This window comes from Lepidothrix coronata, unplaced genomic scaffold (genome assembly GCF_001604755.1).
Source record: "Lepidothrix coronata isolate B3197 unplaced genomic scaffold, Lepidothrix_coronata-1.0 Scaffold100, whole genome shotgun sequence".
Lineage (NCBI taxonomy): Eukaryota > Metazoa > Chordata > Aves > Passeriformes > Pipridae > Lepidothrix > Lepidothrix coronata.
In genome coordinates, this window is record NW_016690280.1 from 1313858 (window position 1) to 1435465 (window position 121608).

Sequence of the window (121608 nt, forward strand, 5' to 3'; positions counted from 1 at the left end):
ACTATTTTACACAACATTTAACTGCACCTTGATGTGTCTTTGGAACACAGGGTAGAGGTGCCTCACCTGCGGTGACCTTGCACGGAGACACCCCGTGGTAGGTCATCTTGCAGAGGGTGCAGAAGGCGTAGTTGCAGCAGGAGCAGATGCCCATGGTGCAGCCGGGCTCCTGCATCACGGGGGTCTGGCAGCCCGGGCGGGGGCAATACACCACATCGGCCATCAGGTCCAGGCTGGACTGCAGGAGCAGCCGGTCATAGCGGGCAAAGAGCTCCTCTCCAACCAGCTCCTTCACCTAAAGGCCACAGAGAGATGTTAGGAAAACATTCTTCCCCGTGAGGGTGGTGAGGCCCTGGCACAGGTTGCCCAGAGAAGCTGTGCCTGTCCCATCCTTGGAAATGTTCAAGGCCAGGTTGGACGGGGCTTGGAGCACCTTGGTCTAGTGGGAAGTGTCCCGGCTCATGGCAGGGGGGTGGAACAAGATGATCTTTAAGGTCCCTTCCAACCCAAACCATCCTGGGATTCTATGATTACTTGCATCTGAAATTCTGAGCCTGCTACCATCAGCAAAACACAGTAAGGCAATGAAAAAATCCCTACAGTTGGAATGAATCCACTTTATTCTCCAACAGGTCATGAAAATATTCCTAGAAACGCTATTCTAATAATAATTAGGAAAAGGAAAAGCATGCAGTGTTAAATGGAATGTGCATGCAGTGTCAAATAGAATGGGAGGCTGCTGATCAATGCCAGTACTAATAAATTGGGCAAAAGACGTGCCAAGGCATCCAGTTTTAACTCCAATGACTCTGTGTCTGTGTGGCTCAGAGCATGAAGAAAATGTCCTCAGGTATATCCCCTGGAAAATGTCCCCAGGAATCCTCCCTCTGTGCTGGGCACTACTGAGGCACCTCCAGTCCTGGGGTCAGTTCTGGGCCCCTCACAACAAGAAAGACATCAAGGGGCTGGAGCGTGTCCAGGGAAGGGCAACAGAGTTGGGGAAGGGTCTGGAGCACAAGGAGCAGCTGAGGGAGCTGGGTGGGCTCAGCCTGGAGAAAAGGAGGCTCAGGGAGGACCTTCTCACTCTCCTCAAATCCCTGACAGGAGCGTGAAGCCAGGTGGGGGTCAGGCTCTGCTCCCAGGGAACAAGGGACAGGACAAGAGGAAATGGCCACAAGTTGTGCCGGGGAAGGTTCAGGTTGGACATCAGGAGGAGTTTCGTCTTGGAAAGGGTTGTCAGGCACTGGAAGGGGCTGCCCAGGGAGGTCGTGGAGTCCCCACCCCTGGAGGTGTTCAGGGAATGACTGGCACTCAATGCTCTGGTCCAGTTGACAAGGTGGGGATCGGTCACAGGTTGAACTCTGTGATCTCAGAGGTCTTTTCCAGCCTCAGTGACTCTGAGATTCCCAATGCTCACTATGCAGAGCCACACTGTCCCTGTAATTGGGGGTGAGTTAGCAGGACTCTCCAGCCCTGTGTGCACACGTGTATTACCTGGCCAGGAGTGGCGACAGAAGAACACTTGGGCTCGGGGCAGTTCAGGCAGTGGACCTGCCCGTCCCTGATCTGAATCTCAAAGTAGTCCTTCAGGCAGGCTTTGCAGTACACGTGGCTGCAGTCGGTGAAGTGCATGCACTCGCTGCCCAGCTTCTCACAGAAGCAGATATTGCACAAATACATCTTACTGTTAAAGCACTTCCTCCTCTGGGCCTGGTCAAAGTCCAAGATTTCCCTGATCAGACTCGACAACGACTCCACGTCCTGCACAGCTCTGGCATCCATGATTTCCTCCTCAGCTGTGGCAGAGCCTGCTGCACCCCCACAGTCCTTCCCAGGGTCGAGAGGCCCCAACGGCGTCCGACTCTGTGCTTGCCCTTGAGGGCACATTTTTAACTCATACGGGGACGAAATATTCAGGTAACTCAGTGTTTCTTCCTTCAGAAACTGCATCCAGGCAAATAGGACCACACAGCCTCGATTCTCTTCCCACACATTGTCCAAGTGTTTGCAAAGAGCGCTGAGCTGGAAAAGAACAAACAATTCCTGATGTTGGTTAAGTTCTGACAGCTCCTTACTGGGTTCCTCTCCTCCCATGGTCCATAGTGCACACTTTGATTACAGATTCACCAGTTTTTAATCTATCCATAAAATACATATAAAATAGTTTGCCTCGATGCAAACTCTTCTTCCTCGGAACAGTGACCAAGTGAAAACAAGAAGGAGACAAAAGAAGAGCCAACTGAACAGCAATGTCATTATTTTTATTTAATTTCATTACCATTCCCCAGAACGCTGTTAATTATTAACTTGCTCAGCTCTATCAAAATGTTAAAAATCTTCTGCAAACCTGGGCCTGGGAGAGCCATTTCCCACTGAGGGTGAACACAGGTGGTGATGTCGATGGGTAGTCGGGTGGGAGCTCAAAATTCAGCACGAGGGGAGGCAGGAAGCACACAGAGTACTCGAACCCACTGCTCTGGAGGCTTTCTGTGGAACTGCCTGAACCTGAGACAACCAAGGCAGGTTGAGAAATAACAGGAAAATGAAAACTAATGAACCGTCACCGTTTATGACAGCACCCAATCTCTTTTAACTTGATACGTTTCTGGGGTTAAAATTATCTGTTTGACCCTAAATAACTAAACTCAGTGCGGTAAAATAACATGAGGTTGTAGCTCTGTGAACACCAACAACTGTGAAATGTCAGATCCTGCTCAAACCAGGAACATGGAAAGATATATCCTCAAGGGAATAAAAAAATAATAAATGAATTTAATTATTCTGAAGAAATACTATTACTCATCTGTAAAGTTTACTAAAGGGTTAAGCTACTCAAATACAAACCCCAACACTATCACAAACACAGCAAAGGTTGAGCCATGGTTTGTCCAGTCACTGCTCCTGCAGGACACTCCACAACCAGCAAACGAGCTTGGTAAAACCTCCCTGGGGATAACACAAAACGTCTCAACTCACCACTCACAAAAATTTTGAAGTCTTGAGGCAACTCCAGACAAATTCTTGTTTCTCCTCCTTGGGCAGACTCGGCTCTCTTAAACTCATCTTCATCATAGATGCTGGCCAGAGCCAACAGCTCGTCCTCCTGAGCTTCCTTGTCCTCTGAAGACATTTAACTTTCCTGTGGAGTTACCACCACTCTGCAACATGAACTGAGTTAACACATCCTATTCCAGTGATTAATTTAGGATATCTATGTTATACTACTATAAGAGTTAGAAACTGAAGTAACTGGTCTTAATCAATGTGAAATATAATTAAAGGTTTTTTACAGGCTGAAAAAAAAAAAAAGGTAGCTTTATAAAATAAAAAACTCCCCCACACACCAGAATCTTAAAAAGGCAGAAAGCAAACTGTGTGTTAGTAGCTAAAGACAGATGTAAGGGAGGAAATAATGAAATACAGAGATAGCACAAGTGACACAGGGACATTTCACTGATGTTCGAAGGAGAAAACAGACCCCAAAAAACACATGAAAAAGGAATTAGTAACAGCAGCTCTTGTCCAATGTTCTAAAGCAAACAAGGAAACAGCCCTATTTGCGATTAGTTATTGAAGATGTCAGTAAAAAGGTTCAAATCCTGCACAGGTATCTTGAAGATGCGCCCCTAGAGTATCTCTCAGTTCTAGATTTGGGAAAATAAAGCCACATTGGATGGATTACCTTCAGACTCACAGCAGCGCGGTGGCAGGGCCGAGGTGCTGGTCCGTGACCATTCCTGTTCGGGGCCGGGGTCGGGCACTTCTCATGTAAGGCACGAACACGTCGGTGTTGTTTGTGGGAGGAACCAGCGGTTCTGGCAGCGGCTCTGGGGCTGCGGGCGGACAAACAACACACGCTCAGGGGTTAAAGGCCCCTCCGCGCTCCCATCCCCAACACCCACAGCACCGCATCCGAGCGGGGGATGTTTATTCCCAGCTGGATGTTTATTCCCAGCTTGAGGAGCAGTGGCCGCGTTGCGCGTCCCAGGCAGACCCGGGGGCCCCAGCACGGGGCGGGCACGACCCCACGGGGATGGGGGGGACGGGAGGAGTTCAGGAATAACCCCCAAATTCCAGGCCGAGCCTGGCGCCGGCGGCCCCGCCGCTGTTATGGCGGTTACCGCCGTTCCCACCGCTCCGCCTGACGCCGGGAGCCCCGCGGGAGCAGCAGCAGCACCCGCGGCCCCCGGGGCAGAGGGAGCCCCGGCCCGGCCCCGCCCCACCCGGTCCCTCACCCAGGGCAGCCGCGGCCGTGCGAGCCCGGGGACGGCGAGGGGGGCCCGGCTCAGCCCCTGGTGGAGCGGCGGCGGGGAGAGAAGGGGAGGGAAGGGAAGGGACGGGAAAGGACGGGAAGCGCTACCGGGCGGAGGAGGCGCCGGCCCGGCCCAACCCCGCAGCTCCCCCGGCGGCCGGGAGGGCCGGGCCGGCCCAGCCCGGAGGTGCTCAGGGAACGGCCGCCCCCTCCCTGCCCCAGACAGGTACGGAACGGGTACCGAGCCCCCCGATCCATCAGCGATACTTCTTTACATTCATACATTCAAGTTCAACATGAAGAAAAATTTCTTCCCGTGGAGGGTAACAGAGCACTGGAACAGCTACCCAGGAGGGGGGCGTTGAGTCTCCCTCTCGGGAGACATTCCAAACCCACCTGGACTCGTTCCTGTGGCTCCTGTTCCAGGTGACCCTGCCTGGGCAGGGGGGGTTGGACTCCAGAAGTCCCTCCCAACCCCAGCCATTCCGTGGTTCTGTGATTACAGTGGGCTTGAACCGACACCCCTCACACCCCGCCAAATCCCTGGGGGCATGGAAGCCTTAAAACCCCGGTGCAGCCCCGGAGAGCTCCCTGCGCACTCCAGTGAGGAGGGACACAGCCCTTCCATCCACCCCGACCCCATCCTCTCTCTATTGGAATCAACAGCTGGAGAAGGTGATCCAGTAGAATCCAGTGCATTTATTTCTTGCAATAACTGAATGAGTGTTTTTTCAGCTTTGGATTTTAACACATACAAATTAATGTTTGCAAGTTTAATAACAATCAGTACTAGAAGCAAATCATTGTATAAAGCTCATAGAAAAAAAAAAAAAAAAGCCAAATCCATCACTTCTTGGTTTTCCTGGAAAAAAAACCCCAAACCAAAAAACCAAGCATTCCAAATGAAGGCCTCGTGGAAGCAAGCATACCCCTGCCAGAAAAAATTAGGAACAAGTCAGAATCAACTATCAGCGTAGGCAGCTGAAATACAAGAATTCACTCTTTCTAAAAGCAGCTAATTTAACTAGAGACAAAGAGTTTACAGGGCCTAATTAGCTGGGGAGTTTGCCAGAAACCCAATTCCATGTCCAGGAGCACATTCAGAGTCTGATCCGAAGCCTGGGCTAAGGAATAAAGGTGCCGATGAACCACCCACTGCTCTGCAAACCCCCTGTAACCATCAACTGTTCCAGTGCAAATCAGAGTGAGTCCAGAGCAGGCATGAACACTAAAACACAGGCAATGGAAGACTCCACCTCAGGCTCTCCCCTTCCCTCCCTGCAGTCCCAGCTCATGCAATCCCCAGGGAAAGGGAAGAGCAATGTGAACATCAGACTCCAGGTATTGCTGTCGCTGTCCTTCAAAGGAAGGTTGACTCACCCTGGACATTAAAAATGGAGAAGCAGGTTATGGCTGTTCCTATAGGGCTAGTTAAACTACCAAAACTTCTAAATACAATCAATAACGGCAAACACTGCTGAGCTGAGCGAGTCCTCTGCTACCTCTGTGTTCTGACCTGCTGCCCTGCCCAAACCTCTCCAGGAGTTACCAAGAGCGCTGTGGGATTCGCTTGCTTCAGTTTGGATTCAGAACATACAAAGTTGACAACTTAAAGCTTTATTGTAGTTTGCAATAATATAAACAAGTGCTGAAATTCAGTCAATGTCCATTTCTGGAAGCTTCTTCTCGGTGGCTGTAGGGGCAGTGCCCTGCTCGGGGGCCTGGGCCCCGCTCCTGGCATCTCCCTGCCCGTCCACTGGTCCGTTGGGTTCTGTCGGCTTCTGCTCCTCCTTCGGCAGTTCCACCTTGGGTTTGGGTTTGCTGACTATGGGATTACAAATATTTGCCAATTCCTACAACACACAGAAATAAAACATTGTTAGACATGTTTTTACCTTTGCACAGTTGTACTTTAACTTTTGACAGCACCAGTGGGATATGCAAGCTGAGGGTTGATGTTCCCCAATACATTTGAGATTTCTTACCTCGGTGTTTTCTGAGCACAAAAACCTAGACCAGTAAGCAGAAAAATTCATGGAAATACAGCGATTTATGTAGAAAAACTTACTTTAGTTTTAGCCTGGATGTCTTTCGCTTTTATAACTGGGTCCAAAGTAAGACTTCTCTTGTTCTGCAGATTGAGGTTGTTGTTCATCCACTCCATGGCTTCATTCGCATTCTTCTCCACCTTTGCCATGTCGGCTTCATCGAGGTGCTCGTACTGTTCATCCTGAAACAGCCAAAGCAGGAGCAGCTCTGTGAATGTTTGAGCACAAACTGCACCCTTATTTCTTCAGACTTTTAGCTTCAAAATATTAAAGACCATTGAGCCAGGAGGCTGTTCTGGTTAGCAGAGGAACTGAGCTGATCACCCACAGCTCTGTAACCAGAGACCTGAAGTTCTACTGCTGCTGGCATTCTCCCTCCAAGAGGAAATCAACACCTAATTAAAAAAAAAAAGAGACTCAGGCTTGCAAGCCAACATCCACTTATGATAAAACTATTAAACACTCATAAGCTCACCAGGAAGTTGCACCAGCTTTTTGTCTGAAGCAGCTTACCTAAAATTCAGGCAAGATCTGTACAATTTCCTTACATTTTCCAGAAATTAAGTGTGGAAATACCTTTGCTTTGAATGCGTGAACAGCTTTCATGTACTGTTGGATTTGCTTCCCCAGCTCCTCAAATGCTTTTGGTCTTTCCTCCGATTCTTGGAATCTTGCCTGAATAGGCTGACCCAGAGTCTGAAACAGAGCACAAAAGGTATCAAAATCCATGGAGCATTACTATGGGATCCTGCAAGGTTTGACAGGATACATCAATGTTTCTAAACTCCTTGGAACTCTTGACTCTTCTCTACAGTTACAGGAAGACTGAGCCTCCCTCAACCCTGTGTTGTTACAGGTCTGTTGAGAGCTGCTCCTTGCATAATTAAAAAGCAAACCAAGCAGTTTGTCACCAGTGCTCACCTCCAAACCAGCAGATCCGACAGCTCCTCACTGCAACAAAGTTCTCCAGCTTCAGTAAATTCCCATGGGAATGTAAGAACCACTTACCTTCAATTCTGTCAATTTATCAATGTATATTTGTTTGGGCTGGTCTTCACCATCTTCATAAAGCCAATTTTCTGTATCTTCCAGCTTCAGTGTGAAGCTATTCCGATCCTGAAGCAACCCATACAAAATAGATGGTGAGATAATTTATTAGATGACAGATGACACTAAATGATACTTGGAACCTTTCTGGAAGAGTTATATTTTTAGAACCCAAAAAACTCTGTCTGAAACTCTTTATCCTAAAGAAACAAAATATTCTTCTGTATGGCTTTGTGGTGAAGACCAGGCTCAAGAGATGTTGGTGTCATCTGTGACACCAACAGTTTAGATCAATACTGTCACACAGAAGGCCTTTTTTTCCCCTTCCCATTTTCATCATCACTATATGAGCAAGTCTGAGAACAGAGTGAAACTTATCTTTAGCTAAGATGCCATAAATGTCACCTGACATGTCCCAGTTTGGGCTCTGATGTGGGTATTGGGCTCTGCGGACACCTGGCTGGCAAGGCTCCACTGTAATCAATGGAGATCCAGTCAGGAGTCCAGTGATTCATCCTGCTGGAATCATATCAATTACACACCCAGCTCTTCAGTACAACAGGGAAAGCTGATTAATAATGCCAAGAGGTTTTTAGGCAACCAGTCCAGATACAAATGCCCACATTTAGTCAGACTAATCCCACCTATTATGTTCCTGGGTAGGGCTGCTCTGTCTTCATTTTTTTAAACTATCCTAAATACTGACAAAGAGCCAAAACAGAACAGGTTGTCCTAAAATGATTGGGCGAGGGCTCCTAGTCTGGAAACACACCCTGATACCATCTTAATTGCTGCAACTGTTCTGGAAGAGAACCAGTGGTTTGTGCCTGAGCCCCATTTAGCAGATTATCTTCGGAGCCAGAAAGGTTACAAGTTATTTCTTCAAATTTAAAAGTCTGAATATATAAGTAAGCACAGTGTGCGATCCAGGTCAAAAGTTATTAACTACAACTGCTCATTGTAACACAACATAGCAAAGGACAATCCCACAGCAGTACTCACATCTTCACCAACAAATTTCTCATAAACACTGCAGAGTTTGTCTCTCATTTCATACACATACTCTTCCACTGCATTCTTGGCATCATTCCTCTCCTTCTCCAGCTTGTCCTGCATTATCATCTTACCCTGTGAACAAGTTGTCAAATTAGTTGGCTAAAAAGCTAATTATTTAATATTTATTGTCAGGACACCTTGTGAGAAAAGGCTTAAGTTTGAAAAAGATTTTGCAATACTGTAATTTACAGAACTGTTCTAACACAGTATGTGAATAAAAATCAATTTGAGTTTTGGTGCAATATCCAAAACAGAACCGAACAATCTTGCTCCAGTTGAGAAACCTTCACCTGACGGGCCACCTGCACCTTGTAACTGCAGGTGGTTTTGGAGGTTTCCTGTAGAACAGCTCTTCAGTGAGAGTTACACCATCACTGAACAGGAGGAATGTATTTTGCCTCCATGGGGCAGTGTTGTTCACATCAGAATTTTAACTGCATGTTTTATTCCTTTTCCTTTTCTTGATCAGCCTTAACCTTGTTTAATGAACATCAACATTTCTGGAGACCAACTAGTAACATTTTTAGCTTGGTCAAGTAAGAGTTTACCTCATTCTCAATGAATAAGTTGAGCATATCCTTCCCTATCTGCCACACCAACTGGTTCTCAATGGGAAGGTCCACTGTGGTCGTCTTCACTTTGGCCTTCTTGGCTTGAGGTGGTTGATCCACCTTCTTGTCTTTTGAGTCAGCCTGACAAGTCTGCAATGAAAAAAATATATTCACAGTAAAAACAATATCATCAGGCAGTTCAAGGCGACCAGTCAAGACTTATATTCAAAAAACTGTGACTGAGTTAGTGCACCTCAGCATCAGAACTAAACACTCCCTATCATTCTGACACCTCAGCTGCTAAAGTCTGAGATAATTAATGCAACCACTGACCTTTTCTGGGCATACTGTCTACATTCATGGGTCATGGTGCCCATAGTATAACACTTTTCTAGTTTTTAAATTATTGAAAACTAGATGATTAGTTCTTCTATGAACAGGAGAGTTCCCTCATTTTATCAGTACCAGGTCACCTGACAGGTCTGCAGTTATCAGTGCCATTTATGTCCTTTCTAAAGCTCTAATCACAATAGACTACCAGTGCACTGAAATAAAAGTTCAGCTTCCAGAACTATGACAAAGGCAGCAGATATGCTCACACTCTGCATATTCTCAGGAATCTCATGAAAATAAAGTCTCAAATGCTCACGTTACCTCCATTTCTTCGGACTCTGCCTTATTTTCAGGTTGGGTCTGCTGTTGTTCTTCAGCTTTTTGTTGCTCCTCATCTACTTGCATCTTCTGAAATTCAGAGAGATCCAATTTCAGACATTAAACAAATGCACATCATTGTTTCAGTTCCTAGGGTGATCACTTCACTTACATCTCTAATGCTCTTTTGGGCAAAAGAAACAGACTGAAAACTGAAGTAGAGTCTTAAGGCACAAATGATAAGCTCCCAGTCTTTGTTTAGGCAAGCAACATCTCCATGGTTAACAGTTTCATCCACACCTCACAGTCCTGATTTAAAGAGATTTGTCACTGGTGTAACATGCTACAATTAGTACTTAATCTCATACTTTAGTTGCTGGACATGTCTACTAAATCATTACACAAGTCTCAGACCCTTCCCAGAACTTAGCCAGTTGTGTTTCACCAAGATTTTAAGAAGCTAAGAGCAATGAAGTCTGTTACCTCTTCCTCCTTTGAGTGCTGATCTGTCTCCATAGGCTCCTCGTTCTCATCAGATTTATGAACCTCCACTAAAGATGCGCTCGAAACACTGAAGATGCCATGGATATTTACTCTGACTTTGACTTTCACTTTGGAACTTGATCCATCTGTTTGAGGAGTGACCTTCTGAACCAAGAAGTGAGCTAAACAATCCCAGAGAGAAAAAAGCCAAACAGATTTGATAAACATAAGTGCTGAAGGCAAAGTAAAACCTGCCTGTTGCTGACGCAGCTCACTGCAATGCGCTCAGGGGATATCAAACCCTACTCAAGTCAGACAATCCAGTTTTTACTCAGCAATGCTGGGACACACAGCTTTTAGGAATTCTCTAAGGTGTGCTGTAAAAGCTGGTGTTACTTGTAACACAGCAAAAGACTGCACAACTCTCAGTGTTCCCCTTTCGGGTTTGCTCCAATATTAGGATGCTCTTCTTGTCCATAAACTTCATGTTACTCCACTTATTTTACTGTAGATCCATTTGGAAACCTGTCCCTACAGAATTTGTAGTAGGATGCACTTCCAGATTATATAATTAGACAGAAAAGTCCTGAAACATGGACAAGATTATGAATAAAGCTGAAAGGCACAGAACGGTCCTAACCTATAGCACTATCTGGGTAAGGCAGGTCCTTGGGGGAACTGTAGTACGCCTCCAGAGTAAAGGGCTCCTTTCTGTAGAACGTGAGGACCTTGGAAAACGGAGCAGGATGGTTCTTGGGAAAGACCTCACAATCACTGCAAGAGAAAACAGAGCACCTTTTCAATATGTGGGACAGTACAGCTGGTAAGTCAACAACACGTTTCTAGATACTCATATCTTAAGGAAAAGCTTCCTTACGAAGTAAGAAAAGACTGTCCTGACCTTCCAGGTCAAGTAAGACCAACAGCCATGTAGGAAGTGCCAAACTGCCACTTGACCTTGATTTTGTTTTCTAGTGTCAATAACATCATAAGTATCAAAATTTGAAGTGTTAAATGGTCACTGTTCTAAGGGTATTTACTCCTACTGTGTTATTTAATCTAGTCATCACCATTTAGTTTTAAGCTGTAAATGGAAGAAGATTGAACTATTTTTACCTTAACCCTTCCTCTGCTGGGGAATTCCATCGCAAAGAAATAGGATACGGTATCAAATCTGTGATAGAAAACTCTCTCACTTTGAAAGCCGGGGATAGAATAGCACACTGCAAGAGCACAAGAGCCACATTACAAACACTCAGACTTCAGATGAACAGTAATTTAACTCAGCAAGTAGCTATTTATGCTGCTTAATATGTAGATTTACTTTGTTAAGGGAGACTAATACTGATGGACTTAGGACCTGCATAACAAGCACTGGAAGCACTAAGAACCTTTCCTTCTCAGGTAGCTGTTACAATCTGCTCACTCTGAAAATGGAAATACACAAGTTTTACTTTAGAGTCATTGTGTTTGGTTTGCTATCATCAGGCTACTGAATTTTCAGTGCCAACATAAGAAATCAGAAATTAAATTTAATTACTTTTCTAGAGTGACATAGGACAAGGACTTCTGCATACTAGAACACGAAGTTCTCTTCTTAAGCAGATTCCAACAGCTAGTTCATATCCCTGATGGAACAGAACTGTGAGCACATATTAGAGATGATGAGAGCAAAATTCAGGTACATTCAAAAGATGGCAGCACTAGTAACTATGAAGTATTTACTACTGCTTAAGCCATTCAACAGTGACCAAGTTCATCTTAGGACACAGATTTCCATTAGTAAGAACCTAAGCTTTGACTCCCACCCACGTCATTAAGCAATTGCCATATCTCAAGTTTATCAGTCGTGCTGTAAAAAACTAATTTGCCCTCTAACCCAGGCCCCTGGACTCTGGAAGAGAGAACTCTGGATGAGTTTATCAGATTCCTGGTTCCCAGACACAGCAGAAGAAAAAGACATTTCAACAAGCATCACTGATCCACTGATTTGGCTCAGACAAACAGCACAGAGGAATCACTTTACGCTGCTGTTCTCATTCTCCCAGCTGCCCTCCTAAAGCTTATTTGCATCTATTCTACATCACACATGAAGTATATTTCATGTTACTTGTAGACTCTGGCTCAAATATTTATGGATTTCAATAAAAATACAACTAAAACAAACCACTTTTTACCTGCAGTGCACAACCTCGTGCCACAGCCTCATCTGCATTCAAAGTCGTACTGACTTCTTTGCCAAAAAATTTACTGATCTTCTCTTTTACAGCAGGGATTCTTGTGGTACCACCAACTATCTCTACGGCATAAATATCCTCCTTCTTTAACTCTAGGAAGGAGTCAGACAGTGGTTTTTATAGATTAAATGTTTCTGTTTCACATGAACAAACTATAAGTTTTATTAGACCAACCATTACTTTAAGTATGTTCTCTAAGTTTCTAAGCAGTAAGAACATAGATCTTAGCTTGTGTGAAAGTTTTTTAAAACTTTTAACTACTAAGCAAGAAACTGTTGTTTGTGCTAAATCCATCTGTCCCACACCCAAAGGAAGTCTGTGCTCTGGCTGTCTCTGTTCTGCATGCAGAACACGAGGCACACACACTTACTGGCCTGCTCCAGGACACTGCGAAGGGGCGGCTCGACTCTTGCAAGGAGTCCGTCACACATCTCTAAAAATTTGCTTCTGTTGGAAGAAGCCATAAAACAAAGCTGTAACACCATAAGCAATGCTGCAAACACAACAGGATGCAAAACTGAAGGAATGCCACTTGAACTGTGTACTGCAGATTTTTCTCTCTCCCAACCCTAGTTTTATACTTTAGTATATTCTCCCACACCAAGTTGGTTCCAATAATCCAGGCACCTTTGCAACATTCGCAGCCCTCCCTCCTAACTCAAGGCCACTGACCAGTCTCTAAACATTTCCATTTTGAGCAGCATTCCTGCACATGCTGTATGTTGATTTCCCACCTCCCTTCAGTTCCAAGAGCTACTTAGTACCAAGTTTCTTTCTTGACTGAAGGGCACTGTAAAGCTCGCCCTTGTAAAGGTTCAAACGTTACCTGTTCATCATTCCAGAGACATCTATGTCGTTCATGAAGCACTCAATGTTCATGGGCAGATCAGAGGCGTTGGCACTCATCAGTTTTTTCAGCTTCTCACACTCCTGGTACAGCCTCAGCAGCGCCCGGATCTTGGACTTTATATCTAGTTTATATTTCTTTCCGAATTCTTCGCAAAAGTATTCAACTAACACCTGATCAAACTTCCTGCCTCCAAGTGTTGTATCAAACGCTGTAGCAAGAACCTTAAAGAGATGGAACCCTTCAGTAATAGTATAATGAGCCATTACTCAGTGAAACCAATTAGCAGCTAACATCAAAGCATTGCTTTGTTTCAAATATAGTTCAACTCTAAAGCAAAGCAAGGATCACAACATTGCTATCTCAAATGCTAAACAGCAGCCCTGGCCCCCCGGGCCTCCCCCCACTCTTGGAATGAGGTGACAATTGCTTCTAAAAGAAATTTAGGAAGACAGCACAAGGCTTAACAACACAATCTGTTCAGTAACTATTGCTGTGAGCAGACCATCCGTTTCCAAATTCTGCTTAGCCACTGTCAGTTTGAATCATATCCCAGTTTAATATTTGATGCCTCATAAGGGTGGAACATGCTTACACCAAGCTAAAAATAAAGCAGGAGAATAAATGATATTAACTCTTGCAAATAGGTGCTTGTTTTTGACGGAGGAGTTATTTGCAAAGAACACCTGTAGCCCATCCACCTGACCTGATTCTCATCTGGGAACATACTTGGAACTTATATTTTAAGGAACAGAAATCAGTGAAGTATCACATTATCCTCAATACACCCTCATACTGGGTTTGGTCTCTACACTGTCTGATTGCCCTGCTGCCCAGCTCTCCAATCTAGACCCAAAAGCATTCCTTTCATACGTTTAAAAAACAAATCTGAGAGAAACATAAAGTAGATTACGTTTCCTCACTAAACAGAACTACTACAAAACTAATGTTCTCAGAACATTTCTCTGCATTTCACTACCCCATGCTTTAAAATTTGCATCTGTTTCTCTAGCCAATCAAGAGGATTTATTGGAACTGTAAAGTTCAGAAAAGCCATTAAGAAATGTCAGTATTTGCTGGAAAACACCAGTGCTTTGGCGATGTACACTCAGGAGTACACTGTCACTTCCTTAGCTTCCACGGGCAGCTTAAAGTAATTAAGAATGTTTTTACTCTTCTACATGAGGTTAAAAAAATGTCTCTCATACCTCATTGTAAGAATTCCTGCTTTAATGCTCGATCTTATGACTGAAATGGAATATTTTTTTTGAAAGCAGCATGCAGTTAGATATGGTAATTTCTGATTAAACCATTTAATCCAGTTTTTTTATTCTTTGCCAAAGTCTGCTGATTAAGGCATGTTTGCTTCCTCCACACACTGCTCAAAAGCTTTCTAGTTCCCTGCCCTACTTTCGCTCCAGACAAAGTGCAATTTTAAGAACATGAATTGAGCTGTCTGGACACACTTCTGTGAAGCCAGGCAGGCTTGCCTGCCACAGTCCCTGGATGTGCTGATGAATGTGCTACAGGTAATTAAAATGCACGTGTAACAGATTGTTTACTTTCAGTTTGCCTTTGTTGAATGCACAAACAGAAACTTGATATGCAGAATGCCCCATATCCACAAAAACAACGTTCCGTGGCTTCTCTTCCAAGGCAGGCAGGTCTTGCTTATAGATCCCATATGCAAGGGCAACTACAGAAATAAAAGTATAGTTAGGACATTCAGTTTTGTAATTGCTCAAGAAGTAAGTGGTACAAGGAAATACTAATGCTGTTTACTGATGTAATTCTCAAGCTACAGACATTGATCTTATTAAACAAAATTCCCAGTGCTAAAGAAACATGGAAGAACATTAAACAGTATCAGCCCTTCCTTCGGCTGCATTAAAATAGATATTCAAGAAATATCTTTAAGCCTCTGTAAAACAATGAAAAAAACAGACCAGAGGTTAAGAAAATTTATGATCAACTCATCTATTTTAAGCTTATAAAATGAACTGTAATTCCAGAGAGCAAGGATCACAGGCAGAGAAAAAGCCCTTTTATCTAATAAAACTACAACACTGAGTGAGGGAAACAAAAGAATTACCTGCAGTTGTTTCATTTATTAGTCTCAGACAGTTGAGACCAGCAATCTGTGTAGCATCCATCACAGACCTCCTTTCTGCATCTGTGTAGAAACAAGGAACCTGCAAGGTGATCAGAGTGTCAATATTAACATTTACCAGAGCCAATTTTAGTAAACAGTTACAAGTGTGGACAGTGAGTTGGCAGAGCAGAGCTGAGGCATCGTTCAAATTAAGCGTTCATTTCACTTGCAATAGAGAAAAAAGAAAAAGAAATATTACATGAAGACAAAGTTACTTTTTCTGAATCTTCTTCCATTCTATATCACAAGCTGCTCGCTTTTGGAGCAAAGAATCAGAAACAGGTAACAAATAGTATTTATGCTGCTAATTAGCAGCATAAATAAAGACCATTAATGAAGTAAGTCTGGTTTTGAAGAAGAGATGTAAGATTCAGTTAAAACAGAAAAGGCAGATACCCAGATATTCAAGTTTAATGGGCAATTTAATCACATTTAATTTAATGCTGCGATCATTTCAGTTTATGATAGTAAATAAGTCTTACATATTTTGTTGTATCACATACTTACAGAAACAACACAGTCAACCACAGGCTTCTTAAGCGCATTCTCAGCAGTCTCCTTTAATTTGGTAAGAAGCATTCCTGTCACCTGCTCAATAGTAAAGTTTCTTTCTTCTTCCATATACATGGCCTTCAAATAAAAATTGTGCACACACATTACACTGCAGTAAAACCCATGCACCATCCCCATTACTAGCCTTTCATTCCCTATTAAGACTTTTCATTCAAAAGAGAACAGAGACTACAGTGAGCAGATTTAAAATAGAGATAAAAGGAAACTTTATCAGTTTCTTCCTCTGGCTCTTTCTCAAACATGCCAGACTTACCTTGATGCCAGTTGAGCCTGTTGGCAGCTGGACAAGTTCATAGGCAAGGCTTGCTTTTTCAGCTTGAACAAAGGGATCTGAGAATGCACGACCATGAAATCTTTTAAAACTTTGTACTGTATTCTTTGCATTTGAAATAACCTAGAGGAAAAGAAATCTTTAATACAACGTGGCAGAGGAACATCTGAATTTCAAACAGAAGACAAGAGTTTTGTTCTCATGCTTCTCTCGCCAGAATATTTTTGTCATTTGTATCTTAATAGTGTCAGGACAGGTGCTGGGAGGCAGCTTCCCTCTGGTTGCTCAGGGAACCTACAGAAATTTGAGATGTAAAATAAATGTATGCTAAAAACTGAGCCAAGAGTCTATGAAATATTGATTACAGTAGTGCTCAATTTTCACAGTGTACGTGTAGTTCACTCTGTAGAATTGTTAGCAAAGCCTCTTTCCCATTTACCTGTTTCCTACCCCTACCTTTCTAGTGCGCTGCAGTCAGTTATTTCCCAAACATAACAAGCACATGGGTGTAAACTCCAGCTCAGGTTCATCACATGCACACAACAATTAACACAGACACTCTCACAAAACAGCTCAAGGACCTTGGCATGAAGCTTTAAAAAGTCAGGAGAGCCCCAAGATGGTACCGTCAACTTGATTTAACTGACAAAAGGTAGATTGTCTTTTATGAACAGTAGAGATCAGCACAAATGGAGAACTGAAAATTCGTCACAGCTTGTTTCACGTAGTGCAAATAAACTGAATTCTTTCACTGACATCAGAGCAAGGCACGTACTGAAAACCACAGTAACTGAGAGAGCAGACAAGCACCGTTCCATACAGCATTTACCTGGGATTCGGTTCCAGTCAGGTGTCTATTTCCTAAGTAACCTGGGCTGGATGTTCTCTAGGTTTAGTTTCTGCAGGACATACCTCATCTCTACTGTGCTCTGTGCCAATGGATTTCGTTAAGCTAAGCAGACACTCAATTCCAGAAAAAACAGCTGTGTTTGGTTCTAGTACAGTTGTGCTGTTCTTGAATAACATGGCTGTGTCCAGTGATTTTTGTATTCTAGATAATGAATCTTCATGTATCTCTAGGCTTTTAGGCTAAGAAAACCCAATTGTTTAACTAGTCACTTCCTGTAGGAGACTTAAAAAAAATAAATCATTTTTATAGGGGTTTCACAGCAACATAAAATATGGTACAGCAGGACCTAAATATCACAAGTAAATCCAATCAGCTTAACTTCTTCTCAGCCCTTAAATCATGTTTACCTATCTACAGCAACAGAAACTCAAGCTATGGGCAAGAACACCCAAGAGGTGTAATTTAGGTTGTAATTCAACCACAAAGAGTCAAGAAAGCTGTATTTATTTACACTCCAGTATGTTCCTTTTCTGCCAAAATCGTGCACTTAATGGAATTCTACAGAATGTAGTCACATAATTAAAAGCCAACATAATGCACAGGAACTGGAAGAAGCTAAGGCAGGGTGAAACATTACTGCTTAGCTTTAGAATTCACATTTGCAACTTAAAAAAAAAATTAATTAGTATTTATCAGAATTTCTTAAGAGGCACAGATTTATTTTGTACATTTCATGATGTGCAAGGATCAACCCTGAGATTGCTATCCCAGATGACAAAGCAGCAGTACATGCTGAACAGCTGAAGGAAGGTCAGCTGTTCATTAGTATGGAGACACCAGGACACCGGCTCAGAGACATCTGTTATCTGCAGTGATAAAACCCACACTCTGCTGAGCTGATTCTTGGCCACTGACGCTGCTTTTACCCAAACCATCCGCTCACCTGGCTTTTAGCTGCAGCACCAATCGAGCGATTCTTGGGGCCAAAGGATATACAGGATCTACAAGGAGAAGGAAGAGTCCAGTCAGTGATTGGTACAGCTGCACTGCACATCTTTTTGGCAAAAAGTGTTGCTACTGTTTAGAATATCACTGGTCCAATTAGAAAGTTGGTCCCTCACTGCAATATATGCATGGAGTATTCTGTGGATTCTGGAAAAATCAGGCAGTCTAATTCCAGTCACAAGAGCAATGCTCCTCACTGTAGAACAGCACTAAACCCAAATTATTTATGCTCATTCAAGTTTTCCATCTAAGTACTGACTGGGCAGACAGCCTTTATCTCACTAATTACCTGTGTATCTGAGCCACCCAAAGGTAAGGTGGTTGCTAATAACACAGGAAACATTCGACTGCAGAAGATAAACAGGACGAAAATCAGATATTAAGGAAATCATTCCTACATGTCTGTTCCAGATGCTAACTAAGCTTTCCAGTTTTAAGGCAAACCCTTCAAGGGCAGGAAGGAAAAACCTGCAGAGAAAGATTTGTGTTTGAGAGTTTGATCTGTACCCACTGAAATGATGTGGATTACCGAAAGGAAAATCATGCTTTACTCCCAGTGCTTTGTGGCAGCTGCAGTTCTGAATAAAGAAATCTTCCTTTTTGGAGAAATTCCTAGGCCGATTAAGCCTCTCGATTTACATATTTAACAAACTGTAGGAGCCCTAACAAAGTGAAACCCAGCCCTCTAATCCAAGTTCCTCATACCACTGAGGTAAACTTAGTGGGGGGAAACCTGCCATTAAGCAAGCAGATCTTTCCTATTCACACAACATCCTAACAGTGTAATTAAGCTTCTCTCCATGCAGCAGGTCAAGAATCTGCTTTACAGCAGGGTGATGCTACAGGGCTGCCACAAGAAACACATTCCAGCTCAGCCTGAGGTTTGGAATTGGGTGTTCTAAGCAGAAACCGTCAAAACCAGAACTGAAGACTGCGGTGATATAATTGCACTGGATTTATATCTTCTTCCAATTTATTAATAACATAATAAATGAAGCAAGGCCTACCCTAAAGCATATATTGCAACAGAATTAACATTTCTGAATAAATCTGTTGTTGTTTGAAACAACTATTCAAGTCAATAAAAAGTGGGAAGTTTATGCTCTGCAGACCCACAACAAGGGAACAGGAGCTGAAAACCTCAGGAGCCCTGGAGCAGGAAGCTGATTATTAATTTACTCTGGTCTCCTGAAAGGAATTAAGACATGAACATAAAGTATTGCCTTTCTCTTGGACAAAAAAAAAAAAAGCTCCACACAGCTACTTCACTGCTAAATTCACAAACCAAAGGTGCTTCACCAACACAAATCCATCACTTCGGATGAGCCTTGGGGAGCCGTGCAGGGACCCAGCACAGAGGTGACTGAAACTGGGAGGGAGGGAGGGAGGGAGGGAGGGAGGGAAGAATTTACAGACAGTCTTATTCCTCAAATCAGTTCACAGGAACCAGAGTTAACTCATTAAATACAAATTACACTATTACACAACTTCTGGAAGCTGAATAACTAACCACTGCATTACAAGTAGAAACAATCACAGTGAAGATCGTCAGAGGTCTAACGAAAGCTAAAAATCTCTGCTTAAACAGACCTGCAGGCACCACCTCACCCTGCCATCCACTGTCACTTCCTTGGAAGATTCCCTGTCCCCTGACAGCTAGTTCCCTCTGCACTGACAATCAGCACCAGTTCCATAAGGGTCAGTCACAATGATTTCATTTAACCCAAGTCCCTTCATCCTTATGGAAATAATTAAACTATCTTATTTTCTCCTCTCTGTTTTCACTAGCTTTCTCTCTACCACTTCTCCATACTCAAAGACAAACATGTTTTGCTCAGCTTTGGGATGTACAAGTTCAAATTTTGCAGGATTCTGGAAGAATCCAAGTACAGAGTGAGAGCGGATTCTGTGAAAGTGTCATCTGTGCCACTGAACTCAGTACAATGCACTCATTGGGGTTTATTTTAATAATACAGATTATTACAGCAACACATATCTGCTAAGCCTTCCCAAAGTTTGGATGTCAGCATAGAAAACACAGTGTTTAACCCTGATCACGAGCCAATTCCTGGGGAAACCTGTCACAACACCTTGCATGATTTTCCCTACTCTAGAAACTGCTCAGCACTGACTTTTTGAACCAGGTTTCTGTTTCCAAGGCACTTAAAATATAATTCAGAATTTCTTTTAATATAAAGGTCTGCTTGCAGGATGGTTCTCTGTCTTCCTCAAAACAGTACCTGGAGATTAAGTCCTGACAAAAATCCTCTCATTTTCATTATGCTCATTTCTTCCAATTTCACTTCAGCCTCCCATAACTGCATTATTTCCCAAGAGACACATTATATCAGATATTTTATTTAGCTTATCTCCTTCAATGAGGGAGATTTGTGCTCATATCTCAAATATATATATATATTTATCAGCAGAATTCCCTGAGAGCCAAATACCTGGATCTACTAGAGGACAGCTTTGACATTCTCTACATTAAAGTTTTCCCAGCACATCCAACTTTAAGCTTCCATATTATTGAGAACACTTAAGAGATTTCCAGATACTCGAGCACACGTGCTGAATTCAAAATTTCCTTCTCCGTTTATTCATTGCTTAGAGACAAGAGCAAGCAAACAGAGTGAGGTATTGTCTAATGAGAAGCAAGGTCATTCTCTGCCTCTGGGCTTTTTGAAGTGATGTGAGGGATCTAAAAAAACCCCCAAACATCCAAGAAGATGCTGTTGTCTCACCAAGACAGCAATTTACTTCAGTGCTTAAACAAAGCCATAGTACAACACAGGGGAAGCTGCAGGAACACTCCTAAGACAGCTTTCCTGTTTCCCTCCAGGTTTGAGGCACTGGAAGCTGTTTTTCCACCTTTATTTTGCAATTCATTTGTAGAAGAGTTTTATTCCAGTTCACTCCTTCTTGGGAAGTTTTATTAAACAGAGGCAATGCACACTCTTCTTGAGAAATCTGTGGGGAGGGCTCATTACATGAGCAGGGTTTGAATACAGTGATCACACTGAATCGTGGAATCCCAGAATGGTTTGGGTTGGAAGGGACCTGAAAGCTCATCCAGTTCCACTCCCTGCCATGGGCAGGGACACCTTCCACTATCCAAGGTTGCTCTAAGCCCCGTCCAACCTGGCCCTGAACTTTCCTAGGGCTGGGGCAGCCACTGCTTCTCCGGGCAACCTGTGCCAGGGCCTCACCACTCTCACGGGGGAGAATTTCTTCGTATATCTAACCTAAATTTCCCTTCTGTCAGTTTGAACCTTATCCTGCCACCACAGGATACAGAGTAGCCCCCCCCCGGCTTCCCTGCAGGTCCCTTCAGACACTGGAAGGGGCTCTGAGGTCTCCACACAACCCTCTCTTCTCCAGGCTGAACAACCCCAACTCTCTCAGCCTCTCCTCTAGTGGAAGGTGTCTCTGCCCATGGCAGGGAGTGGAACTGGATGAGTTTTAAGGTCCATTCCAATCCCATAATCTTCTACGATTCTGTGATTCTACAAAAGGCAGGGAAAAGAGCGGGTTCCCTGCGTCCGCCGCGCTTTACCGCTTGTCTCTAAGCACTTTATCCCTCCGCTCCTCACGGCCCCGCCGCTTCCCTCCCTCCCCGGCCCCGCCACGCCGGGCCCCGCGGGCGCCTTCCCGCCGCCTCAGCGCGGCTCCCCGGCTTCACTCACGGCGTGCTGCGGTCGCTGTACTCGTTGGCGACGGTCTCGATGCCGCCGGCGCGGGCCACGGCCACGTAGCAGCTCTGGAAGCCCAGGTCGATGCCCACCACGGACATGGCGGCGGCGCTGAGGGGGGAGCGCGGGGCCGGCAATTCTCGAAAGATCCCGTCGGGCCGCGGCCGCGCCGGCGCTGAGGGCGGTGCAAATCTCGCGAGACCGCGGGAAGCGCGCCGGGGGCTGAGCGGGCGGGAGGGGCTCTGAGGGGGCGGGAGCGAATGTCTGAGGGGGCTGAGGGAGGGACGTCTTTTTCCTTTCCAAGAAGTTCTTTTCTCTCAAAATATTCCAGGAATGGGAAAAAAAAGGCGATTAAGTCACAACTTGGCAGCACCGCAGAAGTTGCTGAGTTATTTCCCTCTGGGTTAGAGGCTGTTGGTGCTACAGAAAAGCCGTTTAATGAAACTTTTTTGCCCGTATGATGTAACGACCTGAGGGGTGAGGGATGGGGATGAATGGAAACAGCTCGCCATGAGATTTTATAATAGTTAAATTACAATTTATAGAAACAGGTTTTGCAGAAAAGCACTTAAACTCCTCCTGAGCAATTATGTTTTGTGGTTCAGATGAGTTGGATGGGCCAGGTTTGATGGGCTTGGAGCAACCCAGTTTAGTGGAAGGTGTCCCTGCCCATGGCAGGGGGTTGGAATGAGGTGAGCTTTCAGGTCCTTCCAACCCAAACCATTCTGGGATTCCGTGTTCTGATTTTTCCTGAAATACAGAAGAAAATCCAAGGCTGGGTTCATAGTTTTATACTTGAGAATGTGGTTAAAAGACATTGTGGTTCCACCTATGTGGTTCCAGCTATGCTCCCAATAAAATTTAGCTCATGATTGCTTTATATGCAGTAGCATTTACAGTACAGTTGGCCTGTAATCAACACATAAAATTTTAATATTATTATATCTTATTGGACCATTCTCACTGTAGTTTGGACATGTGTTTTTCAGGGCAACATTTGGCCAACTAGTGCTTTGTGGGTTTGCTGGAGAAAAGTCTTTTCAGGGATCAAGGATTCCTAAAAGACGAAATAAAATTAAAAAAAAAAAAGAATCCCTCATAGTTCCAGCACATTCCATGGTCCCAGCGGTGGTGGGAGTGGGGTGAGGGGGAAATGGACACCCAGCGGTGGTGCTGCGTCCCCTGGCAGAGCAGAGGTTGGGGAGGGTTCTGCTGAGGGGAATACTTTGGGATGAAAACACAAGGGATTGGCAGATTCATCCGAACACAAACGTAATTCTGATACTTATATCCATGGATTTGGTGAAACTGAATTCTTGGGAATGCTTTCAGTTCTGAGATAAAACACGCCAAAAATACTTCAGTGTAATGTGTTACAAACAGTACGTTCGTTACCAAGTTCCCAGCACTGTATTTACATCCCTGCTCCTTGTTTTAGTGACACAGAAAACACGTGGCGGAGAAATTCAATATTCCAGGAAGGAAGGACTCTTGCCCCAGAGCCGCTCTGGCAGCTGCCAGTGGGCTGGAAATTGCATCACGGTGCTAATGACAGAATATTAATGAAGTGTTTGACCTTCGACATCCTTGAGTGCAGAGCGAGGTGCCAAGGAACGGAACCAGCCGTTGGTCCATGTGGGAATATTGTACAACCCACAGTACGAGGAAAACAGTTTCTTCTTGTGTTTGTCACTTTCCCTTTGAAAAGGAGAGACAGGGAGCAGAGTCTGGTGTCAGAGGGGATCTGTGTCGGAGTGCCCTGATGTGACCGCTGACCCTGGGCCAGGACACGGCCCTGGGACTTTGCCAGGGCTGCTGCCTGTGGGGACCGAAGGGAGGTGGGGGAGAGGGGCCCTGCCAGCCCAAACAGACAGTTCTGGTCACCACATACAGCCCCTAGCCAGGCAAAAAATAAATAAATCAACCCAAAACCTGAGGTGTCGAGATGCAGTCATCTAAGTGGAACAGATTCCACAATTTTCCCTGCTCTCCTCTATTTTCTGAATGTTTTTTCTTGTAAGAAGTGAGACTTCTAATGTACAAAACATGAACAGACTGTTGTACCTATTTCTAAGCAATAATTAGGATTTGATGACAGCTGAAAGACACGCAGCTTATCTTGAACTCCTGTAATATATATTCTTTAATAAGGCTTTATCTTTTCTTCCCTGGTGAAGAGTGATTTGCAGAGAGAGAGCAACTTTGAATGGAACAGTGAAGTACCTGGTGAGGTAACTCAGTTAAGAGAAAGTATTCAAAATGTGATGATAACATGGGCCAAAACTCATGGCTATTTTTAACAGAAGGAATAAGTTGCTGGTGATGTACATGCTACCATCCCTCTGCTCGGAGCTGCAAAGGGGTGTCCTGTGGCCTGGCAGGTGTTACAGATGTGTGACCCTCAAAAACCAGGGGAATAAAAAATGGGGAAAAGACATGTTAATTTGTATGCTAGGAGTGATTTTGTCTGTTTTTCAGAGTATCCATATTGTGCTTCATTCAGTGCTTTACTCAACCTGTGCCTTGGTCAGTCCTGATCTCAGTCTGCAGCCCCAAGACTTTCTCAAAACCTTCTCCTCTGGGGAGCTTCACATATAAATCCTTGTCTGGCACATTTCACATGATCCTTTATGATCTATAAGCAAAACAGATACATGATTTCAGTGCCTGCATACTGCAAATCCACCACCACAGTGTATCCCAGTGTTCTTCCAGAACCTCCAGCCTCAGTTTACAATTCATTGCACCTCCAAGTCAGTCTTGCAATTCATTAACGCCGTCCAAACACGACCACGAATGTGGGCTTAAAATAATCCCTGGCTGGTATCTGTCACAGGCTATTCTTTGGGCTGCTGGAAATAGCTGTGCACGTCACCCAATGTATGGGTCATCAGCCTATTCTGGGATATTCAAATAGAAATGGGCTTTGTGATCCCCTCAGCTGAGGGATCTGGGATATCAGGTTGCCCAGAACTCTGTTCTGACTCATACCACATATAACCCAGTTCTCCGAAATCCTGCCTGTCTGTGCTTCCAAAGGTTACATGGGAGCCGGGTTTTACCAGTTCTGTTATCTCAAGAATTTTTGGAGAAATAAATGTGAAAAAGATAAATTTCCCTTTTATTCTGGTTTCCATAGTTTTCCATCAAACTTGGAAGATAATTAGATTTCCTGTGTTTACAAATTAAGCCAAGCCAAACAAACCCCACACCAGCCAACTGAACATTCCCAAAGAAACATAATAAATGCAAACAGAAAAAAAGGAGGAAAGCGGCTACAAAACCAGTATTGGAAAGTGAGGGGCACTATAGCAACAAAGCATAAGTCTAAGGAATATATAAATTATTTGAAACAATTATTTGTTCCTGGATGCTGTGTATTGCACATACATCATCACTGGATAATTAAGGCTAGTTCATAATTTTGCATGTATTAACACTGGAAATTAGTGCCCTGGAACAGTCTTTCTGAATGGGTTTTAAGCATGTAAGATACTTCTCAGCCTGTTGGACCGTGGAATGTGGCAGGAAAAGGCAAGAGGCTTCATTTGGACGCCGTGCAATTAGTGTGTCAGCCTCCCTATGGAATTCTGGGGCACTGAACAGAGCTGCGAGTCCAGCAGACAGAATTTGTAACTTATTGATAAAGTAAGGGTGCGGTCATCTGATTTCAAAATATGAAACAGTGGGTATGTTAAAGAAAATAAAATTATAAATGCTGCATATGAGTGTACATCCCTTCACAGAATGCAAGAGTTTAGGAGAGAAATTTTTAAATTGTGATTAAATCTCTCGATGTGATAAAAAAAATATCAGTGAAACACCACATGATCCCAGTGACTGGAGTAGTAAGACTGGAATTAAGTTCAATGGTACAAAGATTAAGGTCATGGGCACATGAACTAAGAGCAAAAAACCTGGAAGCACTTCAGTAGGAAATAATAGCAGAGGAGAGTGACCTGCATCTGACCTGGCTGGTCAGGGGGTGGAAAGTAAGCACATGGGGATGGGAATAAGTAATTAAATCAAGGAATAGCTAACAACAAATGGATAAACCAACTGATCACCCATAAATTAAACCAGGAAGCAAGGGGATCCTGGAGCAATTGGAGCAATCCAGCTCTGGAAAGTCTGCTAAGGAGAGCTGGGGGAAGAAAACTGTTAAATACGGCTCAGCCCAAGTGTAGAGATGGGATTCTGTGAAACAGTTTCCACATAACTGGAAGCAGCAGGAGTACCTGCTGGGTAACTTTGAGCTCTGTCATCCCAAAACATACAGATCCTAATAGAGGGAGGATTGAGGCCACAGTCTGTCCTTGCCATGCCCTTTTCCATGGGGCCAGTGCTTGTGCTGCTCATGGACTGGGAGCTGGGCCATGAGCCCATCCCAGATGGGTGAAACCCTGTGGACAGGAGCTCAGCCCAGATTTTCTCCACCCAGACTACCCACAAGCCTCCTAAAAGTTCTGGAATTTTGTGTGCTGTGCCCACACATGGTGTGGGTGAAGCCTTCCCCTCTCACCCTGTGTGGGTTGGGAGCGCTGCCCCATCCTGTGCCCTCTGCCTGCTGCTGAGGCTCCTTTGAGTGCACCAGGCTGCTGGCGCTCTGCCCAGGAGAGGAAAACATCGGAATTCGTTCTGGATCCACGTCATCCATTCCACTGACACAGCTAATGATGTGAGATCCCACAAACCGCACACACGGGTGACGTCCCCGCTTCGTCGACGTGCTTCGCGCTCCACCGGGAGACATCTGGGATCTGGTGACACAGGGATGTGCTCAGTGTTTGCCAAAATGTGAGCTGAGAATCCAAAAATAGGGCAGAGATTTCTAGGCTGGTGCAGGGAACAGTCCCCAGCAGGCACTGGCTAAGGGCACAGTCAGGATAACAGTCCCATAGCAACACTCCCCCCTCTTGGACAGGGGAGTTCATCCCGACCTCACAGCTCATCAATTTAGTTCATTTTCATGCATTCTAATAACAAAGCCTGTTTTTTACTTTTTATTTTGAAGGGAACCATGGTTGAGTGTCCGTATAGATTATAGATTTTTGCGATGCATTGTCCCTTTCAGCGAACTTTGACAATAGCTGACCTAATGAAGACTATTCTGATTTGAGGCTCCAGAAGGTTCCTTCATGTGAAGGAACAGTTCAAACCGGTTCTATCTTTTTTCTTTCAGCTGTACCATCCTTTAACTGTCTGTTTATATGGTGGATACCAATGGAGTCTGGAATTACGCAAGCCTGGAATTCTAAAACATAGAGCTGGGTCTGCTCTTAGTTACTGATACAAACATTGAGTGTCTGCATTGATTTTACTAGAACAGACTGACATCCATACTGGCATTAAGTTTAGATATATTATAAATACTTTTTTCCCCCAGATATTTCCTTATCTGTTAAGTAGTTGAAACAAATACTTTTTGTGACTCTGCTGGAAGAGGAGACCCTTTTTACCACACAAATATCATGCCAGCAATGAACACATGAAAACTGTGTTCAGCAATTTTTGCTGCGAGGAAAATGTGCAGAAGAGGGAATGAGAGAACCCATCTTGCTTGGGAAGTTAAGAGACAGAGAAACATAAAGATTTTGAGCTTATGTTGCTTTATTTTTTGCCTAGGAAGGGATTCCCATATTTCTGATTCTCATAAGCAAGTCATCTGAAATATCCCAACAGATGGGATCTCACCTGGGGTTCCCTCCTCTGATGTGCTAAAACATGCTGTGATGAGGCTGGTCCCTGAAATCACCATCACAATGTGGGAAAACCATCACAGAAATGGTGTCCAGGCCATGCTCTGGCAAGAAATGGGAGTTTTCCTCTTCATGGCACTTGTCAGGGCCCAGCAGGGACCGTGTCCATGCTCAGGTTCACTGCAGCGAGTGCTCATTTCACTTGGCTGTTCTAGGTTTGCTTTGTGATGAAGAGAAGCATTTGGATTTTAATGTTTTTAAGCTGGCCAGTTTTAAGGAAAGCTCTGTAGGTGAGATAGCAACTTCCATTAGGAAATACAGTTCAGATGGATCTGGGAATTGTAAGGCAAATCTTTTGTCCATCCATCGGTCAGGGCTGCAGCCCCTAGCTGTTCCAGCAGCAGTATTTCTGTCTCTCACATCATCCCCTCATGTCTCTGGCAGGGCAGGAGAGATTTTGGCACGACAAAGAAGAGGAGGAGCCGCGGGAGTTTTCTGACACCTGGCAGGCAGCTCCTTGGGAATCTGTGCCAGCTGGAACGAGCAGGGCAGCCAAGGAAGAGCCACAAGGAATGTGGCTTCATGTATTGGCTTTATCAAAACTGATTGTTCTCTCATGGGATCAGTTTTAAAAGGATATCTGAAATTTTGTGACAGAAATCACCAAGAAAGCATTTTTTAGTGCTGAATTGTGATTACTCCTCCTATTAGTATCCTGGAAGTACTTAATATCCTATTGCTATCCTGGAAACACTTTATATCCCACCATTTTCAGTATTAATATAGAACTATCCTGCCACAGGCACAAGCGAGAGGCAATAAATGGGCATTTAGTGAAATAAATGAACCGTTGCCCGTTTGTGAAGTTGAACACAGATGCAATGACAGCGCGGGCGCGGCAGGGGGCGCTGGGGAGCCCAGTCCCGCGGGCGCAGCCGCTCTGGCCGCGGAGGACCCGCTCTCTATGGTGGCCGCTGCTTCCCCAGCGGGTGGTGGCCAGCGGCCTGTCCCGGCATGCACCGCGCCCGCCACACTTCCCGGCACACCTCGCGGCGCGCTCACTTCCGGCCCGGGCGCTAAGATGGCGACGCCCATGCACCGGCTGATCGCCCGCAGACAGGCGTGAGTGGGGCCGGGGGACGGGTCTGGGGGGGCCGTGCCGGGAGAGGACGGGGCTGCGGAGCGGCGGGGCCGCGGAGCTGAGCCCTTCCCCGGCGCTCAGGTCCCTCCTCGCCGATGCGCTGTATCCCGGGAGGGCGCTGCTCGGCAGAGGGGAAAGCCTCCCCAAAATGCTGGGGTGAGCCGCGGTGACTGCGAGACGATGGTATTGGGGTGTCCTGTGCACGGCCCGGCGCTGGGCTCGAGAATCCCTGTGCGTCCTGCCCAGCTCGGCGTGTTCCGTGGTTCAGTAAACGGTGGGAGCGAGAGCAGCGGGTGGGGAAGGAAAGAAAGTTATTGGATTTTGGCTCTCGGAGCCGGCGCTGGGAAACGGCGCCCAGGGAGCGGGAGCCGTGCGCTCGGGACAGCGGGGAGCGTCTCGTGGTGTGGGCGGTTACTGAACCGCATCGCAGGCGCTCGACAGCCCAACTAAGAAAAAAGTGATCTCCAGGTTCGTGTTGTGTTACATTTACAGAACGGAAAAAACTGCAAAAAATACCCCCAAAACACAAGCGAGCTTTGCTAGATGTAGGTATTGCAATCAAATAATCCTTTCAGCACCAAAAAGATCTGATTGCAAACAGTGAAATGAGGAAAACCATGTTTTTGCTTGTTTGAGAAGTGCAGCAGGTGTGTATGTGTCCCACCCCCATGTACTGCTGACGTTGTTTTTGCAGTTGTTTGTAGATTTGGATGTTGGGTTTTTTCCTTAGATTAATTTATTTCTCATGTTTCAGTTCTTTGACTGTGTTTTGGGTTTTTTTTTCCCGATCACACTACTTGGGCAGAGTGTGGATGGTTTCTGCATTCTCCTGCCTTTTCCATGGTTTAGTAGTAATCTCTTTCCTGTTTTCTACTGGAAAGTAATTTGGGATTTTAAAAGACTTCTTTTCAGTTGCTATTTTATTTGAGTCAAGGACTTATTTCTTAAGTTTGATATGTCTTATGTGCTTGGTGGGTCTGTGCTGAGCTGTCTCTCTGCCAGCCTTTGCTCCAGGGTTGAGATCACTGATCCCTGCTAAAAGTTTGCTTCAGTTTTGTGCTTTTCATTAGTGTTAAACTCGTTGGTGCTGATGTGGTGTTTGCAGATCTGTGGCTGGTGAGCAGATCTGATGTTCTGGTCATTACTTATATTGGTTTTAGGACTTAATCCTTGTCTTTTTAGCTTGCATGGAATTGTCTGCTCCACTCGTGTGAGTAGAACTAAAGCCCTGGAAACACTGAGTTATATTGTTGTTGCTTTAAACTTCCACATTGTTCCTGTGGACAAAAGTCTGGGCTGGTTTGAGAGAGAAAAACATAAACTTTGGGGGTTTTATGTCAATGAAGAGGAGGGAGAGTCATCACTGAGCTTCTGTGTAACTGCTGTGGTAGAGCCTGAAGTGCAAGAGAAAGACAAACAAACCTCTCCAAGCCATTGAGTTTTGTTCCTTCCCAGACATTCTGATTCCTGCTCCAGTCCCAGTTCCTTGTGCTGTGCAGGCTTAAGTTTAGTTAGTTTTTTTAGTGCTGATTTAGCTGAGTATTTCTCAGGCTTGAATATGAAGCCAAATGGCCTCTGCATTGAATGAGTGATGGATGTTCAATACAAGATTCCCTTCAAGAACTGCCACAAAAGGTGGCTGAAGCTGAGGGAGAAGCAATTCCTACCTTGCCTGGGAATGCAATGCTCATTTTGAGGAAAAGTGCTCACTGCTGGTCTGTCACTTTTATTCTCACTAATGAACAGTCTGGAAGCCTCCTAGTTCAGCCAGGCTGGTAATTACAGACAGTTTAGATGGACTGGCCTTGAAAAATTTGTATTTTGGTGCTTGGAAAAAAACCAGAAGGTGGAAAGAGGTGACAGGAGTCACAGGGCACTGAAAGGAGTGACACAGTCCCGAGTTCAGTCCTGGCTCTGAACTAATTTTGATCCAGACCTTGAGCAGTCCCTTGGCTGTGTGTGAGTTTCCTTATTTGTAAAGGAGAAGGGAAAACAGCTTTGCAAAGCTTCCCAACAGCAGCTTAAGAGCTTGAGTGTGGAAGTAGGAGTGTTTTCCCTTCCCTGATTTCTAAAAATGCTCACAGAATTTTACATGGTGCAAGAACTGAAACATGGATGTGAACTCTCGCTGACACTGCAGGTGTTTGGGGGCACAGGGCAATCAGGGGAGTCTGGCTGGATTTACTGTGCACAAAGTGAGCAGGAATCCGATTGTTCCTGGGATAAACCTTCTGCCAGGCTCTCAGGAATCTTAGTAAATTCAAATAAGGTACAACCAGGAGCATCTCTGGGAGTCCTAGGCTGTTTGTGTGAATTGGGCAGTTTGGTGCCTGTGTTAAATTCTGGGGTTTTGAAATATAGCTGCTGCTTTTTGCTAACTGTGTTCTAAACCCTAATTTCAATTATTTACCTGAAGTAATCTACAACCACCTGCAAATTGTATGCAGTGTAGTTGTTCCCATGTGAAAATGTATTAGTAAATGAAAATCTGTTTGCATAAATTCTGTATGTACCTGATTATTACTGTTTGTGTCCTGATTTAAGAGAAAAGCTGAAGCACCTGTGAATATCTGGTCTAATCATGACTTGATGCGGTTAAAAATCTGCATGATAAAAAAAAAATAATTTTTCACTAGGTTGAACAGACTTGGACTGAGTCACTTAAGCAATTCTGCATTTTTCTAGGGAGGCAAACAAGCAGCATGTGAGATGTCAGAAGTGTTTAGAGTTTGGCCATTGGACATATGAATGTACAGGGAAGAGAAAATACCTGCACAGGCCTTCAAGGACAGCTCAACTGGCCAAAATCCTGAAAGAGAAAGAAAAACAACTATTACTGCAACAGAGGTAAGATTGGCAGGATGAAATGCCTGGTTTATTAATGAAATAAAAGCAAAGATGGTGTCCCAGACCATTTTCTGGGATCTTTTCCTCCAGACTGTGTGATGTTTGCCTAATGTTAGAGATGATTTGCATATTAGGTGGAATACGTACACTCAGGTCCCACAGAATTAAAAATAACATTTAAATTAATTTAATTTAAGCCTCTCATTAACACCTGCTCCTCTGAAATACACTTTAAAAGCATTTTGGCCTGTCTGTAACAAAAAAAAATCCACTAAGCCAAAGTTAAAACAGTTGGAGCCTGTTAGTTAAAGTTAAAACTTCTTAATGGAGCAGTTTCCTGAATTCCTTGGTTACTTGATTTCATGTTTATGTGCTGGTACAAGCAGGTGGGTGTGAGGACTGTAAATGTGTTTATAACAAAGAGGCAACTCTTGCCCTTCTGTTCAGGTTTGGTGGTAGAATGTGGAGTTAAACCTGGTGTTCTGGGCACGACCTGACAGTGTCTGTGCCAGCCCAGCCCCTGCTGCTCCCTGGGAGCTGCACTGGTTAAACAGGTGAATGGGAGTGGAGTTATCAGGTGGTTTTAACTCTCAAGCATAAAGTAACACCACCTCACTGAATTGCATAATTATTTCCTGTTTTGACATCTGAGAAAGTGAAAGATGCATCATAACAGAGAAATCTAAATGAAACTCTGCATGTGGTGTGTGATTTCCTTTCTGCTTTGCTCTCAGTACACTTTGTGTTCTTCCCCCAAGGTTAATAATTGTTTTAACAAGCAGCTCTAGAGTGAAAAACAGTCAACACATCAGTTTTCCATAAAATTCCTGTATGTGTGAGGGTTATCTCTGCCATTGCAACTGCAGTTTGATTTTGGCAGCTGGGGAGGTGTTGCCTCAGCCCCAAGGAGGGACCGTGTGAGGTCCCTCACAGCCCTTGCAGCTGGAATTACTGAGGATTTGGACACGTGCCCTCAGTCACTGCCACGTCTAGCTCAGTGTGTTGGCTGTGGGTCATCACACTGCCAGGATGTGAGTTATGGAGAGCATTCCCACCTTTTGCTGTTATCCTAGTGGGAGAGAAAAGGGCGGTACCTCTGGCAGACAGGGCTCCTGTGGCTCCATCAGTTGTTGCAGCTCAGGCAGCAATTATGAGTCACAGGCCTGAAACACTGACTGAAGTGGAGGCTCATTAGCTTGTGATAAGAGCCACGTAAAATGTTTGATTTTGAAATTAATTTTGATCCAGTGAGTAATCCTGAAGTAATTACAGTCACCCAGTATTGTAGATAGACATCAGGAGTGCTTGGGCCCCTGAAACTTGCTCCACTTGGAGACAGAGTTTGGATGGGTTCTTCAGAAACTCGAGGTTTTTAGGCAGAGTTTGAGACTCAGATTTTTCCCTTGTTTCTTTTCTGCCGTATTTCTGGTGAATTCTGCAGGTTCACGTTGGAGGACTGTCAACTGAGGGTGAAATTCCTTGAAGCCTAGTCCTTGTGCTTGAGTCTGAGGATGGGATAATTTTATGTAGGAATTCCAGGACTGTCCAGTCTGTCACAAATGGAGATTTTTGGGCTGTAACAGTCCTCAGTGTGAGGAGCATGTGCTGTGAAAAGTCATCTTGTGAATGGAAGACTGACTAATCCTTAGGCAGGAGCAGTGTTTAATCCTGGTTAAATTGGGCTGGATTCACAGGGGTTATATAATCATAAGCTCCTTAGCTGTGCCATAAGGGATCCTGTTCCTTAGGTGCCAGTGTTACACTTCCAAGGATGAAGCTTTTTCTTTGTGGAAAAACAGCTTCCTAGGGCCCACTTTTGCTTTTTATATCACTTGTATTGGAAGGTTCTTCCTTGTCACAGAGAAGCTGGGTCTCCCACAGCTCTGCTTTGGAGTGCTTGTATCACCACCTTTAAAGATCCAGGCAGGAATCATTAACCAGAAGGCAAACACAGCCTAATAAGGTCAATATTTACTTCTGACAACCACATCCAAGCTATTTCAGCATGAACTCATGTCATAGTTGTTCCAGGATCCCTCTGTTGGCCCGGTGCTGACCCCACGATTCTGATGGACACTGGAGGTGTCAGTAAAACCCTCACTGCCTGCCCGGCCTGGGGCAGGAGTTGGGAGGGGAGGAAAGGTGAGAGAATGCTCATTCCTGAGTGATGTTACTGCACTGAACCCAACACAGAGTGTGATTTATGGCTCTGAAGGCACGGTGGGGCCACAGGGAGAGCGAGGGAGTGCCCAGAGCAGGTCTGACTGCAGGGCCTGGAGTAACTCCTGTAGTAACCTACACCTTACACACTAGAGGGAGGCACAGCCCTGTGCCCGGGTTCCTCACACACTCAGTGAGGTCCTGTCTTCTCAAAGGTGCTTTGGGATTTAATTCTGTTTCTCACAGTGACTCATCTTACCTGTGAACACCTGATGACCCTCGGAGGGTGTAAGGCCTTAGGAATGTAAATCTGAACAGGAGGGATTATAACTTGGGTTGGAATTTGAATATCAGTGCATCTTCCTTTTGCCCACAGGAGAGTGTGGGGAGTGTGAAAAACTCCTCTGTATGATGATAATGTTTCCATACTGTATGTGTGAAAATAAAAAATTGGAAAAATCTCATTTTTCTGGCTTATAAAGAGCATTGAACTTTTACTGAAGTACAGTGCAGGTTACACTTAACACTTTCTTCTTTCTACCCTTTCTGTAGTCTTTATCAACACATTCTGTTTTCTAATGCCCTTATGGCTCTGCCAGCAGAACACTGCTGTGTGCTCATATTAAACTCACTGTGCTGCTATTTATTTAATTTTCCTACCACATTAATCAAAGCCATTACTTTTCCCCCCTTAATTAGTGCTGGAGAAAGTGCTGCAGAAAAGAAGACCAAGAAAAAAAGGTATGTGAGACGGGTGGCAAATGGTGCAGCTGATCCTGGCTGGGATCCTGCACTGGGTGTTGCAGGAGTTTGAGAGGGGGTGGGAAAAGTCAACATTGCAAATAAGTGTTGGCTTTACTGCTCTGAGCCTGTTACAGGCTTTTGTCTGACAGATATTTGGAGAATTTCTAGTCCTCCTTATCCAAAAACTCTAAATTCCTGGTTCTCTGCTTTTCTCCCTCCTGATCATCCTACTTCTGCATGATCTTGCTTTAATGATAAAAAAGGTCTGTATTTCTGCCTCAAAGTCCATCAAGTGTCTCTGAAACAGTTGTGCAATACTGGCACACTGTCTTCTGGTCTGACATTGTTCCACCTGCTCATCCTGCTCTGTCTTTTGTTGTTTTCATTCCCTCCTGCCAGCTTGCTCTCTCTCTCTGAAGCTTTGTCTAGAGAATGAAATAAGGCACCTAAAAACCAAAAATCCCACCCCAAAACCAAACAGAACCACCTCAATCCCAAACCAAAATCCAGGAAATAAACCTTCCTCCACTCCAAGTACTAGTTGGAGCCAAGAACTCTTTTGACATTGTTTGTACTTGACTTTGCATTAATGTTTGCTTGGGAATTTGCTTTATTAGCAGAGGAACAGCCAGAACTGAGGCTGTAACACTCCTGGTGATCGTGTTGGGAGTTTTACTCCAGGGGGGAATGTCTGTCCTGTAACAGCCTCAGTATCTCTTCTCATTTAGTTGTCAGTTCTCTAAATCTGATCTAAAACCAGTTTTCAGGAGGTGTTTAAAGACCAGGCCTGTTGCCTTGTGTGGCAGTCAGTGAATAAGGCACAGCAGGTCTTTAAAACATGCCTCTATTTCAGGTTATCTTGTGGAATGTGACTTTATTGGAATGCTTGGCTATCAGTGTGTGTTTTATCAAAGGCTCCTTTCCCAGTAGTGCCCATTTATTGTTGGAGTTACTTGGGACCAGTGAGATCATAAATTAACTAATTTTGAAACAGTATAACACAGGCCCCTCCTTGTCTCAGCTTTCTCAGATGCTGCAGCCTTTACTGGCAGAATTATTTTCAGAGTATTTGAGCTCTAAACCAATGCAAAAATGAACAGAGCAAAAGGGTCCTCGGGGGATTGGGTGGTTTGGTCACTTTTTCCTTGACATTTTAAAACTCTTGTAGATTTGAGCTATTCTCCTGTTTTTATGCAAGCACCAAATCCATCAATATAAACTCCTTTTTGGATAGTTTGCTGTTTATATTTTTATTATATGGGAAGAATTAAACGTGAACAATTCAGCAGAGGGTTACCACTGGATATATAAGTTCCAGATTTAAAATAAAACTATGCAAAAGTTCAGGTTCTGGCAGTAGGAGCACGAACCTTTTACACAGAGTATGTTTGTTTTGATATAAACAGTAATAAATGATCTCAGGTTCAACCAGAAAAACAGGCTCAGGCAAAGCAGCTGCTGCAGAGTCTTGTGACCTCAGGTGACAGAGAGCTGCCTTCCAGGTGCACGTGTCCTTCAGCATTCCCACCTCCCATGCTTTGGTTATCCATGGAAAGCCCACTTTATATCGGATCACACCTCTCTAAAGGGTGGAATTGTCTTCTAATTCACTTGTTTCTTGAGGCCCCAGCTGTTACTGTGCCCAGAATTGTAGGTTGGATGTGAGTGGCACCTGTGAGGGTTTAAAACCCCTGGGGGGGTTGGAGCAGAGCAGGGTGAGAGCCTGGGTGATACCAGCACTTGTCCCACAGCTGGGGCACAGGATCACACAGGAGATCCTCAAAACAGAAACTTGTTTTGAGGAGAAGAAATGTTATCTGCTGGAGAAATTCTGTACTTTGACAGTGGTGTGGTAGACCCAAAATCTTACATCTACCAACCTACAGCATCTGCATTGTCACGTTACCTACTTCACATTACGTTTTGTATTTGAATTTTACTCGCTGCCATCTCCATCCTCCTCCTGGAAGTACCAACAGGCTACATGTTGCATCACCTGAAAACAAGTCCCTGCCTGTTTCCTCTCCCAAATGCAGCTATTGCTTTCCTCCAGGAGAAGCAGTACAATATTCTGATGTTTGTGTGAGTGGGTTTTGGATTATAACCTAAACACTGGACTGCTGCTGTGGATTGTGTGAGAGGTAATCTGGAAAAGGATGTTAAGAGTTACCACTCAGGGGATCCTCTGAATGATTCCTGCCCATGTCAAGGATTCTGCACATCTAATGGAACTGGTTAGATTGAAACTTGTCCCATTTTTTTTTGTGTTTTGTTTTTCTCATCTTAAAAGTAGTTTTTCCCAGACAATAAGTATTTAACCAGCCCTTATGGATTTATCTGTAATAAAGAGTTGTTGTGTCTGCACACACAGAGATAACAGATTACAGATGTATTATAAAAACTTCTGTGGTTCATAGCTCAATACACACTCCCACATTTGCCAGCTGACATGGCTGATATGGTTAAAAAAATCAGTCTCTCTTTAATAACCTTAACACAGGCATTTCATGAATTGTATTTAAACAACCCCTCTGATAAAAAATACTACTTTAATTTTCTAATGGAAAGGAGATTCTGCATTATTATAATTTACAGTTTTGCATGTTCTTTGGTTGACTTTGGGAAGGGAGGTGAATCAGTGCCATTACACTTTGTTGGGAGAAAGATCTATGGGAGAATTGAATTGTACTTTCTTGAAATTCATGTTGCCTCACTTAATCAGAGATGTTGATCTTGAGAGCAATGTCCTCAGTAAGGGCTAAACATGGAAAAAAATGTGCAGAGCATACAGAAATCCTCTTTGCTGTGTTCATAATTCTGTCTGTATCTTGGATTGTTTCCACCCCTTCTCTACCTGGAAAACAAAGGCATCCTGTAGTGGCAGATAATTTGGGTTCTTTTGCCAGGAGTAATCTAAGAACAGTTTTCATTGGGAACAGTTCTGACGTTGGTGAAATCACTGATTAAACCTCCCCCGACTCTTACACTGCCAGAACCTCACTGTGTTGCAGTGGGGAGCAGGGAACTGAGCTTGGCTAATTTTCCCCGAGGCTTTCGTAGTACAGGACATTCAGAATTCTCCTGCAGCCAGGTCAGTAAAGCCCGTGGTCATTGCTAGGAACAAGATCCTGGCCAGCTTTCCCACTTACCCTCTCTCTGCAGTCCTGCTGGATTATGTGGTGTCCCTCTGCCATTGCTGTATTGGGCAAGATCCATTCGTTCAGGGTTGGAAAAGGGGAGGGGAGGGGAGGGCACAGGAATTTGTCTTAGATTGGAAATGTTCAGGCCAGATAATTGATCTTTGGGTTACAACACAGCAGAAAGAACACTGTGTGATGTGGGGGTGCTGGCAGGGCTGTTCTCAGCTGGTTGTTCTCTCCCAGATCCAAAAGTGTGACCAGTTCCAGCAGCAGCAGCAGCGACAGCTCAGCCAGCGACTCCTCCTCTGACAGTGAGGACTCTTCTACCTCCTCCTCCTCCGATGACAGTGACAGTGATGAGAGCTCCTCTTCTTCCTCATCTTCCCCATCCTCCAGTAGCACTTCCTCCTCTTCAGAGTTCGACTCAGATTCCAGCTCCTCCAGCAGCAGCAGCAGCAGCAGTGACAGCAGCTCTGATGATGAGCCCCCAAAGAAGAAGAAGAAGAAATAGCCTGGAGTGGGGCAGGACTGGTGTGGAGGGAGTGACACCACTCAGAGGTGTCTGGAGCACATGGTTGCCAAACAGTTCAATGGTCAACATTTCTACTGCTAAAACTTTCTTAAGTGTTTTTTGCATAGTTGTTCATACCACATGGGAGGTATCAAAGGGCACGTGAGACTTACTGAAAGAGTATTTTTGTGGTTTATCCTTTTATGGAAGACTTTACTTTTTTAGTTCTAAAAAAAAAAAAATCTATCATCAGATTTGTTTATATGAGCTAAGGTCCAGTAACCTGGATGTTTACATGCTAGAAAGCAAGAGCTTTTTATTGCAGATTATGCTGTGCATCATGTGCTGTTCCTCTCTTAATGACAGCTTCAGTTCCATTGAGAAAATCCTCTAAACTGTTAAAAGCAGAAGTTTTACAGTGCTGCTGTGGAGCTCTGGCATTGTTGAACCTGAATGCACAATGTGTCACACACAGGGCCTTCCATCTCGCTGGTGACAAATGGATTCTGTGCTGCTGAGCTTGTGTTCTGATGGCTTTTCCTGATGCTTCCAGGTCAAGTCTTAACTGCAACATCCAATTTAACTAGTGTTGAGTTGTTACTGATCAATGTAGTGCTTGTCCTGCCCAGAGGCTTTGGGCTTTCCACTCCCTGTGTCCTTGGCTCATGTATTTGTAGTGTTTTCTGAGACACAGAGTCTGTCAGAAAGCAGCAGTGCAGTGAATTAGAGCTGATGCTGCTTTGGAGTTTCATCCTTGTGCCTTTTTTTGTAAATTAAACGTATCCCAGTGAGACAAGGGCTTGAGAGTGGGTGTTTTTCAGGACTCCATCAGCTTCTCATACAGAATATGGTCAGTAAACCAGAGAAATAGTAACAAAACTGGGCACTGTTTTCAAGGAGATGGGGGAAAAGGCTGTTTCACTGGATGCTCAGTAAGAAAAGCAGAAAAGAAATTAAGTTCCCAAAGGAAAGTGTTCCTCTTTTGATATTTTTTCTGAGAAATGTGTGTAATGCAGGATCACCAGGCCATGCTGTTGGGCACATGGTGAATTACAGTCTGCAGTAGAATCAATCACTCTTTGTCTGTAACACTTTGTACATGTCTGAGAACTGCCATGGGAGAAGCAAAGTAGTGCAAAAACCCCACAAAACTAACAGAAGCAGAATCCAAACACACTGCAGAACAAGGATTGGTTGCGGATTGGGAGTTACTTGTTTTTTCTGGTGGATTGAAGCAGTTGGTATTAGTATTTTATTTTGTGATGCAGTCTCCTAAATTTGTTATTGTTGGAGTGCTCTTACTGGGGAGGGGGCATCACATGTGGAAGAATTCTTAAATATCTTGGTTTAGGTAAAATATAGTAACTAAACTATTTTTTATATTTTTATGGGGGAAAGTAGTGTGTACAATTACTTTGGAATAAACTGTACTTATTTAAATGTTTGGAAACACGTACCTTGTGTGTCTCTGTGACCACTCCTGTGTTTTACAGAACAAGCTGCAGACTGTAAATAAAACTACCAGAAAATTGTTTAAGTCTTGTTGAGTGAATGTACCATTTAATGGGAAAAGTTAATAAATTATTAAATGGCAGTTGCTAAGTTGATGATTACTGCAAATATATAAAATATTTGTGGTGTTTGTGTGCAGATGGTTTCATCTGAAGTTGCTTTTGCATTGCCTCAGAAGGGTAGCACTGCTCCCCAGTAACTTGTCCAACCATAAATCCCTCTCTCTACTTAAACTTTTTAAAGAAATGTTTAATATACAATATTTTTTTTACCTGCCCTTTCTGTTTACTTTCTCTCTACCTGTTCTTATTTTACAGAGTAAACTCCCCCAGCCTGGCCAGAGCCTTACTCTGGTTCATGTGCCACTAGATTGTTTCCTGATCTCCTGCTGGATGCTTTGATTCAATTTTTTTTAACAAGGGAAAGGTACTTCTTTCAGGACTGTCTCCCAAAGCTGCAAAAGATCATTAATTTTATTAAACCCCTGCTAACTAGAAATTATTGCATTAACTCAGCAGTTACAGGCCCTGCACAGCTCTGAACAGCCCTTTTAATCCCTGCAATTCCAGGCAAAGCTGCCATTGCTCATTGGAGAGGAGCAATTGATGCAGCCTGGCAGGAAAACAGCCTCGGGAAAAGGCATCACCTTTCAAGGAGAAACACTGGGAACGGAGGGCAGAGCAGGAGAAGGGGAGACAACCTGATCTTTGAATCTGGGGCTTTATTAAACCAAACATCTGCTACTCAGAAACAGGTTTTGGGTGCTCACAAGGAAAAGTGCATTATACAGTTTCATGTGGATTAGTGGATTGATTTATTTTCGTAGGGAAGAGTCCTTAATAAATAGGAGTTTCACTATCAAATGGATTTGGTTGATAAAGAAATGATTCAACATGACTTAACCCCTGGGTTTAATTTGCTTTATGTATAGGTATTTGTCCAAGCTGTGCCTTTAACGGACACTGAAATGTGGCTTCTGTGTGAGGTGGATCATCACAGCCTTGTTTGATCATCCAGATGTGTGTGATACACCAGAATATCAGAGAATCCCAAGAAGTATTGGGTTGGAAGGGACCTTTTAAGGTTATTAAGACCAATCCCCTGCCGTGGGCAGGGACACCTTCCACTGTCCCAGGTTGCTCCAAGTCCCGTCCAACCTGGCCTTGAACACTTCCAGGAATGGGGCATCCACAGCTTCTCTGGGCAACCTGTGCCAGGGCCTCAGCCGCCTCCCAGGGCAGAATTGATTCCCGATATCCCGCCCGGTCCCGGGGGGTTCCCGGGACGGTCCCGGGGGTCCCGCGGTCCCTCCAACCGCCGCCAGGGGGCGCCAGCACATGCGGGAGCGCTCCCTGCGCGCGCGCGCTGCGCCACATGACCCTCCCGCCGCCGGCGCGCGAGGGGGCGTGGCCATGCAGGAGGCCCCGCCTTCCTACGCGCGCGCTTCGCCGAGGTCACGTGGGGGGACCCGCGTGTCACGTGATCGGGGCGGCGGCGGCGCGCGGGGGCCGCCGGGAAGCGCCAGGCGGGACCGGGATCGGGATCGGGACCGGGACCAGGCCCGACCCAGCAAAGCCCCGCCCGCGCCGCGGCCCTGCCCGACCCCTGCGAGCCGCCAGCACGGCCCCGGCCCGCCATGGACCGCCGGGACCCCTGCGGAGCCGCCGCCCGGCTGTGAGCCGCCCCCCCCCGCCGGGCCGGGCCCGCCCCAGGCGCTCCGGGATTCGCCGGCGGCTCCTCGGGCCTCTTCGTTCGCCGGTGGCGGCAGCCAGGAGATGGTCCGGGCCTAGCGGAGCGGCCCGCGCAGGTGAGTGCGGCCGGGCCGGGCCTCCCGCCGCCCCGGGGCAGCGCCGCCCCCGCCCCGCGCAGCCCCGGGCGCTCCCGGGATCCCCCCGGCGGGACCGGGGGTGGGAGCAGCCGCTCCGCGGCGCATCTCCCGCCGGGAGCCGCGGGTTTCCCCGCGCTCGAGCCCCGCGGTGACACCCCGGGGAGTCGAGGGGGTTCCGTCGTGCCCTTCCCCGCGGGGCGCAGCCCGGGGTACCCCTGGAACGGGGGCTCGGGGGGTCCCGGTGCGGCGGGGCCGCTGCGCTCCCGGCCCAGTGATGGGTCTGAGCCTGTTCCGGTAATTGACGTCAGGGCTTTGTTCCTTCCCCTTTGCTCTCCGTGGTTCGGGGCCCGTGGACGCAGCGGGCGGGACCGGGAGAGGCTGGAGGGGTTCTGGGGGGTGTCTGGGGGCTGCCGCGGTCACGGGAGGTGCGTCCGGGCAGGTGCTGCCGAAGGTCGGGGCAGGGGAGACTCGGGGTTATGGACACAATCGCATCCCGTGAGCGGGAGAGTGGAGGGTTGTTATGTAAAGCCTCGTCCCTGGTGGGGGTTGTGTTGTACTTGGTGATAGAAGAGCAGTCGCTTGACATCCCTTGAGCCTGGACTGACTCTTTTCCCTTTTCCAGTGAACAAAACAAAGCAAGAAAGAGTTGAAACGTGTAACCTAGGTGTTGGTGCTTTCAGTGCTGTGACTTTGATTCTCTTCTTGACATGAGCAAGTAAATAACTTAATTTTGGGGTTCTACTGAGTGTTTGTACCCATATCTCATGTACAGCCTGGGAAATTGATGTACAATGGAAAGGGAGCCTGGAAAGGGACAGGTGTGGGAAACCCTGTACGACCATCCCATCTCCTTGCCTTATTACAGCCTTTTCTGGTCATTTTCTTAGGAAGACTTGGTGGCTTTAAACATTCCCCTGTTTCCAGTGATGGCATCAGACCCCCCACCTGTCCCTGTGGGACTGAGCAGGCCCTTTCTCAGCATCACTCTTTAAAATGAACTTGTTCTGCTCCAGTGTGTGCATTTATTTGTCACCTTATTGCCTGCTCCCTCCCAGCTACTGAACTTTTCTCGGGTGTATTTCCAGTTCTTGACATTCTTTAAAACTCCTGAATTCTCCCAGGTCCCTGGCACAGGGGATTTGCAGCCTGGGGGTGTTACTGCAGAACAAGGTCTAGTGAAGTGCTTTGTGGGAGTGGTTGTGCACTGGATTTGTCATTTTGTTGTCTTCTCTAATGAGGGGAATGTGATTAAACTTCCTGGGCTGCTGTTGTGGGAGGTGTGAGACAGTCCCAGCAAAGGGGGGGGTGTCACACTGGAGTTACACAGTGGTTGGACTGGGACTGGGGCAGGTCTTGTTGGTGAGGAACAAAAAATGTTACCAATATCTTGCCTTTATTAATGTACGAATATCAGTTTTTATCATTTCCTGGCTGCTGTACAGTGTATTTGCAGCTCTGTGCGAGAGCCAACTCTCCTCTGTTCAGTGATTAGTCATAGAACCATGGAATATCATGAGTTGGATGGGACCCACACGGATCAAATCCACCTCTTGGCCCTGCACAGGACACCCCAACAATCCCACCCTGTCTCCAAGAGCGTTGCCCAACTCTGTCAGCCTTGGGGCCGTGACCATTTCTCTGGGGAGCCTGTTCAGTGCCCAGCCACCCTCTGGAGGAAGAACCTTTTCCTGATATCCAACCTAACCCTCCCCTGCCACAGCTCCAGCCACTCCCTTGGGTCCTGTCACTGCTCACACAGAGCAGAGGTTGGAGCTGTGCCTTCACTGCCCCAGTGAGGAAGCTGCCATCCCTGGTGAGGTCTGATCTCAGTGTCCTCCAGCCCAAGAAGCCAAGTGCCCTCAGCTGCTCCTCCTACAGCTTCCTCACCAGACCCTTCACCATCTTTGTGTCCCTCCTTTGGACACTCTGTAATAACTTTAAATATTTCTGATACTGTGACACCTGAATCTACCCCTGTGACTTCAGTACAGTTTTAACAGTGGTGAAAGAAAAGAGCAAATTTCAACTCTAGTCTCAAAACTTTCTCAGGTCCCTGATACTTCCTTTAAACATCATAAAAGTTTTATGACTTTTCTCCTTGTCTCAAATATTGAGAGAGTGAGACTGAACCCCTGGGGTGAGGTTTTGTACAAGATGCCACACAGAAACCCAAACAAAGTAATTTGTACGTTTTGCATTCTTCCCAGTTCTAACTATCTGAACTTGATAAAACATGATAAAACCCCAGTAAAATATTACTTGGACTTTGAGGCTGTCTTTTGAGGAAGCTGGAATGTGCAGATGCTTTTGCGTGATTATTATCCATCACTTTAATGAGAAGATGCCACATGGTTTTATCTGCACAAGCCATAGAGTTCACATTTTTGAGGGGTTTGGAGATAAATAGCTGGAGCAGAAATCTGTCCTGAGGTTCCAGGTGGTCTGTGATAAGTTGGCATGTGCACACCACTTCCTCCTTCCTTCTGTAGCTGCTGGCAGGGACATTCTGCCACACGTCATTTTCCACCGTGGGTGCTCCTGGATGTCAGAGGTGACTAAGGGTAGATGTGACTTGTGCCCTTACTGACTGAGAGAGCAGCATCTTCTAAGCATCTTCTAAGCACCTGTGATGAGGTGATGGTGAAACTGCTGTCATGGTGTCCCCTCTCATATGTTCATTTTCATATTCTATAAGAGGTGACACAACTGCCTGTGACTGTTTCTGGTGCCTCCCTTCCTTCCTGCTCATCCTCTTGGTTAGTGAATTTTATAATCATTGCTGCTCTTATTCTTTGCTCCAGATCAAGAGAAATTTAAGTGTTGAGGGTGGATATATTAAGAGTTGAATCTCGAGAGCTGAGACATGAAAGCAGCACCTCTCCCATAGGGAGATTTGGCCTTTCGTGGGCACGTGGAGAGAATATGAGCAGCTTCCAAGAGGCTGCAGCAACATGTGTGTAGAGCTGGGAGTTGTTTGTTGGCGTGTCATGTTTGGGGTCTGCTTGTGTGAGGATGTAAGAAAAGTCTGGAGATTTTGGTGACTCTGAGGTCTCTTTTCTGTGGCAATAATTGTTCTCAGCCACATAATTTCAGTTTGTTACTCACATGTGGTTTGTTCTACAGGCGTATTTCCTTTCCATCACATTACTACAGGCTCACAGTTACCTTCAGCAGAGGCTAAGAAATAACTAAACTGGAGATCAGATATCTAAATTTGAGTTTAGATCAGAGATTAACAAGAAATTCTTCCCCGTGACGGTGGTGAGGCCCTGGCACAGGTTGCCCAGAGAAGCTGTTCCTGCCCATGGCAGGGGGGTGGAACTGGGTGATCTTGAAGGTCCCTTCCAACCCAGACCATTCTGTGAGACCACCTGTGTTTCTTGTCACTTAATTTCTGTGTCTGTCTGAGTTTGTACCAAGGACGAGGTGATGTTGGTGTCACCTGTGAGAGCAGAACACCCTGAGCTGGGAGATGGAGAGGCCTAGGATGAAGAGGGAGTGTCTGGAAACAAGTCAGGAAAGTTTAACAGATTACATTTAGATAGAGCAGAGTTAGATGTATGTAAAATCTCTTGCTAACTGTGTTAAAGTAAGAAAATAAGGAATCAAGTTCATAGAATTGCAAAGCTCGAGATGAAAGAACTTCTCTGGCAGTCATTCTTCTCTTGCAGGATCATTCCTTCTCTGCAGTCACTAATGACTAAGGAGATGTTCTCCGGGTTGTGAAATGACAGGGCTTCTGTCACTGCTTAGGAAATTCAACTGCACAGGCTCCTACTCCTTCCTGTCACGGAACTTTTCTCGTGAGCGTAGTCACCCTGAACGGTTAAAGCTGTGCTGTTCTCTGGCTGTGGAGCTTTCTCCTACGGGAATCCACGTTTATTCTTTCCTTAGGTCCTTGAACTAGATGTACATATTCCAGCTGAATTAACACTTCCCGTTTTGGGTAAGCTGGTGCTCTCTGCAGTGACCCCAGGCCGTGGTCCCTGCCGAGCACAGCACAGAGCTCAGTGTGGCACCGCCAGGGCTTCCTGCGCTGGGGCTGTGCCAGCCTTGGATGTGCCGGCCAAAATTCCATGTTCCCCGGAGCTCTGAGCATGTTTCCCTCATGCACTCGTGTCTGATTTGGTGTCTGCCACCTCTCCAGGCTCTCGGATTCTTACCACTTCCCAAGTTTCCTTCTCCAGCTTGGTGTTTTCAAGCCTCTCTTTCCCCTAGCGCAGTGCTCTGTCTTTTCTGCCCAAGTGTTTGTATTCTTCAGGTTGTTATTCTTACTTGGTTCATTAATTCTTGCTGATGAATGTAAAACCCAGGTTATGAACTGCCACTAGCACCAGGTACCAGCAGGAAAAAAAAAAAATCTTGTGCTCTTGTACTTTGCAAACATAGAATAAGGGAAGTTCTTGCCCTGAAGTCTTGAACTAATTTTCTTCTGTTAACAGCTCATTAAGAGAAATTTTCCAGCACTCCTTTCTATGGAAAACAACCCCTCATGATGCAGCTTAGAGCCCCTTTTTATTGGTTGTTGTTTTTTTTTTTTAATAGTTCATCTTAGTTTTTATTCATGTCATAACATTTATTGATAAATCACTTGAACATGCTGCTTTCATGTTTTATAATTAAACAAATATGGAGTGTACTTTAACTAATGTTATAATCCTGTAGTGATCATGTTTTCCAGGAGAGACTGTTTTATTTTTCCAAATCTCTCCCTGTGGATACGTGTGCTCCTCTGCAGCCCCACAGCAGTTTCTCACTATTTATTCCCAGTACTACACCGGGAACATAAAAACTAGAGGTAGGAGACAAGAGGCAGGATAATGGTGTGATTGTCTTCAGTGTGTTTGTTTTTAAAGGATTGATGTTCCCTCATTATCTGCAGTTTCCAAGAGCAGCTTTAAGTTATTTGTCTTTGGACTGGAGAGTTTCCCCAGCTTTTCAGTTTAGTGGGTTCTTCATGGAAAGGCAGAAATGAGCCCTGGAATGGTTGTGCCCCTCCTAAAGCTCCCAGGGGTGGCTCCTGGGTTGGGAAGAATGTCACAGAATGTGTCAAAACAAAGGGGATCCAAAGGTTGGATAAAAACTTAAAAGATTTTAAAACTCTGTAAGTTTTGCTGTATGTGGTGTTAAAATGATTCTTCACCCAGGTTTTGGTGTCGCTTTGGGATCTGGAAGAGGAGGCAAGTACTTGGTGTCTCACTGTAGTTGGATCAAACATCCTTTTATTTACATACATTTTCCAATTTTAAGGAAAAATAGTAATATGTTCCTAATTTTCAGAACCAAGCATTGGGAAAATATTGTTTCTAACCAGTGACCAGTTAAAAACTTGTCTCAAGTTAAACTCTTGAGAAAGGGAAAATTGTTTACAGTTGTCCTTAGCTTGGATTCTAAGATTTCACTGAAGTAAATTGCTCCATAGTAGATACTTTTCTCAACAGTTGGTTCCTGTGGAAATCTCACACCATTGAACAGTCATTCACTTTTTCACTTCATTTTCCTCTGAAATTCCTAGTATTCACTTAGTGTAATCCTGTTTCAAGTGTCTGGTTTTAAATGAATATTTAGTATTTATAGGTTGTCTGCTGTATTTTAAATATAAATTATGCTTCAAAATACTTTGTATTTCCATGAGGGTCCCCATCTGTGTTGACATTACTATAGAAGTTCAAATCTGATCATAATTGTCCAGCTTTGTACATTGACATGGAGGGGTTTTTTTGATTCTGCATTTAATTTAATTTCCAAAAGACGTTAAAGAGATTTCAGTGATGGAAGTGCTTAAATGGTTTTAATCAGGCTTTGATGTGCACAAATCATTAAAGCGAGGAGGATGAAGAGATAAGAGTCCACAATTCCCTTTGTACAGTTTGTCTGCAGAGGAACTAATGGAGTAGGAAGGACATGTTAAGAAGGAAATCCTAAAGGAGCAGGAGCGGAACAGGTTGTCCCAGGGAACAAGGGGCAGGACAAGAGGAAACGGCCTTAAGTTGTGCCAGGGGAGGTTTAGGTTGGATATTGGAAAAATTCCGTCATGGAAAGGGCTTTCCAGCCCTAGCACAGGTTGCCCAGGGCAGTGCTGGAGTCCCCATCCCTGAGGGATTTAAAAGCCATGTGCATGTGGCACCTGGGGACATGGGCAGTGTTGGCCTTGGCCTTGGGAATGGTTGGACTGGATGGTCTTGGAGGGCTTTTCCAACCTAAACCATTCTAAAATGTTGCTTTTTCTTATAGGGAGGGGTAACAGCAAACCAAAAAAGCTACATCAAAATGGGAATTTAGTTCGTTTGATGTTGTGTGTTTTGTGGTCAGAGGAGTGACCAGAGTTTCTGGGGGAAAAAAAAAAGAGATCTTCTGGATTCATTTTCCAGTGTTGCATTACTGTTGGCATAAGCACTTCCTTACTTAATTAAAAAAGTATTAGGTCAAAGTCCAAATTTGAGAAACTGAGCCATTAAGGTGAAAATTTCAGAAAAATTGAATATGGGAAACAGGTTAAAGGACAAGTTAAAGGACTTATCTTACATGTTGTAACTTTAGCAAGTTGTTCTGTGCTTTGGAACAAATAAGAAAATTAACCCAGTGGAAGTTGCTGGGAGTCAAAAATGCTTGATTTTACGAAGATGTCTTAATATTATTTTATTCTTGTAACTTCACGAGCCTTGAAGCACGAAGATTGCCCAAGAGGAGATAAAATGGACTGATATACTGATATTCTTCCTGTCTCATGAGGTTTTTTTTGATGTTCTGGGTGGTCCTATATGGAACAGAGGTTACTGATAGTGTTGTTTGCGTGTTTCCAGGAGGTTTTTGTATTTTTGGGTGGCTGGGGTGTTTTGTTTGTTTGAGATTTACCATTAAACCCTCCAGCTCACCTGTGGTTTGTGACTCTTTCTTACACTGTGCCTGCTTGGAACATTGTTTTAAATTGTGAAGTTTTGGATTTATATTTAATTAATATATTTTAATTTAATTAATTGATATTTAATTTTATCCTTCTGTTGCCAATAGGGTAAATTAGCATCATATTAAAGCGTTGATCTAACACGGTGAAAACTCTGGGGTTTGGTGTAAACCAGCCTCTAAAAGATAAAGGGTGAAAAGGTTTTTCCTGAAGCAATGATTACTTGTGCTGAAAGAGCTGCACTAATTATATTTAATGAGCAAAAAATACAAGTAAGGAGTTTGCACTGTGACACATTCTTAGCCAATAATTACCAGAAATATGTTTTAATAGGAGAGAGTTTTAACAAGTAGTCTTCAGCTTAAATTTGTTAATCACTAATAACCCTCTAAAATCCACCTTTCTTAAATTTTTTTCTTCAGTGGTTTTTTCTTTGGTGGTTTTTCCTTTGTTTTTTTTTTTTTCCTTCAGTTTTTTTGCTTCGTGGTTTTTTTTTTTCTTCAGTTTTCTCTTTTTTTTAATGGAAAAAGTTGCATTATTTCCTGGCCACATGAAGCAAGATCCATGCTGAATTGACATTTAAAGATGTTTTCACAGCAGCCTCTTCACATACCTAATTGGCCCCAAAGCTTGTGTCGATTTTTTTTGGGGGGGGGGGGAGAATATTTTTGTTTGGTTTATTTTTTTTGTTTGTTGGGTTTTTTTTTATTATTTATTCAGAGGAATGTTAAAATACATCCAGTCATGATTTACTGACAGACTCAAAAGCTATAAATGATCAGAATGGGTGTGGTCTAATCTTCATTTTTATTTAAGAGTACAAAATTTGGATCTTGTTGGCTGGTCTAATGGGCTGATTTCTTGCTATTCAATTATAAATATGAAGTTATGCAATCAAAAACATTATTACATGTGACTCTCACTCTAAATAGTGAGTCATACCTTAATAATTAATATTAGCTTGTGCTTAGTAGAATTCAGTTAAATCAGCCCACAAAGAGGAGTTGCCAAAAGTGCCAGGTGCCCGAGAAGGGCACCAGAACTGTTTAACTAGAGCTGGTTTGTCTGACACATGCCTGGGAGCTGGAGGAATGAGAAGCATTTCTTGCCATGTAATTTCTGTGGCACTTGAAGCAGTTTGGGCTGTTCCAGAGCTCTTTCCAGGCTCCAACCCTGACCCAAGCACACGCTCAGTGTGAGCTGAACTGGGCTCTTGCATGAAGGGTTTTGAAATTCAGCTGGATTTTGACACTGCTTTTGCAATGTCCCTTGTGTTTGTCTTTAACTTCATGTGACAAAAAGCTGAACGTCTTTCTCTAGTGGCAGAACTCAGAGAGTTTCTCTGGCTGTAAATTAAATGTGTTGTTAGGATCCTGTGCTTTGCAGTTTCACACCTGTCAGGTCTTCAGGCTCATGTTTAACAAAGCCCATTGGGAGCAGCAGTTCCACACCAGCTTGCACAAGTCCTTTGCTAGTGTATCAAGTGCAGAAGTTACGTTGTTGGTTTAGGTAGACCAAAAACTGTTCTGGGGACAAGAGTTCATAATAACGATTATTGATAATGATGCCCTCTGTGGTGTAATGGCACAGAGTTACACTGTGCCCACACTGCCCTGCCTGGGACATGAGGCTTCTTCTGTGCAGGTGGCTCAGTTTCCTTTTGGTACTTAAATCTCTGTTAACAGCATGACTTTTGTTTTAAGGCCACATCCAGAAAAGTGCAAACAACTGCAAGAACTTTGGGGAAAAAAAACCCAAACGTTATCATCATGGGAAAATGAGGTTGTGTCATTTTATTAAAAGAGTTTGTATAGCTCTATTTTCTACAATAAATAGAATACTTAGCTCTATATTCTGTGATAAATTAACATTTATCAACTGTTTTCCTGGGGTAATAGAATCAAGCATCAAGCACTGAATGCCTTGATGCTCAGTGGTGGCTGAAATATTAACGATTTTCTCAATCTGCTTAAGGGGGTCATAAAGTACAGGTGGCATTTAGTAGGTAGGATGAAAGGTTAGAACTTTCCAACTTTTTTAAGCAGTGTTTGTTTGGAAGCACAACACATCAAAGCTGTGGCTTTCCTGCTGCATTTCAGCTTCCCTCTGTAGGTAGTTCTGGTCCCTTCCTCTCGCTTCCAAATTTTTTTTGCTTTGTCTACAAATCTTAAATGCTTTTCTTCCCTAGTGGGTTTTTCCAGAGTTTAACTACTATGTGCTCTCATCTTCAGTGTATTTAAATTTAAAAAGAAAGTTGTAAGTTAGCAGAAAGCATCCCAGGTCTCGGAGCTGTCACATCATTCACGTACATTTTAGACAGGTAGGAAATGGTGATGAGTTTGGTAAACTCTTTGCATGCAAGTCAGGGCTGAAAACCAGGAGGGAGAATCTGTATTCTCTCTTTTTTGGTACTCAAAACTGTGGATTTTACAAAGGCTCCTTCAAGCTCTAAAGCAATCGTGGAACTGCTGCAGCTGCCAGTGGGGAGCACTGGCGCTGAGAGTGTTCAAGCCACCACTTTTGAAAATATATTGATAATAATGTATTGATAATAATTTTGAAAATATATTGATGCTGATGTGCATCAACTCAGGTGGTTTTGATGTTTCCCTTCCACCCCCTTCAGTTGTTCTGGGAACAACCTGGAAACATAATTCACTTTGGGTCTCTGAATCTTTCTGTGTCACACCCTGAGTGTTTTCCCATGGTTCTGAGGAGAGTTAAATCATAAAATGATGAAGTTTTTAACTCTGGCTGCTCTGCTGACATGCTCCCCAGCATCCTTCTGGTCTTCCATCCCTCATAACCACATTGCTTGTTGCCTGTTACAGATAAAGTTCATCTATGACAGTGTGATGCAAAAACCAGTAATTTAATGAGACTTGTGGAATTTCGTCGGGTTTTGTTATTAAACGGCTTTTAAACAGGTTGGTTATTCTTACTCTCTGTTTTGGGGTTGTGGAGTGTTCAATCTTCTCTGTATTTAAAAATAACCCTGCTCCCAAAATACCTATTTTGAACCTGCACAGATTTCCCAAATTCAGCATAACCAGTTCCAATAAATTTCTGTGTGAGCACAACCAGGATAGTGGGGTGAACAGGGGCTGGGAGCTGCTGTGGACATCTGCCCTGGATGGGGGCTTGGACCAACACCCAAACCAAACTCTCAAATTTTAAAAATTCCCTTCTGCTGTAAGAACCAAGTAGAGCTGGGCACAGGATGCGTTAACAGCCCTAAAATATTTTATTACTTGCGCTTGTGTTGTGAAGATGCATCAAATAAAAGCTGTGTTCAGCAAACAAGCCGTGTTGAGGCAGCAAGGGAGGAGACAGAGACACTGTCAGTGGTTACACGGTGTTGGGCCGAGGAGACCTTGCTACTGCAAGCAGTTACACAAGACCCAAGTGGTTTGGAGAGCGGCAGAATTCATTATCTCAAACCCTGATGTTCATTTCAATGTGTGATGCAGCAGAATGTGTGAACCTTGGTCACGATAGGAAGTCCAAGATAAATGTCTTGTGAGACAGTGCAGACAGATGATCTTTGAGTAAAGCTGGAGGAAATGACAGTTAAACCAGGGTGAAGTATTTGATAAACTTTTTCTCTCCTTTCTTTTTTAGTAGTTAAGATGGGAGAAGGATGTGAACCTTGAATGTGATTTTCCCTTTTGCCTTTTCACTCCTAATTTAGATGGCACCTCATTAAAACCTTGTCTGCTGTTTCAAATCCGACACAGAGCAGATTTATCAAAGAATTTCTGTCAGTGAATCCTTTCTTAATCCTAATGCCACAGAGTTCATAACACTCAAATGTAATGATATCTTTTATGAAAGTAAATTAATGTGAGGAAGTCAGAATGATAATAGCCAGATTAATGTTAGATGTCTGAATAACTATTGCTTAATAAAATTTAAACGGCAGTTGTCTTGGCTTCAAAGTTTAAGCAGAAGAACATGTAGGCACAGGAATTGGGTTATTAAGTTTCTGCCCAATTAGAGGGCAGAAATTTGTTGAGAAACAGTATTGGAATATGCTTTGGTTTGCCTGTGTGGACATGAAAGGAGTGCATGTAAAAACCTTGTGTTCAGGATGGTCCATCTGTGCCCTGGGTGAATTATTGACTTTGGCAGCAATGGAGAACTGCAAAGATGGGAAGGATGTTTTTTGTTGACTGGGAGATAAAATTGGGCTGAAGTTTGCCAAGAGTGAGAAAGAAAACTGTGACTGGTCAAGCTCTGAGTTCAGTCTGTGCTGTTAGGCTGTTGGTTTTGTGATCTTCTGAGCTGTAGGATGTCAGGGCTTGAGCTGTAGATGCTGATAAAGGGAATATCATTGCCTGGTTAAGAAAGTCTCCTGTTCCTGAAAGTAGTTTTGGTATTGCAGGATGAGGCAAACAGAAATGCAAAAACTGGGGAAGGCAAAGTCGAAGTTGAGCTTTGCTGAACAGTAGCAGCTTCACTTCCCTCTCCTGACTCAGGCTTGGTTCTTGTGACAGGAGTTTATTGAGGCTCCTGTGTCTTATCTGACTGGGTGTTGTGGTAGGTGCAGAAAATGACCATTGTGGTAGGTTGTAGCTTTGTTGTATGACACTGTTCAGTCCTACAGACTTCCTCCTCCCCTGAGCCAGTAACTGCACTGTCGGGTCCCTCCTCTGTGGGATCTGTGCCATCAGCTAGGATGGAGCTTTGTGATGGAGAGGGACAGTGGATGGGGAAATAAACCTTCCTCTGCTCTCTGTGCACCAGGAGAGGAGGAGGGAGTGTGAAGCTGTCCTGTCACTTCCCAAACTTTCTTGCCTCTTCCCTTGTTTCTCTACCATTTCTGAAGAGACAGGACAGAAAGGAGGGACTGAAGTTGATGTGAGCAGGTCTGTTCTCTACGCAAGAAAAGAGTTGGGAATTTATTTCTGTGTAAGGTTCATCAGGGAGGAGGGATGTTTTACCTATCGTGTAATACTTCTGCACAAAAACGAGACAATTTAAAGGATGGATGGTTGTGCATTTTTTCAGATCCTCTGAGTGAATTACATCAAATTCTTCTTGGATATAAACAGTGTTAGGCTGTCTTATCAGTATGTTTTAGAAATTGACTTAAAACTTAGGTTTGAATGAGCTGTATTGCAAGTGCTGAAAATAGAACTTTCTTCCTTGACTTCTAAAATCCATTTGCTGGGTGTGCACTTTTACCTTAGTTCTTTTACTTTACCTTGGAAAGAAGAGTGGAACTAGATGATCTTTAAGGTCCCTTCCGACCCAAACCATCCTGTGATTCTACCTTGCTTTTGTGTGCTAGGTCCCACATATAATGAATGATACACCAGTTCTCATCTGAACTTGTTTAATGAAATGTCATACTTGCAGAGTCTCTTTCTAAAGGATCCCCAAATCCTTTTCCAGTGGTTAGTGTTGAGTTACAAACGATCCCTGTAATTCTTTTATATTATCCATCATTGCCCTGTGTTGGCTCCTCAGGTAGGAGATGCTGACTGATCCTTGGGTAACCTGATATTTGATGGATGGAGGGGGGCTCTGGCAGATAAAGCTCAAGAGCAGGATGTAATTACTTGCATCATCACTTGACTGAGATGCTGGAATTAACAACGTGCTCCTACAGAAAGTGCTGTGGGATTTTTCTCAGCTAACGGTGGTGAGGGATTTGTGCTCATTTGTCTGAGGAGCAGTGTCAAGTCCAGGCACATTGTGCTCTGTGGGGATTTTTGTGGTGCTTTGGAGCTGAGTGGGAAGGAGAAGTGCCTGCAGCAAACTGCTGGCTCTACCCTCCCTGGGAGTTCTGTCAAACATTAACCTGACCTAGGCCAACTCACTTTTTTAATTATTTATATTTAAAGCTCTCCCACCCTCACAATATGTACAAAGGTGTTCCCGTCTGGCTCTTACGGCACTTTATGTTCCCCCCCGGAATGTGCAGCAGGAATCCCTAATCTGAAGGGTGGGATACAAACAGTTGTGTTTGTGTTATAGAAATGAGAAACCTTTATGTTTCAGTTAGTGGGGAATCACTGATTTATATTTGTATCATATTAGCAATACAGTTGTATTTGAATCCTATTTCCAAGAACTCAAATGAAGCCTCGGAAGGAGGGACAGCTCTCTTCTGGAGATGGAGCTGTGGAAGAGTTTGTTCTTATCAAAATACCCAAATGGAATTACGGCTCAAGCTGTCCTGTGTTCAGCTGTGCAGCCTTACTGTGTGATACTGAGTTACTGAGTTATAATTTTGGAGTACTACTGGTATCACCAATCTTTTCCTTGCTGGAGCAAATCCCATGTGGAGTCCTCCCAAACCAAATCCCCCTCCCTTGGCACGGAGCGCTGCAGCAGTATCAGAAGGTGTGAGGGAGAGAAACAGAAAGCTTCATCCTTTTGAGAAGTTGGGTTTTGCCTGTTTCTGAACACATATGAATATTATTCAAATTCTCTGTAAGCTCTTGTTTTTAGTTTTGTTCCTTATTTCAGTTATAAAACTCTGAAGATGACTCTGTGCTGCTTCTGTATTTGCAGCACTGTGATTATTCTTTAAATTTATCCTGGATAATCCTCCTGTTTGTGCTCTTTTGGGTAAAGCTGTATCATTTTAGTAGGAAATGTTATGGTTTTTTCTGCATTTTTCTCCTTTACCATAACACAGAAATCTGGAAGTTAAGATTACACATTCACTTTTATTGTTAAGTATCAAGTAGCTCTTGGTGACACCAGAGCGCGTTCCTCTTTGTGTAGCAGTGGGGTTTTGTTGTTATTTTTCAGTTTCTCCCTTTTTAAACAGCTTTTCTGTGAGTGCGTTTTAAAAGCTGACACTGGCATTTTAGTGCAGGATTTGTGGCAGTGCCATGCTCCATGCACAAACTGGGAGAAGTCTGCTGTGCCAGCTCCTGAGATGCCCCTTGCTGTTCATGGTACAAGTAAGAAAAGTATTTGAAATAATTAACAGGCATCTTTGGGAGGGAGTTGGGTGCAGCATTAAGGCAGCTTCAGGTATTTTTAAATGCCTTCTTAAAACATCATTCCTTATTACAAACAGGCTTTCTAGCTTTTTTCCCCCCTCCTTTTAAGAAAAAGGAATACAATCATGGGAGTTGTGTGTGCCCCCAGAGCTGGGTGTGCCCCGCGCAGAGCCCGAGCTACTCTGTGTTCTCTGAACGCGTTGATCGTTTGTGGCCAAATGTTGTCAAACAAAATTTGTGTTTCAGCACTGCCAGTCAACCAACACTGGATAAATGAACTGTTTGATTCCTCTTGCTTGCGAAACCAATTGAGATGGAAGAAACTCTGGAGTTAAATGAGGATGTCTTGAAGGAAGTGGAGGTGTTGTAAACAGGCTTTGAAGATCCACTAGTGCCTGGTTGAGATGTGGTGGGTTTGGATCCCTTTTAACAGGCTACACTTGGAGGGTTCCTTGGGCCAACCTTTGCCTTTGATGGTTTTACCTTATGGTGCCTGGGAAGATGGAGAGATAGTGCTGGTGGTGAACTGGGTTGAGGGCAGGAGCTGGGATGCCTGATGTGGTTCAAGGGGGTGAGAAGAGGCTGCCAGACCTATGCCTGTACCCAGGGTTTGGCCAAGGTCCTCTTTAACAGCATTGCCAGGAAAACTTTGACAATTGTGGGTGTGTTGGTTGGGGTTTATTTTTAGTCTGAAATTGTGGTCCAAAAGTCCCAGACCTGGGATGTGCCCCCCCCTGCCTGGAGCTAGGGGAGTGGGAGGTGGGAAGCAGGAGAAGGTGGCACCAGTGCTGCCGTTTCATAACACTAGTTATAAAATCCAAGATGATGATGGCTTGAGGAAGCTCAAGCCAAAGCCATGCCCTTGTTGGATTAAGGATGAACAGAAATACCAAATAGGATTTAGGAAGACATTGGAAGGAGAAGTTAAGATTGTGTTTCTGGTACGGGTGATTTGAGCGATACTCGAGCAATTGATGTGCTTGGTGGGCCTGGAGCAGCAATTAATGATGATTAAAGAATATACCCAAGGGAATGTTGTGTCAGAAGTTTCTGTGAGTTCCCTGCTGGTTTTCCTGCTTTCTTTCAACTCTTCCTATTGAGCTGGAGCAGAGGCGTGAGATCTGAACAGTCAGTTGTGCAGTCACATACACACAGACTGTGTGGAGTTCAGCAGGGCACACTGAGCACAAGTAATGACTCAAAACACGTAGAGTTAAACTTCCTAAAAATGGAAATACTGTGCTGTGCTTTAGGCCTGTTTTCTAATTTCTTTTAATTTTTGAACTTCTCTTTTCCCAGATATGGAAATTAAGGTGACTTTGGTCCTTGCTGCAGGGACCTGTTTTGTCTCCTTTAGCCTGACTCTGCTTCTCCTTCGCACTTTGCTCAGGACTCCTGGGAAAAGGGAAATTATTGCAACATCCTCTTGGTAGCAGCAGGTACAAGGCAACAAGATCTTCATTTTCTGCTTCCAGGCCTGGTGTGCAGAGAGACAGGAGCAGAGGAGCTGTCCTCTTGCCCAGAGGATGGAGTAGGAGTGATGAGAACTTGGCTGCTCCCAACTGCTCCCAACTCTTCCATCCTGTGGGAAAAGGTTTAAATGTGGGAGAGGGAGAAGCAATTCTGCCTCTGAGCAGCCTGCACTGCTGGTGGGAGCAGTGATGGGGCAGAGCTTCTTCCCCCAGCCAGAATCCAAACTGAGAGATAACAGAGCGCCAGCAGGAGATGGGACTGGTGTCCACTCCAAATTGGGAAAAAAACCTGAAGACTGGCAAACAGTACAGAACTTTGGTCATACCAGTAAATTTTATGTAGTGGATTTTAAAGGATTGGTATAATTCAAGTGGTCTGAAAACTTAATTTTGCAATTTCCTTGATGCTGAAGGTAGCTACTGGCAACGTTGATCAGTAGACAGGCCTTGGTCATCTGCTTTCAAAGTACCTCTCCTTGCTTTTCCTCTACATGGGCAGCTTATTTTCTGGTACATCTCATGGCTGTGCAAGATAGGAAGTTAATTGGGAAGTTGTCTGAAGTTCAGAGCTAAGGAAGCCTCACTAACTTCCTTTATTTACACATTTAGTGGTAGTGTGATTTTAATAGCTTCGTACACATTAGAGGAACTTAAAATAGCTCTGTGTAGAGATTAGGTGATTAGATACAAACAGGTCTAACTTGAATCCCATTCAAACTATTTGCTCTAATAAAAAATGTAAAAGAATTCAAGAAAACTAAACCCAATCCCCTTAACATGACTACCCATGAGGGTGTTTTATCATTTACTACATTACAAAAGACTGGGGAGGAGTGGTTAAAAGTGTGATTAACTGCTGTATTTCTGATGACTAATTTTACATAGACCTGGGCAGGTACAGCCAGATCAGTTCTGGGTTTGCTCCAGCTCATATCTCGAATGAATCTTTGCTGTAATGTTCCTTTGTGTTGGTAAAAATGCTGTTTTTTCTGCAGTCCCAAGAGTTATAGTAAATGTTGATAAAATTTTAAAAGATGATCCTTGACTCCGTAAAAAATAGGGAAAGTCTTTGTTAATATTTAACCCTCTATTTGAAAATTATAGATGTAAAATTCTTTAGAATTATAATATTCTGAATGTACAGCTGTCTATAATTCCCAATCCCATCCCTTTAATGAGAATGAACCACCCAAAACCAGGGCACTTCTATTCTCTGCCTCAAAATTTGCCTTCAATAGTAAATGCCGGAGACTCAGACTGTTCTAATTGGCTTTAACTGATCAGTGTCTATAATTAAATCTGTTATTTGTCTGTGTTTAAATCCTGCATGTGTAAGAAATTGGGCTGCAGTCTGAAGAATGAGCTTTTTAAGCCTCAAACTTTTAAAGCAAGTTTGTCATGAATGCCAAAATAATCCAAGGGATTTGCTGGCCAGTGCATAGATCCCTCTCTCAGCCTTGATGGTCACCTGCAGTTACATGAGTTCAGCTGATTACAGGGGAACTGGAGAAAAAAAGTGATTTTTCACATAAAGTTTAAAATGTATTGTGTTCATAGGCTTGATATCATCATTGCATGAATTAAGCTGATGCTCATACCTTGTTTATGGTGCAGGGAAATACAACAAACCTGTTGCCTTGAAAAGCATTAAAGATCTAAACTTATACCTTGGCTTTATTCTAGTTTAGGTGTCCTCTTAGACTTCACTGTTTTCAGAGTAACAGACAAAATGAAGCCAAATGAATAAAAGAAATAAATGCAAGAGGCTATAATATTATTGAGGTGAAGAGATTTGCATTTTAAAAACTGAGTGATGGGTTGAAGTTTTCCTGTTGAGAATGGGATAGCTGGGTTTACAGCTTTCAGGGTCATGCTGTATCAAGGTTTTTTTCTTTTTAATAGGCAACTGTCTAAAAACATGAAATAATGGTTTTCTAAGCAGCCAACATTTTTGTTTTAGAATGCAAATTATATGGAAGAACATCACTTTTTCTTGGGAACACCTACTGTACTTTGTGCAAATCAGTAAAGCACATTTCTAAATCACTTGATAGAAAGTTTAGCACATGTTGTGACTGCCCTGTCCCTGGAAGTGTCCAAGGCCAGGCTGGATGGGGCTTGGAGCAACCTGGTCTAATGGAAGGTGTCCCTGCCCATGGCAGGGGATGGAATAGATGAGCTTTAAGGTCCCTTCCAACCCAAACCATTCTGGGATTAAATGTTAAAGGAATTAGTACCACCTTATTTCTCATCTTACTTTGTTTACTCCTTTGAGTCCCAATGCTTTATCAAGCTCAGAGGGAATCTTTTCCAGCTTTTGTGTGTGTGTGTGTTGCAACAATTTGAAGTATTTCTGTTAACACCAGCAGCACAACCAAACTGCAAAGTAAAATTTGTAAGAAGGGGTATTAGCAAGTTTTTAATCTGAATTTTTGCAGTAGGAGAATATGGTCCAAGGCAGAAGGTGCAATATTGCCAGAACTTCCCTGAAATTACTGCTCTGAGTAGAAATGCCTTTTGGGAGTCAGGGGAGGAAGGGAGACCTGGAAACCACATCAAAGCTTGAGGTTAGAATATGTTGCAGGATGGGTGCCAAAAAAAGGTATGTCAGCACCAAAAATAAACCCAAACCTACAGGAAAAGCCAGGCACTGAATGGGTGGGGGGTTACAGAACATCTGGGGGATGTGGGGGAGAAAAAGTATTTTAGAAATGAATGGGAGATGTGCAGCGTGGGCTGAGACAGCGAAATGAGTTGAGCGGTGAAATGGTTTGAAATAGTTACTTGCCTGAGGACTTTGTGGATTTTTTCAATTTTTTTTAATACTGCATAAAGTTTCCCTGTTAAAGCAGCTGTGGATTGGGGGTTACAGCTCTTTGGAGGGGGAAGTGGCTGAATTTGGACAAACATCTGGGTTTGAGGAGTTATGATCCTCATTCTTTGGCCGAACAGGACCAGGGGCTGACTCTGTGCACTCACATCTCTCCTTGTTTCCTTCTGTGATCAGAAATTATCTGTTTTGCCCGTAGCAACATGAACCGTGAAGACCGGAATGTGCTGCGTATGAAAGAAAGGGAAAGGCGAAATCAAGAAATTCAGCAGGGTGACGAAGCCTTTCCACCCAACTCCCCTCTCTTTGCTGAACCTTACAAAGTGGTGAGTTTCTGCAGCGCTTGGAAATGCAGGTTTTGTAACAGAAATCATGTTTTTAATGTATTTTTGTCTGCATTGTTTTTAGATCCAAAGCTCTTACGGCAACCGAGTATTTAAGCAGGGCTTGAAAATAAGGCTGGGCAGTCACTAACCAGCTCCACTGGCAGATTTACAGTGCTTAGGAAGGAGGGGAAGCTTTGAAGGGAATGAGAAAGAGGAAAAATAAAATCATAAAATTTTTTTCTTTCCTTCACTTTCTGTACAGTGACTCAAAACACTTAAACTGTCCATTGTGTGATGCCAAGTTGCCATTTTTGGGGTGAATGAATGCTGGTTGCTAAACTTTCTAACCTTTAATCAGTGTAATCCAGATCTGGACAAGTTCAGAAAGAGAATGTTTAAATAGGAAGTTAATTTTAAATGCTGAAATCCCTGATAGGATGGAATTATAAGCTCTAACTAGTACTCCAGTAGTTTGTATCTGATTTTTTTAGTTTGTTTTGAAGGACTTGATTTTGTTTATGATCTTGCACAGCTTTCAGCCTGTGCTGGGTTTCCTGCCAGGTTTGCTTTACTGAGCAGAATTGGAAAAAATAACCTAATTTTGGGATAACTAATAAAACACCATTTAAAATTTTAATTATGTAGCTCAGAACTCACTTTGAAAGCAAACCTCTTCCCTTATTACAATTTCAACTGGTTTGTAAGAAGTAAAACATTACTAAAAACTGACTTCCTGCAGGAGGAAAGTTGAGGAATATTTGGTGATTTTTTTTTTTATTCATGTCCTCCCATTACTTTCCTGTGCTTGATAACCAAATCCCACCTTTATGAAGTTAACTGGAGCTGATTGGGATGCATGGGGAATGATCTAATAGACCTAATTTGGAAAACGAAATGGTTATAGAAGAAAGAACCCTTTTAACTCTGGGCAGCAAACATTGTGCCAATATAAATACCAATTAAAAATTACATACAGGGGTGAGGTTAAGCTGATTTTATTTTACTGCTAATTAAAACTTTTTAGGACTCATGCATTCTGTGTTAGAGAAATAATGTTTAAGGTGACAGTAGGCATCTACTGCTTTTAAACCTGCATCCAGCTCACCATTGCATTATTTGAAGCACTGATTAATGCTCTTTCAGCTGTTCCTGCTGCTGAAGTACATCTTTTTCTTATGTTTTAGGTTGTTAAATTACTGCTTTAAGAACTAAAATTGGGAATTGGAAACAGTGGCAAAAGAGACATGAATTCTAGCCATGAACTTAGACCTGAAATTTAGATTAAGTGCAGTACTTATCAAATCAATTAAGTGAAAGTGAAATTGTGATTGGTTTCAAATCATTATTTTTTAAAAATTGTTTTCTTAGACCAGCAAAGAAGACAAGTTGTCCAGTCGTATCCAGAGCATGCTTGGTAACTATGATGAAATGACGGATCTCATAGGAGACAGACCGCTCCAAAAGCTTGTTGCAATTCCCAAACCGACCGTTCCATCAGCACCCGACGAGAAATCAAACCAAAGCTTCTTTGGTGATCAGAGACACAGCACAGGCTCCCACCAGAGCAGCAAATGGACTCCAGTGGGGCCGGCTCCCAGCACCTCCTCCCAGTCCCAGAAGCGCTCCTCGGGCCTGGCGGGGCACGGGCAGCGCTCCGGCGGCGCCGGCACGGGCAGCGCCGGCCAGAGGCACGACCGTGATTCCTACGGCAGCAGCAGCAGGAAAAAAAGCCAGCATGGGTCTGAACACTCCAAACCCCGTTCTTCCAGCCCTGGAAAACCACCTGCTGTCTCCTCATTGAGCTCCAGCCATTCGAGATCTCATGGCAATGATCACCACAGCAAAGAACATCAACGGTCAAAGTCACCCCGGGATCCTGATCCCAGCTGGGACTCTCCCTCCCGTGTACCCTCATTTTCAAGTGGACAACACTCTAATCAGTCTTTTCCACCTTCACTAATGTCCAAGTCCAGTTCAATGTTACAGAAACCCACTGCATACGTCAGGCCGATGGATGGGCAGGAATCCATGGAACCAAAGTTATCCTCGGAACACTACAGCAGTCAGACCCACAGCAGCGCTGTGAACGAGCTGAAGCCCAGCAGCAAAGCACACCTAACCAAGCTGAAAATTCCCTCTCAGCCACTGGATGTAAGTTGCTGGCTTCTGAAATGTAAATCCATTTGGGCTGGGATTTTCCAGCTTCTTTAAAATCCCAATCTGCCTAACCAAAATTGAGTTTTTAGTAAACACCATGTTTTTTGTTACACAAAGCACCTTAACCATAAGCAGTGAAGGCTGTATTTTCAATGGGGAACGTGCAAAAGTAATAGGTTTTTTTCTTCTGCTTCTTCCATGTGGGTACTGAGATTTTTATTAAGTAAAGGCTGAGACATTTAGGCAGGGTGAGATAACCCAGAGAGGCTAATTTTCATGGAGTATTTCTGTTGTTAGAAGTTAATGAAATAGAAGGACACACAAATATTTTGACAAGCTGGATACTGACATTGTTACTGGGAGCCCAGTTGACTTAGACCTGATAATATCTGCTTATATCAGATTTTCTTTTGAAGTGTGTAGCAATTACTAAATGTGATATTATATATACCTAGGGAAAAGAAGCTCACCCTAACTCACCAAATTGAACAGGGTTAAGGACTTCTGTAAGTCATGCTGGATATAAAACACTATTGGGTTAACAACTTTTAGGAGTTTGGTAATTCTTGACTAGTTAAGGCACAGACTCTGACTCCAGCTCACTGACAAGGAGAGAGCCTTTCCTAGTAATAAGATCTCATTGCATCTCCTCTCTAACTCCTTGAATCATGGTAGCCAGAGAAAAGCCTTTGTTCCTGGGATTTCAGCAAATAGCAAAATAAGATTCAGGACACAGGTAAGAAAATTAGGAATGATTTTATTTGTCAAGACTTACCATGTCAGTGCTGAGGCAGTGAATTCTGTAGTAGCTTTGCTTCTTTCTGCTTATGGCAGTCAGGGGTGCAGAAGATTCATAGTTTGGTAATTATTGCTGTTTCTGGAATCACTCTGTAACGTGTGTTTTACTTGGGAATGCAGTTTGTCGTTTCTGTGAATTCACGGTCCTGCACTTGAATTCGAGATATTATCCTGTGGCTTCTTCCAGGAAATGATTGAAAGCTGCAATTCTCATTCCCCTCTCTTGAAGTTTTTAATGTCACTGAGTGCCTGTGATCATTTTAACTGTCGAGTGAGAAGTAAGAGATCATTGTCACAGTTTTATAGATCTCATGTATTTGCTTTTCATAACTGGATGTGACTCATGCCATAAAAACGTGGATCTATCTGATATTAAAACTGATGAAAGGAATTAGCAAGGGCTGTTTGTATCTATGTAGAGTGCATATGAGTCATGATAAGGATTGAAGTTTGTTTTTAAGTGTTTCTAGTCCCTGGAAAATTTGCTTTGGGAGATGTTAACCTTAAGTTTTGATTTGTAGGCATCAGCATCTGGCGAGGTGAGCTGTGTGGATGAAATCCTCAAAGTAAGTTCCCTGTGCTCTTCTTCATCATTTATTTGTTGAAAATTCAAACATTCCTAAGGAGGTGGAAGGACTCTGCAGTTATTAGTGCCTTTCAAACTGCCTTGGCTGCAAGTCATTTACAGGAGGGCTCTTCAGGTGCTCCTCTAGCACAAGGAGACTTGGGAAAACTGGGAGCAGAGTGGGCACTGGGTGTTGTGGGTGTGCACACAGTCTCCTGAGTATCCTCACAAAATATTCTTGCTCTTTTATGCCTCCTCCCTGGTAATCAAAACTACCCATTTCTTCCACCAGAATACAGTCCTTCATTCTGATACCTTTCTAGAGTATAGCAGGCGTTTTGCTACCCCGTGGCAGAATTTTCCCGGTCTCCTACCTGGGTTATTTTCCCCGAGTCCTGTGATTCCCTGTCCTATGTCTGCTCCCAGAAAAGGATCATCAGGCCCCCCTTGAGCATTTCCATGGCTTGCTATCTCCTCTGACCTTCAGTACTGCATGGTCCTGAGAGATGCTCTGAAAGAATACAAGGCACTTCCTTTGAAGCTTCAGGCATTTGATTTTCCCCTTTTTCCTTAAACTCTATAGGTTTCCCTTTCCTAGGATTCTTCCTTCTGCCCCTGTGTCCCACACGTGTTCTTCATGGTCTGAAATGATCAGACTCTGACCTGTACTGCAGTTTATGTTCAGGCCAACCAAGTTTATTGATTTATGCCTTTCTGCTTGTTATTATGTCTTAACTATCTGTTCTCAGGGATAAAAATTTAAAATTCAGGTTTACATGCAATATCTGTTCTCATGGATAACCTGAATTTTAAACTGTTTATATGCAAAATCTTTGCACATTGGGGAAATTAAGGTTTGGAATATAAATTTTAGTGAAGGGTGAACAATGAGCTGAAAATTGAGAGACAGTCACCATTCAAATTCAGATTGTAATGAAATCTTTGCTTTAATTTTGTTAATTTTTCTTGTTGTTGTTGTAGGAGATGACCCACTCCTGGCCCCCTCCGCTGACTGCAATCCATACACCATGCAAAACTGAACCCTCCAAATTCCCCTTTCCAACAAAGGTCAGTGCTGTATTCAAATACTGAATGTCGTAAAAGTAACTCCTGTTAAAGATCAGGATTTTGGAACTCTTACATTCAATTCTGTATAATCTGGGTTTATTTCAGTGCTTTATGTCTCTTTATTTTGCTTCAAAACCACTTGTCAGCAGTGGCCTTATGAGGAATGTCCAAAGTTTTCCTCTGTTTTGCACAGACAGAAGTCTGCAAGGTTGTCTGTAGTCAAACTTTCTTTTTTAACTTTTGTTTCATAAATTCAAACCTTCAGGATACTTTTGAAGCTTGAAAATGCCTTTGAACCTTTTCCCTATTAGGAAAATGGTTTGCAACCAAGTGAGTTTCCCTCCATGTAGCAAAGGATCAGAGTCTGGCTGATAAATGCTGAGAAATTTAAATGTATTTCTGTGCTTAAACTGAAATTTCCTCCTTATTTTGAAGTGTCTTTCTAAGAGATTTTTACATTTACAAAAAATTAAAACCTTTTAAAAATTGGAAATGTTCAGATCACTTGTTTCAAAAGGTCCTTTTCCCAACCTCTTGTGAGCTCAATAACTATGAAGGGTTTAAGCTGTTAATTCTAAAGAGAAAACCACCTCTTTGCTGCTGTTGACAGCTCTGGGCACGTTTCCAGGAGACCTGCTGGAGCTGACACCTCTGAGGAAGGAGATCTCTCTCCTTCCCTGGGGCCAGGTCTGGTAGCCCCAGCTGCAGGGTTTTGGGGCACACTGGCACTGGGAATTGTTTGCCTTGAAGAGCAGCTCTGCAGTCTGCAGGATCCTGGGAGCCCATGGGTAGGCAGGGGAGATAGCTGTGGGTAAAACCCAGCTTGGAGATTCCTGACTCATCCAGGAATTCATGGTTTGTTTCCTGTATCTGCTGATTACCAGTAAAAGATTCAACTCAACAATAGGATTTTTCTCCAGACTCAACATATCTCTGGGAGGAATTGGGGTGCCCCACCCCTAACTTGGCATAGCTTCAGACTATAGAAATCAGACTATCTTTTAAAAGTTACCTTTGTAATGATTAAGACTATGTTTTGTTTGACCTACTGCTGTTTTAGAGCATCATTTACTGCTCTTAATTTCCTGTTTGATCCAAATTGCTCCCCAAACCAGAACAGTTGAGAGAATAATTTTAAGAAAACTTTCTCACTGAGGTCTCTGATGTGATATGTCTAAACCCGTCATCTTATGTGAATGATTTGACATCACCTTCCTTCAGCCAAAGGTTCCAGGTCCATGCTGGAAGTGCATATCCACAAAACTACCCCAGACTGGTATGAGTTGAGCTTCTCATCCTGGCTGGATATCTCAGCCATGGGCAGTCCTGCTGTCTCCACCCTCTGTGTGGCGTGTTCCTGTTTCACTGCATTTTGTTTCTCTCCAGTGATCAGAAAATTCAGAACATGCCATTCAGTTCTCAGCTTTACTTTGGAAGGCATATCTAGAAAGTAAATCCTGTCGTCTATTTTCTTAGCATTAGATCAATATTAATCTTGCATATACTACTCTTAGTCAGGGTTTATTTGCTGTGTTATATAAAACTGTCAGCCTGGAAATAATTCGTACCTTTTATTATAGAGAAAGAAATCCCACACCTTTCCTCATCAACAAAGGTCCTTATTCCACTACTTTGAGTACTTGAATACTTTGAATGCTGCTTGTTTCTGTGTATCCCTGGCATTTGACTCAATCTGGGGAGAAGTGTGCAGAAATCCACATCTGTGACACAGAGAGAAACTACCTAGGACTGCACAGTTGTGTTAACGTTTGAACAAAAAAGGTGGCTTGTGGGGCTTTCTGAACCTCTCTCTCAGCCAGGATTGTGTTTCTTCACCCAGTTTGCAAAAAATTCCATTTATGGCTGCTCTGACTCTCTTGACTTTTTGCCAGCTTTTTTATTTTGTGGCTGCACATCTTAGCCGTGGAACTCTGTCAAATTCTCTCTCTGCATCCAAAGCCTATAATTTCCTCTGCCTTCTCCCCTCTGTCATTCTTGGCAGCAGCAGCTATGCAGAATTCCAGTGAGTTAGTGAGCCATAGGCTTGTGCAGTCTGGGCCCAGAGCAGAATTCACCAAACAAAACAAAACAGTGGTTTACTTTAATCAAGCAGTTCTGTTGCAGGAAAGCTCCTCCTCTTTAATACTGTGCTCCATTTATTACAAGTCATATGCTGAAGTGTTTCACAGCATTTCTCCTGTGTGCAAAAGTTGGTATGTTTTTCCTGTTCACACAGAATTAAGCTCCCTTTGGTGGACCACTTGATTTTATTTGTCAAACTGTTGGGATGGGATTGTAGATCGTGTGTAGAGAGTGAGTAGCTTGAAGGAACCCAAACTCCTGACTGGGGCCTCTCTGATTACTATAAATATATCTAACAGTTACCAGGAAGTCTTTGAATCAGAAGATAAAACTCCATGAAAATAGGTCAGGGAAAGTTTTATGGATGCTATGAAAAATATGTAGATTCCTGAGACTTGATAAAAAATGTTATCCCGTGACCTAACACTCTGTAATTTTATCCATGGGCTCACAGTCAAAAACGCCAAAAATACTGGCATGTTTATAAAATATATTAAAAAACTCCAGCTGTTTGTTGGGGAGGGGAAGGTTTTTGTTTCCCAGCACCATGGGAGGCTTGGCACTGTTTGTACCTGCACCGGGGTCTGAAGGCCATGGAGAGGTGGATTCTGCCTCCAGGTTCCTCCATTCCTGCCCTGTGCCAGAGTGACCGAGGCCAGCAGTTGGATCCCTTGATCTGCAACAATACGGAAACTTCCTTTTGAGAAATGAAAACGAGATCTGACCTGAGATTTCAGCTATTAAATAGAAATGGATCCCGTTCACCACAGCCAGGTCTGTGAGGGGGGAATCCGGCCCCCGATGCCGTCCCGTCCATCTGGAGAGTTCCTCTCTCCACGTTTTTTTGTCATACTTTTTGTTTCCTGCTTAAGTGTCTTCCCTGTGTAACCGTAGCAGTCTATTATATTTTGGTTAAAAGGGTTTCCTTCCTTTCAGTTGTTTTGAATTTCTTTCTGAAGCAGACCTTTAGAAGCTGCTGCTGTAAATATCTTTGGAGTTGAAAGTAGAGCTGGGTTTTGTTTTTTTTTTGATCTCTGAGTTTCTTAAAGAAATATGTATTCAATAGATGGCAAGAGAGTTGGAAAAAGTTGCACATTTAACCATAACACCTCATTAAAGTGCACTTAGCTGAGAGCGTGTGCTTTGCCTTCCAAGTAGGAAGCTGACTAAAGCGAGGAATTAGGCAGGTGTGTTCTGCAAATTCCTCATCCGTGTGCTGGTAAAGGGGTGCCAGTTCCCCATCCCATGCTCCCTTCAGTGCAGTGCCTCTGGAGGTGTGGTGTTTGATTACTGTGTGGTCGTTACTTCTTTTTTGACTTAGTCTGTTGGTGTCTGAGCTGCCAGTGGCAAAAGAGATTCAGGGAATCACACCTCCCCTCCTCCTACCTGTGTAAAAGATAAAAACCAGGTTTTATTTTGAAGGAAATGTGACTGTTGCTTTCTGTTGAAGTCACAAGACTTCCCTCCATCTTTGCTTTGCACTTTAAACAGAGGTTAATTTTATTTTATTGTCCCTTCCTTTCTTTCAGTTAGTAAAGATCAGAAACACCTTCCAAGGAGAGTTCCTTATCAGGTTCCCCATGAAGTTCCCCATGTACAAAATACTTGTTCAGTGCATTATTGCAACTGCTCCACTTGAGAAATACAAAGTTAAAGGAAATTGAAACATTTTAAGTCTGCTGTGCTGTGTAAAGCTTTTGTGTGTTTAAAAACCTCCATTTTATAAATTGCCTGGCACTGACTTGGCTGTGTGGCAAAACTGGTTCACAGGTGTACCAGAAAAAGTGGAATTCATTTTATTGTAATTTTGGTAGGATACTGCCAGACCATTTAGGTAAAACGTATGTATGTAGCTAAAAAATTGGAAATATTTGACTCAATTTGTATTTCTGGGACTGACAGTTGTCCTCATTTTAAAATGAGGTCAGGAAGGTCCTATTTTAAAAAGATACTCCAGCCTGGATGTGGGTTTTCAGTAGCTCAGTAGCCTCTGTGTATTTGTTTGTTAAAGCAGTATTTTAGGGTTTCAAAAAAGTTTATAATCTGCTGTGTCTTGGGAGTCAGAACTGAGGTTTCTGTGGAATGGGAATACTGAAGATGATAAAAGTGCTAAAATTTGCAAGGCTTCATCTCTCACAGCTAGTTTTATATGATATTAGGAAGAAATTCTTGGCTGTGAGCGTGATGAGGCCCTGGCACAGGTTGCCCAGAGAAGCTGTGGCTGCTCCTGGATCCCTGGAAGTGTCGAAGGCCAAATTGGATGGGTTTTGGAGCAACCTGGTTTAGTGGAAGGTGTCCCTGCCCATGGCAGAGGGGCAGAACAAGATGAGCTTTAAGGTCCCTTCCAACCCAAACCTTTCTGTAAATCTATGGTATCATTGTGTATTGGCTTTTGCACAAGGGAATTGTGTGATTTCATGGAGATTTGGCTATTCTGGGAACACTGTGTTGGCTACCCGGGCCTGGCTGGATTTACCAGGGACCCACATGGAGTATTCTGGGCAGAGTGTGCAGAGCTGGTCACAATTTAAATCTCAGATTGTCCCTTAGGGTCCTTTGTGGCTGAGATAAATTTTTTTGTTGAGAGGTTTTTCGTGTCCTCATTGCTTGTCCCTCAGGGTGCTGTGTGTGCCTGGAAAAGGAAAATGAGGAGAAAAGGGTTTGAAGGAAAATACTTCAAACAAGCAGCAAAGTTTGTGTATAAGGAGGATAAACAAACATTCTGAATGGTTCCTCTCCATGCTAAACATACAGGGAGCTGGGATTTATGGAAGTTACAGAGGGATTTTGGAGTTCCAGCTATGATGCAGTGCAACTGCCCAGCAAGGACGTGGGTGAGCTGAGCTGAGGAAGAGGAGTGGGAAGCTCTTCACCTGGGCTGCTCTGGGGCCTGGATAATGAATCCCTCTTCTGGTTGTTGATAGTTTTTTCCCATTTTTCAGAGGTTAGACGCCATCCTTGAAGTAGAAAGAATATCTTCCTTACAGCCTGTTTTTTAGTATGTTAAAATTCCCAGTGGAAAAAAACCAACATTTTTGGTCTTTTCTTCCCTCAGGAATCTCAGCAGTCCAGTTTTGGCACTGGAGAACAGAGTGAGTATATTAAACTTCTTGGAATATGTTTAATGCTTTTGTTGACATCCATGATTCTCAGCATCTCCTAAGATGTCATGTTTTTTAGGGAATGAGATTTTCCAGACTGGTCATAAGGTGGAGTCTACTTTCTCAAGTTTTAAGCTATAAAACAATTGCTTGATTTCCTTTTGTGTTTCTTTGTTCAGATATAGAAAGTTATCACTGAGTTACAAGGGTGTTGTGTTCTAGGAAAAAATAACTATTTTTAATTGATCACATTTTCTAATTCTTTAAAAAAATACTTCCATGGTTGATTGAATTGAAAATAGCTGAGTACTAAACCAAAACACTTTTACAAAACCCAGCTCCCTGCTTGGGGACATATTGGAAACTGAAATAGTGCTTTTGCTTATATTCAGTAGAAAAAGGACGTTGCAGTTTCACTCTTGGTTTTCACTTCGACATTTTAAAATCAGGAGAGAGAACTGGTCAAGAACTCATATAATATGCTTAGTAATATCCTTGAACTTCTTGTCCCAGAATGCATTTTTGGATTTTAGACAGAAGCAGTTTTATTTCTTTTAACTGTGTAATTATTTTGAATATTGCTGGAAGTAGCACTTAACGCAGGTAACATACCAGCTAAAATTGAAATCCATTTGTTCTGTTACCTTCCAAAAGTCTTTCCACTCCTTCTTGAAGTGATTAAACAGCTTAAATAGTAAAAGAAGAATGGTTTATTCTTAGATATTCACAAGCAGCTTAATGTGAACACCTGATACAGTGGGGATTTAAGGAAACAAATTAAAGCTTAATTCCATAATGCTAAACCATAGGCTCACGTTATAGGAGCAGCTGATCTTTAGGTGTGTAAAGGAAGAGGAAGGTTAATTAAAACACAGAGCCAGTTTTAAACTCCAGTTTGGATTTTCTGGAAAGCTTTAAACAGTCTCAGTTCTTGTTTCTGTTGAGCTACACTCAGTTATTTGCCAGGATTAAAGAAAAGGGAAGGGGGGAAAAAAACCAAAGTGAAAAGCAGATGATATCAGTGTGTATTCCTGTTGTCAGAATTGGTGTTTCAGAAAGATTTTGGGATGTGGAGGTTGCTCATCCACTCAAAAGCTGTGTGGGGATGCTGAAACAGTCAGAGCTCAACAGACAGATCTATATCCCATATCCTCCATGTAGAAAGCAATAGTTTAATCTTAGTAGAAGCAAAACAGATTTCACAACATTAGTAACAAACTGTGTATTCATTTAGACAACAATGATTTAAATGATTTTCTGGATTTTCTTGATTAATTTATTGGCTGTATTTAGTACTTTGCCTTGGTGTTCCCTCCCTCCTTCAGTCTGTGGGAGTTTGTACCTCGTGTCACCTGGTTACTGCTCCTTCCTGTCCCCTCAGCTGTTCATGGTTTATCCATGACTGTATCCTTGTGACAGCTTTGGAGTGGCTTCTTTTGCTGCCAGAGTTTTCAACTGTGCATTTCTTTTTCTCTTCCTCTAGAACGATACAATCCTTCGTCCAAAACATCCAATGGTCATCAATCCAAATCGTAAGTAGCTGTTGAGAAAACATTTCACAAACAACAGTCATATTTTAAGAGATTTGGAAAATAGCTGTTAGTAGAATGTGTCAGTTCTTGCACAGACACTTCAGCATCCTCTCCTTGGCTGGCAGGAGAAGGGGATCAGCATGTGAGAGTGGGCAGGACAGGACTTACCAAACATGTGCCTTGCAGAGCTGTCAGCTGGAAGCAGCTTGTAGGTGTCACAAATACAGGATAAGGAAAGGTTTTGGATTGGAGGAGACAGAAAACTGTGTCTAGGATCTTGTGAGGTTTGTTCTGTTCAGTCTATTAATTCACTGACGAATGTTTCCATTAGTTATGGACACGGACACAGCAACACAGAAAAATTTAAAAGCAACTGGAATATTTTAGATGGCTGTAGTCCACCTTTCTCATACCTAAAAATCAATTATATGCAGTTAAAAGATTGTTTCCAAACACATATGCCCATAAAAATAAATATTTACTGACTGATTGTATGTTAATGAAAGTAGAATCTGAAAACTTGCTCTCAGTTACCATTTGTTGGGATGCAGTCACAGAATTAAGTCTGGTTCTTCTGCCACTGAATTGGCAAGATTAAAAAGCACGTGACCTATGGAAAAGAAATAGAACAAAAAGAAACCCCCCTCAATTAATGTAGATTTACAGTAAGTTTCCCCAAAACATGCAGTTTAAGAAGATGCTGAGAGGAACTTTACTGTTTCCAAAGATGGGAAACATGAGGACATCTGAGAACAAGAGGCAAGATTGGACACATGCTGAGCTGGGATGCTTGGGAAGAAAGTTTAGATGATGTTTACTATGACAATTCAGCTTTAAATGATTTTTTTTTTTTTTAAAAGTGATTATGATCTGGTAAAAAAAGCCTCTAAAAAGGAGATAACTGCATCTTTTGGAAAAGGATAGCAGTGACAAATATTTCAGGAACACGATCCTAGAGGTGGATGTTCCTTTCCAGATCATCAGTAGGAACAGCTCTACTGTAAAACTCAGAAGTGTCAGACTTTTTAATCCTTTCTCATTTTCTTTCTGCAGATGCGAATCAAACCAGACAGAGTAAGATGTTTTATTTTTATAATCAAATATATTTCTCCCTAATCATAAAACCCCTGTTAATATGTTTTCAGTGTGCTCATGTATTTTCAGTCTTGTGAAATAGTGTATGTATGACTACCATAAGTAATTATTGCTTTGAATAATAATAATTAATTATGGCTTAGGACAGTTGCACTGTTGCCACAAGACAGGAAGCAACCACTGGTGTTGGCTTTCTTTATTCCATTTAAAACACTGTTCTTGGCCATTGTGTGTAAGAAGTTGAACATATACAAGTTACCTCCTCCCACATCAGTAAATTGTGTCAAATTTCCTTTCTAAATTTAGCAGAATGGACTAAGGAGTCAAAGTACCTGAATCCTTATTCTTCTCTAAAGAATGACTCAGCTCACCATTCTTAAACATGAAATGTTTGAATAGTATCTGGTGGCTTTCACCCACGCAGCCTCTCTGTAGGATAAACAGTGGCATGTTGAAATCTAGAAGAATGCTTTGAAAGTAATTAAAGTACCTGGAAAAACTTGTCTCACTTTCTCCCTTTTACTTAGTATGTTGAAAGATGACTTAAAACTCAGCAGTAGCGAAGACAGCGATGGAGAGCAGGTATGTTCCTTAAATCAGAGTTCCAGAAAAACACTGAATTCAGTCATGGTTCAGTCCTGCAGCAGGATCAGTGTCCCAGCAGCAAACTGGGCAGCTTAACAGGAGATTTGGGATTAAGAAACTAAAATCTAGTGGAATGTTTTTAGGCAAACCTCAGGTATTCCTAAATGTAATCTTGGGGGAAAATTGTTTTGTGAAAACATTATGCTTTTATCTATAAATTCTTGTTTACTGATTTCACGTGGCTTTCTCTGAACACCAATGGCAATAGTGTACTTTAAAACATAAATAATGGCTCATTATTTAAGATGGAACCCTCATGTTCTGCCATTCCAGCTAAAGAGTTCATGGTGTGAACATCTCTGTGCATTGGTACCTTGGGACTGTGTTTGGGATGATAAGAGGTGCTCTATATGTCACTGGGAGTACAGCAGCACCTTTATTTTTATTAAAAAAAAAAATCTCTTTTTTACTCTTTTTGGTATTAACTTTATGCAGCTTCTACCAGAAATGGCCCTTAGCATGTGAAATAAAAATACCTGTATGTCTGTGCTGCCCAGCAGTAACTTCACTCCTCTGGTGTTTCTTTTCTTCATGTTCCCAGTTCTAGTACTTGATTTTCTTCATGTGGAAAACTTGGAGATAATGCATTTAGTCAGTGAACTCCAAGTACCCTGGGCATTTTGGGATTTCAGCATTGTGAAATGCTGAATCATCTGATTCAAAAAGATGGAAACGTGTTATTAATTAGTGGTAGAAATGGGAATTCTCACAACTGTAGTCAGAATATAGAGATTTATGGTGAAAACCTGGAGAAAATAACTCTTGCTTTTCTTTCTGTGTAAGGAAAATGCAGATAAATTTAAGCTGCTGCAAATACTGAATGAAGATGCTATATTAAAAAAATGAAAGGCTCTAAATTGATGTCTTGCAACTTAATTGTGTATACAAGCCTAAAATAACTTCTAGAAGCTTCATGCTGTTTTTCTTAATTGCAGGACTGCGATAAGACAGTGCCAAGGAGCACACCTGGAAGGTAGGAATTCCTGGGGGATTGCAGCATAGGAAAGAGAGGAAAGATATTCAGCCTAGTCAGCAGTCTTGGCTTGAGCTCATTTCCAAAATTCATATTTGTCCTTTGTCTTGTATTAAAGCAAAAGGTGATTAGAATTTAATCGGTGATTAAATAGTGTCTATCCTGCAAATTACACTTACCACTTTGGGAAGCAGGGAAAAAACAAAGTTTGGCTGTTTCCACAATGAACTGTCTTCAGTTATGTTGCATTTTCTAGTCAATGTTAGTTAAAATTTTATATTTTGTAATTTCTAATGAAAGGAGTTCTAGGATGTATCTGGGGCTTGGGTAATGTTTGGTTTTCACCATTTTTCTTTCAGTAATTCTGAACCTTCCCAGCATAACAGTGAAGGAGCAGATAACTCCAGGGATGACTCGAGCAGCCACAGTGGCTCTGAAAGCAGCTCAGGATCTGACTCGGAGAGTGAAAGCAGTTCCAGTGACAGTGAAGCCAATGAACCCTCCCAGAGTGCATCCCCCGAGGTAGGGTTTGGCCCATGCTTGGCATTAATGCTCAGTTTTAACACAGGAAAGATTAATAAATTCTCAAACTGTTGGAAAAAAATAAATAGACCAATGTGGGTTCTTTTTCAAGCTGGACTGTTCTTCTGCCGAAGGACTTGTAGTTGGGTATGACAATTCTCTATATAAACAGACACCTGGTGTTTAAATTGGAGGTGGTCTGTACCACCAGTTGTCTGTTGGAAAGCAGAAGTTAAATAACAGTACCTTAAAAAACTATGACATCAAATCCTGCCTGTTGATAGCAGCTGCTCCAGATGAAGGGAAAGTTGAGCTGTTATTTATACCGGTATTTCATTTGTTATTTATCTCAGGTGTTTGGGTGCACCTCTTGCTTTGGTGTGCAGCATCATACAGCTATCCCATGGAAAAGATGGAAGAAATGCAATGAAAAATGAAATATCTTCTCTAACTCTGTTTTTTAATTTGTTTTTAGCCAGAGCCACCACCGACAAACAAGTGGCAACTGGATAACTGGTTGAACAAAGTCAATTCCCATAAAGTGTCACCAGCTTCTTCCGTGGACAGCAATATTCCATCCTCCCAAGGCTACAAAAAAGAGGGACGGGATCAGGGCACAGGGAGTGGGTACACTGATCAAGGTGGATCCAAGGATTCCATTTCTTCTACACCAGGGCGAGATTCCAAACCCACCCAGAAGGGCTCGGAGAGCAGTCGGGGCAGGCAGAAATCACCTGCCCAGAGTGACAGCTCGGCACAGAGGAGGACTGTGGGGAAAAAACAGCCCAAGAAAGCAGAAAAGACATCTGTGGAAGAGCCTAGAGGAGGTCTTAAAATAGAAAGTGAAACCCCAGTAGATATGGCAACAAATATCCCTTCAAACAGGCATAAGGCGGCCACAAAAGGCTCCAGGAAACCCAATATAAAGAAAGAGCCCAAGTCTTCCCCTCGGCCTACAACAGAGAAAAAGAAATACAAGGCTTCAAGCAAATCTGCCCAGAAATCCAGGGAATTCATCGAAACAGATACCTCATCCTCTGATTCAGATGAAAATGAGAGTCTGCCTCCTTCATCACAAACACCCAAATACTCTGAGAGCAATAGGACTCCTGTTAAATCTTCCATGGAGGAGGATGACAGCTTTTTTCGGCAAAGAATGTTCTCTCCTATGGAAGAGAAAGAGCTTCTTTCACCACTCAGTGATCCTGATGAAAGGTACCCACTCATTGTGAAGATTGACCTGAGCCTCTTATCCCGAATACCAGGGAAGCCTTACAAGGATGCTGATGCACCCAAAGTGGAGAAGAAAAGCGCCCCGGAGAAGCACCCCAGGGAGTCCCAGAAACAGCCGTCGGACAAAAGTTCTACAAAAGGCAAAAGGAAACACAAACAGGTGATAATTCTGTAGAGAGATTTGCCTGTTACCTCAGCCCACAGTGGATTGTGTGTATCCCAGAACCCAGATCACACCTCAGTGTAGCAACTGAGCGATTTAGGAATGGCTTTGCTACCTGTTTGTGTAGAACACATGGATCATCTCCTCTCATGGGAGAGACTGTTGGGATTTTCTTTTGGAGGAAGGACACCCCTGTAGCAGTGTTTGTTAGCCCTGTACCCAGAGCTCATGGAGGTGACACACATTCTGTGCCTCTGAGCTCTGCATCCAGCCCTCTCCCGCTTCCCCTTGACCTGGCACCAACTCCTCGTGCCCTGCAGGCCAGCATAGGCAGCTGATCCAGTGGAAAATCCACCTGGGAAAAAAAAAAAACAAACAAAAAGTCAGTTTTCATCTCGATCAGCTCCCTGAACTATGGAATTGGCTACTGCCAGGATAAGGGATGAGGCAGGACTGCACCTTGGGCGTGGCAGCAGCAGAAAACATGATCTTGGGGTGCTGCTTCACTGGGAGCAGGGGATCTCTCCATAATGATATTCAATCTTTTTCAGAAAAAGCATTTAATGTCTTCAACTATAAGTAAAAAGCAAGGGTGGCTGGAGGCAGTAAAATGGAGAGGAATCAGTGGAGGAATAGTACTCTTGGGAGGAATATGTCAGAAGTAGTTGATGGTGTAATTTTAAACTGCTTTTAGAAACCTCAACACACGGACAGAGCAAACATGGGACTGTCAGATGGACTGAGTGATCCACTTTCAGTTTTTATAAACATCTGGTGTCTGTGAATTTAGGGCCATGAAACCCTGGATCGGGGATTCAGAAATCCCTGTGCTACTCTGGATTTTGCTCTGATTTTGACAGGGATTTGGCAGTGGTTGTGAGACTTTGTTGACATCTGCAATCCAAGGATTCTGTGAAATCATTCAGAGAGTCATTTGAGGGGATAGATAATTTCAGTTAAACCAGTTTTCCCACTGAGCAACCAAAGTAAACTTGATCACTTGCTGAAATTAATGTCATCTGGGAGACTTGACATGTAACCGCAAACAGAGGTTTGTCCTCTATTATTCCTAAGTTTCCTATTTTCTCTAGTTGAAGAAATGAAGTCAGAAAAAGAGGTTTTTTTGTAAAAAGGGGATCACACTGACCAGCACAGTGAATAATTACTTTTTGCAAGTGTTGCTGTATAATTCCTGATGTTCCTGGGAATGCACCTGCATGCTCCAATGGGTCTGAATTCACTGACTTTTCTTTCTTTGATCAGTTACACCTTTCAGTACACATTTGGAGTTAGAGCATTAAAGATCTGTGCTCTCACATCTTAACCAGAATGCTTTGGTAAGACCAATTAATTTAGGTTTTATCCCAGAAAACAGTCTGGTGTTTCATTTTTGGGAAGCCTCTGATTACTGTGAGGCTTCCTGGTGCCACCAGAGAGGATGGAATCCTGTGTGAGGCAAATAAAGAATTCCCCTTTTCCCCATCCCTCCCGTTTTAGGTTTGAGTGCTCCAAACACAACTGGCACCACAGGTCTACTCATTGTTTGCTCTTGTGTTTCCTTGGTCACAAGGCTCAGGGTTGCAGCATCAGTGTCACAAAACAGAAACCTTTTGGGTCTGAATGTGGGATGTGTTACCAGGGGATTTCCTCTGTGGCCTCATTTTCCATTTATTCACTGTATTGATCCCTCAAGTGCTCCATGAAGACACTTGAGAAATTCATCTTCAAGATCCTTTGACTTCAGGATTAAAATTTATATTAATATATAGTCTTCAACATCTCTGAGCTTAATTTAATAGACTGATTAGATTTTTACCCTTTCCTGGCATTCATAAGACACTCTTTAAACCCTACAACATAAAATCTGTCTCCTGATCTTTGCCAAAGCCTTTGGCAGATTTTTCTTGTATTTCATGATGATAATATATTTGTGCTAAAATGAACAACTTGGCTGCTACTGCTTTTATGGAGGTTGTAGTTTAGTAGCCAGACTTGGTTTTTCATTTTGTTCCAATATCAGGGTCTGGTGAAATATTTGATAAGGATTAGATGCTGTAGGTCATGTTTTTGTGGTCTGTGTGTATTTTACTCTGTACACTGTGAAACACCTGCTAATTAAGGTCTCTTAATGTGAAATATTGCCACTGTCAGTGAAGCTGTAAAAGTGGATATTTCCTGGATGTATTTCTTGTTTGCTTTACTCAGAATGAGGATGAAAACAGAGCCAGTGAAAGCAAGAAAACGAAACTGGAAGAAAAAGCTCCATCAGGACACAAGACTTCCAGCAGTAGGGAGTGAGTATCTTGGCTGTTCCCAACACTGAAGGCTCAGGGTTGTCATGGAGAGGATGGTGCCTGCCTGCACCCTCTTCTCCACTCCCCTACCACAAGTGTTTCCTTAATCATTTAGTAAAATTTCATTATTTCTTACCTTCAAAAAAATTTATTTCAGAGTTTCTGATATTAGTTGGTGGAAATCAATTTTCATACCCAAAAACATTGGCCAAAGACAATTGTGTTACTTAACAGAAGTCAGGTGATTGCTTCCTGGTTTTCTCTAATACACAGTGGAGCTGGTTTTGGTTTAGAAAGCAGCCCTGCAGCTGGCTTTTTGATCTTGCAAAATCTGTGCATTTAAATTAACCCAATCTGGTAATTCTTCATTTAGCAAGTTTGTAAACTGGGAGTAAATTGCACAACTGACTTTGTCTTGGAAGCTGATAGCACTGAGCTTTGGATCCATGGATTTAGCCTCTATCAATTTAGCTTGGAACTTTAGCTAAAGAAAAGAGAGAGTGACCCAAAAGCAAAGTAATACGGAAATAGCAAATCAGCAACACTGTTTAATATGTTATTTCTGAATTTCCCGTGCTTTTTGCAATTGATTTATTTGATTTATTTCTTGATCAGTGTTAATTCACAGAAAAGAGTAAATTTTTTCCACTGCCTTTTGAAAATGCTGTTTCAGTTCAGGCAATTGAAAACTGGTGTGATTGTGCCATGGATAATATTTCTAGTGAGTAATTGCCAAATTGCAAATATGTGAGAAACTGCAGCACATCACATGTTAAAACTCTTCTTTGCCCCTCCTGAATTAAACAGTGTCTTAGTGTTTGTTAGGAAGCAGATGTGGAATGAAGGCATACATTTCTAGCTTGATTTTGCTTTTTCACCTACTATTTCTGATATTTCCTTGATTGCCAGTGCAGTTCTCTGAAGGACACTTAATTAAATGAAACTCTATGATTTTATAGGAATAATGTGTAGAAATAATAATTATGGGAAGCCAGGAATAGCCAACAGCATCCCTCAGCAGCCAAAGTAAGACTGTCCTGAAAGGCTGCACTGAGGAAGTTTTCCCATTCCCTGGGTTCCAGTGATTTATCTGGAGCATCTTTCCCTGGAGCTGTTGGCTGGCTGGTCTGCACAGACAGCCTGGCGCTGACATTGGCTTGCAGTGCTGAAATTGTGAGTGTTTAGGGTGTTTTTTTTAAGAACTGGTGTAGGGGTGTGGTTTTATGGTTAGAACTTGTCTAGTTTTGCCTGTGTTTTCAGGTCAGAACAAATAAAATGGTGAAAACGAGTTCAATCTGGCTTTGAAGAAACTTATTCTCCAAAATTATTCTCCTTTTCTCTATAGCTGGTTTGCCAAGTCTTGTTTAAAAAACAAGGGGTTTTCAGTTTAAAAGTTAAAAATCGAAGTTTTGTGTGTTGGGTTTTCTTGGGTTGTTTTTGTTGGGTTGGTTTTGGGTTTGTTTTTTTAAGGAAAGAAACCCTAACCCTGAATTTGTTCCTTTTGTGCAGGTCTTCAAAGCCAAGTGCTGTTAAAGAGAAGGATTTACTGCCATCTCCTGCTGCCCCAGTCCTACAGAAAGATTCCAAGCAGGAACACGGGTCCCGGAAGAGGACGGTCAGTCAGTCATCATCCTTAAAATCCAGCAGCAACCCAGGCAAGGAAAGCAGCAGTGGCAGCAAAAGCAGCTCCTCTTCCAAGCAGAAGAAGACAGAGGGGAAGGGTTCCAGTAGTGCCAAGGAAGCCAAGGTAAAGGGCTGACTCTGTACATGCCTTAAACCTCCTCCTTTGCTCTGCAGTTTGATCTAAACAGTTTTTAGTTCAAGTTAAAATGTAATTAATATTAGGTATGCATTGTTTTGTGTCATAGTGCTTAGGTGCCTTGGAAATCCATAAATTAGAAAACACTTTGGGGGAGAGGTGGAATACTAATGATTATCCTGCAAATTCTTCTGTTAATTAATGCAATTAGTTTAGTCTTAGTCATCTCCTGGTGACTGATGCTGCCTGTGTATTAATTGGTTAATGAGAAATATTGCTAGAAAGCTGTCACTGGTAAATGGAACAATGAAGTTACTCTTGTCTCCTCAGAGCAGATATAGAACTTGTCCTGGTTTTGCAGGAGAGCAGGAGCTTGGTCCATGCTCAGTGCTGGGTGGGAAGCTGTAGCTCTCATTTTATGACATTGTAAGAGCTCAGAAAGATAATTTTACCTCCAGCTCAGGAATTTACAGTGCTCTCTGTGGTTGGGGGGGAAAAAACATGGTTATGAAGATGGTGCAGAAAATGGTTTTTAAGAGATTTAGGTTGGGAAGATATTTAGATGTGATGGAATTTAAAAATATAAGTGTCCCAAAGCCAGTTGTACATTTGTGATATGTTTATCATTTTACACTTCAGCTGTGCTTACTCATACCTTTCTCAGAGTAGTACCTACTCCTGTGGGGTTTTTTTTCAAGGCAAATGCATTCAGCAGAATGTGTTGTTTATAGAAATGAGAAATCAAAATCCTCATCATCTCTTCGTTAGAGTGGAAGAACAAAATTTAGAAACAGTGACATGGGAGATTGAGGGAGGAATTTCCTGGATCTAAGTCTGTTTAGAAAGCCTTGGCTGCGTTCTTTCCTCTGATGGAGAGGGTTGGAGTGAGGAGCTCCATCCCAGCCTGGTGTCTGCTCTGCCAGCATTAGGTGGGAGCCTCCTGGAAGTTGATTATGTATTCCCTGTGTTCAGTGGCAGCTCAGGCAGCTGCAAACTGTCCTTGTTGCATAGAATGTGTGAAGTCAGGGGAGAAATTTACACAACAAATGCTTCTCTTGAAGGCAGAGGAAATTTAACTGTTCTTTAAATGTATTATTTGGCATTGATTTCCCTTTCAGGAAAAGATTGTGAACAATTCCTCCAGCTGCCCTCCTGCCACTGCTCAGGCTACGGAAAGTGCAAAGTCAAGGAGAGCAAAGCTCGTTTTTGATGATAGGTAAGAACAGAAAATTGCCTTTCCCTCTCTGTGGCTGCAGATCTCAAGCACAGCCAGCTCCTCATGGAGAAGAGTTGTCATTTTGCTTCACAAAAGATCTGACATGAAAGCTCTTTGTCAAAGAAAATACCTTGAAAGGAAAATAAAACAAGTACTTCTTCATCTTGTGCAGACTTCAGGTTTCATTTGTGCCAACTCAGATCTCAGCACAAGGTTTACTCTGAAAGCACTTCTTTAAATTCATTCTACAGATGAAATTATCTTTGGACCAAATATAATAGTAGCTTTCTGGTTAAAAGCTCTTTAGAAATAGAAAAAGTTGTAACCATATGATGGTTAGGATACACAATCATTTAGGACAAAACAGTTTATGGGGATTTTGTGATTATCCCAAGATAAAACAGAGCCAAGAAATTGAGATAAGATCAAACTTATTAAAAAATTAAAACCTGAAATTGTATGGAAGTATAGGAAGCCATAAGGAGAGCCTACTGCAAGGAACAGTAATTGTGACATGTTCTAACCTTGTGGTTATAACGGAGCCATTTTAGGATTTCATCAGATTAGAACTGATTGAAACAATTTTACAGTTATAGAATCTTGTTAATATTAACTGTTGCTTTGTAATGACATCAATTTCCTGTAAGGGGTCTGGTAAAAATGTTCATTTCAAATATCTTTAATTCTTTGACAAGTAAGATAAGATGGATGGGATAATTTATTGCAAACTTTAATCAACTTGTACGGAATATGTTAATGGATTGAAATGAATCATTACACTTTTATGACTCCTTGTGCTCATCTAGTTGAGGAAATCGTTAAGCATTGATTGTCCCAGGTGGCAAAGCAAAGGCAATTAACACCTGAATGCATCTTGATTTATTCTGTCATAATTTTATATATTTCACACCCTTAGCAATATAAGTCCTGACGGTGCTGGTTTAATTTGCCCTCAAATTTTGTGGCTTTTTTCTTCCCATGCCCTTGTTGTTGGTCAAGTGTTTGGTTTGCTTGGCTGTCAAATGCTGTAAATTGAACTAATTCCTGTGTGGTAATCAACTTGCTTGAAATACTTTTTGAATTACCTGAAACTAGAGAACTAATTTGAAACTATGTAAACAGTTTTATCATAGTGTTGCTTGAGTTAGGAACAGAAAAAAATCTGAAATTTGGCAACACCAAGAAGCTTCAGTAATAAAAGGCCATGAAATATGGGTGGGGCTGAGTCCCTAAATCCATGTCCTCTCTTGCAGGACTTACTCAGCTGATCATTATTTGCAAGAAGCAAAGAAGCTGAAACACAATGCAGATGCTTTGGTAAGTTAATCTCCAACATTACCCAGTGTTTGCACGTTATCCTGGGGTTGGTTTGCTGCCTTTGCCGTTTTGCTGCCCCTCTGTACTGGAACTTTCCTGTACTTCTCTCTGCTTTTCGTCCCTAAAAGTGTCTCTCCCCTCTCCACAGTCGGACAGGTTTGAGAAGGCCGTGTACTACCTGGATGCTGTCGTGTCCTTCATTGAGTGTGGGAATGCATTGGAGAAAAATGCTCAGGAATCCAAGTCCCCGTTCCCTATGTATTCAGAAACTGTGGAATTAATCAAGTAAGCATTGCAAAGCACATACAAAGACAAGTGGGTGGGGAAGGGGCCTGGGAATCAGAGCTGTCAGATGGACTGAGGTTTGGCCACCAGCTTTTGAGATCTGTTGTCATTCCCCACTAAAACTGGATCACTGACCAGTTTGTTCCAGTTGCTGAGGTTTGAAGTGTTTCCATGAAGGTTGAGATGGTTTCTGCTAAGGCTCTTGAAGTCTCTCTACAACGAGTAACACATGAGAAGCAAAATAATTCCGGTTACTGCCCAGTTAGTGTTTTGTTTAGAGTCTGAGAGAGGTTCCTAAAATGGTGAAGACAGTTGAAATCAGAAATTCATAAGCGTGTCAGTGTTTTGTGATTGATAAATGAAACTGTAATTTTTACTTTGTGGTTCACTTGATGCCTTTGTTTGCAGATACACTATGAAACTGAAGAATTACTTGGCACCGGATGCGACGGCTGCGGACAAAAGGCTGGCAGTGCTTTGGTACGTGTGTTCTGCACTTCATACAGTGCCCTGATGGATTTCACATGTTTTATCTGCATGAAGTGCTGTGTTCCACTGAGCTCTGGGGTGTTTCTGAACCAAATACATGAGGTTTTCACTTGGCTGTACATAAAGATTTATGCTGTATATCTGATTGCTGTAAATGGGGGCAGAGGGGATGTTCATGAAGATTAAGTCTTTGAAACACTTAAGGAGTAACAGCAGAGAGGATGGGGGTCAATCCTGTGCACTTCCGGGGATAATTCACCATTTGGACTGGCTGTAAGAACTGTCAGTAGCCCTGTAGGTTTTAATGGAATGTCTGCAACAGGTATGGAGGACAGGAACCCCTTGGTTCAGGGGGAAGGGAAAGGGGAGGCTGTGGCAGAGTGCTCAGAGTGTCCTGATACAGGTGAAAAATAGAGGAAACCCTTGTCTAGGAAATCACTGTATTGTCTCCCAAGCTCATTATATCAGCAAAATCACTGAAAGGTAAAGTTTCAGCTTGAGGCTTATGAAGCTGTTTCAGTTTCCTTGAGAATTTAAAGGTGGTTGTGGATTTTCTTGGTTGAGTTGGTAGAGAAAACTTTAAGAGCACAGCTGTTAGATTTTTGAAACCCACTGAGTTATGCTAAACCTGACCTTGACTGTTTTTTGTCCTGTCTGTGGTCAGCCTTCGGTGCCAAGCTCTGCTGTACCTGAGGCTTTTCAAACTGAAAAAGGAAAGTGCATTGAAATACTCAAAAACTCTGACTGAACATCTGAAGGTAATTGCAGGTGTATTTTCTTAGAATATTAAAACCTAATGATATTAAAGCTCTACATAATTTAAAATTCCCAGATCCAATTTTCAGACCTCTACATGTGAACTTGGAATACACCCATTTAGAACTGAACCTTGAAAGTATATTAAAAGTTGAGTAGTTTAAAGCTGGGCAGAGACAGCTTGGATGTCATAACCCTGCTGGTCTGGGCATGTCAACTCTCTGTTAATTTTGTCTTCTTTAATAAATTTGGGGGATCTTTTAATTGTTCAATGCCAGCAGTAACAGATTTCATTCTATTAAAAGGCTGAAAAAACCAAAATGTTCCCGTAAGGGACAGTGGTATCTAACGGTTAGAGCAGAGGACCACTCCAGTCCTTCTTTGTGTTCCTAAAATAACCCCTTAATTCATGTCTTCAGTCATTAGGAAAAAAGGATCTTTTCCCAAATTTCCGTTGATAAATACTGTGATATTATTGAGAATGTTGCTTAAAAGAAAAACTACAAAAATCAATTTGGTCAAAAATAACCAAGTAAATAACCAGATAAAATGTAACTAGATAAATTATAAACATAAATCAGGTGACAAATGTCTTTTTCTCCAAACAGAATTGCTACAATAATTCTCAAGCACCATCACCTGGTATGGGAAGGTGAGTAGTAAAAACTGTTACCTATATTTCTCAACTTGTGGCACATTTTCTGTATTCCCTGTGTGCCTGAGGTGCTCAGAGAGCAGCTTTTGGGGTAATAGTTCTAAGGGTGTGGATTTTGATTTATTTTTTTGTGTAATTATTCTGAGAACAGAGACTGCTGCTGGTGATGTTGCTGTGCAGGGTTTGTCAGGCAAAAAAATGGGTCATTAACCCACAAGTTACTTATCTCATTGAGTTTTGTTGTTTACTTTAGTACTTTTCCCCCCAAAACAAGAGCTTTATTAGTGTTACAAGTCCAAATGGTTACAAGTACTTGCAGCTCTGTCTGTCCCCTCGTTTAGCAATTTACTTCTGTTCTTTTAAACCCAAGAAAGGACCTTTGATAAATCTTTCAATGAGTTTTAGGAGGGCATTTCAGATTTCCATTGTGTTATGTGCAGTAATATTATATAATGTAATTATGTAATGTAATATTATGGCAGTGTGATGTAATTTTTTTCATTCTTTAAGGTTCAATTTATTTAAACAATGAATTGAAGATTTTATTGAATTAAGAGATGAAGAGGTTTGGTTATTGGGTTTTGTAAGCTACAAGTAAGAGCTGAAGGATCCTCAGCAGTTACTACCTCGAGCATTTAATTTGTTGTAGGGCAAATCCTGATTTTTGATGTGTAAAGTGGGAGTGCTTGATCATCCCACACCCTCAGTGTGGGCAGAGAGGGTGTCTCACAGCATGAGGTGTTGAAAGTTCGTGTATTCATGCATTTCCAATTTAATCTTCCCCTTTGGGTGAGCAGCAAACCTGTCGGGATGCCGTCTCCAGTCTCTCCAAAGCTGTCTCCAGGGAATTCAGGAAATTACTCTTCTGGGGCAGCCAATCCTTCAGGGAGCGGGTCCTCGGTGACGATCCCGCAGAGGATCCATCAGATGGCTGCCAGCTACGTCCAGGTCACGTCCAACTTCCTCTATGCCACTGAAATTTGGGAACAAGCTGAACAGCTGGCAAGAGAACAGAAAGGTAAGGACTGGCACAGGTGCTTTATAACCTCAGGCATTCCAGAGGGTGCAAACACTCATGGGCTTTCGATTTCGGAGAGGCAGTTAATGGTGTCCAGGATGCTGAACCAGGTCCTCTGCAAAATAAGGTAGAAATTTACACCTTGGATTGAAGGGATTACCTGAGCTGGGTGTTGTGGTTGTCAAGGTGGTGTTGGAGATGTAAAAATCTTAGTTGCATTTCCTGTAAATTGTTCAGTGTAGGAAGAGGAACTTGGTGTATTTCCCGTTCTGAAATTCTAAAGTGAAGTACACGTTTGAGGGGGAAAGCCAAGGAAGTTTGGCAATAGTTGAATAGTCTTATCATTTCCAACCAGTCTTCTGCAAAAGAGTAAAGAAATTTATTAGGAAAAACCTTTTTTCCTTTACTCTTCCACCGCTCAACCATCTCTCATCACTCCTGTTTCTCTTAATCCAAAAGCTTCACGCTGAAAATACAGGGCGGTTGGGTGTTGTATTTCCCATATTCCAAAATGTGCTTATTTAACTCGTGTTTCTGTTGTTTTAGAGTTCTTTGCTGAACTGGATAAAGTTATGGGCCCTCTGGTTTTTAACACGAGCATCATGACCGAGCTGGTGCGTTACACCCGGCAGGGCCTGCACTGGCTGCGCCTCGATGCCAAGTGAGGCTGGAACTGAAGGAACCCAAAATCAAACCCATTTTTCTCGCTGCCTCTGATTTCTCTCCACAACACTGTGTCATGTCAATAAGGAAGACTGCCATAACACATTGCTTAGTTGACACTAAGAGCAAGGAATGCTTTCCCATGTCTCCCATCCTCATTTGTGTTTTGTGTTTAACCCCAAATCAGCTGGTTCATGGACTTCTTCAGTATTCCCGGTTTAAGTTATTTAAATATTTTAAAATTTGCTACATGAAAGGTGTAGTTTTGCTGATCTGTCATGGATAGATCATTGGAATTCCAGTCACAATACACAAATAGTCAGTTTAAATCCTATTTATTTTAATTTTTGTAATTTTAATTTTGAAAAGCCCCATTGGGGGCTGGCTTTAGCTATTTCTTCTTCCCTAAATTTTCCCTTTTGAGTACTTAGAAATTAAACCTAGACACTTTATTTAAGTACTTTGTGAGCTTTGTTACTCTGTAATGTCTTGTGGTGATAGAGCCTGTAAAAGGAACTAGGGTTGATAGGTTCTAACGTGTAGGGACACCATACTTCTCATGCCTAATGCCTATGAGTCGACTAATAAATGACAACTACAGATTTATTATTGCAGAATTTGTACTAAATAGAAAAGTTCCAGATATTCTTCTACGTATTGAGATACTTCATTTAAATGAATTATAAAGAAATTTATATGGAGAAATATTTAGCTGGATCTGACTTGGATTGTTTTCAAGGCAGTTTCAAGCCATCAATTAACACTATAACAATCACAAAACATTACAGTAATTTGCATTTAATGTAACATCCAAGTAATGGTGTAGGAATGACCTTCAGTCCGATGGGTGCGATGCAAACAGGAAAGGCTTTGGAAAAGGACAATCTTGTGCTTTTTTGCATCTCTTCATTTAAAATACCTTTTGTTTCCGTGCTTGTCACTTTTTGACACTTACAAAATGGGTGAACTTTGTGGTTAAAACTCAACAGTAGTTAAATTCCTACCAGAACTGTCATTTGCATCTTTTCCATTGACTGAGAAACCAGGAATCTTTAGTAGAACTCGAGGTCCATTTTGTCTTCTTGGGGTCTGCTGGGTGATGGACACTACAGGCTGGCAGTGCTGCAGCCACCGTGGGGTGGAAGCTCACCTGCTCCTGCAGGGAAATGACTGTTCTGGTGCAGAATGGATCTAAAACTTGGCTTTACCCCGTGGTAATGAAGGTCCTGTTAACATTTGATGGAGCATAACATTCACTCAGTGCAACACAAATGGTTCTGGAGTTGCAGTTGGCTGCTCTCAGAGTGCAAACCAAAGTACCTTTCACATGAGGTGCTTGTCTGAGTAAAAGGTTTCAAATGCTACTGCTTTCAGTATTGCTTAGTGCCCCCAACATGTCTGGTGTGCCTTATGCCTTACTTTTAGATGAAGATTTTATGAACTGTTTACAAGATGTTTTACAGCAGGACCAGGTATACTGTATGCAGTGGTCTTCTGCAGTACTTGGGTAAAATTCCATTTCCTTTTTCCAAGTCCCAGTGTCTGTCACACAAACTGACTCATCGCGGTGGTCTCCTTTCCAAGAGTCCAACTCTGAATCCTTTGGAGTGAGATTGTGGAATGCTGCTTTGTTTTCTCTCCCATTGAACCCTTTATTCTGTACCAGATATGAACGTGCATGTTCAGGAAAATTATTGCACTAAATTTTTTGTGTAGGTGTAGTTAAGTGCCAAAATCACGGCAACCTCGAGAGAAGGAATAGAATTCTACGCTCCTTAGTACTGCAGTATGTCCTATGGGCTTTAAGAGTTTAGAAGTTTTGCAAATTAGTAACCTACTACAAGGTAGCTGCATATTCGTAGAGCTTCCTTTGCGTCCCAGCGTGTTTTGTACTTCCAGAAAAGCTTTGCTACGTCCGGATTGATACATTGAGTAACAGGCCTGTGGTTTTCCCTGGTCGCTGAATTGACTCTTCAGGTCTGTTGGAGCATCCTTTTTATGGAATCACTGTGCAAGGTCACGTTTCTGTTAGTCTTTGCTGTTGGAGACAGAACTCTGTACCCTCAAACTCCCTGTCGTGGGCATGGGACACTGTCAGCTGTGTTTCCTTTCCTACTCTGAAGTGCCTCGCACACCTCTGACGCTGTAGAAAACCTTTGTAGAAGTTGCATTCATGGTTGGTTTTGTGTGTAGTGCTGCACTAGCCAGCATGGCTGTTCTTGGCTTGCTCCTTTGTGCACAGTCACCATTGCTCTCAGCAGGAATGGTCTCATCTCTGGGAATTTTTTTTCCTTAACTAGAGTCCCACAAATACCTTTTGGTGTCACGCTAAATTGGTCTCCTAAAAATGCATCGCTTATCCCCAGATCATTGGATCTTAGAAATTGTCTTCAAATGGACAGGAGGCTTTTTGCATCATGTCAAAATGTGGACCTGAGCTGGTTGGAAGTGTCCCAGCTGAACAGGGTGCTCCGTGGTGGAATATCCTCTGGAGTGCTGTCCCATGTGTCCTGTTGGTGCAGGAGATCTGCAGTGGGCTTGGTAATGGATCAGAAATGCCTTGTGCATCTGGGGCTGTTGCAAACAGATCAGTTTAACCTTCACAATTCCAAAAGCATATGTTAATTTGGGATCCACCATTGTTTCCAAGAGGAAAGTTATGAACTTAGTCAGATCTCATAGCCAAAAAAAATAAGCAAGTATGTCCTAGGTTTCAATCCCTCTGCCCAGGTGAGGGGAGGGTCTGTTCCTGTCCTTCCGCACCTCCAGCACCACAGTGGGAGTGCAGGTCACTGCAGCACCAACACTCATCTCAGTGGTGACTAAGGAGGGACTCCCCAGCTTCTGGCTTCCCAAATCATTCCCTGGACAGGTGTATATTAATACATATCAACACCGTAATCTTAATTCCCTCGCTGATCGTGGTCCCAGTTGGTGAATCTTAAGAATGGCTCAATCAGACTAGGCTTGCTCAGCTGTTTGACTTTGCTCTCAGACTTGCAGGTTCCAGGTGATAAGGTGCAACCATTTATAATTCCAAACAAATCTTCAGGACACCAGAGTAAACCAGCCCGAGAGTTTTGTTTTGATTTGAATCTCGTAGCCATAAAGCAGAGCGGGCGGATGGCTCTCCTTGGCTTTTGATGGCAGTATGCAATTTGTATTGTATGTGTCTTTTAATATATATGTATATATATATGACTCAGTCTGTCCAAAGTATATGTTATACTTGTTTTTAGATTATGGTGCAACTGACTATATTGATATATTATTTATTGAGTGCTGAGTCACCATCTTATTGGTGATAAATATTGCATATTATCCAGGAGTGCAATGTATATTCCTTTAGATTGCTGAGGCTTGATTGCTGTGGTAACAAAAAATGCCCTGAAATGTATTTATGAATGGCCCCTACACACAGAGAGTCAGAATTTATGGGAATGATGTAGCACTTGCCTGGGGCAAGTAAAATAAAGCCGTAGGCAGAGAATTATGGAGTTTGCCCAAATGGCAAACTGCTGGAAAGAGAGAGAGAAACTACCTTTGTTGTATTTAATGTAATTTTCTGAACAGATCTTTGCTGTCACTGCAGTGTTTGTATTGAGGCAGATCCACAAGGGCCTGAGCAAGTCGAGTTTGAATTACCCATTGGGGAGTAAACAACTTCCAAATTCTTACCTTTCCGACAAATCCTTCGGTCAGGGTTTAAATTTCTCCATCTGATGTGTCAGTGTTACGGAAAACCCCGTGTTTCCAATCAACAAAGTTAGTGCCAGACATCTTAAAGTACAGAGAGGAGCCAGAGCTTTTGCTCGCCAACTCACACAGAGCCAGAGCTATTCCAGGAGAGGGTTTCCCAAGTAGGAAAGTTGTCACTGGGGAATCGTGGTGTGTCCAGCTCCGATGCTGTTTGAGGACTCGGTCTGTGGTGCCATTTGGGAGGGGAAGGCAGGGAAGGAAGGGGCACCTGTGCCATCAGGAATTGCTCTCAGGGGGAGTGTGGCAGAGCTGGGTTCCCCTTGGACCCTCCAGAGCCGCTGGCTCAGCCGAGTGTCCCTCAGTCCACTGTCTGAGCAATTCCAGCTGCTGTGCTGCAGCATGGAGTGAGCTGGGCTGTCTGTATGTCCACGCTTCACCTGTTTTATTTCACCTGGAAACTTCATGGAAATGTGCCCATTCCTGGTGTAACTCCAGCCAATGTAGGAAAATGGCAATGCAGTGTTCCCTGTCTTCAGTTTTATATGCAACCCTCCTGTGGTGGAGCTGGGGGCACAGTGCTGCTGCAGCAGCTCCTTGGGGCTGCCTTGGCATTCCACATCCCAAACTCAACTCTAAGGACCAGGAATGACTCTTCAAGCACAGTTCCTGACATTTGTATCTGGTCCCCCTTTTAAATTGTTTTAAAAAAATTTTGTATATGGAGGATAAAGTGCTTATATATTTATTAAAAATCCTTTATCTTATTTGAAATTATTATTTGGTGAAGAAGGGGTTTTTCTTTTGGGGGAGGGCTGGGGGGGGGAGGTAACTTTTAACCTGTCACTTATAAATGAAGCCCTGATTAATCCTACAGAAAGGTACTGTTAGTAACTAATGGGATGTCTCTGTTTTATGCTTTGTACATGACAAGTCCATGTGTTACATTTTGTTTTCTATCAAAAGATTTGGGCATCTGTCTTCAACCAAAACCTGAAAAAAATAAACAAACTGTGATTTTATTTGTTGCAATACATTTGAAATTTCAAAGGGTACTTTGGGGCTCAAAATTAGGATTTCTAAGTCAGTATGTGCATTTCACGTAATAAAGCTGTTAATGGTGAGCAAAGTATTATATACTAACTAGATTTTTTCCACATCTGTATAGTATATTCTATGTATTTTGTGGTATTGAGATTATAGAAAGTTTAGTGTCTGAAACATGCGTTTAATGTGTATTTTTAAACAAATTTATGGCAATTAAAATATTTGGAGAAAAGGGTATCACATTTCAATTTGTAAAGATCTTTTTAACTACTGTGTCATTAAAATGCTTTGTACAATGCAAAACTGTAACTGGAGAAACTAAGTTTAATAAATATCAAATAGATTTTCTGTATTAAACTTCCAATCCCCTGTGCTTGTATCTGTTTTCTGGGTGTTTTCCCTGGAAGTGCATTTTTAGGCAGACTTGTCTCTTTTTCTGATCCTAGTGCTCTGTGTAACAAAAGGAGAGCAGCATCCAGTGTGTTCTTATTTAATCCAAAGTGCTTTGCTTTGTGTTTCAGCCCTCTGAATTAACATCCAGCAGCTCAAAACAGCATTCTGATCAATTTATTTTAAAACAGGAGGTAAGGTCAGTGGCAAAAGTCAGTCTAGGACATGTATTTAAGTAAATTTGATTAGAAGTAATTAAGAGTAAATAGTTTTCCTTCCAGTTATCACTGGATATATTTGGGATATTGAAATTGGTATCAGTATTATCAGTTTGGCTCCCTCTTTCTAACAGGCCTTTATCTGAGCACTGATAAGAGTTCATCTGTCAGACTGAGGAGATGGAGCCTGATCTACTTTATGCTCCTGCCAGGTGGAAGGATAAAGGTCCAGCTGGATTTGAGCACCAGCTCTGCACTCACCGTCCACTCTGTTCACAGGATACAAGGAAAACCAAGGTGGTTTGCTGAATATATAATTTAATTCACACCTTCAAATAAATAATATGAACCGTTACAAAAAACCCAAACGAGCAGGAGAGGCAGAGCCCTTTTATTGAGCTTGGCCAGAGGCATCCTGAGGCACAGAGCGCAGCCACGGCAGGAGATGGTCTTGAGCTCTTGAAGTCCTTTTATCACCACATGTGACAGAAATATTAAATATGGTTTATATTTGATTGCTTGAATCACTGTCCAGCTCCTGAGCAGTCAATAAATATGTCCCAAGTGTGTGGAGCATCGTCACCAGTAACAGTGAGGGGTGTTGTCATCGTGAGCTCATGCCGAGGCCGTGGTGAGGAGGCAGCGGTTCTTCCTGGAAAAAAACCATCATGAGGCACTGAGAACTGGGGCTGCCACTGAGCTGGGCTCAGACAGGTATCCCAGGTACATCCTCAGCAGTGCTCCCCGTGCCCAGGTGTTCCAGCAGCGGTCCAGCTCAGGTAGCCCTGCACACTGTGTTCACCTCTAACTCTACTCAGTTTGTCTTGATTCATTTTCTGTTCTTAGCTTTACATCATAACTCCAAAATGTGTGTTGCCCAGGGCTGTAGGATCAGGTGCAGTGTAGAAATGGTACAGAACTGCAGTCCTGTCCACAGGGTCCTGTTCTGTCTGTACCTTCCTGTAGTTGCTGGTCCAGCTCAGTTCTGGGAATCAGCAGAACCCAATGATTCATTTCAAACACAGCATACAGCCCAACCACCCTGTACTATTTATTTTTTTATCCTATTTATTTATAATAGAATATGAAATAATCTTATTTATAATCATTTTTATTAATAATAGGTTATATTTATCCATTTCTCCTATTTACATATAGTTGAAAGTGGTTATGTTCTACATTGTTTGTGATTTCTGGTATATATGTACAGCAGGTGCCACACAAAATCACCTTTCAGTCACTAAGTAGAAATTTTAACTATTCAATTTATGTATTCAACTATATGTAGTTGGACAATTTGCTCACATCTAGTGTTCATGAGAACTCAGTGGTGTTTGATATTGTTGTCTTTTAAACTATGAGCTCAGTAAGCACCTTAAAGTGGTTAATTTAGAGTAAGATGTAATACATGGTTTTTTTACTTTTAATTAATACATGCTTTAAAGTGAACAGCATTGGCTTTAGGAAGGATTAATTTTAAGGTCTGTGGTTACCTAAAAGCTGTCTGGAGTCCTCTGTTCCTTTTTGCAGAGCCAGGTTATTTGGGGTTGCAGTGAAAGGACTAAGACTGGCAGTCAAGGAACTTGGACTCTGCTCTGTTTGCACTGCTTACAAAAGAGTCTGAGTCTGTTGCCCCATCCCTGTTCCTGGTATCTTTTTTTGTGAACTCTGGATCCCGTTTGGGTGAGACTAAGTGTGAACTTCCTTTCCATCACGCAGTATTAAGGGTTGCCATGGCCAGGCTGAGTTACCTGCAGAGCATGGTGATGCACTCGCTGTTGTCCCTGCAGGAGGCTCCGATGGGTCTCAGGGACACTCCTCTCCAGAAGGGCGTCATCCGCCGCTGCCGTGGCACCCGGGTCTGGGGCAGGGATGCACCCTGTGCCTGAAACAGAGCCAGGGTGACTGTCAGCACATGAGGCACCTGCGGGTGGTTGCTCTGATGCTGAGGTCAGTTGTCTTAAAATTAATTGAAGCACTTGAAATGTTTCTGGTTTTCAGAACATAGCGTACTCTGTTAAAGTATTGCTTGTAGCCCGACCCCAAAGAACTAAGTACCAAAATTAACAATGTTTTTTAATCTTGGGAGGGAAGGCAGAATCACTTGCTAAGTTATGGCTCAGAGTAGTCCAATATTCACTAGGCAGTTACTCTTCATTTTATGACATTGAATCCTCTAAAAAAGCTCTACTGTCACCTCTAACTCCAGCCAGCTCTCCATCCAAATCATAGCAGCTTTCGTTAACTACCTGTCCATTTGAATTAGCTCTTTAAATAGTATATTTCTAATTGTTTATTTCAGTAGCTATATTTCAATAATTGTCTCTCTTTACCTGGCTGAGCAGCAGTGAGCAGAGCAAAAGGACTGCCATCATTTTCCACCAGTGCATCTTCCCAGCGTGAGTTGTCACTTCGACCAGCCGTGGGCGGAGGAGGCAGGAAGAACTCTATGAGAACTTCCCAGGCTTTCAGCTAGATTTTTATAGACTTCATTCTCTTATCGTTACATCAGCTGCCAGTTATTACAGGAACAAAGTTCGGTTTGGAGCAAGAGGGAATTGCTAAGTCTACATCTGCTGAAGTGATCTGGTTCAAGGCCTGTCTCTTGAGCTAATAATTTACTCCCCTTCCACTTGTACTTTGTCTGGTCACCTTACCCATTGTGCCAACTGTTCCTTTTTTAAAAACCTACCTAATATGTTACCAGAACTCCATGGTCTATTTGCATCCAAAAGGGGGCTTGGCCCAAATTATTATGGTCAAGATTGAAAGCCATAACCTTATTTAACATCTATGCCACTCAGTGTGTGCTGCTCTGAGTTTGCCAGCCAGGGTGTTGTCTTGCCAAGCTTATTTGGAGCAGAGGATTGTGCTTTTGATTCTGCTTCTCACTCTTGGTACAGGAAAGAACCATAAGAAAATTGCTTAACCTTCCTTTCCAGGCATATGATGCTCAAAAAGCAGGTGTAACACTTCTCAGATGGGTCTGGGAATGTAAAATGTGCAGTAACTCATAGAGCTCTTTTCCCAGGAGTCCTAAGGCGGGTTAAAGATAATCATCTCCAAACGGATACTGGAAGAAGCTGCTCAAGGGCTGTCTGGAGCTGAGGTGCTCCATGTGGCAGGACTGCAGTTCCTTAGATAAGCTGTCTCTGTCTCTGTTCCTGTCACTCACCATCGGGCTTCCAAACGGTGCCAGTGGTTCCCATGGATGTGGATGGGCTGTTTGTCATTAAGAGGAATTTCATTTTTTTCCATTGTGGACTGAGATTGCAGCAGCAGAGAAAAGAGTGTTTGAACAGAGCTGTTACCTCTCATCCTCCGCTTACACAATTCTCCCACTTGTCCCAGTGTTTGTGTCTCCTCATCTGTGAGATCTTGTGTATCTTGTTGGATTGGGCTCGGAGCAACCTGGTCTAGTGGAAGGTGTCCCTGCTCATGGCAGGGGGTGGAACTGGATGAGCTTTAAGGTCCCTTCCAACCCAAACCAGTCTGTGGTTCTGTCTGGCTCCCACATCTGTCCCATGTGCCCCAAATCTGTCAGACATTTGCGATTGCAGGGTGACATAAAAAGAATTCCAACTTAATTGTGTCAGTGTGTGGGATTTTTAGAACACATTATGCTTTAAATTACTTCAAGGTGGAAGATATTGTATAAAATAGTGAACTATCCTTTAGCTAAATTGTAAATACAGATCTGGATGTCACAGGCTCTATTTCTGTGATTGCTTAATATGAAGGCACAAGTGCCAGCGTGGAAGGCAAGTGACTTAGATTAAGATAATGCCATGCTGTCAGATGATTACCCCTTAGCCCAAATTTCACTGGGATTAAATAAAAAACCTTCCCAGTTTTTTATGAATAAATAAATAAATAATAACCCCCCCTTTTTTATTTAAAACCAGTATACTGTCTACAACCAATATTGGATTATCTCTTCCTTTCCTAAGGTGGTTCTTGCACTCCTTCCTCTGCCCTGTTTGTGTTGCTTCTCTGGGAGGAGGAAGCAGAATTTTTCATTATTTCTCCTTCCTGGATTTTATGACGAGAAGGAAGTGGGACAGTAAATCATTGTCAAGTAGCTGAATTTAAAAGCTCCTTTTACATTTGGCTGGGAATTTCCCAATTATTTTTCCCATTAAATCCTTCCTTTACATGCATCTGAGTTCTAATTTCTGCTATTTCCACTAGGCACTAGTGTAGAACAGAGAAAGGAGAACAAGACAGCAGCAGTAGCCCTGAGTTTATCCATGGAAGCACAGGATTTGGAATGACAGCAGAGCCCTCTGTAAGTCATCATCTCTCAGCTTTTTTGGCTGGGTAAGGCTGGTACTTTGTGATGATACATCAAAATTGTTGTGTGTCCTTCTGGGTCACTAATAGCATCAACATGTGCCTGTCAGGCAGCAAACTGTGCAAGAAACTGGCAAAAAAAGGACAAAACTGAGTCAGTTGTTTCCATGCCCACAAGTCCTGGAGGCTGGTAAGAACCCACAGCAGAGATGTGAGAAAAGAGATGTTGCTCTGTTGCCACTTCTAATAGTTACCAAAAGGAGGATGAAAATAAACCAACAACTGAAAAATTTTTGAGTGCCTTGTTCAGATTCTGAAATGCCCAGGGACAAAACTGCCAATGCCGCGGGTCCAGGGGGAACCATCCCCGCAGGGAACAGGGCCTGTGTCTGAGGGGGAGGTTGGCTTAGAGGGGTCAGAGGATGGCTGGGCAGGGTAGCAACAGGTAAAGGAGCAGCAGGGGCAGAGGCCTGGACTGGAGCTGTGGGCTGACCCCGCAGCTCAGGGCTGACCCTGGCACGGGGCTGAGCCACCCCGGGGCCAGCACGTGGCCGCCGTGCCGGTGCCCCCGTTTACATTTGTCTGGCACCTGGTCCAGACACAGTTCAGCAGGGGCAGGGACCTCGTGAGAGCCCCAGGGAGTGCTGGCCTTCAGCAGAGCTGTGAGACAACACAGTGAAAACCAAGTGTTTACTGAGCAGAACTTCACAGGGGCTGTCACTGAGACCACCCAGCAGCTGCTCCGGGGCTCTCGGAGGCTTGATGGGCAGGACAGAACGTTCTGAATTAAGTATCTCCTTCCAGTGCTTTAAGGGGGGCTTGTAAAAACAAGGGGGAGAGATATTTTACACAGGCAGACAGTGACAGGACAAGGGGAAATGGCTTCACACTGACAGAGGGCAGGATTAGATTGTATGTTAGGAAGAAATGCTTCTCTATGAGGGTGGTGAGGCCCTGGCACAGGTTGCCCAGAGAAGCTGTGGCTACCCCATCCCTGGAAGTGTTCAAGACAAGGCTGGATGGGGCTTGGAGCAACCTGGTCTAGTGCAGGGTGTTCCTGCCCATGGCAGGGTGTTGGAATGAGATGAGCTTTAAGGTCCTTTCCAACCCAGGCAATTCTATGATCCTATAAATCTGCCTCTAGACACTTCTGCCAGCTCTCACAGCCAGATGTTGCTCCCTGCTTGCTTAAGCAGCCTAGAAAATACCAGTGAACCAAAATCCAGGTACATTTAAGCACAGAATATTTTTGCCAACACTTGCAGCGCCGGCCAACTGGTTTTCCTGCAGTTTATGCCAACCTCAGGCTGTGCTCAGAAGATACACAAGAGACTGAACTTAGTCTCGTGCTTTTTAAGTATATGTTACTAGCCCCAAAATACTCAAGCACTGACCTCTTAAAACTGCTTGCCCCCCAGCTTCCTGAAGTGAGAGCCTGAGCATCTTTGTCTCCCAGCCCTGAGCACATGGAGAAACTCACACAGGTAAACGTCACTGCTGCCCTGCAGATAAGATAAACTCCCAGTACAGGTACAGGAATAGCACAGCAGGGAGACCAGCGTGTTGCTCTGTGTAGGGCGGGTGCTTGAGGCAGTCAGCGGAACACTGGAAGGAAAAAATTCCGACAAAGGAACCAGCCAAGTGTTCTGGACTTCAAACGGTGGAGCTTGTTTCTGTCCTCAGAGCCACGGGGTGAATTTGTCACCTATTTAAGTGACTTCACTACTTGCAGCTGATTTTTAATCATCTTAAGGCATTTATCAGTTATGTTTCTCCCTGTAGTGCTCAAGAAGGTTCTAATGCAGCCCATTAACAATGATCAGATATCAGAGTGTAGTTAATCACCCAATTAACATTAATATAACTAGGTAATTAGAATCACAGGATCATAGAACAGCCCAGGTTGGAAGGGACCTTGAAAGATCAGCTAGTCCAGCATTTTGTGGGAAAGGAGCCCATATGAGGTTACCTGGCACCCCAGCCAGTCACCTCCTGAAATCCTTCCCTGGGCCTCCCCCTCATCCTGGGCAGGGTGTTCCAGGGACTGATTGTTCTCACTGGAAAAAATCCCTTTGTTACATGGAGATGAAACCTCTCCTGGTGCAGCTTGTTCCTGTTCCCTCTCATCTTCTGGCCAGGGCTCCAGTGAAGAGAGAGGTCAGGGTCCATCCCCAATCCCGAGCCACTGTCTAGCTCATCCAGCTTTAATCAATGCCAAATCAGGCAATGTTTGTTTTTCACAGATCTCAAGGCTGGAGGAAAAATAGCAGCCAGTGATGGGAAAATAAACAGAACAAGGAACTGTCATTTCAAACCAGCCCTCGCTGCACTTTATATTGAGGAATATTTCAAAGAAACAGGAATCACAAAAGCTGGAAGTGCTGTACAATAAAAACATCCGAGCACATGGAACTTAAGCCTGATTATCTGCCTGTACAGAGAGAACCAGACAAGGGATTTGATGCTCCTCACCTTAAACAGCTTAAGACAGAGATTTCACACAAAGTCATGGGGCAAAGTTACAATTTATTAGACAAGACTTATCTCCCTGTTAATCCCTTTTGGCCATGGGAACAAGCACAGCAGGTCCGTAACAGTGCGGGAATGAGCTCCGGGGCCATGTGGTCACTGGTCATGCTCATAGTCAGCCGGGTTCTTCCTCTTCAGCCGCTCAAACTCCTCCGTCCCCCAGGAATAAATGAGGTATCCGACTGCAAAGGCTGGGAGGGAGAGAGGGCAGGCGCAGTCAGAGGACATGGGAATGAGGGGACACTGCTATAACGGGGCAATCACAATAACGGGACACTGGAATAAGAAGACGCTTTCAATATAGGGACACTGCAATGAGAGGACACTGAAATAAGGGGACACTAAAATGAGGGGTCACTGCAATAACAGGACACTGCAATATTGGGGAAACTGCAATGAGGGGACACAGGAATGAGAGGACACTGCAATAGCGGGACATTCACAACAAGGGGACATTCGATGCAACGAGGGGACACTGCTATATGGGAGCATTGGAATAAAGGGATATTCACCATATAGGGACATTGCAGTAAGGGGACACTGGAATAAGGGGATATGCACAATACGGGGTCACCGCAGTGAGGGGACACTGCAATGCGCACTGCACAGACCTCCTGCGACAAAACACAGCCATCCCACAAACCCGCCATCTTCTTCGCAAGCCCCACATCCCCCCTCCCCAAATTTAGGCTGCCGAGGGGGCACAAAAAGGGGGGGAAATCCCCCGCTGTACTCACGGGGCACCACCTTCAACACCTGGGAGGTGAAGCGGCGCATCACGTTGGGGAGGCCATGCGAGAAAATGTTGGGGATGGCGCGCTGCTCGAAGGGCGAGAGGCTGTAGGTGATGACATGTCGCACCCGGGCCAGGTTCCCGAAGTGCTTCCCCATGGCCGCAGTGTCACCTCGGTCACCGGGCAATGGCCGCCGCCCGACCCGGAACGGCCTCGGCGCCGCTTCGCCTTCCGGGGCGGGCAGGGGCCGCGGCGCTCCCTCAGCGCTGCGCCGCCCCCTGGCGCCACTGTGCAACCACGGGTTACGTGCTATATTTGTAATAAATGATATTGGTAATAAAGTATGTTTGTGATAAGAGGTGTTTGCAATGAATTACGCGTGTAATAAGCGATGCTTGCAATAAATTCTGTGTGTAATGAATGGGTCCTGCCCTGAGGGAGGGGGTCAAACGCGGCACCCGCGCTGTGAGGGGAGTGGGGGAGCGACGGCGCCTCAGGGCGTGAAAATTCGACAAAGTACCAAAAATAAGTAAATGTCGGAGAAAAAGCCACTTTTGTGTGGGGGTTGTGGTGGTCTAGTGCTACAGCGAGAGGGTTTGAGGCATAACATCGTAAAATCATGGAACAGTTTGGGGCGGAAAAGGCTTTTAAAGGTTAATTAGTCGTCCCCCCCCCCCACGCACCCCTCAATGAACATCATAAACACTATTGGAATTATTATTAGAATATATGAGACATCTTCTACATCACTGAAATTACTATTAAGCTATATGAGACATCTTCAACACTATTGGAATTATTAATCGAATGTATTAGAATTATTAGACTATATTAGACTTATTTAATATTATTAGAATTATTAATAGAATAGATTGGATATCAACCTTACTGAAATTATTACTAGAATATATTAGAATTATAATAACATATTAGCTTCCACATTAGTGGACTAATTATTAGAATTATTAGAATATATTAAGCATCCTCGAGATAACTGAACTTATTATTAGAATATATTAGAATTATTAGACTATATTAGATATCTTTAATATTTGAATTACTAATAGAGTATATTAGACATCATAATTATAGATATTGTTAGATTAAAATATATTAGACATCTTCCATAATATTGAAATTATTGTTAGAATATAATACATATATTCAACATTATTAGAGTTATTATTATAATATATTAGGATTATTACAATATATTAGTCATCCTCCACATTATTGGAAGAATTATTAGAATATATTAAACATCTTCCACATCACTAAATTTATTATTAGAATATATTAGAATTATTAGACTATTAGACATATTTAACATTATTTGAACCAATATTAGAATATTTTAAAATGGTTAGAATATATATCACAGAATATGTTAGACATCTGCAACATTATTGGAAGATATTAGATTTATTAGAATATATTGTACATGCTTATTATTAGAATACATTAAACATTTCCACGTTAATGGAATTATTGGAATATATTAGACAGTGGAATTATCAGGATGTGTATCCCTGAAAACTAGAAGTGCTGCATCTCCCTAAATCCTCTCTAGGGAGTCGATCTTGACCTTTACCCTGTTGCTGAGGTCCTAATTTTCTACAGCTGCCTGTCACTAACTCAAATCCATGGTTTCTCCATCTGAAATAGCCTTTTCCATTGGTGTCAGGAAATAACTCAATTTATTTACCACCCTGGCAGGCTGGCAAAGCTGAATTCCCAGAGTTTGAAGGGATCAGGGGGAATGACACAACCTGAATTCACCCAACCACCCACAGTGCTGTTTGGGGCCAGGATGTCTTCTGTGTGACATCAAGATATTTGCTTTGAGCTTTTGGTATTTAACCCAACTTTGATTTCAGCAGTTGCAGGCTGAAACCTGCAGCAGGAACCTCACTTTTCCAGCAGATTTATGCCTGTTGCACCTCCCCAGAGCACTCCAGCACTCCGACATCGATCAGATCACAGCAACCCCAACCCGGTGAACCATCACAGCAATGTAACACCACACACTGTCCCCTTCAGGGACATTCCTTCCTTGTCAGGCTGAATTCCCAGACCTCTGGAATTGCATAGCTCAGGATCTAAGGCTAGGGGCTGTTTGGATGGCTTAGCAGAGAAAATTATAGCATTTACATATCAATGTTTTAGCAAGCCAAATTTAAAGGCTGTTCTGAAAAAATTTTACAGGACAGTTCTGCTCCGCAGCCTTTAAAAAAAACCAAACAAACAAACACCACTCCAAACCCAACAAACAAACAAACCCACCACCAAACCAAAGCTGGGGGTGCTTGTGTGTGAACCCCAACTAAATATCTCCTAGCTTGGGTTCCCTGCATGAAACCAGCTTTTTTGATGCAATTCTTAAAACTAGAAGAAGCCTAGGAGGAGAAAATAAAACAATCACAGCAAAAATTTGATGTGAAAGCATCTAGAATTGAGGCACTGTTACCTACAGTTTCATTGCAAGAGGAAATGAGTCTGTGGCCCCACATTTCAGAACACTAAACCAATTGAACAGCATTTACAGAAACTCATTTAGGGCTTTTAGAAGCCTTCAGGGTGTTTTTAAGCTTTTTAAACATTTCTTCATAGTTGAGAAGCCAGTGGTGGTGTGGTTCCTCCTGAACAATCCTGTGCCCTCACCCCATGAACAGCTGTTTCTTGTTCTTGAACGAGATGAAGCCTTCCTGGTTTTAGCAGCTCACCTGTCAGCTGGTGCCAGTTCTTATGGATATAGTTCAGTGATTTAAGTGTTCACAAGTCACCCCACAGCTGTCCTTAAACTCTTGCCCTCCTTTTTGTTGAGAAAGCCTAAAGAGTGCAACAAAAGAAAAGCAAGAAACCACTTGGTAACTCTACAGAACTGTGTGGAAAATTTATGTCTTCTTGCTTGGAAGAGCTGGAATGTGGTAGGGAAAAAGAATATAAAACTTAGGAAGTAATTTTAACATTAAAGAGTTTCTTCTCTTCCTAGACATATGTTGGAGATGACACACAAGATTTCTGTAGAGAGGCAGACTAGAAGGCACTGGATGTCAAGGTATGGGTGTCAGGCATTTATTTCTTCTTTTAAATCTACAAGAAAGCAGTTTAAAATATACATTTAATAGTTGAAACCTTTTCCACATTTTAAATGCATAATTATTCCAATAAAAAGATACTATTTACATTTAATTGCACATTCTAGAAAGGCTGAGTGACTACAAAAATAAGTGCTATGGTGTAAACACCTTCTGCTAACTCCATGCTAAATCCCAGTCAGGTTACACCAATGTTCTTCAGTGGATTATAGCTACAGATACTTTGAGAACGCAGAAATACCCAAAACTGGAGTGAAAGCAGAGCACACCACTACCGACAGGTGCACTTGGTGGCGATCATGTCCTCGTACTCCTTGTAGACGATGGAGCCATCAGGCTCGATGGTGAGGACGCTGAGCGGGCTGTACTCGGCTGGGACACAGGAGGGCCTGGGGACAGAGGGGTCCAGCTTCTCATAGATGAGGTTCTGCACCATGGTGTGCACGGGAGAGCCGTACTTGTGCCCCACGGCCCGGGGACAGTCCCCCTGGCAGTACTGGGGGCTGTACCTGTGCGGGGCGATGATCCATTTGTCCCATTTTAGCTGGCTAAAGCTTAGGCGGAAGTTATGAAGCTCACATTCATTTTGAGGGAACACAAACTGTTTGAAATATTCACTCAAGTTATTAGGTGAAGTTGCTGGTGCTGCTTTCAGATTCTCATTCCTTCGCTGTCGAGAGGCCCTTCTGCCCTGGGAATTCCCTTTTCCTTTGTCCCCCATAGGATCCACAAGTGGGCTGTTCCTTTGCCTGGCCCTCACTGGGCTCTTCCTCCCGTGCCTAAGTGAGTTCCACCCATGATAAGCTTGTTCACTGGTGTCATTCAGATACAGAAGAAGGGAAGGGGGAACCAGTGTCACATTAAGAGGGTTTTCCAGTTTTGTGCTCCTTTGTGGGTCACCCATCAGGCAAGTGAAGTTCACAGCCATATGGATATTCCTCCTGTTCGTAGCAATTAGAGGCTGGAGGAAAGAAGTCACGTCGATCTCCACCCACTTGCGTTTTCTAGCTTCAAAGTGTAGGGTAAAAGCTAGAGCGTGGGAAATGCTGGGACAAATTTGGCTGGCAGAATCATGTTCCTTAATGGATAAATGGCATATGAAAGTGATGGAAGAGGAAATGGGAACAGATATGTCAAAGGAATAAAGCAAGACAGACTTGAGTAAGTGCTCCAGAGCAGTAACACGATCCAGGTTGAAGAGTAAATCCACCGAGTGAACATCTCCTGGGAAGGGAAACAGAATGCTGTAGAGTTAAGAGTGTCTTAATTTTCCACTAAACATAAATACTATACTAGCAGATAAGTAGAAATGATTCAGCAGCAAAAGAAACCAATTTAGATGCCCTCCCTTACATTTATTACTTGGAATATCTACTTTGGGCAGGGACATAAAAGTCAAGAAATTTCAACAGACCCAAGAAAACCCATGGTTTTAAAAGCTATTATGATTCCTTTCATTAAAAGAAACAGTACAGGAATAATTCAGCAGTTGTCTATTTAGTGCTGGTATGGGGAAACAGGAGCAAGGCACTCCAGATGATACAAACCACAAACTCCATCTGAAACTGCTGTTTCCTGTGCAGAAGTACAATGAGTATGATGTTTGTCTCTCTTTCTGTGGTTATCTGTCTTTTTAGTGAAAATTTCAAGTCAGAAGAACTCAGATCACCTATCAGCAGTCACTTAAGTAGAATTAAAGGCCAATGACTTCTAGGTGCTGTTCTTGTCACCAGCCCTCATTTAAGAAAACCACAAAAGCTTAAGTTACAGGATGTCCAGCCAACCTAGTTTCAGTCCTGAGCCTGATTTACAAGTAATTCTACTCTTCCCTTCAGGTTATTCACAGATTTTGGTTGTGATTCTTCCCTAGCAAATGTACAAGACACGGAGAGGAATCCTCTGGCAATGGGTTCTGGCAGTTTGATACAAGTCTCATTCCAGTGCTGTGGGTTTTTTGAAAAGAAGCAATACCAAGACAGGCAGTAGAAGGAAGTGTGCTGCCCGCTATGCCTAGGCATTTTTTCCATTTTTCTTACTTTACTTAAACCTGATTGTGGCTTTCTCTGACTCATGATGAGATGAGTCAGCCTGAAACACCAGTATCGTCTTGCACATACCATTTGTGTGGTGTTTCCCAAACTGTGAAGTCTGTACCTAATGCCATTCAAGGAGAAGTAGGTTATGAAAAACTCCTACAGTTTAGAGAACAGCCCTGAGGATTAAAATAGCAACAGCTCTAAAGAAGGAAGCTATTTTTATATCTTACTGCAAGTGCTGAACACACAGAAAAACCCCATTTAACCTTTACAACCCAGGTCACTTCACACCTACCTCTCACCAGGTCCCTGTGGCGGTGCCTGCATTCCAAACACGGAGTGAAAAGTCGGACAGTGTTATAGAGGTGGCCTTTGTGGGCCTTGGGGATCCCCTCCTTGGTGGCCGACATCTTATAGAGCCTCTTCATGTACCGGAGGGCCCTGGAGTCTGGCTGCAGCCTGGGGACCTCACTAGCCCAGCTCTGGGGGCGCTGGTCAGACAGCACCTTGAGGAGGGGAGGCAGGGGGGCATAGCCTCGCCTTGCACCTTGGGGCAGCTGCAACACTGGATTGAGTTCACTGGCAGCACCCTCAGGAGCTTCCAAAAAGGCAGGGGCCTTGTCTGAATCCCCGTGGCCCCTGAAGTGGGGGGAGCACTGGGTGCCAGCAGAGAGCCAGGGCAGGCAGCAGTAGAAACAAACACAAATTCTCCAAGTGCTCTCCATGCTCTTTAGGGCTGCAGCCAAAAGTATATCTCCCCTAAAATACCCAAGGAAAAACAAGAGTGCCTGAGCCCGATCCCTTATATATGTTGCAGGTGTGGAATAGGAGGGAGGTTTCTTTCTGATTAGAAAGCAAAGAGAAAGATCTGCAGCTGGCTCCTGAAAGTTGGGCATGAGCCTTGGCCCCTGAAAGCTTATTATAAACGAGACTCTAATTCTGAGTTAACCTTTTTCACATGGGAAATTAAAGGACGGGAGTGAGTGCCAGCCCACAGAGGGAGTCAGAGAGGCCTCAGTGTTGCCTGGTCTAATCAATCCTTGTTTATTTGTAGGAATATATAAAGCTAAATATTCCTCCTCTTGACCTTTGGCCTCTCTTCATGTGCTGGTGGAATAGCTTTCACCTGCTCTGAGCTGAAGGACCCATTCTCCAGCTGCTCACTCGATATGAAATTGTGGTGAAGCCTTGAATGTGCTTTTTGTTTACAAAGAAGGTTGAAGGTAGTGACCTGGTGCTTTGAGAACATCTTATAGTTAGCTTAATTTAGGTATAATTTGAAGTTATACAATAGTATAGTCAAATAGGTTTCAGATACTGTAGATGTCTAGGAAAATTCAGTGGAAAAAATGTAGATGAGAAGGTAGAACTTAGTTGGGATTTTTGTTTGTTTTGTTGGGTTTTTTCCCCCCTCCTCTTCAGAAACATGGAGGCAGGATTGCAGTTCTCCCTTCCCTTTTTCTTCAGAAGGGAGGAAGAAAATATTTGGAGCAAACTATTTTAAAAACTAGGAAACTGGAATCCCATATTGGATGTTCTTCCTCTTGCCTTGGTGTGCTGGTGTGGAAAAATGAGTTTGCCAAACTTGTTATTGTCTCTTTCAGCTTTCCTGGGGTATTTTCCTGCATGGCAAGCTCTTGTTTATGAGCTGGAGAGCAAAGAAAGCCCTGAAGAATAAGACCTGAGGAAAATGGAGAGCCTGCTGCTCTTACCTCAAGCAGCAAATAGGGCAGGTAACCTGTTCTACACCAGATGTGAGTTATTTTCTCAGGCATTTGTCACTGGCTTTCCTGGCTTGGGCAAGTGCTGCTCATGTCCCCATGGACTGGGATTGCTGCTGATGATGCTACAGACTCCAGAGCAGAAGATCTGGAGTTTTCTGTATTTTTGGGAAATACAAGGCATTTTCAGAAGTCTTTTCTTGTTTAACTCTGTTACTCGACACCTGGACAGGTGCCATTTATGGTGAGTCAAAAAGGTTACTAAATTTCATTTTGAATTAGAAGGTGCTTGAAACAGAAGAAAAAACCCCAACTTTTACACATCATCTGCTCTGTGCTGGTGGTGGCTCACTGGTGCTTGGGTTGGTTCCCACTTCCGTCTTCCTAAAATAAGCTCTATTTATTTTTATCTTAATGGGTTAGGGCTGCAGATCCGAAGCAGAGCTAATGGTCTCAAGGGCATCCTTGAAGTTTAAACAGAGATTTGACTCATTTTTATGGGGGCTTTTGGAGAGGGACAATCATTCTCTGTAGACTGATTACAGACTTCCAAACTCCTTTTAGGCAGGGCAATAAAAACTACTCAAATCACCATCCCACACTAGGACTGGAGGCCTGTTGGTAGAAAAAACACTTCTTCCCTAAAATTAGTATCTCCTTAAAAATCCCCAAAGCACTGACACTCATCTCTGATGAGGAGCACATTTCCATTGCTATTGCCCAGTGCCATAGGAAGGCTGGATTTTCGGCTGCCTGCAGCCTCTGGGTGAACTGCAGCTGTTTTGGCATTTGGTGAATTATTTGGTTACAAAGTCATTGCTGCAAGGTCAGCACCTAACAATGAAATGTGTTAGTGCTCAGAAAGTAAACAAGGGGAAATCCTCCCTCACTGGACATAGACCTGCTGTCCTGGGGCAGTTACCCACCTCTTAGACAGCCCATCCACAATGGGCACAAAGTTTATTAGGGAAGACCCTGATAAGCCATGACATGCAGAGAGGGCACCCTGTCTTCCTAATCTCCTCCTCAGAGAGGAGCCTGGGTGCAGCTGGATCCAGTCTTAGCTCTGGACTTGGTCTAAGGTTTGTGCCTAAAGGATTATACAGGTGTAATTGAACCCCTATACCACTTTGTCACATAGGATTAAGGATGGTAAACTATATATATATACTTAAATAAAAATAAGTGATTTATTAAGATAATGTTTGGACTAAAAGATCTTAATCAGAATTGTTTACTATATAGTATAGGTAGCTATAACTACTATATAGTATAGTGCACTATTTTTGAAGTGAAGTTGAAGCAATTATATTGAATCAATTATACTAAGCTAACAAAACCCATTATTAAGTAGAGATTGATGTTACTGACCCAGACCAATGACCATGGGCAAATCTCTTTGGCTCAGCCTTGAGGAGTGAGGGGTGTCCCCACTCCAGGGAGGAATCTCCACATACACTCCAAGAAGGGGTGTGATCCTCTGTTAAAAACTGGGACTGGGATTTTATGGTATAAAGTGCTGGACTGTCAGCCAGATGTGTCCAGGCCAGCTGTGCCCGCTCTGCAGCTTTGGATAAGTTGTCAGTACTTTCACTTTTTTGTTCCTTTATCAGGTGCTTTACCATCTGCTACATATTCACCTCACTCTCAGGGTGTTTGACTTTGGGATTGATGAGTAAGGCTGGTTTCAGCATTGTTCATCCCCTTCTCCATTCCCCACAGAGAGCTATGCAAGTAGGGCTGTCAGCCTGAGCCAGCTCCCTGTACTGCAGCAACGAGCCTTCCCTGGGATCCTGGAGAGACCCACGGCAGGGAGACTTCTGATGAAGAGCAGCACAGATTGGACATGATCTGTCCTAGTGCTTCCCTGCAATGTCTCTCTGAAACAAAATGCACTGAGAAACAAGTCTCAGGTCTGCTCTGATTATCTGTGCATGGGCAGTTTATTTGTTTAACACAGTGTGCTGCCAAGCATGTTCTCCAGCAGAGCTGTCTGGGACCCCAGAGCAGCTTGGCTTGGCTGTGCAGCACAGACATATTTTCCATCTGCCTGGCAGGAGCTTCCCAGCACTGCCTCTCCCCACGCTGATGAACTAGGTCAGGCTCTTGCTGCCTTCAACATGCTGCAGATCTGGGCTCAGAATCACCCATAACTGTGAATTTCCTGGTCACACTTGGAGTTTCCTGGCAGGACTGCTGTGTGTTCAAGAATCATGTCATCCCTGGCCTGTTTCACACCCATCCCAAAGCCCCGGTGCCCCAGCACAGCTGCCATGGGGCAGGACAAGCAGAAGATAATGGTATTTTTCTAACCAACGCCATTGGTGTCTGAGTAAAACAGCGTGGCTTCCCAGGCCAATCTGACTGGCACCATGGCAAAGCTCACAGGAGGTTTTCATCTGATTTCATAAGAAATCTGAGGCAAGACCTCTGCACCTGCAGTGCCTGGAGCCTTTTGGTCCACACCCAGGCAGGAGAGGCCCTCCACAAGAGCTGGATTCCTCCAAACCTTATCAAAACAGGCAAAAAGTGATGATTCTTATTTGACTCATCTTCAGAGCTGCCTCAGGGAAAAGCAGCCATTGGAGCAGTGTCTGGATCTGTCCCTACCTATGGCAGCTTTTCTAAAAACAGCCCTTTTCCCAGTGAAATTTCAGGTGATGACTCTGTGGGTTTGGGAAGGGGGCTTGCTCTCCTGGAGGTTGTTCAATGGCAGGGAACATCACAGAGTGTCAGAGAGCTGAGGCACTGGCTCAGCAGGAGCTCTGCAAGAGTATTGGCACAGCACAAAAACAGCCCTGTGCTTCCTCAGCCAAACATTCCCACTCCTCCCATGAGCATCTGAACTGGTCCCACCTCACAAAGCAAACTGTGTACATACTTCATTTTTACGCTATATCCGTTCCCACCATGTTCCAAAAGCAAGCAAAGGGGAAAGCTTAAAAATAAACCATAACAGCTCTGAGAAGGATGAATTCAGGCAGAGTAAGGAATGACAATTCCAGTGTGCTCCTAATCAGCTAATAGTCTACACTGAGCAGAAATTATTCACTGGCTGGAGAGCTGCAGGGCAGGATCTGGAGCCCTGCCATCAAGGACACGCCTGTCTCAGGCCCTGTGCAGGATCCTGGCTGGGCCAGAGCAGGAATCCACAATAAAAAGATCAGTCTGGTTGATACCAAACCCTGGCAGCATCCCAGAGCATCCTGCTTAGGCTTCAGCCACTGCTTCTAGTGTTCTTGCTTTGCCTGAAGCAGTTGCTGGGGGATTGTAATAACTTTGCAAGCTTAAAACAAAACCCCAACCCTTTCTCAAAACAGAAGCGTTCCTGCCATGCCATCTCTATGACAAAGTCATGTTTTGTCTTGCACATCCACCTGAAGCAGTGCTAAAGTACAAGCAGTTTCCTCTCAAAATTTGCATTTGCAAAGCTGCTGCTTCATGACAGTCTTTAATTCAAACCTGGAGCAACTAGAAATGATTTTCCACCCTTAGGACAAGATTTTCTTCCCTTGCTAATGCTCCAGGATAAAGTGCCAAAGTTGTTCCCTAGCTGGATCTGCATTACCCATCCCCTGCTTTCCTGGGCAGCAACTACATCAGAGAGGGGCAACATCAGTCAGAAATGCTCCAGTCAGCTTCTGAGCCTTTCCTACAAGACTGCAAGGGAGAGAGAGAGAGGAAAAAGCTCCCCCAGCCTCAAGAGCTTTCCAGCCATATGTGTGTAAAAATTTCTTCCTGTGCCACGTGACCGAGGAAGAGGCGCAGATCCATTACACAATAATAAAAATATGCCTTTGGCAACGTGGAGCCAAAGGAGAGCTGCTGCAGGAAGCTAAAAATACGCACAAAAAGGAGTAAAACAATAATTAAAAGAAGGACAAAAGTCAATCCTTCCCAGCCCTCGGGACGCTGCTGCAGCAGGACGGGGCCGGGGCTCTGTGTGTGAAAGGGATTTGCAGCAAAACATCTGCCTGAGGTGCTGGTTGCCAGCGCCCGTCAAGATCTCACTGAGGAGATTAGTCGTGGTGAGTAGATCTACTTTTCCTTTTTTTTTTCCTCTCTCTCCTCTTAACCTTAACTTTGAAAACTTTCCAAAAAAGGTCTAAGTCACTGAGCACTCAGGTTTCCAAAGCCTGCACAGAAATCCCTGAAGGCAACAGTTGCCAGTTAAAGAACTGTACCATGAGGGAAACACTCCTCAGCCTTTTGCTGAGAGCACCCACTTCGGCAGCTTCTGTGAGGGGGTTTTAGCTCAAAGCTAGGAAAGGTTTGCCACAGGAATCCCTGGCTGCCTAAAGCCGAGATGGCAGTACAGGTTCAGGACAGAAGGTGCATCACCCTCCTTTGACATTGCTTTGTGCAGCAACAGAGAACAGATCATGCTCCTGTTGGTATAACTGCTTCACTGGTTTATATCAGAAGTTAAATCCACCCATTTCAGCTGCTGTCTGTCACTGGTGACACACCTTGTTTTACCTAAATTAGCCCTGCACACCCATGGGCTCCTTTTGCTTCCACCCTGGGGATGGTGCAGGACAGCCACCAGAGCTGAGAACTGGGCTCGTGGTGACTGATTATTTTAAAGACTAATAAAGACACCTTGAGGTGCACTAGACAGTTGTGAAGCAGAAAGATGGTTGTTCTGTTTGAGAAAGCCTCAAGTATTGAAGGCAAACACAGTAGAAAATCATGGTGTTTGTTGCCTGCTGGCTCCTCACATCCTGCTCGTTCCTCCCTCCCTCCGAGCAGCAATTCCTGCAGACTCTCATCTTCCCACCACCACATGGCACAGGGTGGCTTCCCTGGCCAAAAATCACCATCCAGCCAGTGCACGTGCCACCAAACCACCCCACATCTGGCAATCCTCAGGGATTTTCCCTCTGGGATTTCAGCCAGAAGCATCAGAAAGTACAACTGGTCCTCACTCTTACAGGCAAAATCTTTTCTTACAGAAATGCCTCCTTTATGCACAAGAGGCATTGGTCATGGCCAAAGGGTCTCTAACCCCATTAACAAAAACATTAATTAAAATGTCATTAGAAAAAGAAATCCTCATGCTGCATGGCCCCCATTGCCGGGCCAGCTGCCCGTACTGTGGAGGGAAAAGATGCTGATCTGTTTCCAATTTGCTTTTTGGAGCTCATAGTACGTTCTACATCGAGGAACAGTTCTCCTTTTAAGGTGGAACAGAATGAGGTTTGCTCTCTTTCAAAAAGATTTCTTTAAGAGGTTATTTATAGATCCTCTTTGTGAATGTGATTGTGCTTTGCATCCCACACACGTTGCTGTGATATGGGATGAAACGTTCTTCTGGAGTCCTTAATTAACACCAACTCAGGAGCTGTACCAGAGCATAGCTCCAGGTAGTTGGATATTCCCCATCTATCCAAGTATTGATACTACTGACCTCGCAGCCTCAGGGTATTTTGTTTGCCACTTTTCATCCCATCAGGTCAAGACCTGGGTTGTCTCAAGGTAATAAAAGTACTTATGATAAGAAACTTTCAGAGAAGGAGCTGCCCTCCCACCCTGTGCTCCCTCTCACACGTTTCTTCTCTACATGAAACATTCCCAGCTTTTTTCCAGGTTATGCTCCACAGTGACATTTTTTTCTTGCCACAACTTATTAGTGTCATCCACCTCCAGATGCCTCCTGCTTCTCTTCTGCTCTGCTTGAGGTAGTTCTTGGGAAGCAGGGATATAGCTTTCCTTGTGATCTCCCCACTTCACAGGAATTTTAACATTTTGTTTCCCTTTCCATGAGCTGAGAAGCCTTTGTTCAACTCTCCACATGAACACTGGTTGGTGTTTTCCATCTCACAAGTCTGTTAAACTGACACCTTTCACCAGCAGCAAATAAATTTATGTATAAGAATAGCAAGAGAGAGCTTAAGAACAAAATGGTTTGGCAGCCAAAACCAGCCTGGAGATCTGGTTTGCATTTCCCACTCCTCTGCCTGTTCTTAACTATAATATTGCAGAACTGGGGGATCCCACTGAGCATAAATATGTAGGATCAGCTCACTGGATTTGGAGCATCTAAATATGCATTTCCACCCCTTCAGGAGCCAATATCAGGATGAGAACACTAATGCCAACATGGAATTTATCCAGTACTTTAAACAACTTCTTTCCAGTGTAGGAGTTAAACATAACACTACTAAAGCCTCCTGATCAGCCAAGCTGCAATGGGGAATGGGATGTTAGCTATGAGGCTTAGCTTGTTCTGACAGGCAAATGGCAGTAAGGACTGGCCAAAGCCTCTCCAGCCTGTCTCCTGAATCCTACCCTGCATCACACAATGGGTTTGTGCTCGGGAAGAAACCCCAGTGACACAACTGCAGGGCAGGTCATACTGGGCACAGCCATACCAAACCCCTTCCTCCACTCCCCTCATCCCAGGCAGCTGATTTCTGCACCCCTCTGCCACTGCTCCTTGTGTTTTTGGGGAAAAGAGGCCCAGGTAGCAGAACAAAATGAGCAGTGGCCACAGATACAGACTTAGAGAAGAGTAAGCTTGAAAAAAAATGTTGTCTGACCTAGAAAACTCCATGAGCCAATCCTTGAATTCATGTCGCACCAAAGCAAACAGCTCCCCCATCCTGCCAAAAAAAGCCCAATTCCCTCCCAATTTCATGCAAGTCTCTCACCCATCCCACTGGTGCCATACCCCACATGCTGCCACCACATCCCATCTCCTCCTCACAGGCTGTGCCATGATTTCTGCTGTGCTCCTCCTCTGGACTGTGCCCTGTGTGGCAAACCACATCCTCGGGGGCTTTACCAAGAGAGAGCTGCAGGAAGGTCCCCAGCTGGCCTGCAGCCTGCCAGGACCCCCTGGGCCTCCCGGCCCCCCCGGCGTGCCCGGCACTCCAGGGACAGTTGGCAGGATGGGCTTCCCAGGAAAAGATGGCAAGGATGGCAAGGACGGGGACAAAGGCGAGCACGGCGATGAAGGTAAGGGAAAAGTGCTCAGCAGAGCAAGGGACCGTGTAAAGGTCGTGGTGCAACAGTCCAGTTCACAGCAACCTGACACCCAAATCTGAGCCCAAGGACAGGCAACATCTCAGAGGAAACTCTTCCAGAAATTTCCACTCTCCCCTCTCCAACTTGTCCCACTTGTCAGACGGGTTCCAGACACACATCCTGTCCCACTGTGTGCAATTCCTATTGGCTTCGCTTTGTTACAAAGTGAGGTTTGCTCTGTTCTGATAGAGACAAAGTGCTGGTCTCTGACTCCTGCTCTCAGGCAAAAGAGAGCCAGTTGAAAAAATGAAGTACTTACTGCCCATAGCACCAGGGGACAAGCCCTGCTCTGGTCGTGCTGGACCTAAATCAAAGCAAACAACAACCCTTCTTTAGTCCTGGGGTGGGGCTGCCCTTTGGATCCAGCCTTGGAGTCAGGAGGCATCGGGATCAGCTGTGGTGGAGAGCCAGTGATTTCCCGTTGCCACACTAGAGTGCACTCCTGCTTCAGCCAACACCAGCGAGCCCAACATGCGTCTTACTCCCTTCTCCCACCCCCAAAACCGGGAATCTGGAAAACAGATTTCCAACCACAGCTGCACTTAAATCCAGTCTTGCTACAGCAGGTTAAGAGACAGTGCATAAATCCTCATGAATCTGCTTATATCAGATACTACTACATCAGAATCACTGTGACAGCCCAACTCACTTCCCATTTCACATCTCAAGCCAGTTCTGGCCCTGAGTGTTTGCTGGTTCATCGCCCAGCTGGGCTGGTCTGGTCTTTTACTACACCTAGATTTATTTTTAAATTTTTTTTAACACTTTCATGCTAAATGCAAAAAAAAAAGAAAAGAAAAAAAAAAGAGATACGTGATTAAAAATACTCTACCTGGTCAAAGTGAGGTTCCAAAAGCTTCACAAACCTGCTTCACTCCTGTAAACCCCAAATATTTAAAGCTTCTTCTTTAGTTCCTCCTTTTTCTCAAGAGAGCCAGATAATAGAACCAGCCTTTTGGTCCTTAAAGGGGCAGACTGTTCTGCTCCTGAGTTCCACTGTTATGACACCAACAACCCTGGATAGTCAGTCCAGGCAGATGTCCAGCTCCAGGTAGTATTTCATCAGGACTCTCGCACCAGCAAGGTTTTCCTCCTTAATGAATTACTCTGCTGCAATGATATAATGCATTTCCACCTGCCATGTCAACTCTTTCACTGAAAAACTGAGGTTGTTTTTCTTCTAGGTCCACAAGGCAGAACAGGAAACCCTGGCAAGCCAGGACCGAAGGGGAAAGCAGGAGCTATTGGCAAGGCAGGCCCACGAGGGCCCAAGGGTTTAAAGGGTAATCCTGGGAAAAACGGGGCACCAGGAAAGAAAGGACCCAAAGGGAACAAGGGCGAGGCTGGGATGCCAGGACCCTGCACCTGTAATGCCAACAAAGCCAAATCTGCCTTCTCTGTGGCAGTCTCCAAGAGCTACCCAAGGGAAAGGCTGCCCATCAAATTTGACAGGATCCTGATGAATGAGGGAGGACATTACAATGCTTCCAGTGGGAAATTTGTATGCAGCATCCCAGGTATTTATTACTTCACCTATGACATCACTTTGGCCAACAAACACTTGGCCATTGGCTTGGTCCACAACGGGCAGTACCGGATCAAGACTTTTGATGCCAACACTGGGAACCACGATGTTGCCTCTGGATCAACCATCCTTTCTCTGAAGCAGGAGGATGAGGTGTGGCTGCAAATCTTTTACTCAGAACAGAACGGGCTCTTTTATGACCCCTACTGGACAGACAGCTTGTTTACTGGATTCCTGATATATCCTGATCAAGATTATCTCAATGAAATATAGGATGAGAAAATGGTCTGGGGTAAAAAGTAGGAAATATGTGAGGCCTCAATCCAGCAAAGTGTGGCCTGTACATGGACATGTCTGGGATTACCAGAGAATGCCACAACTTTGGCTCTAACAGCCTGTATTGGCTATTTAGATATTTACTTAATGTCATCAACAAGTCCACAGGGCACCAGGACTTCTTTAAGCAGCCTCATGATGAATCTCTCCATCTCAAAGCCATCCGTTATGTTTTCCATGATTATTCCAACATGCTTTTGACATGTAACTCAAATACTGGTGCAGAATACTTTGATTATTACATTTATTACAATAAAGCATGGAAACCAACAAAACCAAAGCCTAAGCTGGACTGTGCAAGTCTGCTGGTTTGGGCAGAGGTAGCGTTAGTTTTCTTCCCAGTGGCTGGAATGGGGCTGTGGTTTAGGTTTGGGATGAACACAATGATGATAATACAGAGATGTTTTTGTTATTGCTGAGCTTGCACAGAGCCAAGGCCTTTCCTGCCTGCCCCTCGTAAGGCCATGCTGGGGACGGGGCTGGGTGTGAATGGGATGTTGGGAGGGGACACACCCAGGACAGGTGATCCCAGCTGACCAAAGGGATATTCCAGACCATATGAGATCATACTCAGTGTATAAAGTGGAGGGAAGAAGGAGGAAAAGGGAGATGTTTGGGATGATTTGTCTTTTCAAATCAGTGTTATGTTTGATTGAATTCAGCTTTCCTGGTGATGGCTGAACACCTGAGTGGGAAGGGCTGAATTCATTCTTTGGTTTGCTTTGCTTGTGTGCATGGCTTTTGCTTTACCTATTAAACTGTTTCTATCTCAACCCACAAGTTTTCTCACTTTTACCCTTCCAATTGCCTCCCTGATCCCGCTGGTGGGGGAGCGAGCGAGCAGCTGTGAGGGGCTTGGCTGGGCTTAAACAAACATCCTGGGCCTCTGAGGTACAGGGGAGGATGAGCCTCACAAATGAGACTCAAGTGCTGAAGCACGAACCTTCCCTCCAGAAACAGGCACCCCGGGTAAACACCAGGATTGCAATGAGAAAATACAGCTCCAAGTCAGCTGGCACTATGAAACTTGTCTTCTAATGAGTGATAAATTGATTTTCTCTTGCTTTTAAGCCCCTAAACTTCTGCCCTCCAAACAGCAGTGAGGCAAAATATTTTCATCGTCTTGCATTTTGATGTACAGGTCACACAGAGGATTTTCCCATTCTCTAGGCAGAAGCTGAATAGAGCTTCTGTTAAATAGGTGGTAGGTGGGAAATACTGGAATATGCCAAGTCTGTATCATATCCCTGAAATACCTGGACAACATCATTAAGTGCTTTGCTGCATCTTCTAATTTTTGTGTTTTGATTTTCTGAGTAATTGTCAGATATTTAGGAATGAGTGAGCATTAACATGAGGATAACATCACTGAAAATTCTTCATGCTTGTAATGCACAGAAAGAGAGAAAGACAATCACCACTTTATTTTATTGATTTTATTGTTGATTTTCGGTGCACTGGAAGAGACAGGCTTTGCTGGCTTATGCAATCTTTTTGCTGGTTCTTTTGTAGACTACACCAGAAGAAGTAGAAATCTGGAACAAAGAACAAATCAAAAGTTAAGTTGAACAGTATAATTAGAGTTTCAGTGTGACAGGTGAGCAGTCCTGGGGATGGGCTCAGAGCCTGCTCTTTACTGACACATCGTTTACCCTTGGGTAGGAGACATATCTAGAAAATAAGCTGAATATCCTTGTCAGGTCTGAGATGCACAGTGCAAAAATATCCTTATACAAAAAGCACAACTTCTAGACAGGGGCTTGGGGGTAACTTCAATGTCTCCTGGGTTGGATGTGGCTTCACAACTCCAAGCTGTCAGGGTTTTAGGCAAGTCAGATAATTGTTCTCCAAGAGCAGTAAATGACCGACACAATCACTCTCGGGAGGGTGAGTGTCCTTTCCTGTTCCCCAGAATGACTCACCCCTGTTGAAGGCACACTCAGACATTTGTAACTGGCACAGACACAACTCCATTCAGGATAATTCATGAGAATCAGAAATCGTGATATTTGGCAATCCAATCTGTCTAACAAGCTTTACTATTAGTATTGGGGTTTCAGTAATCTTCCAAAGCCGCATTGCCATTTTGTTTCCAAAATAAGATAATACTTGAAATCCAACCTCTTTGTTGTTTTGTTTGTGGGTTTGTTTTTTCCTTTGATAAGACTAAGAAAATAGGGTTCTACAGAAATTCTGTGAGGAGTTGCAGGTAGATAGTTTTCTAAGAATGAAGCAAAGTCAATAACTTAATAGAAATATGTAGGTGCACAGTTTTCTATGTTCTATTTTCTATTCTTGAGGCATAGGCACAGTGAATACAATCAAAGTCATGGTGGCTTTGGAATATTTCAGTCTGAACATTCCACTCTTGCAGCTATAAAACTGTGCCTTAGATGCAAGATCTACATTTCAAGTTGATAAAAAATATAAGATGAAAAGTTTGTTCATTTAATTTTTTGATTAAACCTGGACAAAATTGCAGAAGGTTATCTAGAGAGAAGGAGAAAATTATTTAATAGTTTTGCTTTACTTTCTAAAGATTTTTTTCTTAGCTTAAAATTTTAGACCTGGTGCTGTTGAGGTTTTTGTTTTTTATAAACTATCCTGGATATTTGAACACTCACCTCTACCAGTTTTCCTCCACTGATCTCTGCAGTGTGACGGTAGTTGGGAAACTCAGCTACCAGCTTTCCATCTTCGATTTTAACAGTTGCCTGTAATAGAGAAAGGCTTAATGTTCCTGGGATTGCAGGAATTTCTATTATCAGATACTCTGTAGCCATCTGTACCCCTGATGCTGAAAGTTTTTACTTTTAAAAAGGTAGAAGTTGTGTGTTGCACGTTCAGCCTCATGAACAGGACTGAAATCCTTGTGCTTTCGTTCTTAAGTGTTCACAATTTAAGTAGAAAAATGTTTTTCTAACAATACCTGCATGTTCCAAATCTACACACTATTCATTAATAGCTCTGAAAACGATTGAACTACAGGCTGTGCTTCTCATTCCATCCTCAGGGATTTATGTGGTGCTTTGACAGCGAAGTAAAAGGCAGGATGATAGGAGTTAATTCTGAAGTGGCAATCTCAGATAGCAATAACCTCCCAGCAAACAGCCCAGAAATGAGTGTGGATGGGTGATCACAAAATCAGGGAATCCCAGAATGGTTTGGGTTGGAAGGGACCTTAAAGCCCATCTCGTTCCACCCCCTGCCACGGACAGGGACACCTTCCACTAGTCCTGAGATAGATTTGCTTTTCACCCTAAATTCAAAAACAACCGAGGCTGTAGGACTTAAAAGCCAAATGAATTTACCTTGAACTTTTTACCACCAAAGGTCTCCATGTCTGCTTCCTTGCCAACTGTGAATGTGTTGGTTGTGGTGCGGCCTCCTGGGAAATGCTGTGTCCACTTGAAGTCATTTCCATTCTGCACCACCTCAGTCACTATTTTGCAATTCCTTCCCAATTCAATCTTGTCACTGGGAAGTCCTTAATCAATAAAAACATCCAGTTTATCAAACCTAATAACCTACCAGCTGAACTTGAACTGAAGCATGGTAGAGGTGTGTTTGTCCTCAGACACTGATGTCTGAGCATCTGATTTGCTGTTGAATTCTTTTTCTTTTTTGTTTTTTTTACAATATCAAAGCTCTGAGTTGAAATTGGTATAAAGGAAGATACTGGGACATCAGTGCATTTTCTAAAATAATAACCTTGCATTCTTTTCCCTGAGAAAAAATACACAGGATAAATGTATAGATAAAAGGTACATAAAAATAATCCCTTCTACTTAACCTACACATGAAGATGGAATTTAATATGTGTGAACTTTGTACCTTTGCTAATTAGCTGCACATACCTATTTTTATATTTGCTATTGCTCTTTAAATAAATGAACAGAAGCACTGAGCTTGTTTGCACAGCTCACAGTGTCCCAAAGAACTTTTTTGGAGTAATCTCTGGGACAGGCTCTGAAAGCATCAAGACCTGTTCCCATGTAAGATTTTGACAGGTATAGTCATACTAAATTTATACCCCCACCAATGAATATTAGAGACAGGAAAAGTGACCTTCACAATCATCATATTTCAAACATCTTGGCCCTTCATTTTGCTGCCACTGAAAAGGAATATTCCTTCTGTGGAACAGGACTATTTCCTGCATCCGACAGTGATAACAACAGAAACTGCATCTCCTTGTGGAAGAGCTTTCCTTGTGGAAGAGCAGGCTTAGAGCCAGCTGATCTCAGGACATGAATCATAGTCATGGAATGGTTTGGGATGGAAGAGATCTTAAAGATCATCCAGTTCCACCCCCTGCCATGGGCAGGGACACCTTCCACTAGACCAGGTTGCTCCAGACCCTGTCCAACCTGGCCTTGGGCACTTCCAGGGATGGGGCAGCCACAGCTTCTCTGGGCAACCTGTGCCAGGGCCTCACCACCCTCACAGGGAAGAATTTCTTCCCAATATCCAATCTAACCCTGCCCTCTGTCAGCTTGAAGCCATTCCCCCTTGTCCTGTCTCTCCAGACCCTCGGAAATAGTCTCTCTCCACCTTTCTTGTCAGTTCCCTTCAGGTACTTGAAGGCCACAATTAGTTCACCCTGAAGCTTCTCTTTTCCAGGCTGAATAATCCCAATTCTCTCAGCCTTTCCTCACCCTTCTAATAATTTCAGTTAAAAACCCCCTTCTTTAAAAAAAAAAGATGCTTCAACTAATATAAGACCTGTGCCTGACACCCCAAGCCAGACTTACCAATCTTCTTCACAAATTCATCATAGTTCTCATCGCCTTCGAACTCGTATTTGCCTGCAAATGCCATGTTTCCCTTGGGAAGCGGCTGGGAGAGCAAAATAGCAGCTGGAATGATCGGAATGGTTCAGTGCAGATGAGCTGAGGCCCTGGGTTTTATAAACCAGCTCAAGCTGCTCAGCCCACCTGTGCCCACACCCCTTGGAGATATACTTTTATGACCCATGTGAGTCACTGGCATCAATGCCATTGACTTGTATGAAAATCAAGGTTATCATGCAATGAAACATCCTTGAGAATAATCTGGAGATCAGCAGGAATCAAGGCCAAAAACTCAGTTTTCATTTTAGTGCATATTTAAACAAAGTGATATGATTTTACTTTCAAGATTCCACTGGTTTTGCGTTCAGGATGGAATAAAGGTAAAATAAGTTATAATGAAACAGGGAGAAAATGGCTTCAAAGCAGTGTCCTGGGATCATAGCCTTGTTCTGTTTGGAAGCATACTCTATATAATTGAAATATGAAAATAAGAAACAAGCTGCCCAATTTTCAAAGTAATTCTAGTAGGATATGGGCAATGACAAGATTCTGGGTTTGAGATTTGAACAGGAAAACATTTCCCGCCTCAGGAAAATTTTTGCAGTCTCTAAACTTGTTCTTACAGGGGAAAAATGAGACAATTTCAAGACTAACACACTGACTGATGAGTGAAGAGCCTGAATCCAGCAAGAAGGGAACTTCTAATGGGACTTTCCAGTAGCTCAGCACAACTGGCAGAGCAAGTCCCTAGTTAAGATTCCTGAGCTCCCCCTGTGTATACCAAAAGCTCACCAAAGCTCCCCAGTGTCCAGCTCCAGCTGGAGAGAGGGTGACTGGGGAGACTGTCCTCGGGCGAGCACCAAAACCTTCTTGCACTGGACTCTGAGTGTTCCAAAGGGACCTGCACAATCCTGGGAAGAAGGTCCATGAACTCAAGTCATAAAGTCTGCTGTTCACATAAAACTTCCCAGGGGACAATGCCACTGAGGTGGTTACACCACATGGACCTTGGGAGATAGATCAGATTGGATAAGGAAAATGAGCCAGTTCTATGTAAAAGGAAAGAGATAATCAGATTATATGAACAGTACTTGAGCTTTTATATTCTCTCTCTATAAAGATCAGATGTTAAAGACAAACTGTTTGTGCTGTGATATAAAAGTGCTGACATCTACACAACTCTACTACACGGAGAGTTGTGGGAGCGTGGTGGGCACAGAGCCACTGTGCACGTCTGGAGTACGGGAAATTATCAATGAATCACTATTTGACTGGGTGGGTTGCTCTTGCCACACACTGAGCATGAGTTTATTCACCTCCAAGGAGCTGTACACTGCGCTGTGCATGGGAGTTCCAGAGCAGGTTACAAACATTCATCCAAACCATAAAGGTAAAGTGTTAATGAATGTGCTGCTCTGCCAGGCTGCCCAGGGTCAGCATCAGTCTAGAGCAGGTTTTGGTAATGATGCGATGCCATCACCTCTTCCTGTCTGTTCAGGGGCATTTTTAATGTGGATTGAGAATTTGCACCCATGTTTCTTCACACTCATTCTGAAATAAATCCGTATTTTCATTCCTACTTTTTTTGCTACAAAATGAAATGGAATTAAGTAGTGAATAAGTTTAGAAACTGCAAAAATTTTCCTGAAGCAGGAAATGTTTTCCTACTCAAATCTCAAACCCGAAATCTTGTCATTGCACATGTCCTACCAGAATTACTTCAAAAACTGGGCAGCTTGTTTTTCTTATTTTCATGAAGAGTGTCATTAAGCAGTCTACAAATACTGAGTCAGCACAATGTTTACTCCAAGGGTAAATGAAATTGAGTCCCTCTGACTTTACTAAAGTTACAGTCACTTGCACAATTGATCAGGTTACTCACCTACACCTCTATCTCTTCAGTTGCAGCTAAAACCAGTATCCATTTAATGATCTTCCACTTTGTATTTACAGTATTCCTAATTTTCTTGCCTCTTCAGAGCTGTG

General features: G+C 43.3%; 9 protein-coding genes across 19 annotated transcripts in view; 3 read left to right on the forward strand and 6 right to left on the reverse strand.

Moving 5' to 3' along the window:
- The window catches only part of RNF14 (ring finger protein 14), an 8648-nt gene extending 4315 nt beyond the window's left edge, over nucleotides 1-4333 (reverse strand). The window contains exons 1-6 of one of the 3 annotated variants that reach the window (XM_017822887.1): nucleotides 4236-4333; nucleotides 3683-3833; nucleotides 2977-3139; nucleotides 2348-2505; nucleotides 1495-2022; nucleotides 67-295 (exon numbers count right to left, since the gene is read on the reverse strand). In XM_017822887.1, the coding sequence (XP_017678376.1) occupies nucleotides 67-295; nucleotides 1495-2022; nucleotides 2348-2505; nucleotides 2977-3130 (1069 nt within the window). In that variant the 5' untranslated portion in view covers nucleotides 3131-3139; nucleotides 3683-3833; nucleotides 4236-4333. Of the gene's footprint in view, nucleotides 1-66; nucleotides 296-1494; nucleotides 2023-2347; nucleotides 2506-2976; nucleotides 3159-3682; nucleotides 4116-4235 lie in introns of those variants that run through there. The other 2 variants (XM_017822888.1, XM_017822889.1) reach the window with 2 other exon arrangements.
- Nucleotides 4334-4931: 598 nt separating this feature from the next.
- HSPA4 (heat shock protein family A (Hsp70) member 4) lies at nucleotides 4932-21867 on the reverse strand. Its single transcript, XM_017822885.1, has 19 exons — nucleotides 21710-21867; nucleotides 17962-18019; nucleotides 16151-16291; nucleotides 15832-15954; nucleotides 15265-15364; nucleotides 14735-14868; nucleotides 13152-13396; nucleotides 12696-12772; nucleotides 12266-12417; nucleotides 11205-11311; nucleotides 10729-10862; nucleotides 10089-10270; nucleotides 9609-9695; nucleotides 8952-9104; nucleotides 8350-8475; nucleotides 7309-7416; nucleotides 6877-6996; nucleotides 6321-6482; nucleotides 4932-6105 (listed from the first exon to the last, which is right to left on the reverse strand). The coding sequence occupies exons 1-19, from the start codon at nucleotides 21814-21816 to the stop codon at nucleotides 5908-5910; spliced, it is 2514 nt and encodes an 837-aa protein (XP_017678374.1). The 5' UTR covers nucleotides 21817-21867; the 3' UTR covers nucleotides 4932-5907.
- A 6572-nt stretch (nucleotides 21868-28439) lies between these two features.
- ZCCHC10 (zinc finger CCHC-type containing 10) lies at nucleotides 28440-39494 on the forward strand. Of its 2 annotated transcripts, none has more exons than XM_017822891.1 (4): nucleotides 28440-28536; nucleotides 31241-31402; nucleotides 34262-34303; nucleotides 37690-39494. In XM_017822891.1, exons 1-4 carry the CDS (start codon nucleotides 28496-28498, stop codon nucleotides 37955-37957), a joined length of 513 nt encoding a protein of 170 aa, XP_017678380.1. In that variant the 5' UTR covers nucleotides 28440-28495; the 3' UTR covers nucleotides 37958-39494. The 2 variants fall into 2 exon arrangements, with proteins under 2 accessions (XP_017678380.1, XP_017678381.1); XM_017822892.1 differs by lacking the exon at nucleotides 28440-28536 and adding an exon at nucleotides 28972-29100.
- A 1678-nt stretch (nucleotides 39495-41172) lies between these two features.
- AFF4 (AF4/FMR2 family member 4) lies at nucleotides 41173-96265 on the forward strand. 8 transcript variants are annotated; one of them, XR_001876154.1, is made up of 23 exons: nucleotides 41173-41276; nucleotides 59665-59791; nucleotides 61160-61942; nucleotides 63268-63312; nucleotides 64293-64379; nucleotides 69517-69553; nucleotides 71046-71094; nucleotides 72148-72168; nucleotides 72717-72771; nucleotides 73770-73807; nucleotides 74167-74329; nucleotides 74805-75722; nucleotides 77931-78019; nucleotides 79529-79766; nucleotides 80897-80994; nucleotides 82248-82311; nucleotides 82460-82596; nucleotides 83005-83076; nucleotides 83750-83843; nucleotides 84450-84493; nucleotides 85294-85514; nucleotides 91442-91504; nucleotides 91663-91748. XR_001876154.1 is itself a non-coding variant. In XM_017822912.1 (23 exons), exons 2-22 carry the CDS (start codon nucleotides 59669-59671, stop codon nucleotides 95800-95802), a joined length of 3459 nt encoding a protein of 1152 aa, XP_017678401.1. In that variant the 5' UTR covers nucleotides 41173-41276; nucleotides 59665-59668; the 3' UTR covers nucleotides 95803-95816; nucleotides 95912-96221. The 8 variants fall into 8 exon arrangements, 7 of the variants coding, with proteins under 7 accessions (XP_017678401.1, XP_017678400.1, XP_017678395.1 ...); XM_017822912.1 differs by lacking the exons at nucleotides 91442-91504; nucleotides 91663-91748 and adding exons at nucleotides 95720-95816; nucleotides 95912-96221; XM_017822911.1 differs by lacking the exons at nucleotides 91442-91504; nucleotides 91663-91748 and adding exons at nucleotides 95720-95816; nucleotides 95932-96220.
- On the reverse strand, nucleotides 91901-94100 carry LEAP2 (liver enriched antimicrobial peptide 2). The gene is made up of 3 exons (XM_017822918.1): nucleotides 93862-94100; nucleotides 93280-93413; nucleotides 91901-92180 (listed from the first exon to the last, which is right to left on the reverse strand). Exons 1-3 carry the CDS (start codon nucleotides 93916-93918, stop codon nucleotides 92144-92146), a joined length of 228 nt encoding a protein of 75 aa, XP_017678407.1. The 5' UTR covers nucleotides 93919-94100; the 3' UTR covers nucleotides 91901-92143.
- A 2062-nt stretch (nucleotides 96266-98327) lies between the features above and the next one.
- Nucleotides 98328-99319, reverse strand: LOC108501238 (cytochrome b-c1 complex subunit 8). The gene is made up of 2 exons (XM_017822917.1): nucleotides 99088-99319; nucleotides 98328-98541 (listed from the first exon to the last, which is right to left on the reverse strand). Exons 1-2 carry the CDS (start codon nucleotides 99239-99241, stop codon nucleotides 98447-98449), a joined length of 249 nt encoding a protein of 82 aa, XP_017678406.1. The 5' UTR covers nucleotides 99242-99319; the 3' UTR covers nucleotides 98328-98446.
- Nucleotides 99320-102453: 3134 nt separating this feature from the next.
- On the reverse strand, nucleotides 102454-104943 carry GDF9 (growth differentiation factor 9). The gene is made up of 2 exons (XM_017822914.1): nucleotides 104514-104943; nucleotides 102454-103406 (listed from the first exon to the last, which is right to left on the reverse strand). The coding sequence occupies exons 1-2, from the start codon at nucleotides 104941-104943 to the stop codon at nucleotides 102454-102456; spliced, it is 1383 nt and encodes a 460-aa protein (XP_017678403.1).
- Nucleotides 104944-109462: 4519 nt separating this feature from the next.
- On the forward strand, nucleotides 109463-115116 carry C1QTNF2 (C1q and tumor necrosis factor related protein 2). Its single transcript, XM_017822915.1, has 3 exons — nucleotides 109463-109967; nucleotides 112651-112899; nucleotides 114153-115116. The coding sequence occupies exons 2-3, from the start codon at nucleotides 112659-112661 to the stop codon at nucleotides 114764-114766; spliced, it is 855 nt and encodes a 284-aa protein (XP_017678404.1). The 5' UTR covers nucleotides 109463-109967; nucleotides 112651-112658; the 3' UTR covers nucleotides 114767-115116.
- Nucleotides 115117-116289: 1173 nt separating this feature from the next.
- On the reverse strand, nucleotides 116290-119690 carry FABP6 (fatty acid binding protein 6). Its single transcript, XM_017822870.1, has 4 exons — nucleotides 119584-119690; nucleotides 118141-118316; nucleotides 117454-117543; nucleotides 116290-116364 (listed from the first exon to the last, which is right to left on the reverse strand). The coding sequence occupies exons 1-4, from the start codon at nucleotides 119648-119650 to the stop codon at nucleotides 116311-116313; spliced, it is 387 nt and encodes a 128-aa protein (XP_017678359.1). The 5' UTR covers nucleotides 119651-119690; the 3' UTR covers nucleotides 116290-116310.
- Between the last annotated feature and the right edge of the window lie 1918 nt (nucleotides 119691-121608).

What these genes read in the sequence shown, in the direction of transcription:
- HSPA4 (XM_017822885.1), bottom strand. Translation starts at nt 21,816, where the DNA reads ATGTCCGTGGTGGGCATCGACCTGGGCTTCCAGAGCTGCTACGTGGCC. An exon ending in CAGTGTCCTGGAGCAGGCCA is followed by an intron (nt 12,418 to 12,695) that starts GTAAGTGTGTGT and finishes ACTCCTTCCTAG; the next exon opens with AGTTAAAGAAGGAGGATATT. An exon ending in CACGAGGTTGTGCACTGCAG is followed by an intron (nt 11,312 to 12,265) that starts GTAAAAAGTGGT and finishes GTGCTCTTGCAG; the next exon opens with TGTGCTATTCTATCCCCGGC.
- ZCCHC10 (XM_017822891.1), top strand. Translation starts at nt 28,496, where the DNA reads ATGGCGACGCCCATGCACCGGCTGATCGCCCGCAGACAGGC. An exon ending in CAACTATTACTGCAACAGAG is followed by an intron (nt 31,403 to 34,261) that starts GTAAGATTGGCA and finishes CCCCTTAATTAG; the next exon opens with TGCTGGAGAAAGTGCTGCAG. An exon ending in AAGAAGACCAAGAAAAAAAG is followed by an intron (nt 34,304 to 37,689) that starts GTATGTGAGACG and finishes GTTCTCTCCCAG; the next exon opens with ATCCAAAAGTGTGACCAGTT.
- AFF4 (XM_017822906.1), top strand. Translation starts at nt 59,669, where the DNA reads ATGAACCGTGAAGACCGGAATGTGCTGCGTATGAAAGAAAGGGAAAGG. An exon ending in TTCCCTCTCAGCCACTGGAT is followed by an intron (nt 61,943 to 63,267) that starts GTAAGTTGCTGG and finishes TTTGATTTGTAG; the next exon opens with GCATCAGCATCTGGCGAGGT. An exon ending in AATTCCCCTTTCCAACAAAG is followed by an intron (nt 64,380 to 69,516) that starts GTCAGTGCTGTA and finishes TTCTTCCCTCAG; the next exon opens with GAATCTCAGCAGTCCAGTTT.
- LEAP2 (XM_017822918.1), bottom strand. Translation starts at nt 93,918, where the DNA reads ATGCACTGGTGGAAAATGATGGCAGTCCTTTTGCTCTGCTCACTGCTG. An exon ending in GCTCACTGCTGCTCAGCCAG is followed by an intron (nt 93,414 to 93,861) that starts GTAAAGAGAGAC and finishes GCTCTGTTTCAG; the next exon opens with GCACAGGGTGCATCCCTGCC. An exon ending in TGCATCACCATGCTCTGCAG is followed by an intron (nt 92,181 to 93,279) that starts GTAACTCAGCCT and finishes GTTTTTTTCCAG; the next exon opens with GAAGAACCGCTGCCTCCTCA.
- LOC108501238 (XM_017822917.1), bottom strand. Translation starts at nt 99,241, where the DNA reads ATGGGGAAGCACTTCGGGAACCTGGCCCGGGTGCGACATGTCATCACC. An exon ending in GGTGTTGAAGGTGGTGCCCC is followed by an intron (nt 98,542 to 99,087) that starts GTGAGTACAGCG and finishes TCTCCCTCCCAG; the next exon opens with CCTTTGCAGTCGGATACCTC.
- GDF9 (XM_017822914.1), bottom strand. Translation starts at nt 104,943, where the DNA reads ATGGAGAGCACTTGGAGAATTTGTGTTTGTTTCTACTGCTGCCTGCCC. An exon ending in CCACAGGGACCTGGTGAGAG is followed by an intron (nt 103,407 to 104,513) that starts GTAGGTGTGAAG and finishes TTCCCTTCCCAG; the next exon opens with GAGATGTTCACTCGGTGGAT.
- C1QTNF2 (XM_017822915.1), top strand. Translation starts at nt 112,659, where the DNA reads ATGATTTCTGCTGTGCTCCTCCTCTGGACTGTGCCCTGTGTGGCAAAC. An exon ending in AGGCGAGCACGGCGATGAAG is followed by an intron (nt 112,900 to 114,152) that starts GTAAGGGAAAAG and finishes TTTTTCTTCTAG; the next exon opens with GTCCACAAGGCAGAACAGGA.
- FABP6 (XM_017822870.1), bottom strand. Translation starts at nt 119,650, where the DNA reads ATGGCATTTGCAGGCAAATACGAGTTCGAAGGCGATGAGAACTATGAT. An exon ending in TTGGTGGTAAAAAGTTCAAG is followed by an intron (nt 117,544 to 118,140) that starts GTAAATTCATTT and finishes TCTCTATTACAG; the next exon opens with GCAACTGTTAAAATCGAAGA. An exon ending in GTGGAGGAAAACTGGTAGAG is followed by an intron (nt 116,365 to 117,453) that starts GTGAGTGTTCAA and finishes TCTTTGTTCCAG; the next exon opens with ATTTCTACTTCTTCTGGTGT.